Source organism: Mustelus asterias, chromosome 24, assembly GCF_964213995.1.
Source record: "Mustelus asterias chromosome 24, sMusAst1.hap1.1, whole genome shotgun sequence".
In the NCBI taxonomy this organism is placed as follows: Eukaryota; Metazoa; Chordata; class Chondrichthyes; order Carcharhiniformes; family Triakidae; genus Mustelus; species Mustelus asterias.
The window spans coordinates 58,515,061-58,659,239 of NC_135824.1; the positions used below are offsets into that span (position 1 = coordinate 58,515,061).

General features: G+C 45.4%; 1 protein-coding gene across 1 annotated transcript; it reads left to right on the forward strand.

The window, feature by feature from the left end:
* Positions 1-5,473: 5,473 nt before the first annotated feature.
* LOC144511447 (SPARC-related modular calcium-binding protein 1-like) lies at positions 5,474-78,986 on the forward strand. Its single transcript, XM_078241810.1, has 12 exons — positions 5,474-5,921; positions 45,748-45,919; positions 52,531-52,643; positions 57,717-57,816; positions 60,423-60,473; positions 64,429-64,485; positions 64,616-64,693; positions 67,616-67,684; positions 68,276-68,468; positions 70,153-70,235; positions 71,362-71,458; positions 76,840-78,986. The coding sequence occupies exons 1-12, from the start codon at positions 5,835-5,837 to the stop codon at positions 77,102-77,104; spliced, it is 1,365 nt and encodes a 454-aa protein (XP_078097936.1). The 5' UTR covers positions 5,474-5,834; the 3' UTR covers positions 77,105-78,986.
* Positions 78,987-144,179: the final 65,193 nt, after the last annotated feature.

The following is a 144,179-nucleotide window of genomic DNA, read 5'->3' on the forward strand; positions in this document are numbered from 1 at the left end:
TTTGAAAATCCATTTAAATTACTGGTTAGAAATTGCGTTGAGACTGAGTTAATAAGGAGATATATAATAAATTTTAAAAATCCAAATAAAAAACTAATTAAATAAAATACAGATGGAGGGTCAGGTGATGTGTTGTTCCTGTGTGATGTGGGAGCTGGTGGACCCCATTGTCGTTCCCAGTGAGCATGTCTGTAGTAAGTGTTGGGTGCTTGAGGAACTCCGGCTCAGAGTGGATGAGCTGGATTCTGAGCTTTGAACGCTGCAACACATCAGGGAGGGGGAAAGTTACCTGGACGCTGTGTTCCAGGAGGCAGACACACTCCTTAGATTAAATACCTTGAATTCGGCCAGTGGACGGGGACAGGAGGGTGTGGCTGTGAGTGAGGCAGGTAGAGGAATCCAGGAGGTAGGATTGCAGGAGCCTCAGTCCCTGAATTTGTCCAACAGATTCGAGATTCTTGCCCTCTGTGTGGACGGGAACGGATACTGCAGGCAGGATGAGCAAACCGACCACGGCATCGTGGTACAGGGAGCCGTTCAAGTGGGGGGGGGAGAAAAAAGAAATGTAGTGGTAATTGGGGATAGAATAGTTAGAGGCATTGACACTGCTCTCTGTGACCAGGATCGAGAATCCCGAAGGTTGTGTTGCCTGCCTGGTCTCAGGTTGGGGATATCTCATCTTGGCTGCAGAGGAACTTGGAGTGGGAGGGTAAAGATCCAGCTGTCGTGGTCCACGTAGGTACCAATGACATAGGTAGAACAGGAACAAAGGTTCTTTTAAGGGAGTACGAATAGCTAGGAGCTAAATTGAAAAGCAGAACCAAAAAGGTAATAATCTCTGGATTACTATCTGAGCCACGAGCGAATCAGCATAGGGTCAATAAGGTTAAGGAAGTAAGTATGTGGCTCAAAGATTGGTGTGAGAGAAATGGGTTTGAATTCATGGGACATTGGCATCAGTATTGGGGAAGAGGGGACCTGTTCCGATGGGACGGTTTTCATCTGAATCGTGTTGGGACCAGAGACCTGGCAAATCGTATAACTAGGGCTGCAGATAGAGCTTTAAACTAAATAGTGGGGGTGGAGGGTTCAGATGTATGGAGAATTAGAAAATCAAAGTTAAAGGAGAGGATAGAAGTGCAGGTTAATGATGAGGATTTTCAACTAGTTAAAGGAGCCGAGGGCTCAGGAGAGGTTAGTAAAGTTTCCAGACCATGTAATAGAACAGAGAGTATAGAAGGTGGCAGGAATCTAACCTCAGGCAGAGCAAAAAAGGTGACAAGTATGAGAAGGGAGGTGGTCAATGCAGGACTGAGGGTGTTGTACCTAAATGCACGCAGTATATGGAACAAGGTAAAAAAGCTTGTTGCGCACTTTAAAATTGGCCGGTACGGTTTTGTGGGCATCACAGAGACGTGGCTGCAAGGGGATCAGGGCTGGAATCTAAGTATCCAAGGATATGTGTCCTATCGAAAGGACAAGTAGATGGGCAAAGGGGGCGGGGGTTGTATTGTTAGTAAGGAATGAAGTTAAATCGATAGCAAGAAGCGATATAGAATCAGAAGACCCTGATGGGAGTTATGTGCAGGCCCCCTAGCAGTAGTCAGGATGTAGGGCAGAAAATAAATCAGGAGAGAGAAAAGGCACATAAAAAAGGCAATATTACAATAATCATGGGGGACTTCAATATGCAGGTGGACTGGGAAAATCAGGTAGGTAGTGGATCCCAAGAAAAGGAATTTGTGGAATGTCTAAGAGATGTTTTTTTGGAGCAGCTTGTGACAGAGCCTACTAGGGAACAGGCAATTCTGGATTTGGTAATATGTAATGCGGCAGACTTGATTAGGGAACTTAAGGTGAAGGAACCCTTAGGGAGCAGTGACCACAATTTGTTTACGATTTACATAGATGATTTGGAGTTGGGGACCAAGTGTAGTGTGTCAAAATTCGCAGATGACACTAAGATGGGTGGAAGAGCAAAGTGTGCAGAGGACGCTGAAAGTCTGCAAAGGGATATAGATAGTGTAAGTGAGTGGATGAGGGTCTGGCAGATGGAGTACAATGTTGGTAAATGTGAGGTCATCCATTTTGGTCAGAATAAATCGGAACCTATATCAACACCGCACTGACCCAGATAACAGAAGAAAGCCTTGGGAAGAGAGAAAAACACCAGGATAAGGCCACAAACACAAGATGTGCTTTGACAGTGTGCACTCTCTCATGCACAAACCTCAAGAGAGTGCTCTAGTTTCCTCCCACAGTCCAAAAGACGTGCTGGTTAGGGTGCATTGGCCGTGCTAGATTCTCCCTCAGTGTACCCGAACAGGTGCCGGGGTGTGGCGACTAGGTGATTTTCACAGTAACTTGATTGCAGTGTTAATGGAAGCCTCCTTGTGACACTAATAAGTAAACTAAACTGATCAATAGTCTCAATGCTCCAGGATTTGGGAAAAGGGACAATCAGTCATGGAATCTGCTCCAGATCCCTTACCAATTCCTGCAGAAAATTAAGTTTGGGTGGCTATCAGCTGAGGACAAGACTAGGCTGCGAGCCACCAGCTCCCTCCCATCCCACCCCACTGCCATGCTTCACCAGTCTGCGGCAGACACTTGGGAAAAGCTGCCTCCGGGATGTAGGTGGAGTGAAGAGCCAGCAAGGAGTTATACCCCCACCCCCAGGGAAGGAAGGGAAATATACAGGAATGGTCACCCATCCAAAAAAATATCACACCTTTCCCAAATAATTCCCTGCGCTGTAAGTTTCCCCTCACAATTCATGCCAGCTCTTGGCTCTCGGTAAATTTATTAACATGTAAGTCTTGCTCATCTTGAATCACCGTTCCTGTGGACTGGCGGGGAGTAAATAGGAAAAATGACGTTCAAAATCAGGTGCTAGACCTGTTTGAAGAGTTTGGGTGCATATATATATAGACATTAACCTTAGTGAGGGGGCTAAATGGCCCTTTTTCACCCCCCTTTCCCCGAGACAATTTATTTCAATTTCTTCCCATAAAGAGACAGACTGGGAACTCTGCATGTTGGGAATTGCACACACAAGCCTCGGCACTCCCATGTCCCAGCGTGTAGATGCATCAATCTTTCACACCACCTGCATTCGTTTAACTTTAATCTTCATAGTCATTTTTAAAAACAAATTAGGTTAAAAATAACACTTGCTCTGGGCTTAAAGAACGTTAGCCAACGTTTTCACGCCGAGAGGCTGTGTTTATACCTTCCTGTTATCGAAAAGACATTCTTACATTTCCACGCTGCATTTCATGATCACAATAGGGAGACGCCGGCGTTGGACTGGGGTAGGGCACAGTAAGCAGTCTCACAACACCAGGTTAAAGTCCAACAGGTTTATCTGGAAGGAGCAGCGTTCCGAAAGCTCATGATTCCAAATAAATCTGTTGGACTTTAACCTGGCGTTGTGAGACTGCTTACTGGTCCACGATCACAGGAGGTCACAAAGTGCTTTGCAGCCAATGAGCCACTTTGAAAACCTCATGCCTCCCACCCGTGTCAGCAATGACGCCCGGGTGGGTGTTAGAAATGGCAAGCAGGACCCGATTTCAGGATTCCCGCTCCTATTCCCATTTCCAGCGATTTTGGATAGCACAGGATAAGGGTGCGGAGAGCACCCCCCACCACCTCCACCTTTGCCAGCTCCACCTACAGCTCCAGGAATTTCAAACCCCAGCCCCCTTGCAATTTTGATGGAGTCAGGGCCGTTCTGTCAGTATGGGTAGATCATGGTACCAAAGAGGGGTTGTTAACCCCAGGCACACCCTAGTCCCATGTGATCCCTTTGGCAGCAAAAGGTAACCATTTATAAGACCGTAAGACATAGGAGCAGAATTAGGCCACTCGGCCCATCGAGTCTGCTCCGCCATTCAATCATGGCTGATACTTTCCTCATCCTCATTCTCCTGCCTTTTCTCCATAAACTCTGATCCCCTTATTAATCAAGAACCTATCTATCTCTGTCTTCAAGACACTCAGTGACCCGGCCCCCACAACCTTCTGCGGCAAAGAGTCCCACAGATTCACCACTCTCTGGCTGAAGAAATTCCTCCTCATCTCTGTTTTAAAGGATCGTCCCTTTAGTCTGAGATTGTGTCCCTCTGGTTCTAGTTTTTCACAGTAAGAAGTCTCACAACACCAGGTTAAAGTCCAACAGGTTTATTTGGTAGCACAAGCCACAAGCTTTCAGAGCGCTGCTCCTTCATCAGGTGAGTGGGAGTTCCGTTCACAAACAGGGCATATAAAGACACAAACTCAATTTACAAAATAATGGTTGGAATGCTAGTCTTTACAGGTAATCAAGTCTTAAAGGTACAGACAATGTGAGTGGAGAGGGTTAAGCACAGGTTAAAGAGATGTGTATTGTCTCCAGCCAGGACAGTTGGTGAGATTTGGCAAGCCCACTTAACCTGCACATCTTTGGACACTAAGGGGCAATTTAGCATGGCCAATCTACCTAACCTGCACATCTTTGGACACCAAGGGGCAATTTAGCATGGCCAATCCACCTAACTTGTACATCTTTGGACTATGGTGAGGTGATGACACCAGACAGGCTGGTGGAGAGGCTAAGCAGAGCTCAGGGAGAACCTGTCAAGACAGAATCCCTTTCATTCACCCCTCACTGTGTTTAACTAAAAGGCCAGAAGCTCAGGTGAGGTGGAATCCTCTACCCCAGGCTTGGCTCGGTGGCGGGTGTGGGACATCCTTTGGAGTGAGATGTTATACCGAGGTCTCGGCTGCCTGTCCTGGAACAAGTAACAGTCCCTGTGGCACTGTTGTGTTTGAAGGAGAGTGGTGTACATTCCTAGCAAAGAATAGTTCATGCGCTGTGAGGCGCTTTGTGACTTACAGATGATGTGAACGGCATCATATATATCATAGAATCCCTACAGTGCAAAAGGAGGCCGTTCAGCCCATCGAGTCTGCACCAACATTCCCTCAGAGCATCTTACCCAGGTCCTATCCCCGGAACCCCATGCATTTAGCATGGCCAATCCACCTAACCTGCACATCTTTGGACACTAAGGGGCAATTTAGCATGGCCAATCCACCTAACCTGCACATCTTTGGACACTAAGGGGCAATTTAGCATGGCCAATACACCTCACTGACACATCTTTGGACACTAAGGGGCAATTTAGCATGGCCAATGCACCTAACCTGCATATCTTTGGACACTAAGGGGCAATTTAGCCTGGCCAATCCACCCAATCCGCACATCTTTGGACTAAATGCAAGGCATTATTTCTTGGTCGGCAATGTGTGAGGTGGAAAGATGATGGATATGAACATTGAGCAGTGTGGCTGTGGGAACATGTAAAGGACGGAAATTTATAGTGTTGTACGAAGATTAGGCTGCTTGTGGGAGTGTCGCTTCCATTCCCTGGGCGGGGTTTCCCCGGACGGGAATAGGATTTAGGAAAGGCTGGTGGGCTGGGTTTCCGGACAATGGGAGGCGGGGTTGGGGCAGGAGTGGGTGGGGATTTGCTCTGTTTCCACGTGGGGTGGACTGGTCCCAAACAGTGCCGTTAAAAGTGGCAGCGATCCCCCTGGAGTGAGAGATCCGGGCCAGCAAAGGCACGGACAGGAGGGGCTGAGAGAGGGGAGCTGGGCAAGGCAGCCTGGCAAAGAAGGATCACCCATCCACTCCAGTGACGGGCGCTGATTCATTCTTGCAACAAGTAAGAGCGAAGCTTCACTCTGAAACTGACAAGGCGAGGATCTCTCTGCAGCGGGGGAGCTGACACCACCCGAATAGCCCTTTCCCGGAATCTCTCGCCCCCTCACCATCCAAAGTACTCGGGATGTCGCCTCTCTCTCTCATCATTCTGACCATTGAACTGCTGGGCTTCATCGCAACCTCCAAACCCCACCGCTTCGACAGGACCCTGGTAAGCAGCGCACTCACAGTATTAGAGAGAGTTCCTTTTCCAGCTCCCCTCTGGGGTTCGTTATTATAAACCCGTCACAGCACTAAAAGCAACTTCCATCCTCCTTTTTTTTGTTTGCATACAGTTCTGGCTGTTTAAAACCCGTCTTAAGGCAAGATTTCCCCCAACGTGGTTAGGCAGAGTTTACATTAGCACCCCTCAAAACTGTCCCAACAGAAGTACTTAAAGTTTATTACATTAACACTGCAATGAAGTTACTGTGAAAATCCCCCATGTCTTCCTTTCTAAGCATTTATGCTTAACATCAGACAAGTTGGAGGGTTCTTTATAGCGTATAATTCTCGGAAACCATTCCTACTGAGACAGTTCTATTGTAAATCTATGTTTGAACTGATCGGTACAATAGAACAAGTGCTTTGCGATTACTTAATATCTTTGTCTGGGTGGCACAGTGGTTAGCACTGCTGCCTCACAGCACAAGGGACTGGGTTCGATTCCTGGCTTGGGGTCACTGTCTGTGTAGTGTCTGAACAGTAAAAAGTCTTACAACACCAGTTTAAAGTCCCAACAGATTTATTTGGCATCACAAGCTTTTGGAACGCTGCTCCTTCATCAGGTCAGTTCATCTGGTCCAACGCCGGCATCTCCACATCACGGTGTCTGAATGATCTCCCCGTGTCTGCGTGGGTTTCCTCCGGGTGCTCCGGTTTCCTCCCACAGTCCTAACGACGTGCTGGTTGGGTGCATTGGCCATGTTAAATTCTCCCTCAGTGTACCCGAAAAGGTGCCGGAGTGTGGGGACCAGGGGATTTTCACAGTAACTTCATTGCGGTGTTAATGTAAGCCGACTCATGACACCAATAATTAAACAATTTGTGCTTCTGTTTAGGGGTATTATTGAATCCAGGGGGGATTATTATTGAATGAGGGAGGAGGGGTATTACTAAATCCAGGGGGGATTATTATTGGAGGAGGGGTATTATTGAATCCGGATGGGGGGTAGAAATCTGGGGTGTTCCGCTCTCGGATTTAGGGTTTGCACACATGCACACTGCAGAGTTTCAGCTGAAGAGATGTTGTACTTTGTGTTAAAATTGCTCGTGTAGCTGTTGCTCCAGTTATTCAGCGCGGGACGAGTCAGGACAGGTTGTTCAGCAGGGAAAGCCTGTTCTCTAAACATATTCACAAGGTGCATTCCAGCAAAATCTGCTCCAGATCAGTCATTTGCTAATTCAACAAGTGTTTGGTGCAATTTTTAATCATTTGATCACGAATTTGTCCAATTTATTGTATATATTTTCTCTTTAAACACACACAGCAATCTGTGATTGTAACGGATCATCTATCACTGGGCTGTCAACGTTTCCCCTAGAGGTCGCAGTTTGCTTCACCAGGGTAACCATGAGGAAGCAGAGATTGTCAACCTGTGTGTTTAAAGGGGCACTGCACCCCACGCTGAACAGAAACAGGTCCTTCGGAGGCGGGGGGGGGGGGGGGGGGGGGGGGGGATAGATGAATTTTGATGAAGGGGTTACAAACTAAAAGGCCACGAGCCAGGAGAGATGAGGAATTTTTGTCTAACACCACCGCTTGTTATGATCTGGAATGGACTGTCTGGAAATGTGGCGGGGAACCACCTCAACAGCGACTTCACTGCTTTCTGGAGGAAATTTGATAATTGCTTGGAAATGATAAAAATGCAGAACAGAGGGTCTGAGGCAGAGCAGCAGGACTAATGGGGTAGTTCAAAGAGGATCAAAACCATAAGACATAGGAGCAGAATTAGGCCACTCAGCCCATCGAGTCTGCTCCGCCATTCAATCATGGCTGATATTTTTCCCATCCCCATTCTCCTGCCTTTCCCCCATAACCCCTGATCCCCTTATTCATCAAGAACCTATCTATCTCGGTCTTACAGACAATGGGCCGAATGGCCTCCTTCTCTGATTCTAACCAATCTTTTCTCCTGAAACATGTTTTTTCTTCATTCTTTAGTGGGGTCTGGGCCTCGCTGGCTGGGCCAGCATTTATTGCCCATCCCTAATTGCCCTTGAATGTGTGGCTGGCTGGGCCATTTGGAGGGTAGTTAAGAGTGAACCACATTATTGTTTTATGTTCGATGTAGTAATTCACCATATAATAATCAATATGTAGGTAAACTAAATTTAAAATTCATCATCTCCCCAATATTCCTCACCTCACCTTTCTGAAAATCTGGTTGTCAAAAAATAACTCTCCCCTTCACGTTTATCTCTATCCCTCCCTCTGATTTCTATAGAATCCCGACATTGCATTTAGCCCATTGAGCCTGCACCGACTCTCTGACAGATCATCCCACCCAGGCCCTATCCCCATTACCCCACGTATTTACTCTGCTAATCCTCCTAACCCGCACATCTTTAGACACTAAGGGGCAATTTAGCACGGCCAATCCACCTAACCCGCACATCTTTGGAGTGTGGGAGGAAACCGGAGCATCCGGAAGAAACCCACGCAGACACGGGGAGAATGTGCAGACTCCGCACAGACAGTGATCCAAGCCGGGAATCGAACCCGGGTCCCTGGCACTGTGAGGCAGCAGTGCTAACCACTGTGCCACCATATTGCCGAAATTGCAAGTTAATACCTATTTGAAATTAAATCTCTAAGTTTGGATATATTTCTAGAATAACTTTATTTCTTGAAGGCTAAATTTTTTTTTCTACATTACAACAGTGACGGCACTTCAGAAGTACTTCACTGGCTGTGCATCGCTCTGAGGTGGCCATTGGTGGTGCTATATAAATGAAAATCTTTCTCTTTTCTCTGTTGAAATGGGGAGAATCTTAAATGTGGTAAACTTGCCAGGGGAGTGCGGAGAATGGATTTGTAATGAGGTGCAATTATTTAGTTACATTTTCCCAGACAGCTGTTTCTAATGATCTGATTTCTGTAGATTGTCTAACCCTGTGCCACGATGATGCAAAATCCAACATGCCATAGCTCGCGTGCGCCACTCTGTGTAGCAGCTATGATTAGGGATAACAATCATCTCTCGTGTAAGATTCAGGTGGAACAGCGGGATGGTTGGCGGACTTCTATCATTTATCTCCCCAATTCCTACGTCTGTGTGGTTGGTAGAGATTTAGGAGGAGTTTCTTTACAGAGTGTTATTGGAACATCGAATGCTTTTGCCACAGGGATTGACTGAGGGATTGGGATCATTGCCCCTCTTTTATCACCGGAGAAAGTTGCGTAAATATGTGAACCAAGGAAACATAGAAGAATGCTGGAGAGAGAGAGAGGGACAGTTCTGATGAAGAACTAAATGTACGGTGGCATAGTGGTTAGCTCTGCTGCCTCACAGTGCCAGGGACCCGGGTTCAATTCCCAGCTTGGGTCACTGTCTGTGCGGTGTCTGCATGTTCTCCCCATGTCTGTGTGGGTTTTCTCCGGGTGCTCCGGTTTCCTCCCACAGTCCAAAGATGTGCGGGTTAGGTGCATTGGCCGTGCTAAATTCTCCCTCGGTGTACCCGAACAGGCGCCGGAGTGTGGCGCCTGGGGGATTTTCACAGTAATTTCATTGCAGTGTTGATGTAAGCCTACTTGTGACACTAATAAAATAAACCTTTGAAGAAAAACGTGGGATGGATGATCTCCTATAAATATCTATGGTGCGACTGAAAGCTGGCGATACCATGCATTTCCAAACTATACCTTTCACTGAGAAATTGAATAACAGTGTGTAAATGTATCAATTTTAAATGCATTTTCTTTAAATTGCCAAGCTCCTTATTAGGAAAGAACAATTGTGATCTTTGAGGAAGATACTTTCAGGTGGTGAGACGGATATTAAAACAATAAAAACATTAAAACCAGTTTTGACTGCAGAAACCACCAGCTTTCCAACTAAGCTTTTTGATGCCTGTAAGAAAAGGCTGGGAACTTGCAGCCCCCTCCTTGGCCAATAATTTTATTCCCTGTCATGTCATGAAGCAGTGATGCATTCCGCTAGAACTTGTATCATGACATCAGGTGTTTACAAACAAATTGAAAAAAATGTGCCAACATTTTTAACCATAAGGGCTGCTTTTTAAAAAAAATATGGAATTTCATATATTTCCCCTCGCCTGTTGAGAAGTTGACACGATATAACAAGTTGTTGCTAACGTGACCCAGCATGGGAAATGTATCATTCCAATTGAGATTGCAAGTGTATTCCTGAAGGAATTTAAATGTAATTTGATTTATGCTGTGGATAATGTATCGTCTGGGACGGGTGTGTGTGTGGTTAGGGGAGAATATGTGTCTTTGTGAGGGAGAAGGGTTGTCAAATCAAGGGATCGGCAGCTGATGGAAGCTGCCAACTTTTCTATTATTTAAGCTTCCAGTTTGAGTTTGGAGGTTCATATCAAACACTTGCGAAATAAAAGATTATTACGTTCATCATCAGTAGGAAGTTTATTATGAAAAATATCTGAGGTTTCACTTTCTTCCCTCCCTTTCTTAATGTCAAGCAGGAACATTGTGGCCGTTCACGCTGGCGGGATTTTCCGGTCCCGTCAACCGTGCACCCCACCCACTCACCCCGGCAGCAAGGGATGCATTCAGTGTGAAAGCCCCGTCCTGTAGTATCTATCCATAACAGCAGGTGTCATGAGAGCACAATATCAGTGACTGGTGGCACCGAGCAGCAAGGATTGAGGGTTGCGGTAACACAATACAAACTGGCCACCAGGGTTCCGAATCTAATTGTCTCTGCTGAATCCCAGCACCGCGACATGTCAGTGTTTTATTCAGGATTCCACTGCTCTTGTCTGTCCTGAACACATGCAAGAAACTTTACATTTAAAAAGCAATGGCTGCACTTTTGAAATGACTTGTGACCCCGGCAGGTCAATGTTACCTTGAACCGCCCACCGTGGGACTGACCACTCATTTTCTACATCACCCGCTCTGCATGGAAATCTATCACCCGTTAATAAAGCAACTGCCCACCAGCGTGGATGTTGCTGGCATCCTATGGTTTGTTAAAATTAACATGTTGAGGGGGTGGCACAGTGGTTAGCAGTGCTGCCTCACAGTGCCAGGGACCCGGGTTCGATTCCCACCTTGAGTCACTATCTCATAGAATCCCTACAGTGCAGAAGAAGGCCATTTGGCCCATCGAGCTTACACTGACCACAATCCCATCCAGGCCCCACTCCGTAATCCCATGTATTTACCCCAGCTAGCCCCCCTGACACTAGGGTCAATTTAGCATGGCCAATCAACCTAACCCGCACATCTTAGGAGTGTGGGAGGAAACCGGAGCACCCGGAGGAAACACACACAGACACGGGGAGAATGTGCAAACTCCACGCACACAGTGACCTGAGACTGGAATTGAACCTGGGACCGTGGCGCTATGAGTGCTAACCATTATGCAACCCCAAAGTGAACAAAGGAGAATGCATGTTCTCCCCGTATCTGTCTGGGTTTCCTCTGGGTCCTCCAGTTTTCTCCCACAGTCTGAAAGATGTGCTGGTTAGGGTGCATTGGCCATGCTAAATTCTCCCTCAGTGTGCCCAAACTGGTGCCGGAGTGTGGCGACTAGAGGATTTTCACAGTAACTTCATTGTGGTGTTAATGTAAGTCTACTTGTGACACTAATAAAAAAACTTTTAAAAATCCTTAATGTTCACCTTTCTTGGGGAATATCTCATCTCCACATTTTCCAAGTCCTGAGTTAAAATGTAACTAAAACATGCAGCTCGACATGCCAAGTACAAAAGCTCTGCAATTTATTAATGTTTCACATTTGATATAAAGAACAAAGAAAATTACAGCACAGGAACAGGCCCTTCGGCCCTCCAAGCCTGCACCGACCACGCTGCCCGACTGAACTAAAACCCCCTACCCTTCCGGGGAGAATATCCCTCTATTCTCATCTTATTCATGGAGTCCAAAGATGTGCAGGCTAGGTTGATTGCCCATGCTAAATTGCCCCATTGTGTCAGAGCGACTAGCTAGGGTAAATGCATGGAGTTATGGGAATAGGGCCTGGGTGGGATTGTGGTCGGTGCAGACTCGATGGGCCAAATGGTCTCCTTCTGCACTGTAGCATTCTATGATTCTATTTGTCGAGACGCCCCTTAAAAGTCACTATCGTATTTGCTTCCACTACCTCCCCCAGCAGCGAGTTCTAGGCGCCCACCACCCGCTGTGTGTAAAAACTTGCCTCGTACATCTCCTTTAAACCTTGCCCCTCGCACCTTAAACCTGTGCCCCCTAGTAATTGACTCTTCCACCCTGGGAAAAAGCTTCTCATGAACATTACAAAAATCTTTGAATCTAGCGATGTACATCCTATTCTTAGGAAAATGAATTATTACAGTGCTTTTATGTATATTTTTTTTACAAAACTGTTGGTTTGTCAGTAGTGGCTTAGCGATGACATTTTGGGAGTGATTGTTTCTGATCCCGCCTGCTCTGATTCCACCTGGGAATGAGGGAAAATTCAGGCGGTGCGCCATTACAAAAGAGATTCCCCACTTCCTTCCCGCTTGTATGCAAATAGCCCTTGTCTCCAGAGAATTTCCCTCTCTTTTGTTCCACTTATTGCTGTTTTCCAACATGGCTCTGTGGAAGTGGTGAAAACTTCTTCAGGATTCCCCAGGAGAGGCAGGTGGCCTTGTAGCAACTCCGTGTCCCATCAAATCAGGCTCAGAATCGACCTCTCTGGAGGGCTGGACTTTGGCCAGCAGCTCCAATGAAGGATGCAGCTATCTTCACACTGCCCAGACCCCCTTCAGATTCATTCTGTCTGCACTCCCACAACCTGAATGGTAGCTTGTGGTCTTGCATCAGAGATTTATTAGTGTCACAAGTTGACTTACATTAACACTGCAGTGAAGTTACTGTGAAAATCCCCGAGTTGCCACACTCCGGCGCCTGTTTGCATACACTGGGGGAGAATTTAGCATGGCCAATGCACCCTAACCTGATCAGAGAGAAATCCTGGCAGAGCCTTGGATGCAGAATGAGTCCCGAGCAAGGAAAATAGGATGGGGCTGGTGGGGGAATGGGGAGTTGCGGTGGATGGCGCGGGGGGGGTGGGGGTTGGTGGTGAAGTGGTTGGGGGGGGTGAAGTGGTGGATGGTGGGGTGGGTGGAATTCTCTTCAATCCAGTTATAACTCATAGCCCACCTATTTCCACTCCTGGGTTTGCTGAGTTAGAGCTTGGTGGTGTTGTCTCAAATGGAATTGTGTGTGCCCCCGCCCCCCTCCTCAGGATGTCTCTTTAAAGGGATCCCAAGGTTAGATTTCCTTTTTTAAAAAATCGAGATGGAATCCTTTCCCGTAACTCATTGCCAAGTACTCCCAAGATCAGATATGAGACAGTTCGCTGTAGGTAAAGCTCCCTCTAATGTGCCTCAGCCTTAGCAACTGCCAAAGCTCTCACTAACACCTCAAAGCCAACAGATTTCTCCCAGTCTCCCAGTACAAATTTGGAGATTCCAGGTTTCTGAAATCCATTTGTGACCCTGAGTGCAATATTGGAGTCACAAAGCGGTTACAATCCAACATCCCGATGAATTTAACAAGTTCCATTTCTGCTGATTCCACTCTCATTTCCCTCAGTACCCTGGGATGCATCTCATTGGGTCCTATCAATGTTAAGATGGCCTTTCTAACACCTCCTCATTCTCAATTGAGAGTTACCTCCTCTCTCGCCTTGGCTGAGTAGCAACTTCTCCTTTAGTAAAGACAGATGCAAAGTATTTGTTTAATATGACTGCTATTTCCCCTGCCTTCACATGCAAGTCCCCTTCTTTTTATACCTAATTGGCCCCACTCTTCCTTTCACCACCTTTTTATTATTTATATGCATATTAAAGGCCTTGGAATTTCCTTTAATGTTATCATAAGAGGCCATTCAGCCCATCGAGTTTGCAACGACCACAATCCCTATTCCTGTAACCCCGCATGTTTACCCTGCTAATCCCCTAACACGAGGGGCAATTTAGCATGGCCAATCAACCTAACACACACATCTTTCGGACTGTGGGAGGAAACCGGAGCACCCGGAGGAAACCCACGCAGACATGGGGAGGACGTGCAAACTCCACACAGACAGTGACCCGAGCCGGGAATTGAACCCGGGTTCCTGGCGCTGTGCGGCAGCAGTGCTAATCACTGTGCCACCCAGTGCAATCTGGCTGATTCCTCTGCTTTGAAGATGAGCAGTTGTACCTCGAGGTTCACACAAGAAGAATGGCTACTTCAGAAAGTTTCTGAACGCTACCCAGTCCCATTGAAACCAAGGCTTAAGACATGTGTGAGTTTCCTCCGGGTGCTCCGGTTTCCTCCCACAGTCCGAAAGACGTGCTGGTTAGGGTGCATTGGCCGTGCTAAATTCTCCGTCAGTGTACCCGAACAGGCGCCGGAGTGTGGCGACTAGGGGATTTTCACAGTAACTTCATTGCAGTGTTAATGTAATCTGACTTGTGACACTAATTAATAAATAATTACAGAATTTGTTTCTGCCACAATTGACCTCTGGAGCTCATTTGTTTTCAGACTTCTCCTTTCGATCAACTCATTGCTGTCCAACCCCTACAGTGTTGTCATGCTTGTGTTATAATTGGCCACTCCCCACTGCTTTGTTCTTTCCCACAAGAATCATAGAATAGAATCATAGAATCCCGACAGTGCAGAAGGAGGCCATTCGGCCCATTGAGCCTGCACTTACAACAATCCCACCCAGGCCCTATCCCCGTTACCCCACATATTTATGCTGCTAGTCCCCCTGACACTAAGGAGTAATTTAGCATCACAAATCCACCTAACCCGCACATCTTTGGACACTAAGGGGACGATTTTACCATTTTGATTCTAAGTGCTGAATCTGGGCGTAATTCAGATCCGACTTGTAAACCTGTTCTCAGGCGCCCCCAGACTCACTCAGCCTGAAAAAAACGTCACGAGTCTGAATCGCGCTGTGGGCGGGGCTTATCACGCCTGAAATGCTGCTGCTCTGATTGGAGCCTTCAACTGCGTATGCGCAGTAAAAAAAAAACCTGAAAAACGCTCCCCTGCCGCATCACTCTCAGACCGCAAAAAGCGGATAAAGCGGCCTGGGAGTGATGGCCCTCACAGACATCACCCCACACCCACAACATAACTATCCCCCTTATCCACCCACACCCCCCCCCCCCCCCCCCCGCACTATACAGACCGATCGTGACCCCCCTCCCCAACTTCCCCCCCACCGATCGCCCGCAGCGTGGCAGGCCTGGAGTGGGACACTGTGACAATAGGGAACTGCCCTGGAGTGGGACACAGTGACAATACGGAATTCTCCAGTTATGGGGATGAGAAAAATGTCAGCCATGACTGAATGGTGGAGCAGACTCGATGGGCCGAGTGGCCTAATTCTGCTCCTATGCCTTATGGTCTTATCTGTCCGAATGCCTTTTAAATATAGAATCATAAGATTCTGTGGAAACTCTCATTTGAAAGACATCTCAGAGCGCAAACACTCCCTCAGTCCAGCACTACAAGTATGTACCTCGATTAAGTGTTATGTGCAATGGCGATGAACGCACAGGATTCTGACTGTAACCCACCGAGCCATGCTGACACAAGACATTTCTAACCCTGCTTACACAGGACCTATGGTCGATGTTCAGTACTCTTCTTCAGTAATTCAGGGCTCCTTTTTTAAAAAAAAAGTGCCATCAATAAGGCCTGTCAGTCTCGTCGAAGTCTTCATACATAGCTACTGTAAGTACTTATTTTTTTAAGACTATTTATTTACTTTTTAATTGCCTAAACGCTCTTAACATTGAGGCTCTGTGCTTCGCAGGAGAAGGATTGTAATTTCTCTGGTTTGACACCAGGCTGAAGTCTCTATGAGTCACAACCTTTATAGAATTAGGCTGTGCTCCAGAGGCTGGCTTGGCTGCCTCGTTACAAAAACACTACTCATGTTATGCTTGAAGGGTGTGAATCCCCTGTGTCCTATTTCACAATTTATTTTGGAAAAAAAAATGATTTAATTTTTTGTTAATCCCACAAGCCCCTTCCCCAATGGCGGAGTAATTACAGGTGTTGTTGAATGACAAGCTGCTGGCACTTGAGTAGACCTCAGGCAGTCGGTGGTTACAACAGAAGGTTATGTTCACCTGTCCCTTGGTAGCTGATATTTTGACCTCCGCTTGTTAGGGCTGTTGAACGGCTAACTCCGAAGCATCAATCAGCTAATTTGTTAAATTTACTCACACGTTAGCAGATTTTTTTTTTTTAGTGCCTGAACAGTCGCTGAGATGAATTCAACATTGTCCCCAGCAGTGACATAAACACTGCACTCACTCACACATAAAGCCCCTATTGATATTTTTATGTGCATGGCTCACGGTGAGCTATGACGGATCTCGCAGCCACATTCATCAGCCTCGACACTCTGAGACATGGAATTTGCAGTAAAAGTTTGATTAGGGAACTGTCACCCCCCTCCCCCCACCCCTCCCTCCGCACCAACACTTGTTCTCAATCATTCTCACACATTAGTCTCAGTCTATTAATGTTAACAATTTCTAATTCAATGTTGCTTGTCAAATCTCAAACAGTTGTTAATCCTCCAGTGGCTGTTAAAGAAACTTATTGGGAGCATGTGTGAGAATAAGACCATAAGACCATAAGACCATAAGACATAGGAGCGGAAGTAAGGCCATTCGGCCCATCGAGTCCACTCCACCATTCAATCATGGTTGATTTCAACTCCATTTACCCGCTCTCTCCCCATAGCCCTTAATTCCTCGAGAAATCAAGAATTTATCAATTTCTGTCTTGAAGACGCTCAACGTCTCGGCCTCCACAGCCCTCTGTGGCAATGAATTCCACAGACCCACCACTCTCTGGCTGAAGAAATTTCTCCTCATCTCTGTTCTAAAGTGACTCCCTTTTATTCTAAGGCTGTGCCCCCGCGTCCTAGTCTCCCCTGTTAATGGAAACAACTTCCCTACGTCCATCCTATCTAAGCCGTTCATTATCTTGTAAGTTTCTATCAGATCTCCCCTCAACCTCCTAAACTCCAATGAATATAATCCCACGATCCTCAGACGTTCATCGTATGTCAGGCCTACCATTCCTGGGATCATCCGTGTGAATCTCCGCTGGACCCGCTCCAGTGCCAGAATGCGTGTATATGTGTCTGTGGGTGGCTGCACACTTGCTGTACATGCTTAAGGATGTATGACCATTACATATGTCCACATATGGAATCATAGAATCCCTACAGTGCAGAAGGAGGCTTTTTAGCTCATCAACTGACCACAATCCCACCCAGGCCCCATCCCCATTTACGCTAGCTAGTCCCCCTGTCACTAAGGGACAATTTAGCACGGCCAATCCACCCAACCCACACATCTTTGGACTGTGGGAGGAAACCGGAGAACCCGGAGGAAACTGACGTAGACACAGGGAGAACCTGCAGACTCCACACAGACAGAGATCCAAGCCAGGAGTTGAACACCGGTCCCTGGAGCTGTGAGGCAGCAGTGCTAACCATTGTGCCACTGTGCCGCCCATACATTGTACATTGTGCACTCAAAGGTGTTCTGTAGATGAGGGGGTTGAAATGATGGCACACCTCGACCTCAGGTGGTCCTGTCTGAAAGACATCTTCCCCCTTCAAATAATTAAAATACTTTTTGTTTATTCATTCATTGGACATGGGCGTCATTGGCTGGGCCAGCATTTATTGCCCATCCCTCTTTCCCCATGGAGGTCAGTTGCCCCTGGAGGGCTCTGGAGTCACATGTAGGCCAGACCAGGTAAGGATGACAGATTTCCTTCTCCAAAGGACATTAGTGAACCAGATGGGGTTTTTCCGACAATTGACAATGGTTTCATGGTCATCAGTAGATTCTTAATTCCAGATTTTTAGAATTGAATTCAAATTCCACCACCTGCTGTGGCGGGATTCGAACCCGGGTCCCCAGAACATTAAATGAGTTTCTGGATTAATAGTCTAGCCGTTGCCTCCCCCAATTAAAATACTGATCCCACTTTCTCTCTGCTAAGGACACCACCTCCCGCCAGGATACAGATCAGTAACCACTTCAGAGTTGCAATGTAGAGAAATGCAGCCACCGATTTCTGTACAGCTGATCCGCAAACAGCAATGAAATAATGATCATCTACTTTAGTGATGTGAATTGCGGGAGAAATATTGGCCAGGATGTGGCGGGTGTGGGGAGGGGAATTCTGCTCCACTGCAACATAGTGCCTGTGGGATCTTTTACGTCCATGTGAGAGAGCAGACATCTCATCCCAATCTCCGCTAGTGCACACTCCCTCAGTACCACACTGGCACTGTTGGCCACCCTAGATGCTGTGCTCCAGTCTCTGGAGTGGGACTTCAAAGCACATTCGCACCCAGAGACAGCACTAGCGTTACCCCGCCAACCACAGCAACCTGGACAAAGTCAGCCAACTTCTTGATTAGGATTTGAACACGGGACCAGCCTGGTCAGAGAGGTGGTGCAGTGGTTAGCCCAGCTGCTTCACAGTGCCAGGGACCCGGGTTGGGTGACTGTCTGTGCGGAGTCTGCATGTTCTGCATGGGTTTCCTCCGGGTGCTCCGGTTTCCTCCCACAGTCTGAAAGACGTGCTGGTTAGGGTGCATTGACCATGCTGAATTCTCCCTCAGTGTACCCGAACAGGTGCCGGAGTGTGGTGACTGGGGGATTTCACAGTAACTTCATTGCAGTGTTAATGTAAACCTACTTGTGACAATAATAAATAAACTTAAAATTAAAACAATGTGGCACATGTATCCTTAAGAGAAAGAAATACAGAAGCTGATATCAACCTAACCCACTGTTTGGGAAACTAACGGGATCAAGTGTAACGAAAGCTGTCTTTACACCTGTCTCATTTTGCATTGAGGGAGGTAGTGAGTAATCCTGTGCAGGGTAATCCTGTGAGATCCAGCCGATCCTGTGGGATTTCCACTCAATGAGCTAAACAAAGGATTCCCTTTGGGACACTGTGACAATAGGGAACTGTCCTGGAATAGGACACTGACAATAAGGAACAGTCCTGGAGTGGGACACCGTGACAATAAGGAACAGTCCTGGAGTGGGACACCGTGACAATAGGGAACTGTCCTGGAGTGGGACACTGTGGCAATAGGGAACTGTTCTGGAGTGGGACACTGTGGCAATAGGGAACTGTTCTGGAGTGGGACACCGTGACAATAGGGAACTGTCCTGGAGTGGGACGCTGTGACAATAGGGAACTGTTCTGGAGTGGGACGCTGTGATAATAGGGAACTGTTCTGGAGTGGGACGCTGTGATAATAGGGAACTGTTCTGGAGTGGGACGCTGTGACAATAGGGAACTGTCCTGCAGTGGGACACTGTGACAATAGGGAACTGTCCTGGAGTGGGACGCTGTGATAATAGGGAACTGTCCTGGAGTGGGACACTGTGACAATAGGGAACTGTCCTGGAGTGGGACACTGTGACAATAGGGAACTGTCCTGGAGTGGGACACTGTGCCAATAGGGAACTGTCCTGGAGTGGGACACTGTGACAATAGGGAACTGTCCTGGAGTGGGACACTGTGACAATAGGGAACTGTCCTGGAGTGGGACACTGTGACAATTGAGAACGGCCCTGGAGTGGGACACTGTGACAATAGGGAACTGCCATGTAGTGGGACACTGTGACAATTGAGAACGGCCCTGGAGTGGGACACTGTGACAATAGGGAACTGTCCTGGAGTGGGACACTGTGACAATAGAGAACTGTCCTGGAGTGGGACACTGTGACAATAGAGAACTGTCCTGGAGTGGGACACTGTGACAATAGGGAACTGTCCGAGAGTGGGACACTGTGACAATAGGGAACTGCTCTGGAATGGGACACTGTGACAATAGAGAACTGTCCTGGAATGGGACATTGTGACAATAGGGAACTGTCCTGGAGTGGGACACTGTGACAATAGGGAACTGTCCTGGAGTGGGACACTGTGACAATAGGGAACTGCTCTGGAATGGGACACTGTGACAATAGAGAACTGCTCTGGAGTGGACACTGACAATCAGGAACGGTCCTGGAGTGGGACACTGTGACAATAGGGAACTGTCCTGGAGTGTGACACTGTGACAATAGAGAACTGTCCTGGAATGGGACATTGTGACAATAGGGAACTGTCCTGGAGTGGGACACTGTGACAATAGGGAACTGTCCTGGAGTGGGACACTGTGACAATAGGGAACTGCTCTGGAGTGGGACACTGTGACAATAGAGAACTGTCCTGGAATGGGACACTGTGACAATAGGGAACTGTCCTGGAGTGGGACACTGTGACAATTGAGAACGGCCCTGGAGTGGGACACTGTGACAGTAGGGAACTGTCCTGGAGAGGGACACTGTGACAATAGGGAACTGTCCTGGAGTGGGACACTGTGACAATAGGGAACTGCCCTGGTATGGGCGGCACGGTAGCACAGTAGTTAGCACTGCTGCTTCACAGCTCCAGGGATCTGGGTTCGATTCCCGGCTTGGGTCACTGTCTGTGTGGAGTTTCCACGTTCTCCTCGTGTCTGCGTGGGTTTCCTCCGGGTGCTCCGGTTTCCTCCGACAGTCCAAAGATGTGCGGGGTAGGTTGATTGGCCATGCTAAAATTGCCCCTTAGTGTCCTGAGATGCATCGGTAAAAGGGATTAGCGGGTAAATATGTAGGGACATCGGGGTAGGGCCTGGGTGGGATTGAGGTCGGTGCAGACTCGATGGGCCGAATGGCCTCTTTCTGCACTGTAGGGTTTCTATCACTTCGATGACTTCTATGGGACACTGTGACAATAGGGAACAGTCCGAGAGTGGGACACTGTGACAATAGAGACTGTCCTGGAGTGGGACGCTGTGACAATAGAGAACTGCTCTGGAGTGGGACACTGTGGCAATAGGGAACTGTTCTGGAGTGGGACACTGTGACAATAGGGAACTGCTCTGGAGAGGGACATTGTGACAATAGGGAACTGTCCGAGAGTGGGACACTGTGACAATAGAGACTGTCCTGGAGTGGGACGCTGTGACAATATGTAACTGTCCTGGAGTGGGACACTGTGATAATAGAGAACTGTCCTGGAGTAGGACACTGTGACAATAGGGAACTGTCCTGGAGAGGGACATTGTGACAATAGGGAACTGTCCGAGAGTGGGACACTGTGACAATAGAGACTGTCCTGGAGTGGGACGCTGTGACAATATGTAACTGTCCTGGAGTGGGACACTGTGGCAATAGGGAACAGTCCTGGAGTGGGACACTGTGACAATAGGGAACTGTCCTGGAGTGGGACGCTGTGACAATAGAGAACTGTCCTGGAGTGGGACACTGTGACAATAGGAAACTGTCCTGGAGTGGGACGCTGTGACAATAGAGAACTGCCCCGGAGTGGGACACTGTGAGAATAGGGAACTGTCCTGGTATGGGCGGCACGGTAGCACAGTGGTTAGCACTGCTGCTTCACAGCTCCAGGGACCTGGGTTCGATTCCCGGCTTGGGTCACTGTCTGTGTGGAGTTTCCACGTTCTCCTCGTGTCTGCGTGGGTTTCCTCCGGGTGCTCTGGTTTCCTCCCACAGTCCAAGGATGTGCGGGGTAGGTTGATTGGCCATGCTAAAATTGCCCCTTAGTGTCCTGAGATGCATCGGTTAAAGGGATTAGCGGGTAAATATGTAGGGACATCGGGGTAGGGCCTGGGTGGGATTGAGGTCGGTGCAGACTCGATGGGACGAATGGCCTCTTTCTGCACTGTAGGGTTTCTATGACTTCGATGACTTCTATGGGACACTGTGACAATAGGGAACTGTCCGAGAGTGGGACACTGTGACAATAGAGACTGTCCTGGAGTGGGACACTGTGATAATAGAGAACTGTCTGGGAGTGGGACATTGTGACAATAGGGAACTGTCCTGGAGTGGGACACTGTGACAATAGGGAACTGTCCTGGAGTGGGACACTGTGACAATAGGGAACTGTTCTGGAGTGGGACACTGTGACAATAGAGAACTGTCCGGGAGTGGGACACTGTGACAATAGGGAACTGTCTTGGAGTGGGACACTGTGACAATAGGGAACTGTCCTGGGGTGGGACACCGTGACAATAGGGAACTGTCTTGGAGTGGGACACTGTGACAATAGGGAACTGTCCTGGGGTGGGACACCGTGACAATAGGGAATTGTCCTGGAGAGGGACACTGTGACAATAGGGAACTGTCCTGGAGTGGGACAGTGTGATAATCGGGAACAGTCCTGGAGTGGGACGCTGTGACATTAGGGAACAGTCCTGGAGTGGGACACTGTGACACTAAGGAACTACCCAGGAGTGGGACAGTGTGACAATATGTAACTGTCCTGGAGTGGGACGCTGTGACAATAGGGAACTGCTCTGGAATGGGACACTGTGACAATTGAGAATGGCCCTGAAGTGGGACACTGTGACGATAGAGAACTGCTCTGGAGTGGGACGCTGACAATAAGGAACTGTCCTGGAGTGGGACACTGTGACAATAGGGAACTGTCCTGGAGTGGGACGCTGTGATAATAAGGAACTGTCCTGGAGTGGGATATTGTGACAATAGAGAACTGCTATGGAGTGGGACACTGACAATAAGGAACTGTCCTGGAGTGGGACACTGTGACAATAGGGAACTGTCCTGGAGTGGGACACTGTGACAATAGGGAACTGTCCTGGAGTGGGACACTGTGACAATATGTAACTGTCCTGGAGTGGGACACTGTGACAATCAGGAACTGTCCTGGAGTGGGACATTGTGACAATAGAGAACTGCTATGGAGTGGGACACTGTGACAATATGTAACTGTCCTGGAGTGGGACACTGACAATAAGGAACTGTCCTGGAGTGGGACACTGTGATAATATGTAACTGTCCTGGAGTGGGACACTGTGATAATAGAGAACTGTCCAGGAGTGGGACACCGTGACAATAGGGAACTGCTCTGGAGTGGGACACTGTGACAATATGTAACTGTCCTGGAGTGGGACACTGTGACAATAGGGAACTGTCCTGGAGTGGGACACTGTGACAATAGAGAACTGTCCTGGAGTGGGACACTGTGACAATAGGGAACTGTCCTGGAGTGGGACACTGTGACAATAGGGAACTGTCCTGGAGTGGGACACTGTGATAATAGGGAACTGCTCTGGAGTGGGACACTGTGGCAATAAGGAACTGTCCTGGAGTGGGACACTGTGACAATAGAGAACTGTCCTGGAGTGGGACACTGTGACAATTGAGAACGGCCCTGGAGTGGGACACTGACAATAAGGAACTGTCCTGGAGTGGGACACTGTGACAATAGGGAACTGTCCTGGAGTGGGACACTGTGACGATAGAGAACTGCTCTGGAGTGGGACACTGTGACAATAATGGACTGTCCTGAAGTGGGACACTGTGACGATAGAGAACTGCTCTGGAGTGGGACGCTGTGACAATAGGGAACTGTTCTGGAGTGGGACACTGTGACAATAGGGAACTGTCCTGGAGTGGGACACTGTGACGATAGAGAACTGCTCTGGAGTGGGACACTGTGACAATGGACTGTCCTGAAGTGGGACACTGTGACGATAGAGAACTGTCCTGGAGTGGGACACTGTGACAATAGGGAACTGTCCTGGAGTGGGACACTGTGATAATAGGGAACTGCTCTGGAGTGGGACACTGTGGCAATAAGGAACTGTCCTGGAGTGGGACACTGTGACAATAGGGAACTGTCCTGGAGTGGGACACTGTGACAATAGGGAACTGTTCTGGAGTGGGACTCTGTGACAATAGGGAACTGTCCTGGAGTGGGACACTGTGACAATAGAGAACTGTCCTGGAGTGGGACACTGTGACAATAGGGAACTGTCCTGGAGTGGGACACTGTGACGATAGAGAACTGCTCTGGAGTGGGACACTGTGACAATGGACTGTCCTGAAGTGGGACACTGTGACGATAGAGAACTGTCCTGGAGTGGGACACTGTGACAATAGGGAACTGTCCTGGAGTGGGACACTGTGATAATAGGGAACTGCTCTGGAGTGGGACACTGTGGCAATAAGGAACTGTCCTGGAGTGGGACACTGTGACAATAGGGAACTGTCCTGGAGTGGGACACTGTGACAATAGGGAACTGTTCTGGAGTGGGACACTGTGACAATAGGGAACTGTCCTGGAGTGGGACACTGTGACAATAGAGAACTGTCCTGGAGTGGGACACTGTGACAATAGGGAACTGTCCTGGAGTGGGACACTGTGACAATAGAGAACTGTCCTGGAGTGGGACACTGTGACAATAGGGAACTGTCCTGGAGTGGGACACTGTGACAATAGGGAACTGTCCTGGAGAGGGACACTGTGACAATAGGGAACTGTCCTGGAGTGGGACACTGTGACAATAGGGAACTGTCCTGGAGTGTGACACTGTGATAATAGGGAACTGTCCTGGAGTGGGACACTGTGACATTCGGAAAGTTTCCTGCAATGCTGGCTTTGTGCGGGTGTGCAGTCAGTGGAGTCTTGAACCCTCGCACTGGAATATTCAGACCAAAGGGTCAAATTTAAAACTTGCAAGATTCCTCTTCACAGAAAGATTTCCAGCAGGTTAAAACCTCTGTCAGGTTGCTCCCAATGTGGTCTCCTCTATATCGGAGAGACCAAGCGTAGACTGGGGTGATCACTTTGCTGAGCACCTTCGGTCTGTGCGCAATCAGGACCCTGACCTTCCGGTTGCTCGCCATTTTAACCCACGATCCTGCTCCCCGTGCCCACATGTCTGTCCTTGGCCCTGCTGCAATGTTCCAGTGAAGCTCAACGCAAACTGGAGGAACAGCATCTCATCTTCCGGCTGGACACTTTACAGCCTTCCAGTCTCAACATCGAATTCAACAACTTCAGATGATTTGTTCGAACCCACCTCAACCCCTTTGTTTTCATTCTATTTTATTCAATTTTTTACTGTTCTCTACCTTTTATTTATTGTTTTACTTCATTTTTCTTTTCCCCTACTTTATCCCCCTTCCCTTCTCTCCCCCTTTTCTAAATTTTACCTCTGTCCCATCCATCCCACCCACCATCCGCCACCCTCCCCTCCACCCCCCGGCCCCCAACATCTTCATTTTAGCTTCTCTGCCAGTTGGCCATTCACACTCTTTATTCACTCTATGGGCTGCCATTAGCAGCCTTTCCCCTGGTTTCTGTGGCTATGACTCATCTTTCATTCCCTCCCCCTGCAGTATAAATATCTCCCACTTTCGATGCCTTTGAGCTTTGACAAAGGGTCATCCGGACTCAAAATGTCAGCTCTTTTCTCTCCTTACAGATGCTGCCGGACCCGCTGAGATTTTCCAGCATTTTCTCTTTTTTGGGGGTTCAGATTTCCAGCAGGAATGCTCTTTAAATGGCAGATTAAACGGTTTACAGAAATGTGGGAAAAGAGCGACGAGGGAATCGTGGGACTAGCTGGTTCCATGAAGAAGATATAAGAGTCTGGGGTCACGTACCAACCGACTCAGGAACAGCTTCTTCCCTGCTGCCGTCAGACTTTTGAATGGACCTACCTTGCATTAAGTTGATCTTTCTCTACACCCTAGCTATGACTGTAACACCGCATTCTCTCGTTTCTTTCTCTATGAACGGCATGCTTTGTATAGCGCGCAAGAAACAATACTTTTCACTGTATATTAATACATGTGACAATAATAAATCAAATCAAATCGAATTAGATGGACAAATGACAAACCCTAGCTATGACTGTAACACTACATTCTGCACTCTCTCCTTTCCTTCTCTATGAACGGTATGCTTTGTATAGCGCGCAAGAAACAATACTTTTCGCTGTATCCCAATACATGTGGCAATAATAAATCAGATCAGTACAATGGAGCAAATAGCCTCCTCTGTGCTGTTAACTTTGCCAGACGAATGATCCAGCCACCCTTATTAAACGGTAGCAGACAGAACAGGACGGCTAGTAAGCTGTTAGCTTCAATTTGCGATTTTTTTTTTTCTCCAATCCAAAGCTCACAAAAGATACATTTCTACACCCAATGGTTGTTGAGGCTATGCATTTTATTAGGCTATTACCACGACACAGTAAACCCTGTGAGCTGTGAAGAGCATTGTGCAAACACATGCTGAGTAAATCACTGCTGGCGCATTAACAAAATAATATTTATGTAGTAATAATGTTAAGAAAATAAAAAGAGCTTTTATACCGTAGCATATTTATGTAATCTGCGGTCACATTCCTTCGTAATATATCAGCTTGGGGCTTAGCTGCGCTGGGAGAGCCTGCGATCCACACACTGCTGTGATTCTATAACCGAGAATAGACCACCTCTTATTCAACTGATGGACAGAAACTGGCCAGCTAACCATGATGGACACTAATTCATTTGAGCGTTCCATGTTCAGGTTTATCCAATTCTCCCACTGTCCTGTCATTTAAAAACCTACTGAAAATATTTTTGACATCCCCCCACTCCACACACACAAACGTTTAGTACATACGACCCTGTATTTACAGGCAGGGGGGAAAGACACAAAATGAATCCAGCACCGTTTTACTTTTTATAGAAACATATTCTGTATGCGATCCAGCCACCCACTGCACCCCCCCCCCCCGCCCCCCCCCCCCCGCCCCTTGCCTCTTTTATACTTTTGCAGGTTGGAGGCAGGGATAATTCCGTTCCTCCAGTGGGGTACAGCTACATGGAGTGATGATCGGACAACTGGATCTATGAAGGTTGTAGCCCAAACTCCATCAGGGCAACTTCCAGCGGGGGGGGGGATTGCCATTGCACCTGTCACCTTTTTATCAGTCATCATTTTTTCTGTATCTGTACCTTCACTGTGCATCGTCTGATGATGTTACAGAAAGATTTTGTAGATTAAATTGCCAATATTTGTAACGATACCCATGGGAATGTATCAATATTTGTAGCGATGCCCCTGGGAGTGTGTCAATATTTGTAGCGATGCCCGTGGAAATGTATCAATATTTGTAGGGAATCCCTGGGAGTATGGCAGTATTTGTAGCAATACCCCTGGGAGTGTGTCAATATTTGTAGTGAGACCCTGAGATTGGGGTCTGATTCAACTGAGTGGCTTGCAGGGACATTTCAGAGGGCAGAGTCAAACAAGCTGGTATAGGAACATAGAAACATTGAAAAACTACAGCACAAAATAGGCCCTTCGGCCCCACAAGTTGTGCCGAACATATCCCTACCTTTTAGGCCTACCTAGTATCGGTGTAGACTCAATGGGCTGAATGGCCTCCTTCTGTACTGTAAGGATTCTATGATTCTAAGTCATCCATACCCAGTCTAAGCCACATGTGACTATAGGAGTCACATGTGGCTTAGACTGGGTATGGATGACTTAGAATCATAGAATCCTTACAGTACAGAAGGAGGCCATTCAGCCCATTGAGTCTACACCGATACTGCACCTTACCCAGGCTCCATCCCCCCATCCCCCTAACTCCACACATTTACCCTGCTAATCTATCTAACCAAATTTACAAATCTTGTGACACTAAGGGCCAATCCACCTAACCTGCACATCTTTGGACTGTGCGCGGAAACTGGAGCACCCGGAGGAAACCCACACACTCCTTCCCTAAAGGACATTAAAATAAATTTAATTTTTACCACAATTCGTTGGCTTCATTTAACTGACTCTAGCTTTCTATTTCAGATTTATCTAGTTGTCAAATTCTCAAATGTGGGATCTCAACTTGCATTCTCTAGATTACTATTGCAGTAACATCGCTGTGTTTGGTGTACCACCGACTGGCTGTATTACAGCAACTAATTATGGATTCTTCAATAGCACCTTCCAACCCTGTGATTTTTACCAGCATCCTAGAAACACACAGGCAGGGGGTGCATGGGAACATCAGCCAGGATTCTCGTTCATCCCACCACCACTGCCAACAAGAACGGAGAATCTGGCGCTCAGCCAAAACTCCATTCACTGCAGAGAGCCGGAGAATCCCAGCCACGGGCAAGGTTGGAGAATTCTGACCATCATCACCTAAAATCACTTGGAAAATATATCACTGTTCCTTCATCATTGCTTGTTGGGAATTTTGAAAGTTATCACCCAGCGGCATGGTGGCACAGTGGTTAGCACTGCTGCCTCGCAGCGCCAGGGACCCAGGTTCGATTCCAGCCTTGGGTGACTGTGCGGAGTTTGCACGTTCTCCCATGTCTGCGTGGGTTTCCTCTGGTTGCTCCGGTTTCCTCCCACAGTCCAAAGATGTGCGGGTTAGGTGGATTGGCCAAGCTAAATTGGCCCTTAAGTGTCCCAAGATGTGAAGGTTAGGTGGATTGGCCATGCTAAATTTCCCCTTAGTATCCCAAGATGTGCAGATTAGATGGATTGGCCGTGCTAAATTGCCTCTTAGTGTCCCAAGATGTGCAGGTTAAGTGGATTGGCCATGCTAAATTTCCCCTTAGTATCCCAAGATGTGCAGATTAGATGGATTGGCCGTGCTAAATTGCCTCTTAGTGTCCCAAGATGTGCAGGTTAAGTGGATTTGCCATGCTAAATTGACCCTTAGTGTCAAGGGGAATTGGCAGGCTAAATACATGGGGTTACGGAGATAGGGCCTGAGTGGGATTGTTGTCGGTGCAGGCTTGATGGGCCGAATGGCCTCCTCCTGCACTGTAGCGATTCTAACAGTACCTTCACCACACATACTACAGCAGTCCAAGAAGGCGGCTCACTTCTACGTTCTCATGGGGAATTAGGAATGGACAGTAAAACGCTGGCTTTGCCAATGATGCCCAAATTGCCAAAAATAGAAACCTTGGTGTGAGTGCGGGGGCTGGTCTGTGGGAGTGTGTCAGAGATAGACTGGGAATGTTAGCATTTGCAGACATTCAGTGGGATTGTATTACATTGCTCTTTAGTGGCTCTCTAAGTGTGTTCCTATGTACAGGGATGCGAGGAAATGTGCTAATATTTATATTGGGTGCAGTTCATGTTTGCAGTGAATTCCTCACGTATCAAAACTTTAAAGAGATGTGGTTTAGGGAAAAGCAACTTTAAAAGGCGAGTCTCATTTTAAACACTGAGTTTAACAAACTTAACCCATTTTCAGTTGAATTCTTCCATTTGCTGAATGGATCTGAACTCTCTGGTCACATGGAACTATTGGCGATTTGGGTTTATTTAGTGCACTAGAATGAAAGTGTCACTGGAATTACAGTGAGTAATTTGAAAGTGATTTGTAAAAGAAGCAAATGTGATGTGAGACAAAACATTTTCACCCAGCGAGTGGCTGGAGTCTGGGAGTGTGGTGGAGGCAGGTTCAATCGAGGCATTCTAGGGGGCGTTAGACGATTATTTGAATAGAAACAATGTGCAGGGATATGGGGAAAAGGCAGGGGAATGGCACTGAGTCATGATGCAGATTTGGAGAGTCGCTCTGCGTTGTAACAGTTGTATTTCTATGATAATGTGAGGGAATGCTGCAGTGTCAGAAGTACAGTCTTATAGATAAGATGTTAAGCAAGGCCCTGCCCGTCCTCTTGGATGAATGGGAAAGATCTCACAACGCTGTTTTAAAGAAGAGCAGGGTAGTTCTCTACGGTTTCCAGGAGCAGCATTTATCCCTCAATCAACATCACTCAGCAGGTTTGCTGGGTGGAATTCTCCCCAAAAAATTCTGTCGCATTCAGGTGAAAACTAGAATAATTCACGCTGGTTTTTTTCAGTGGGAGTTCAGACTAGAATCTCCCGCACTCTGTGCACTGCAGAGACCACCAGCGTGAGTATCATTAAATTACAGGGGGTGGGGCCTATTCCCACTACAGGGGCTGAAATCAGCACACTGAGCGGGTCACTGGGCACCGATCTGTCAGTGCCGGGGGGTCAGGGCTGGGCCCGGGAATAGTCGGGGGAGGCCAGCGATCGAGCTGGCCAGCAAAGAGGGAGGCTGTCAGTGCAGGGCCGCTGCGCCTGCACGGATCAGCCAGTGCCGAGACTGGCGCACGTGCAGTGGCCCCGCACTGACACCCTCCCTCTCTGCTGGCCAGCTCAATCGCTGGCCCCCCCTGACCATTCCAGGGTCCAGCCCTGACCCCTCCCCCCCCTCCCCCACCACAGCACGCACGATCGCTGGTCTCCCACCTTCCCCAGCCGATCCCTAGGCAGAGTATTAGCAGGATTCCCCCACACCCATCAATCCCTCCCATAGGCCCCGCCTCTTGGCACTGCCCAATGCCCGATGGGCAGTGCCAAGGTGCCTCCTGGGCATTGGCACTTTGCCCCTTGGGCAGTGCCAGGGGGCACAAGCTGGCACTGCCATGGTGCCCATGCCTAGGGGGCACCATCCCCCCCTGCCCCGCTGCCCAACCCCATGGGGTGCCCCGATTGCCCGCCCTTCACTCCAGTGGGGTCAGGCCGCTAGTTCTCCAAAAGTGGGGAGCTAGTGTAGTCTCCGCTGGACTGAAACACTCTGGCGGAGTGGGAGAAGCTGGCGGGCCCAGAGACTTCAGTCCCACGCCTGCTAATTACATTCAAATAGTTATTTAAATGTCCCCTGCATGCATAATGCGGCTCCGCGCCTATTTTCAGTGTGGAGCTGATGGCTCCGGAAATCCGTCGCTGGGAGATGCGCTCGGGGCCAGTTGTCCAGTGTGGATCCCACAGACCAGGCGATGTTTAAATCTCCCAACATTTCAACCAATCTGTTCCACATCCTGTGGATATACAGGGGAGGCGATGGCTTAGCGGTATTATCACGAGACTATTGATCCAGAATCTCAGCTAATGCTCTGGAGACCCGGGTTTGAATCCCGCCATGGTAGATGGTGGAATTTGAATACAATAAAAAAAAAATCTGGGATTAAGAACCTACTGATGACCATGAAACCCACTGTCGATTGTTGGAAAAACCCATCTGGTTCACGAATGCCCTTTAGGGAAGGAAATCTGCTGCCCTTACCCGGTCTGGCCTACATGTGACTCCAGAGCCACAGCAACTAAGGATGGGCAATGAATGCTGGCCAGTCAGCAATTGACTACAGTCAGCAATGCCCAGGTCTCACGAATGAAGTTTTAAAAAAACAGTCCAACAAGGCACAATCAAATGAATCCTCAATTAGTGCACTCATCACCAGACTGAAGCTTCTTGTGAATGTCCCATTTTTTAAGATAGAGAAGCGATAGGCATCGTTTGATTAAGGATTTGATTTATTATTGTCACATGTATTAGCATAACGAAAAGTATTGTTTCTTGTGCACTATACAGATAAAACATATCATTCATTGAGAAAGAGAGGAGAGAGTGCAGAATGTAGTGTTACAGTCAGAGCTGGGTTGTAGAGAAAGGTCAACTTAATGCTCGATACGTCCATTCAAAAGTCTGACGGCAGCAGGGAAGAAGCTGTTCTTGAGTCGGTTGGTACCTGACCTCGGACTTTTGTATCTTTTTTTCTGATGGGAGAAGGTGGAAGAGAGAATGTCCAGGGTACGTGGGGTCCTTGATTATGCTGGCTGCTTTTCTGAGGCAGCGGGAAGTGTAGACAGAGTCAATGGATGGGAGGCTGGTTTGTGTGATGGACTGCGCTTCGTTCATGACCCTTTGTAGCTGCTTGTGGTGTTGGACAGAGCAGGAGCCATACCAAGTTGTGATACAACCAGAAAGAATGCTTTCTGGTGCATTTGTAAAAGTTGGTGAAAGTTGTAGCTGACATGCCAAATTTCCTTAGCTTCCTGAGAAAGTAAAGGCATTGGTGGGCTTTCTTAACTTTAGTTTTGGCATGGGCTGGGGGGGGGGGGGGGGCAGGGGGACCAGGACAAGTTGTTGGTGATCTGGGCACCTAGAAACTTGAAGCTCTCAACCATCTCCACTTCATCCCCGTTAATGTAGACAGGGGCATGTCTTCCACTACGCTTCCTGTAGTCGACGATGTTTCTGATGTCTGCTGACAGCAAGTCTGGGTGTTAGAAATTAAAGGAGGCTCAGATTATTTCACTAGGATAAAGGTTGGAGACAATGGTTGTAGCTTGTGTGGTAATGGTGAATAGACTGCGAGTCTCCAGTCCCAGAAAAGTGCTGAGAATGTCAAGTTGCAAACAGTTGTGAATTAAACTTTCCATTCGCCTCACTGTGAAAGATGGTTCTGAGATTACAAGGTACCAGATTGTGAAAGGAGATGCACATAAGCAAAACTATCAATGACCATCTCCAACAAGAGAGGATCTAACCATCACCTCTTGACATTCAATGGCATTACCATTGCTGAAACTTCCACTATCACATCAATGGCTTACCATTGACCAGAAACTTGACTGATCATTAAATACTGTGGCTACAAGAGCAGGTCAGAGGCTAGGAATCTTGTGGCGAATAACTTGCTTCCTGACTCCCAAAACCCATCCACCATCTACAACGCCTGGATGGGTGTAGCTCCAACAACTAAAGAAGCTTGACACCATCCAGGACAAAGGAGGCCACTTGATTGGCACCCCATCCGCAAACATTCACTCTCTCCAACACCAATGCACAGCAGTATATACTATCGACAAGATTCACTGCAGGGACTCACCAAGACTCCTAAGGCAACACCTTCCAGACCCTTGGCTACTACCAACTAGAAGGACCAGAGCAACAAATATCTGGGAACACCACCACCTGCAAGTTCCCCTCCAAGCCACTCACCATCCTGACTTGGAAATATATCACTGTTCCTTCACTGTTGCTGGATCAAAATCCTGGAACTCCTTCCCGAACAGCACTTTGGGTCAACCCACATGTCAGGGACTGCAGTGGTTAAGGAGCCACCTTCTCAAGGGGCAATTAGGGATGAGCAATAAATGCTGGCCTTGCCGATGACGCCCACATAGAGTCAGCACAAGAGAGAGGCCCATCAGCCCATCGCCTCTACGCCGGCCATCAAACACGAATCTACTCTAATCCTACACTTGGTCCGTAGACCTGTATACAATGATGTTTCAAATGCTCATGTTGAATTTTAAAAATACCTCAGGAGCTAAGAATCACTGAGTCTGGAAGAATTGAATGTTTACTTGGCACAATGGTTAGCACTGCTGCCTCACAGCGCCAGGGATCCAGGTTCAATTCCGGCCTCGGGTTACTGTCTGTTTGGAGTCTGCACATTCTCCCTGCGTCTGAGTGGGCTTCCTCTGGGTGCTCTGGTTTCCTCCCACAGTCCAAAGATGTGCGGGTTAGATTGATTGGCCTTGCTAAATTGCCCTTGAGTTTCAGGGGGATTAGCAGGGTAAATATGTGGGGTTACGGGACTAGGGTCGGGGTGGGATGTGGTTGGCACGGACTCGATGGGCCAAATGGCCTCCTTCTGCACTGTAGGGATTCTATGACACCTATAAAGGACTGCGTAAAGTATACCTGTGAAGTGTGCTTCTTTGGTTGTGCTAAAAGAAGGAAAAGTTTGGTTCTGTGGTTTAAAAGTAGCTTACAAAAAATAGTATTGTCGATTGTGATTTTAGTCCTGTGTTACATAAAATTCTTAAAAGTGAAATCTTGTCCTTAAGATCTGAAATGTTATCCTTTCGGCTATTAACTGCAAGTTCAAATTTCTTTCTTTTAAAAATGCTATCCATCTCTAGGGAATTGCAACAAAAGTGCTTTAAGAAGTTAGGAACTTATGAAAGGCATTCCAAAAATGCAAGTTCTTTTTAAATTTGATATCTATCTCCTTTGCCCCTTTTTCAGAAACGGAGTTAACTCATCTTGTTCTTTTCTGTTCTGATGCACCCCATGCAACTCATTGCTTCATATTATTGCAGTGCTGAATTTTGCCCTTGATCTTTCTTGTGATCAAGTAATATTTTTAAGTGGGTGGCACAGTGGTTAGCCCTGCTGCCTCACAGCACCAGGGACCCGGGTTCAATTCCGGCCTTGGGTCACTGTCTGTGCGGAGTCTGCACGTTCTCCCGGTGTCTGTGTAGGTTTCCTCCGGCTGCTCTGGTTTCCTCCCACAGTCCAAAGATGTGCAGGTTAGGTGGATTGGCCATGCTAAATTGCCCCTTAGTGTCAGGGGGATTAGCAGGGTAAATATATGGGGTTATAGGGATAGGGACTGGATGGGATTGTTGTCAGTGTAGGCTCAATGGGCCGAATGGCCTTCTTCCCACTGTAGGGTTTCTATGATTCTATGAAATGATAGCACCCTCAATAGGTAAATGCACGGTGTATCCTGACAAAAATAAAGGCCAGGGCAGTCCAAGGTTCCAGACCCGGTTGCCTCCAAGTTAGTTAATCTTAGCCAGCTTTGTATCACATGAGAGGGAGATAATCAGGAGCAATTTTGATGTCATTCTATGACTATAGTAATCATAGAATCCCTACAGTGCAGAAGGAGGCCATTCAGCCATGAGTCTGCGCTGACCACAATCCCACCAGGCTCTATTCCTGTAACCCCACATATTTACCTTGCTAATTCCCCCTGACACTAGGGTCAATTTTGCATGGCCAATCAACTTAACCCACATATCTTTGGAATCTGGGAGGAAACTGGAGCACCCAGAGAAACCCACGCTGGCATGGGGAGACAGTGACCTGAGGCTGGAATTGAACCTGGGTCCCTGGTGCTGTGAGGCAGCAGTGTTAACCACTGTGCCACCTGTTGGCACAGTGCACCTATTAGTACAGGAAGTTCCTTGCCAGCTGACCTGGGAAGGGTTTGTTTGATGAAGGTGCAAATATTATAGTGGAATATCTAATAAAGCATGATCTGAAGCTCACAACTCTTTTCTAGTCTCTTACCAAATGGGTTTAATAAAAATGCAAGTTCCATTTCTGATCAGTATCATGTGACTTATCTTGTGCGTGTGTGAGTGTTTATGCATCCTTACTCCTCCGCTAGTGGCAATGCCTTCAACAGCCTCTTCCCTAAGTTGTGGAAATACCTCCCCAAGGCTCTCACTTCCCTTTTTTTTCCAAGACGCTCTTTCACTTGATTTGGGCTTGATGCTTCTCGCCAACTCCCCCAGCTCAATTTGTACCTCGCACACCCAGCATTGTTCACACTAAGATAAAAGCAAAATACTGCGGATGCTGGCACTGTCTACACTTCCTGCTGTCTCGGAAAAGCAGCCAGCATAATCAAGGTTCCTACACCCCCTGGACATTCTCTCTTCCACCTTCTTCCGTCGGGAAAAAGATACAAAAGTCTGAGGTCACGTACCAACCGACTCAAGAACAGCTTCTTCCCTGCTGCTGTCAGACTTTTGAATGGACCTACCTTGCATTAAATTGATCTTTCTCTACACCCTAGCTATGACTGTAACACTACAATCTGCATTCCCTCCTTTCCTTCTCTATGAACGGTATGCTTTGTTTGTATAGCGCGCAAGAAACAACACTTTTCACTGTATGTTAATACATGGGACAATAATAAATCGAATCAAAGAAATCTGAAACAAAAACAGAAAATGCTGGAAAATCTCAGCAGGTCTGACAGCATCTGTGGAGAGAGAATAGAGCCAACGTTTCGTGAAAACCTTCTCTCTCCACAGATGCTGTCAGACCTGCCGAGATTTTCCAGCATTTTCTGTTTCAGAATAGTGCACAGTTGGTTGAAGGGCTAGAGAAAGAAAATTTCACTCTCTCTCTCTAACGTGTTTAATCCGTCATCTTAACACATTGCTCTGGTATGTAATGAGTTAATTCATTAGTCACTCAACAAATGTCACGTAGGGAATGAAAACCCTTGAGAAAATTAGAACCACACACACACATATATAAAATATATATTTTGGGAGGAGCAAAATTAATTTATTTTCAATTTGTTTTATTTATTTAATGTTCAATTAGTAAAACTGCCTCTTGTGTCTCCTGATGGTGGCCAGATTCCTGGGCTCCCCCGGGAGACGGGCCATCTGGGGGCAGAGAGTCTGCTTGGGAATCTCTTCACTGCCAACTGGGTTCCCAAACCACCGCAAGCCGCAAAACCACAAAACCGCCGGAGTCCAGCTGCCAAACTGTTCCACAAATATACAAATGGCAATTAGACGTGTTTTTCTGTTGAAGTGTCTCTCGCTGAGCTCTAATACATTGCAGTTTGCTTTCATTTTTCTTTTACGATGGAGCCTTTTTCTGATGCATTTTCTCTTGAGCTAATCCCTCATGTCTTGTCCTTACCTCTCCTTTTTCCCTTTTCTCTGCCTGCACCTGACAATACTCCCAACTCTTTTCCTTCCTCTGTCTGTCCATGTGTGTGTGTGTGTGTGTGTGTGTGTCTCTCTCTCTCTCCCCTATGGCCAGAATTTTATGCTCCCTCACTGGGATTTCAGGCTGGGAGGGGTGGGGTTGGGCAGAGTGAAATTGAAGGGATGTGATTCCCTCCGGGGTCCCACCCAGCCTGACCACAGAGTGATTTTACAGTGGGGCAGGCAAGACCTCAGACATGAAGCCCACCCTTGCCCCAATTGACAGCCTTAAGTGGCCAATAACCATTTCACATCCGAGGAAAAAGGCTCTCACTATCCACCCTATCTAATCCTCTGATCATCTTGTATGCCCCTATTAAGTCACCTCTTAACCTTCTTCTCTCTAATGAAAACAACCTTAAGCCCCTCAGCCTTTCCTCATACAGTCTTCCCACCATACCAGGCAACATCCTGGTAAATCTCCTCTGCACCCTTTCCAACACTTCCACATCTTTCCTATAATACGGCGACCAGAACTGTACGCAATACTCCAAATGCGGCCGCACCAGAGTTTTGTACAGTTGCAGCATGACCTCCTGGCTCCGAAACTCAATCCCTCTACCAATAAAAGCTAACACACCGTGCGCCTTCTTAACAACCCTATCAACCTGGGTGCCAACTTTCAGGGATCTATGCACATGGACACCCAGATCCCTCTGTTCATCCACACTACCAAGTATCTTAGCATTAGCCCAGTACTCTGTATTCCTGTTACTCCTTCCAAAGTGAATCACCTCACACTTTTCCGCATTAAACTCCATTTGCCACCTCTCAGCCCAGCTCTGCAGCTTATCTATGTCCCTCTGTAACCTGCCACTTCCCTCCGCACTGTCTACAACTCCACCGACTTTAGTGTCATCCGCAAATTTACTAATCCATCCTTCCACGCCCTCATCCAAGTCATTAATAAAAATGACAAACAGCAGTGGCCCCAAAACAGATCCTTGCGGTACACCACTAGTAACTGAACTCCAGGATGAATATTTCCCATCAACCACCACCCTTTGTTTTCTTACAGCTAGCCAATTCCTGATCCAAACCACTAAATCACCCTCAATCCCATGTGTCCATATTTTCTGTAAAAGCTTACCATGGGGAACCTTATCAAATGCTTTGCTGAAATCCATATACACCACATCAACCGCTTTACCCTCATCCACCTCTTTGGTCACCTTCTCAAAGAACTCAATAATGTTTGTGAGGCACGACCTACCCTTCACAAAACCGTGCTGATTATCCCTAATCAAATTATTCCTTTCTCGGTGATTATAAATCCTAACTCTTATAATCCTTTCCAATGCTTTGCCCACAACAGAAGTAAGGCTCACCGGTCTATAATTACCAGGGTTGTCCCTACTCCCCTTCTTGAACAAGGGGACAACATTTGCTATCCTCCAGTCTTCTGGCACTGTTCCTGTAGCCAATGACGACCCAAAGATCAAAGCCAAAGGCTCTGCAATCTCCTCTCTAGCCTCCCAGAGAATCCTAGGATAAATCCCATCCGGCCCAAGACAACAAGAGAAACATGAAAATGAATTCCTACATGTTGAGTAAAATGTAAATTGTGATAAGATTGGAGAAGCTAAGATGATTATTCTTGGAGCAAAAAAGGTTAAGGGAAGATATAGAATCATAGAATCCCTACAGTGCTGAAGGAGGCCATTCAGCCCATCTAATCTGCACTGACCACCCAGTCCCTGTCCCCATAGCCCCACATATTTACCCCAGCTAGTCCCCTGACACTAAGGGCCAATTTAGCATGGCCCGCACATTTTTGGACTGTGGGAGGAAACCGGAGCACCCAGAGGAAACCCACGCAGACACAGGGAGAATGTGCAAACTCCACACAGACAGTGAGCCAAGACAGTGTGCCACCGTGCTGCCCCACAATAATAGAGATGTTTGAAATTACGAGGGCTCTTACTTGAAAGAATAAAAAAATGAATTCTAGTGGCAAGAGGGTCAGGAACCAGAAGACACAGGTCTACCGTGATAATTGCAAAAGAATCAGAGGGAAGTTTTTTTTTTAAGCAGCAGGTTGTTACACACTGCCTGAAAGAGTGATGGAAACAGACTCGATCGCAACTTGAAAATGGGTTGGATGTACACTTGAAAACAAAAGGCTAAATAGCCAACTTCTGGACTATTGGGCGGCACAGTGGTACAGTGGTTAGCACTGCTGCCTCACAGTGCCAGGGACCTGGGTTCGATTCCTGGCTTGGGTCACTGTCTGTGTGGAGTTTGCACGTTCTCCCCGTGTCTGCGTGGGTTTCCTCTGGGTGCTTAAACCTTGTCATTCATGACCTAGAAAGAATTAAACAAGAACCTGTACGGTCCTTAAACTGTGTTTGTCATTAGCCTTCATTAATACTCAGTAGAGGAGTTATGAAAGGGATTATCCTCGGGCTGGTTGACCGATTGCGCTATGGAAAGGATCTAAACATTAATTCGTTCATCCGTTGGCATTGCATGGATGGCAGCAAAACCTAACATGGCAACAAGATGATGAACTGTTGACATTTAGTTCTGTGGCTTATGTGATCCTGAAATAATGCCAGGATTCTGATCTTTTGAGAGTTCCAATCAGCAGGATGAAATTTCTAGCGAGCTCTCACACTCAGCTGTCGCCAGTTGTGGTTCTTCCCTCCTGCCAAGCACATTGAAGCAATGACATGGAAGATCCAAGGCGATGCAAAAAAAAAATGTTTCAGAGAAAGAATCAAACCAGAACCCTTTCTGATCCACCCAGGAAGATCTAGGTTGGCTTTTTTGTCTACCTTGTATTATAAAGGGGGGGATTTCTCCCGTTCCACCCGCCACGGGAATTGTAGCGGGCCGGTGGGGGGGGGGGCGGGGGGACACACACCACACAAATGTCCATTGACCTTGGGCGGGATTCTCCGGTTTTGGGGTGAGCGTGGCCGGAGAATCCAACCCAGTGTGTTGCTTCAGTGTTGTGTCTGATTGACTGATTTGAGATCTTCCTGGGTGACTTGTAAATTGCAGAAAGAAAGGAGAACAGAAGCTCAGAGTGCCAGCTTGAGCCAGAGTCCATTTTATTGGAAACATTCTCATTGTTCCTTATATGTAGAGCTGGGCAATAAATGCTGGCCTAGCCAGCGATCCCATAAATGAAGAAAGGGATTGTAGAAATATTTCACTCTTTTTAACTTATTCCGATCTGTGGTCACCTTTGTTCTGTCAAAATTTGCCATCTATAAAGTGTAAATCTCATGTATCCATGCACTTCCTGTCAACTCTGTTCATAATAAATGTTCTCATTTGTTTATGTAAATACATCACACTTTAAGTCAGGTGTGGGCAACCTGCAGCCCGAATGCCGTGTGCAGCCCATCAGGGTTCTGGGTGCAGTCTACAAGTCACTGGGTGGGATTCCCTGGCCACCCTGCGGCATCCTTCTCGCGGCAGGAGGTGGCGCACTATCGGTTTTCTTCTGGTGGCGCCCGCCGCCGGGGGTGCATTGCCAGCAGGACCAGAAGATCCCACCAGTGTGAACAGCCGGAAAGTTCCGGCCATTTTGTTGACTGTTGTCTATGTGCAGAGTTGCCACATTTCTCTGGTTTCCATCCGTGTAGCTTTCTTCCTACCAGTGTGACTGAAATGACATGTACCTAAAGCAAGGGCAAGCGAAGTGAGGTGTGTGCTGATTGTACACAATGTTTGTGATAGTCTGTGTCCAATCAAATATTTATATTTCTTTAGTTTTTAACCACTTGAAGTTGATAGCTCTATTAATATATGGATTAAGCATTTTCTACAACTTGTTATTAAATATTTGGTATGTATTAAATGTATTCAATCTTATTCAAGGATCATACTTAGTGAATATGCCCGATTTGGGTAGACAGTGGTTAGCACTGCTGCTTCCCAGCGCTAAGGTCCCGGGTTCGATTCCAGTCTTGGGTCACTGTTTGTGCGGAGTCTGCACGTTCTCCCTGTGTCTGTGTGGGTTTCCTCCGGGTGCTCCAGTTTCCTTCCACAGTCCGAAAGACGTGCTGGTTGGGTGCATTGGCCATGCTAAATTCTCCCTCAAACAGGCGCTGGAGTGTGGTGACGAGGGGATTTTCACTGTAGCTTCATTGCAGTGTTAATGTAAGCCTAGTTGTGACAGTAATAAATAAACTTCAATCTTGCTGCCTACTGAGATGAAGGAGGGCCATTCATACGGCCCACTCACCAGCCTAGGTTGCCCTTCACTGCTTTAGGTTCATCCTTCTGCAGTGCCGCCACGGGCAGAACACTTCCATTATAATGTGACAAATTTACAAATATTTCCATTGTGGCTTTGAGAGAAGAACTGAATGAAGTCTATGTGCTCTGATCCAATTATTGCCTGTACCCTCCAATCCTCCCTCATATTGATCTTGGCTCCTGGCATACAAGACCAGGGGAAATTAATTTGATATATTACTTAAAATATTGCACAGCACTTCCTGCCCGCAAACATAAATTCTGTCAGTTTATATCATCTTCACTTGCTCCGGTAATGTTTCCCATTCATTCCGCTATGTCAACTGTAATGCTGCAGTTGCTCTATGTCACTCTCCCAATTCCATCAGCAACTGATGTGTATTTAAAAGATGAAGTTATATTCATCAACTGGCAATTCCACCAGTGTTTACATGATGTAATGGGTTTTATAGGAAAATCATATGCCCCATTCAAAAGGAATTTCTTTGAACGTTCTGTACTGATTTAGCTGATCTCAGACTGGGTATAAGGAGAGGAGCTTCTCAGTTGGCAGGTCTGGTCTCGAAGTTGCATTGCGTCAGAATGGATGAACCAATGTTTTTTAGAAAAAGGACTTGCATTTATACACTGCTTTTGATGACCACTGGATATCTCGAGCACTTTCCAGCCAGTGAAGTGTATCTGAAGTGTCGTTTATTTATTAGTGTCACAAGTAAGGCTTACATTAACACTGCAAAAAAGTTACTGTGAAAATCCCCTAGTCACGATACTCTGGCGCCTGTTCGGGTACACTGAGGGAGAATTTAGCACGGCCAATGCACCTAACCAGCACGTCTTTCAAACTGTGTGAGGAAACCGGAGCACCCGGAGGAAACCCACAGACACGGAAAGAATGTGCAGACTCCGCATAGACAGTGACACAAGCCGGGAATCAAACCCAGGTCCCTGGTGCTGTGAGGCAACAGTGCTAACCACTGTGCCACCGTGCCGCCTGCTATTACAATGTACTGTTACAATCTACTGTTACTGCTGCAATGTAAGACATACTGACATAACAGCAGTGGTCCATGCTTTTAATGCTGAACCTCTCACCTCCACATTTAATAATCTTTTAAAAAACTTACCTTTCTTGGCTGTCATTGGCAATGCCCTACGATGGTTCCTTGAAGGCCCCACTAATCAGACTTCGTGTAGGCTTGATTCACCTGAAGTAAGCCTGCTGGTGTCTACTGTGTTGAGGATAAACCAATTGGAATCAGGCTTTGGGCCCCTTATTTCCATACAGGCCTAATACATGTTTCAGGTGGAGTCCTGGATGCCTCTTTTGATGCCTATACACCAATTTGGCATGTTTGTATTTATGGCTCAATGCAGGTGTGCCACTCGTCATATTGGGTGATTTCTAGTCCAATGTCTCCAATTAGGAATGGACAGACTAGAGAGGGAGAAACTGTTCCCACTCGTAAAAGATTGAGAATCAGAAGGCACAGATTTAAAGTAATTGTCAAAACAAGTGGTTAAGGTCTGGAATGCAATGCCTAAGAGTGTGGTGGAGACGAGTCCAATTGTATCATTAAAAAGGGAATTAGACTAATCTGAAAAGGAAGAATGTGCAGGATTGCGGGGATAAAACAGGGGGGATGGCACAAGATGAACTGCTTATTCAGAGAGCCTGTGCCGACACCACAAGCCAAATGGCCTCCTCTGTGCTGTAACATTTCTGCAATTATTAGCCTGTAATTTCCAATCATAATCTAGTGACTCCTGCACAGAGTACCAGTGTGTGCAACACTGAGAATACAGACAGATTCTGATGCCTTTTCATATCAAATAGCCCAGATAATCTTCTGTTGGATCCGAGGGCCAAGCTAATGCTCCAGGAGGTTCTCTTTCTTGCATAATGAGGTTTAGGAGCAGATTTGGAATGATGCGAGGAACTCAAGGTGAGGTAGCAAATTGCATAAAAGTGAACATTTAGAAGGAAGGGGATGAATAATCAGAATAGGTTGAAAGAAATTTGTGTTTGGAATGGCCCTGAAGGGATATAGTCAACTGAAAGGTGAGGGAATTTTGACATTATGGGCTGCATCAGACAGTTGCCCAGTTGTCAACAGCGATGCTCTAAGGTATTATATCCTTCTAGGGGTGGCACGGTGGCACAGTGGTTAGCACTGCTGCCTCACAGCGCCAGGGACCCAGGTTCGATTCCCAGCTTGGGTCACTGTCTGTGTGGAGTTTGAACATTCTCCCCACGTCTGCGTGGGTTTCCTCCGGGTGCTCCGGTTTCCTCTCCGAAAGATGTGCTGGTTAGTTGTACTGGCCATGATAAATTCTCCCTCAGTGTACCCGAACAGGCGCCGGAGTGTGGCAACCAGGGGATTTTCACAGTAACTTCATTGCAGTGTTAATGTCAGCCTACTTGTGACACTAATAAATAAACTTTAAACTTATTTGATGAGTGATAAATATTGGTCTGGACACCAGTGATAACACCCCTGTAATTCCTCCAAATAATGCCAAGGAATTTTCTATATTCATGTGAGGGGACTTTAGTTTAACATCTCATTCGAAAGCTCAGCCGGTGCAGGACTCTCAGTTCTGCATTGGAGTATATGTCTAGATTTTACACTCAGGTCTCTGGAATGGAACTTTAACTCGCACCTTCTGGCTCAGATGTGAGATGGAGACTGAGCCATGGCTGAAATCACACAGCACAACTCTGCTTTGGGCTCCCTGCTGATGTGATCCAGACTCTATGAAGTCATTTCTCCATGGTCACTGCCAATTAATGTGCCAGGTCCTGGAACTGTGGTGGGTAGTATCCTGTCCAATGTTTCCAATCGGAATATGTTGGGTATTGCTTATCCTAGCATGTCTTCTCTCATTTAGTGCTACTGAAAGCATGGTCTATTCTGATTGGAGCGCTTCTGAGTATGAATCTGACTTTGCTCTCGAGGGAGTGCAGCGAAGGTTTACCAGGCTGATTCCGGGGATGGCGGGACTGATGTATGAGGAGAGATTGACTAGGTTAGGATTTTTTTCGCTGGAGCTCAGACGAATGAGGGGGGATCTCATAGAGACTGAAAACTTTCTAACAGGACTGGACAGGGTAGATGCAGGGTGGATATTCCCGATGGTGGGATTGTCCAGAACCAGGGGTCACAGTCTGAGGATTCGGGGTAGACCATTTAGGATGGAGGTGAGGAGACATTTCTTCACCCAAAGAATGGTGAGCCTGTGGAATTCATTACCACAGGAAGTAGTTGATGCCAAAACATTGAATGAATTCAAGAGGCGGCTGGATATAGCACTTGGGACAAGTGGGATCAAAGGTTATGGGGAGAAAGCAGGATTAGGCTATTGAGTTGGATGATCAGCCATGATCGTGATAAATGGCGGAGCAGGCGCGAAGGGCTGAATGGCCTCCTCCTGCTCCTATCTTCTATGTTTGTAGTAAAATGAACATTCATGTGTCTCAGCGGTACTACTGGACTTATTGAACCAGCATTCATTGAGAATGGGAGCTTCCATTTGCACTAATTATCTGACCAAGAATCCCTTGCCTACCTCCTTACCTGATGGTGCATGTGTAAGGATCGGTGGGTGTATAATGAACTCTCCTTCTGCAGCCTGGCACTGTGTAGATCTTATGTCAAACACTTTGACTGCTGCTCATGTGAAAGATAAACCAGCTGGTTGGGCTATTTGTCAGTAATTGTACTCCTCACCTGAGCATCAGAGTGCAGCAAAAATAAAACCTGTAAAATGGTAACTGCAAGGAGGGCACTGTAGCCTAGTTAATTATGATACTTTTAAAATTTATTTATTAGTGTCACAAGTAGGCTTACATTAACACTGCAATGAAGTTACTGTGAAAATCCCCTGGTCGCCACACTCCGGCGCCTGTTCGGATACACCGAGGGAGAATTTAGCATAGCCAATTAACCTAACCTGCACATCTTTCAGACTGTGGGAGGAAACCGGAGCACCCGGAGGAAACCCACGCAGACACGGGGAGAACGTGTGGACTCTGCACAGACAGTGACCCAAGCTGAGAATCTAAGACCTCGCAAATTGTAGATATATATTTTGTTTTAGTACACGCTACTGCAGAGTGCCTGGGTGGGAATTTCTGGCCGTGCTCGCCCTAAGACCGGAAAATCCCGCCCAAGGACAGCGGACCTTTGCATGGTCCATGTCCAGCCGGTTACGATTCCTGTGGTGGGTGCGACTGGAAAACTCCCCTGCCTACAACAGAAGTCCACGTGGGAATTACAGTGTGAAGACTGTGCATCTGATTCATAGACTGTATGATATTCCATCCACATTAGCGGGCCAACTACTCGAGTGAGTACTGTGTCAATTCACTAGAATGGTAACAGGGCTAAAATGATTAAATTATGAGATCTGGTTGCATAGATTAGTCTTATGTTCCCTTGAGTATAAAGTATTATTGGATGATCTAAATTGCTTAAAATGATTAGGATTTGATTGGATTGGTGGAGAGAAAATATTTCCCCTTGTCGAGAGGTCCTAAGCTAGGGCCTTAAATGTATTCGCTGTAAATTGATGTTACGAAGCCTTTCTTTACACACAAGGTAGTGGAAATCTGAAATCCTCAATCCCCCCCCGCAAAAAAAACAGTTGAGGCTGGGATAACTGAAACTTTCCAAACTGAGATTTATTGATTGTTAGACAAGGATACTACCGGGTCAAGGAATCAAGGCAGCTAAATGGAGTTGAGTTTCAAATCAGCTATGATATAACTGAATGGCTTGAGGGGCCGAATGGCTTCTTTCTGTTCCTATCTCCCTAATCTGGGATTTGAAATGCAGTTGATAAGGTTAGATTGGTATACTGGAGATTTGACCCAGATTGGAGAGGTAGATTCCCTCAGGAGATTTCATAGCTGGGTAAGGGCCCAAAATATTCTTTCTTTTATTCATTCGTGGGACATGGGCGTCGCTGGCTGGTCAGCATTTATTGCCCATCCCTAGTTGCCCGAGGGCAGTTGAGAGTCAACCACACTGCTGTGACTCTGGAGTTACATGTAGGCAAGACCGGGTAAGGACAGCAGATTTCCTCTCCTAAAGGACATTATTGAACCAGATGGGTTTTCCGACAATTGACAATAGTTTCATGGTCATCAGTAGATTCTTAATTCCAGATTTTTTATTGAATTCAAATTCCACCATCTGCCGTGGCGGGATTCGAACCCGGGTCCCCAGAACATTAGCTGAGTTTCTGGATTAATAGTCTAGCGATAATACCACTAGGCCATCGCCTCCCCTCAACACAGCAGATTTTAAAGAGATCAATGGGCTTTTAAGTGTGCATGAATTAACTGGAACTGTTCCTGTTTCAGTTTCTTATAGCTGAGAGCGACAGAGGGGGCTTGTGCAACATTGACTGCTCCAGAACTCAACAGAAGCCAGTCTGCGGGAGTGACAGGAAGCTCTACAAATCCCACTGTGCCTTCCAGCGAGCAAAATGCAGGGACCCGACCCTCGAGACAATGCCACGGAGTCGATGTAGTGGTAAGGATGGGAACACTAGGGCAGGGCTGACTCATCCATTACTCAATGCTCTGGAGTCCCTTCATTGGCTTTGCCCTCCCCATCTTTCTAACCTCTTTCTCCAGTCCTCCAATTTTCTGAGAACTCTACTTTCCTCAAATTCTGACCTCTAAATTTCATCATCTCACCCTTGCTGGTTGTGCTCAAGTCCTCCGTAGACCTCTCCAAGTCTGTACTTCGCACAGTGGTTAGCACTGCTGCCTCACAGCGGCAGGGACCCGGGTTTGATTCCCGACCTGAGTCACTGTCTGTGCAGAGTCTGCACGTTCTCCCCGTGTCTGCGTGGGTTTCCTTCGGGTGCTCTGGTTTCCTCCCACAGTCTGAAAGACGTGTTGGTTAGGTGCACTGGTCATGCTAAATTCTCCCTCAGTGTATCTGAACAGGCGCCGGAGTGTGGCGACTAGGGGATTTTCACAGTAACTTCATTGCAGTGTTAATGTAAGCCGACTTGTGACATTAATAAATAAACTTTAAAATTCCTCTTTCCTCTGCTGAAAACCTACCTCTTTGACCAAGCTTTTAGTCACCTGTTCTCATATTTCCTTTCGTGGCTCTGTTGGACATTTCCAAACATTAATGGTGCTAAATAAACACAAGCATTTGTATCACAGCTCCAGAATCACCAATCTCAACAAACTCTGTCATTTGTTTCTTGTACTCCAAAGATGTGCTGGTTAGGTTGATAGGCCATGATAAATTGCCCCCTAGTGTCAGGAGGATTAGCAGGGTAAATATGTGGGGCTGCGGGGATAGGATCTGGGTGGAATTGTTGTCAGTGCAGACTCGATGGACCGAATGGCCTCCTTCTGCATTGTAGGGTTTCTATGATTCTACTTTGATAATTTAGGTTGGCAAAACTCTCCTTTGCTCCAATATCCTCACTGATCCCTGTCCTTTACTCAATTGTACCAAACAACGCTTTTACAGGTATTTCATTATCCTGCCTTTCAAAAGGCGTTCTAATACTTTAGCAAAAATTACTGCTGTAATTTTCTGAGTTGTCACCATGCTCCTTTCTAAGATTGCTGTCATGTTTCTGAGTAGGCTATTACACTCATTCTAAAGCTGTGGACCTAATAGAACTCTTTCAAGATTATGAAGGGACTCAATTATTTTTTATTCATTTGTGGAACATGGGTGTCGCTGGCTGGGCCAGCATTTATTGCCCATCCCTAGTTACCCGAGGGCAGTTGAGAGTCAACCACATTTCTATGGCGCTGGAGTCACATGTAGACCAGACTGGGTAAAGATGGCAGATTTCCTTCCCTAAAGGACATTAGTGAACGAGATGGATTTTTCCGACAATCAACAATGATTTCATGGTCATCAGTAGATTCTTAATTCCAGCTTTTTTTTAATTGAATTCAAATTCCACCATCTGCCGAGGCGGGATTCGAACCTGGGTCCCCAGAACACCAGCTGATTTCGTGGATTAATAGCTTAGCGATAATACCACTAGGCCATTGCCTCTCTAATGGTGAGCATAGAGAAGAAGCTTCCAATTACAGGGTATCCAACACTACAGGACAGAAATTTAAGATAGGCGCGAATGAATCCAACAGGGGATTCAGAAGAAACCACTTTATCCAGCGAGTGTTGGAATGTGGCAGTGCCTATCAGAAGGAGCAGCTGAGGCAAAAAACTTAGATGCAATTCAATGAAAAAATGGATAGATACGTGAAGGAGAAGGGGATAGAAACGTATGCTGAAAGGGTTAGATGACGGAAGAGTTCATGTGGCGACAAAGACCTTCTGACCTGTTTCTATGCTTTTAATTATACGTAATATTTCTATGGAGTGTTGTTCCTCGTTAGTGACATTGCAGAGAAGAAACTCCAGTCTTGATTGCCTCAACGGGCAGTTGAAAGAGGTGGGAGGAGGTGGGCGGAAAGCTCAGTTAGGTCTCAGACAGGTGCCTGTAGGACACATCCGTTCCCTCCATTTCAGTCACGTATAAGTCATGTTTAAATGTGGTGTGACAGGTTAGTGTTAAATCATTGGAGCACTTAGCTGGGCGTTTCTTGCATAACTCCTCGAGGGATTTCTCTGACCTTGACTGCCCCTAAATTTAACACTTCCCATAAATCTCAGTGTGTCACCATGCAGGGCAAAGGATGCACGATCCGTTTCTGTCTGGGTTTAGTGACAGCAATACTGTTTTTTTGTGCAGGGTCTCTAAACAAAGAAAAAAGCTGCAGACTACTTGCTCCAGTACATGTGCAAAATTCCCGGGTGGGGGCAGATGATTTGATCAGGGCATTTACATTTACCCCCTTCTTGTTCGGCCTGAAAGGAAGTGACTGGCTTCCACTCAGTGGGCACAATCTTCCATTCTCAGCAGGTGTCTTGCCAGCTGCCTGAAAAAGCAATGAGACACTGTGCTGCCTCTAAGGAAGAAGACCTGCTGTATCTTCTGTCCACAGGGCAGTTAAGTGGACAGTGGCAGCCTTCCTCCACACTGAGGACCCTGGAAGCTGGCCTTCTGCCCACCAAGAAGCCAGCAGCTCTGGCACTCGGCAGCATCAAATAGGAGGCCAGGCTATTGCTGCCCCACCCCCCCAAAGGTCATCAACCCTGGACAAAGGTAAGGTGGTGGGGGGGTCATGAGGAGAGCGCTGCCATGGGGCTCAGCAGCAATGGTGTAGAATGGCTGTCAGCGGTCAACCCCCCACCCCTTGCCGAATATCCATGCTCTCAATCAGATGAGTGCAGATTGAGGGATATGCAGCCCACACAGTTTTACCGGTCATGCAGGCCGCATGTCCCACAGGCCTGCCTGGAGTTGGGAGTGCAGTGAAGTAGAGGCAGTGAAGAGGCCCTTCAGAAGATTAATTGACCACTTGTGGGACTCAAGTGGAGTGCCAATTTTGCAACATAGAAAATAGGAGCAGGCCATTCAGCCCCTCGAGCCTGCTCCAAGGTCTACAGTAGGCCTTCCCACCCAGAGTTTACTTACAGGAAAGATGGAAAGGCATGGGATTTCGGTCCAACCCACCAAATTCTCGGGCCTGCGTGCCTCCTTCCTCCGGGGACAGAGATATCGAGCGGTTGAAATTCTGCTGAGTGCTGTTATTAACCCGAATGAAGTAAAACTTCAGCACATTGTTTTTATCAAGTTGTTAGCTTTTCTTCTCTCTCATCTCAATCTGTTTAATTACTTTTGAATATGTAAATGCTAAATAAAAGTATTACCAGTGCTGTAAAACGGGCTCTCTGCAGAATTGCTCCAATTGGTGCAATGGTCCATCACAAGGTCCTGGATTTCAGTCCAGGCGAGATCGATGAATCTTTCTCTAAATGTTGCAAATATGCTAAGTGACTATTACGAAAGGCAAGTGAATAATTAAAGCCAATGGGACAAGGTTGAAGAGAGAAGTTGCCTGCAAATCAACAAAGCTTGAGTTTTAGAAGCTAATCGAAATGGGCAAAGGTGGAATGAAATAAGGAGCTGCACAGTTTTATGGCTAAGAGGCAAAAAGTAATTGGAGTGGGATCATTGGAGAGAAGTTACTAGCCCGCATGAGGCGGGAAACCAATTTAAATCTTGAGGGCTATTTTAACAGGCTGGTGGTTGGACTCCCCACTGGCAACCTGGGGGGGCGGCGGGAGTGTCTAAGCAAAGAGGGGGGCTGTGGGCAGGGAAGGCACTGTGGTCTCAACCCCTTTCCTGGGAGATTTCCCCTCCATCAGCAGTGATTGTATGTTTTAAGTTATCTCGAGCATACCTTCAGTCGGCCGCATGACCTCTTCCTTCATCAGGCAGCTGTTGCTGAGGCTCCTGAGCTGCTAACCGTTCTGATTGGCTGACAGCTGTCTGAGGTGGGATGTCCTGCAAGGAACATTAAACGGCTGTGGGTCGGCCAAGCTCAGTGGGAATGAATTTCCCGCTCACTTTTTCACCATTTAAAACATCTTGTCCACAGAATCTTTTAGCACAGAAGGAGTTCCGTCAGTCCATTGTGCCTGTATTAATCTGTCCAGACTGAAAGTGAAGATAAAAATACAACGTGATCAGAAAATCTTCTCTCCACTGATGAAGCCATGCTAGTCACTCACATGAAAACCCAGCTACAAAGGATTATCTCCCCCATGCCTCTAATTTGTTCTCCCTTGCTATAAGCATCAAGGAAGCTGGTTACGGTACAGGGTATCTTTACTTAACAAATTTACGAATAGGATGAGAATAGAGGGATATGATCCCCGGAAGGGTAGGGGGTTTTAGTTCAGTTGGGCAGCATGGTCGGTGCAGGCTTGGAGGGCCGAAGGGCCTGTTCCTGTGCTGTAGGGTTCTTTGTTCTTATCACATCTCTGTCCTTCATCACACAAAGTCACGCCCTGCTGGAAGTGGTCAGCAGTTTTGCTACCAAGGATGTCCAAAGATGTGCAGGTTAGGTGGATTGGCCATGCTAAATTGACCCTTAGTGTCAGGGGGACGATTAGGGTAAATATGTGGGGTTACAAGAATAGGGCCTGGGTGGGATTGTGGTTGGTGCAGACTCGATGGGCCTAATGGCCTCCTTCTGCACTGTAGGGATTCTATCGATTCTATCTACCTTTGGCGCACAGTAACATAGAATCCCTACAGTGCAGAAGGAGGCCATTCAGCCCATCGAGCTGGCACCGACAACACTCCCACCTAGGCCCTATCCTCACAATATCACGTATTTACTTTACTAACCCCCTGACACTAAGGGGCAATTTAGCATGGCCAATCCACCTAACCCGCACACCCTTCTAAACCTAAAACCTGCAGCTCAGAACTGAAAATGATAGAACTCCTGTCACCTGACCTGCAGCGTCATAAAACTAATTCCCAAAGTAAAAATAAACAACCCCCATTTAAGCCACTTCAGGAGCAATAAAAGGACTGCTCGGAGACAACCCGGTGCCAAAATGAGAGCTACAGAGAACATGATTTTTAAAAAACTCTTAAAGGTACACTAACACCACACTCTTCAAGTATTCTTCCAGTTCCCTTTTAAAAGTTACTGCTCAATCTACAGTGCAGTGAGTTTCAACCAAGTTCGCAATGACGGAATCTGATGCTAACTTAGAGTTCCATTTTTACCACCAACATCCAACAGCACAAAAAAGCACCCAAAGCATTTGATCATGTAAGAAGACCAGCAGACAGGACACTCAAATTGAATTATGTTATTAACTTAGCACAAGGTTTGTTCGCTTATAGCTTCCCTTCTTTTACCTGCTCCCTCTAATTTCTAGTTTTCTGATCCAATCTTTCTTCCCTATTGCATTTACCATAGTCACTAATGGGCTGAATGAGCTACTCTTGTTCCTATTTTCTGTGTTGCTAGTCGTTGCTGCTTTAGCCTTTCCTCACTTGTTACTACTAGTCTCTAAATATATTGTCTGAGACACTCTTCCTCATTTCCACACCAAACAAGAACTGGTGATGACTCAGTTGTGGTGTAACCAGAGTTTTGGTGATCTGTCATTTGACAGTCAATATGCACCTATGGATGGATTGCCCTTTTTTTGATATTCTGGATGGGATTTTCCAATCTCGTTTGTCCTGCCCCTGCTGCCATGCAGAATTTGGCGCTCAGCCAAAACTCCATTCATTTGCAGCGGCACTGGAGAATCCCAGCTGCAGATGAGGTCAGAGGCTTCTGGCGTGTGAGTGGACCATTTTCCTCTGAGACTTGAGGGGCGGGATTTATGGCCTCACTCGACCCGAGACCGGAAAATCCCGCCCAAGGTCAACGGATATTTCCATTGTCTGCCTCTCGCCTACTCCGGTAGAATCGGGTCAGGGTGGCACAGTGGTTAGCATTGCTGCCTCACAGCGGCAAGGACCGGGGTTCGATTCCTGGCTTGGGTCACTGTCTGTGTGGAGTTTGCACATTCTCCCCGTGTCTGCGTGGGTTTCCTCCGGGTGCTCCAGTTTCCTCCCACAATCCAAAGATGTGCAGGTTAGGTTGACTGGCCATGCTAAATTGCCCCTTAGTGTCAGGGAGACTAGCAGGGTAAATATGTGGGGCTACAGGGATAGTGCCTGGGTGGGATTGCGGTCGGTGCAGACGCAATGGACTGAATGGCCTCCTTCTGCACTTTAGGGTTTCTATGATTCTATGAATTCCGGCATAGAGATATGGACCACCCTGTGGATGGGTTGCCATTTCTGGAACCAGGAGTTGTGGCTAGACACTCTATACAGTAACTACTGATGGACATCTCTAATGGGACCTGTCGATAGACTACACTTTATATAAACCTTCCTCCTCGCCCTGCTCACTTCTGACTACTTCTTCTCACAAACTTAAGCAGAGTTGCTCGAGGTGTTCATTTACCATGAAAGATTATGGTGCTTGCTTGGTTTGATGGTCTGTCACCAATTAATCATGTTCATGGCATACTTGGAAACTGTAATAGCCTCCTGAGATAAAAGCAAGATTCTGCAGAACAGCTGAAAGCGGTCAAGTGTTTCATCTTTTTCTGAACACCTTTGACCTCGGAGATCTCCAAAGTTTTGAGCTTTAATTGGGTGAACAGTGTGATTAGGAATGCATTGGCCGCCAGTTATTTATGAAATAAATCGATCTGTGTTACAGATAGAGCTACAGTAAGATGCCAAGAGGACAGAGCCCAAGCACTGGCACAGTCGAGGAGGGCAACAGACTCCATCATTGTACCAGAATGCAACGAGGATGGCTCCTTTGCAGAGGTACTTTTGGGAATCAAAATTAATCACGCGGTATTGAAATCATTTACATATAAGACATTAGATACCAACATGATATCTTATCTACCAAAGCCTAGTCAGTCAACTGACCAGCTGAAGTGAATTGTTAAGATATGGAATTTTAAAAAAATTCATTCATGGGCCATGGGCGTCGCTGGTTGGCCAGCATTTATTACCCATCCCTGGTTGTCCGAGGGCAGTTGAGAGTCAACCACATTGCTGTGGCTCTGGAGTCACATGTAGGCCAGACCGGGTAAGGACAGCAGATTTCCTTCCCTAAAGGACATTGGTGAACCAGATGGGTTTTTCCAACAATCGACAATGGTTTCATGGTCATCATTAGACTTTTAATTCCAGATTTTTTAATGGAATTCAAATTTCACCATCTGCCGTGGCCGGATTCGAACCCAGGTCCCCAGAGCATTACCCTGGGTTTCTGGATTACTAGTCCAGTGACAATACCACAAGGCTGCTGCCTCCCCTAAATAGAATCATAGAATCCTTACAGTGCAGAAGGAGGCCATTAGGCCCATCGAGTCTGCACCAACAACAATCCCACCTAGGCCCTATTCCCGTAACCCCACTATTTACCCTGATAATCCCTCTACCCTACGCTCGCATCCCGGGACACTAAGGGGCAATTTAGCATGGCCAATGCACCTAACCTGCACATCTTTGGACTATAATAAATACTTTTTTGTTTAACTGAGAAATGTTATTAGCATTTCAATCTATAATTATTAATAAGCCATTAGGGTGGGATGGCAGTCCTTAGTGGAATCCAATTAGGGACCACTCACCCCTCAGATCAAGTTGGATCAGAGGTTTACCAATGATCATAGCATTAAAGTGCCACAGCACTGATGCTATTTGTGGCAAGTCTAAATAAGGACTTTTATATAGATGTCTGGAGAGGTTATTCTCGATGTGGAGATGCCGGCGTTGGACTGGGGTGAACACAGTAAGAGTTTTAACAACACCAGGTTAAAGTCCAACAGGTTTATTTGGTAGCAAATACCATTAGCTTTCGGAGCGCTGCTCCTTCGTCAGATGGAGTGGAAATGTGCTCTCAGACAGGGCACAGAGACACAAAATCAAGTTACAGAATACTGATTAGAATGCGAATCCCTACAGCCAACCAGATCTTAAAGATACAGACAGTGTGGGTGGAGGGAGCATTAAGCACAGGTTAAAGAGATGTGTGTGAGGTTATTCTCCTCAGAGAAGGCAACGAGGAGATTTAATAGAGGCATTTAAAAGTATCAAGAGCTTTGCTAGAGCAGGTAGAGGACATCACTGTCACAGGCAGGTGAGTTAATAATCAGGGGACACAGATTTAAGATCATTTGTAAAAAAACCAGCTGGAGTATGGGGAGATGGGGAAAGTGAGGAGAATTTGCAAGTTACTACACAGATAAGTAATGTCCCACCAGAACAAGATGTTCTGAGGTCACAATTTTGTGACTTGGGTAAGAATGTTCCTGCTACCACCTAGCCAAGGATCTTCTGACTAGTTCCATAACTGGTGAACTAGACCAATTTTCAGCATTTGGGAAAGCAATTACTAGTGACAAATATTTTATGTTTCGGTTATTTGTTTGAATTTCATGTGGCACAGCGGCCAGGATTTATAGGCCCCGCCGCTGCATATGCGGTGAGCCAGCCACTGACACTGACGAGGATGGAAGAACTAATCTCATTTTATATAATTACACTCTTAGAAAGCTGTGTTTAAAGTTTGAAGTTTATTTATTAGTGTCACAAGTAGGCTTACATTAACACTGCAATGAAGTTACTGTGAAAATACCCTAGTCGCCACACTCCGGCGCCTGTTTGGGTAACACTGAGGGAGAATTTAGCACGGCCAATGCACCCTAAACAGCACATCTTTTGAACTGTGGGAGGAAACCGGAGCACCTGGAGGAAACCCACGCAGACACGGAGAGAACATGCGGACTCCGTACAGTCACCCAGGTCCCTGGCGCTGTGAGGCCGCAGTGCTAAGCACTGTGCTGCTCCGACACTATCACCTTGAAAGGCACAAGTCAGGAGTGTGATGGAACATTTTCCACTTGTTTGAATGGATGCAGCTACAACAACACTCAAGAAGCCAACACCATCCAGGACACTGTCTGCTTAATTGATAGTTCATCCATCACTTTAACTGTCACTTCCTCCACTAACAATGCACCATGGCTGCACTGTGCACATTCTACAGGATGCAATGCAGCAACTCACCATGGCTTCCTCACCTCCCAAACCTGTTGCCTCTACCACTTAGGGTAAAGGCAGCAGTTGCATGAGAACACCAACACCTCTAAGATCTTCTCCAAGTCACACACACCCTTGGAGGTATATCGCTGTTTGTTTATTGTTACTGTGTCAAAAATCCTGGAACTCCCTACCTAATTACACTGCTTCACATGGGCGATTCAAATAAAGACATACTGCCACCTTCTCAAGGGCAATTAGGGAAAGCAATAAATGCCACCTTTGCTAGCAACGCAAACATTGGCAGAATGAATTAAAAATAATTAAGTTTAAAGTTTATTTATTAGTGTCACAAGTAAGGCTTACATTAACACTACAATGAAGTTACTGTGAAAATTCCTTAGTCACCATACTCCGGCACCTGTTTGGGTACATTGAGGGAGAATTTAGCACGGCCAATGTACCCTAACCAGCAGGTCTTTTGGACTGTGGAAAGAAACTGGAGCACCCGGAGGAAACCCTCGCAGACAACGTTCAGACTCAGCACAGTCAGTGACCCGAGCTGGGAATTGAATCTGGGTCCCTGGTGCTGTGAGGCAGCAGTGCTAACCACTGTGCCTCCGCGCCACGCCATATATGTGCATAGTAATTGGAACAGTCAGAATTCAATGACTCAGTTTGTCTTGCAGGAAAAGTATCACAGACAGCTCTGACATTCGGTGACAATTGTGCCACTGGAGAAGTGAATGAGAACAGCCTAATTTGACCAAATGAAAATGAAACTACTGAGTTATATTCGCAACCATTAGACGGAGAGGAGGGGGAGTAATGTAAAAAAAAAGTGGGATGATTTCACCAGAGGACCAGTAAAAAAAAAAATGATTTGGACAATTTTATAAAAATGAACATTGAGTTGTCAGTTGATATTGTTCTTCCTGTCTGACTGAGAATTTATAAATGTCCTGGACAGCTTGAAGTCATTTTTTTCTTCTGTGACCTACATACGATATTTTTTGAATGCTTTGGCAACAGAGGTGGAATGCTGGCTGAAAAGTACTCGGATGGACTTCTGCTCTGAATGTGACTGGATGGCTAATGCTTGGTAACTGTAGAGAAAGAATTATTAGCCTGTGACCAAACAATGACATTGAGGCCTAGAATTAATTAAGCCTTTAGCCGATGAACTCATCCAATCGACATGAGTTGATTTATTGCACACACAAGCTGTGCAATGATGTAAGACTTGGTAACGTACAGCATCAATTGACGATTTTCTCACTGTCGGTGCTGTCTCATTTTTTTTAACTGAGAAGTCAGAGTGAAGTACCAAAGCCAGGAGTGCAGGACAACCTGAAATTTGAAAACAATAAGGAACTGGGCAAGATAAATCAAGAAATGATGAATACGTGATGCCAAGCTTGACTTACTACATCTTGTAGTAGGGGTGGAGCAAACTGAAGGAGTTCCAGTACGAGCTCATATGATCCTGGAAGCCAGGAGAAGGACAAATGCATTTGTAGCTTTAGAGGAAAGCTATGGGAGGCGATGGCCTAGTGATATTATCGCTAGACTATTAATCCAGAAACTCAGCTAATGCTCTGAGGACCTGGGTTCGAATCCCGCCATGGCAGATGGTGGAATTTGAATTTATTTTAAAATATCTGGAATTATGAATCTACTGATGGCCATGAAACCATTGTTGGTTGTTGGAAAAACCCATCTGGTTCACTAATGTCCTTTAGGGAAGGAAATCTGCCATCCTTACCTGGTCTGGCCTACATGTGACTTCAGAGCTGTGATTGTTCATGTCTTCACTAATCTTCATTAACTTAGCATCAAACTCTCTTAATTGGCAGGAGGAATATAGAAGCATAGGAAGAGCAATAGACAATTCAGCTGCTCAAGCCTATCCCACCATTCCATTAGATCATAGCTGTTCAGTACCTCTATTTACTTGCCTTTCATCCATATAAGAATCATAAGAACTAAGAGCAGGAGTAGGCCATTCAACCCCTTGAACCTACTTCTTCGCCATTGAATACGATCATGGCTGATCTCATCTAGGCCTCAACTTCACTTTCCTGCCCATCTGCCCTAACCCTCCAAACCCTTACTAATTAAAAATCTGTCCACTTCTTTCTTAAATTTACACAATGTCCCAGCATCCATCACACTCTGGGGAAGTGCATCCCACAGACTCTCAACTCTTTGAGAGAAGTAATTTCTCCACATCTCTGAAATAAGAATCATAAGAACTATCCCTCGAGTGTTACCACTGAACCAAGATAAGAGCCCCTTCATCTAAAGGGAAGAAAGTGATAGGGCCAATGACTTTTGGAAGAAAGTTCTCAAATGCTAAAGAGGAGCGAGTAACTGAAAGGCCAGCCCCTTGCAACGGAGTAGAGAAGTGGGGTACCATCAGTAATCTAGAGTGGAAGATGTAGTCTGAGTCATCTGGCTGAAGAGGTTTGCTAGGAGCCCGGATTTTCGATTAAAAATTAGAACAAGAGTCTTGACAGATTGATGGTGACCTTTGGAATGTCCATACACTATCTTTAAATAAAAAGCATTTTGCTACATACCTGCACATGCACCACAGGCACACGCACAGATTAAATCTTACAATAATTTCCCTTTTCATAGAATCATAGAATCTACGCACAGAGACAGGCCCTTCGGCCCAAACTGGTCCATGTCGACCAAAATGCCCATCTAATCTAACCTCATTTGCCTCCATTTGGTCCATATCCCTCTAAACCTTTCCTATCCATGTATCTGTCCAAATGCCTTTTAAATGTTGTCAATGTCCCTGCCTCAACCGCTTCCTTCTCTTTGCTTCAACAGGTTCAGTGTCATAAGTTGACGGGCTATTGCTGGTGTGTCACACCCGAGGGCAAACCAATTGGTGGATCTTCAGTCCACAACCGGACTCCGACCTGTTCAGGTACTAGACACACAAAGCTGTTTAACTTTGTAAACTTGGTAATTGCCGATTAATCCTTTATGGGCATTGAGAGTTCTTGGAAGCCAAAATAAATCTTCCACATTTTGTTTATTGTAAAATATAATTGCAGAAACAAACACACTTAGCTTGGTACATGAGATACTTACTGTGCATTGTAAAATGTTGAGATATATTTTGTGAATTATTGCAATGTTTTCAGGGATTTGGATACTGGGGTTAACATGCTTAATTTGCAATTCACCTTGCATCAACCTCACATTCCAGCCGCCACACTTTGTGCTGGTTATTGTTCTTTTATACCATCTTAACGTAAAAGGAAAGCCAGTCATTTCTGGTCAATTGTTTCTCGCCTTGAGCTTGCCTGGACAGAAAGCTGAGGGGAGTAGTAATAGGTAACAATTTATCCAGCTAAATGTCCAACATAGACTCCATTTAGAAACTATTAAGGTCACTTCCCCACATAAAGTATACCTTAATAGGGGCGGCACGGTGGCACAGTGGTCAGCACTGCTGCCTCACAGCGCCAGGGACCCGGGTTCGATTCCTGGCTTGCGTACCTGTCTGTGTGGAGTCTGCACATTCTCCCTGTGTGTGCCTGGGTTTCCTCCAAGTGCTCTGGTTTCGTCCCACAGTCCAAAGATGTGCGGGTTAGGTGGATTGGACATGCTAGCTTGCCCCTTAGTGTCAAGGGGACTAGCAGGGTAAGTTTGTGGGGTTAAGGTATAGGGCCTGGGTGGGATTGTTGTCGGTAGAAACTCGATGGGCCAAATGGCCTCCTTCTGCACTGTAGGGATTCTATTATTAAAGAAACAGATCAATTAGAAGCTCGACACCACTACCCTGAGCAACATCACCAAATGCCATTTATTATTTTCATTAAAAATGCTGAAAGGATTTTTAAAATTTGTTGAAAGAAAAAAGACTTGCACTCATTAAGCACCTTTCCTGGACGTCTGAACATCCCAAAGCTGAAATACTTTTGAAGTCTCTGTTGTAATGTAGGAAACTGGGCCTGGGCAGCCAACTTACACTCAGCAAAGTGCCAAAAACAGCAACCGAATAATGTGTAAAGAATTTTAGTGATGAGTGATAAATATGGTCAGGACACTGTGGAAAGCTCCCCCTGATCTTCAGTATGGTATCTTTTACATCCATCTGAGAAGTGAGGTCTTAGTTTAAAGTCTCATAGCACTTCTCAGTGTAGCATTCCCTCAGAACTGTACTGAGTTTGTGCTCAAGTTTCTAGACTGGAGCTTGAACATGGAACTGTCTGATTTCAAAGAGAGTACTACCCACTGAGCCCGGGGAAAACCAGGGAGAGTCAGGGCGGGATTTTATGGTCTCACTCGACCCGAGACCGGAAAATCCCACCCGAGGTCAACGGACCTTCCCATTGTCCGCCCTTGCCCGCTTCAATTCCCGTGGCGGTAGAATTCCAGCGTCAGTGTCTGTTCACTGTGGAAAATATGCTTTCCTCTCTTGAGTAACTTTACAGCAAAAAAGAAAATGACTCTCCAGCTGATATCAGGGTCTGAGGCTCTACCTAAGACCGCAAGAAACTACAAAAGGTTGTGAATGTAGCCCAGTCCATCACGCAAACCAACCTCCCATCAATTGACTCCGTCTACACTTCCTGCTGCCTCGGAAAACCTGCCAGCATAATCAAGGATCCCACGCACCCCGGACATTCTCTCTTCCACCTTCTTCCTTCGGGAAAAAGATACCAAAGTCTGAGGTCACATACTGGCCGACTCAAGAACAGCTTCTTCCCTGCTGTCATCAGACTTTTGAATGGACCTACCTCGCATTAAGTTGAGCTTTCTCTACACCCTAGCTATAACATTACATTCTGCACTGTCTCCTATATGAACGGTATGCTTTGTCTGTATAGCGCGCAAGAAACAATATTTTTCACTGTGGACTAATACATGTGACAGTAATAAATCAAAACGATCAGCAGCATGTCAGTGGAGAGCCATTTAATGGTTAAAAGCAAAATGCAGATACTGAAATCTGAAACAAAAACAGAAATTGCTGGAAATTCTCAGCAGGTCAGACAGCGTCTGTGGAGAGAGAATAGAGCCAATGTTTGGAGTCAGGATGACCATTTGTCAGAGTTGATTTAATGATGATTAGCTGCAGGATCTGTCAGCGCACACACTATGTTGGAGATTGGGAATACTCACTGCATACCGGTTTATACATCACACTCCCCAGCTGGGTGATGGTCCAGTTTGGTATCAAACATCAATCCACCCACCATTCATGAGTCCCAGTGGTGCAGAGTCAAACTGCTCATGTTGACATCACATGAACCATTGACTTGTCACCCTCCCAATCTAGAAAGTGACTTAAATCTCAAGGTGTAAAATTTCTTGTTTGTTTAAAATTAAGAAAACATTTTTAATTTGAGTGACAACCCCCTCCCCCAATCCGAAGATTCCCATGAAGCGATTCTTCTAGGTCATGTCGATGTCAATGGAGGAATGTCGCTTTAATAGCTCTTCTGATAGAGCCCATTCCAGGAACTCTCAGTATGGTGAGCAGTGAAAAATAGATAATTTATCCCAATCTTTTATTTCCAGATTCTACAAAGGAGAAAACACCTCAACGGGGTCGTGACCCCAGCAGGATGGGTAAGTTAAAAGCTTTTGGCCATCTTGTTTGATTCTGGTGCAGCTCTGCACTTCACCCTTGTCTGAACAGGCTGACATGGTTAGGGACCACAATATAATATAATTCACTGCCCTTGTACCTCAGGTACCTGGATTCCAAAGGAGCTCAAAACGATGGGATGAAGCTCTCATCTCTCTGTGAAGTGTTTGGGCCCTGCAGGAAATGAATTGAGCAGTTCCCAGAGTGCCTGAGCCACAGCACGAAACTGCCCACGATGCGAGAGTTTCAGAGAGGAAGTGAGACAGCAAATAAGAGAAGGAAGAGAGACTTTGGGTGGGATTTTCCGGCCGTGCTCGCCCCAAAACCGGAAATTCCCGCCCGAGATCAACAGACCTTGGCATGGTCCGTCCCCTGCTCGCTACAATTCCCATGGCGGACGGGCAGGAAAACTCCCCCCTGTGAAAAGAGACAGGCTGCTAACATAAAATGGAATCCTAAATTTCTCTATAGGCATCTCAATAGTAAAAGGAGTGGGGTCGATTATGGACCAGAAAGGGGATTTATGCATGGAGGTAAGGGGCAAGGCTGTGGTATTAAATTAATACTTTACATCTGTCTTCACCAAGGAAAGAAAATGCTGTGCAGATCATGGTGGAAAAGGAGGCAATTCAGACACTTGAAAGATTTTATACGGATAAGTAGGAGGTATTGGATAGGTTGTCTGTACTTAAAGTTGGTAAGAGACCAGGGCCGGGTGAGATGCGCCCAAAGATACTGAGGGAAATGAGAGTGCAAATTGCAGAGGCACTTGCAGTAATTTTCCATTCTTGCTTAAACGCCAGAAGACTGGAGAATTGCAAACGTTACACCCTTGTGCAACAAAGGATGTAAAGATAAGCCCAGCAATTACGGGCCAGTCGTTTAATTTTGGTGGTGGGGGAAGATTCCAGGAACAATAATTCGAGACAAAAATTAATTTGGGTGAAGGGGGTTAATTAAGGAAAGCCAGCATGAATTTGTCAAGGACATATATCATGTTTAACATACTCGCTGGAGTTTTTTTGAAAGGTAACAGAGAGAGTTGATGAGGGCAATGCTGTTGATGTGGTGTACTTGGCCTTCCAAAAGGCATTTGATACAATGCCACACAGACTTGTGAGCAAACCTATAGTTCATGGAACGAGAGAGACAGTAACAACATAAATTTAAAAATTGCCTGAGTGGCAGAAAACAGAGCGTTAATGGATGTTTTACAGGTGGAGATTTGTAGTGGAGTTTTCCTGGTCGATTTTGGAACCCTTGCTATTTCTGATATATGCTAATAACCTAGACCTTGGTACACATGGCATAATTTCAAAATTTGTGGATTATAGGAAACTTATGAGGGCGGCACAGTGGTTAGCAATGCTGCCTCACAGCACCAGGGACCCGGGTTCAATTCTGGCCTTGGGTGACTGTCTGTGTGGAGTTTGCATTCTCCCCATGTCTGTCTCCTCCGGTTTCCTGCCACAGATGTGCAGGTTAGGTGGATTGGCCATGCTAAATTGTCCTTTAGTGTCAGGGAGACTAGCTAGGGTAAATATATAGGGTTATGGGAATAGGGCCTGGGTGGGATTGTGGTTGGTACAGACTCGATGGGCCTCCTTCTGCACTGTAGGATTCTATGATAGTGTAGAACTTCATAAGGATATAGATATATTGTGGAATAAATGCCAGATAAAATTCAATGCAATGAAGTGTGATGTGCTTCATTTTGGTAGGAAGAACAAAGCTACAATGGGCCGGATTCTCCGACTTCACCCGCGGCTGGGATTCTCCCGTCCTGCTGCGGGGAATGGAGATTTGGCAGAGCGCCAAATTCTCTGTCTTTGCTGACGATAGCGAGGTGCGGATGGCCAGAGAAACTGACTTGTCTAAAAAAACACTGCCACTGCCGATTACTTGAAATTAAAAAAAAACACTGAAAATAGAGAATTCTGGCCAATATAAAATAGAGGATAGACAGTATCAAATAAAGGGGTGCAGAAGCAGAGGGTTCTGGCAGTATATGTACATAAGTCATTGAAGGTGAGGAAGCGGTTAATAAAGCATACACCATCCCAGGCTTTGTTAATAGGGGCATAGAATGCAAGAGGTTTTTAAACTTATATAAAAACTGTTTTTGCCTTATGTTTTATATGGCCTCTCTTGGAGTAATTGCATCCAGTTTTGGGTGCTACACTTTAGGACAGATGTGAAGACATTGGAGAGAGTGTCGAATGGTTTCATGAGAATGATTCCAGGAATGAGGAACTTCAGTTAAGCGGATAGATAGGAGAACTTTTTCCTCGGAGAACATAAGGTTGAAAGGAGATTTGAGATATTTAAACTCATGAGGGGACTGGACAGATAGGGAAAAGCTGTTTGCAGTGATGGAAGATGTGATGATACTGTGCTATTAATATATTTTATGTTTAAGTGGCAGTGTTTTTTTAGACAAGTCAGTTTGTCTGGGAAGGAATGCAGCAGATGCTGAGAAAGCAGACTAATTACTCATTTTTGCCATGCAAGTTTTTATTTACTAGAAGGCTTAATGGGGTGTTTTTTTTTTAATTTCAAGTAATCGAAGGTAAATGGGAGGAGCTAGGCTTGTAGCAGAGAATCTGTTCCATTTTCATTTTAAACAAAGAGCAGTTGTTGCCTGGAGTTGATAGAAAGAAGAGGCTATCTCTCTAACTCTCTCCAGAAGTTTACTCAAAGCTTTTAACAAAGATTAATACAAGTATGCCTGGGAATGTTTAAACGAGTAAGAGAAATATTGCTTGATTGGAACTGTCTAAGTTAGAACTTAGAATTGTTTCCTTTCATTTTAAGTATTATTCAATTGTTAAAGGTTAAGCTAATTCATTTGTTATTGTTAAACTGTGTCACATAAAGTTGTTTTGATAAAAGCTCCCTAATTTGTCAGTAGAATCACATCTGGAGCGAAACATCCTATTCTGACATTTATGCTAAAATAGAAAAACTGTTGGGGTCCAGTCTGGCTTCATAATATACCTGGGGGTTCTGATCTGGCACCCTAGCAAAGGATTGATAACAAGGGGGCACAGATTGAAGGTAATTTGCAAAAGAAACGATGGAGACATGAGGAGAAACTTTTTCATGCAGCGAGTGATTAAGATCTGGAATGTGCTGCTTGCAAGTATGGTGGAGGCACACTCAATCAAAACATTCATGAGGGAATTGGGTTAATGTCTGAAAAGGAAGAATGTCCAGGCTTATGGGGAGAAGGTGGCGGAATGGCACTAGGTGAATTGCTCATTTGGAGAGCTGGCACAGACATGACAGGCTGAATGGCCTCCTTCTTTGCTGTAATAAATCTGTGGCACTAATTAAAGGAGTCATATTAATCACAGAATACTACAGTGCAGAAGAGGCCCTTCGGGCCATCGAGTCTGCACCGACGCATGAAATGCCCTGACCCGCCCTCCTAATCTCACTTGCCAGCGCTTGGCCTTGAATGTTAATGCTGGTTTTGGAAATGTAAGTAAGTGGAGTGAGGGGGCTCTGGTATGAGGGCTCAGGTACATTATTAGAGCCACATAGTGGAAACTTAACTCCTACATATATGTGTACTTGATACTGAGGACTGATATTTCTGAAATGGAAAAGTATTCTCCTCCAACAGTAATGATCCCCATCTTGGATGGTGGCAATAGTGTGGCATAGTTGAATCATTGAACTGTATTACTGAGGGACTGAGTGTAATGAGTCTGTATAGAGGTTTTTAGTAAGTGGTGCTTCAGGAGAGGAACACGGGGGAAAGATGATAATGCCACATCAGAACCAAAACTATACAAGCCCCTTTCCATTCTTCCAATCTGTCTTTTCAAGGCTATTCTTTCCTTCTGGCTATCCATCCAAGAGAGTGGGAAGAATAGATAATACTAACCTCAATAATAGTGTCTTTTCGATTTTTTTCTTATCTAATCCCAGAACAAGGAATGAAGCTTCGGCCTACCACAAGAACCCTGATTCGCAACACAGGTAAAGGTACGCACCACTTATTGCTCTGTCATCATCTCAGCTGCATCTCTTTAGCAGGGAGGCTGCTTTAATTGCAATTGAGGTTTGTTACAAATTTAAACAAAGAAAGCTTTCTTAAGTTGAAAGTTTATTGCAGGTGAAGCACTGGATCGTCACAAGCAGAGGCCTGCTGAAGACAGGCACAAAGACGCACTTCTGATCTCCAAAAATCCAGGTGAGGTTTGGCGATTTCTTGGTGGGCACCCAAACAGAAAGTGACTGATCATTCTCAAGGTGTGAGTGTCACCGGCAAAGCACTGTCTCTTCCTTGTTAGCCTTCCTGATAGCCAAGTTCCGCACACATGAGGACGGCCTAAACCGGGATGTTGGATTTATGTCACATTATCAGTAACCCCCACAGCTTGCCCCTGGTCTTGCATAATCTCACCAGCTGTTCTGTCTGGAGACAATACACATCTCTTTAACCTGTGTTTAATGTTCCCTCCAACCACATTATCTGTACCTTTTAAGACCTGGCTGGCTGTAGGAATTTGCATTCTAATAAGTATTCTGTAACTTGATTTCTGTGTCCGTGCACTGTTGGAGAACAGATAACCACTCCATCTGACGAAGGAGCAGCAAGCTCCGAAAGCTTATGGTATTTGCTACCAAATAAACATGTTGGACTTTAACCTGGTGTTGTGAGACTTCTTACTGTGCTTACCCCAGTCCAACGCCGGCATCTCCACATCATGTCTTCCTTGTTGTCCATATGCCATTTAATACAACTAAGTGCCTTGCTAGGCTACTCCTGAATACATAAGGCTTTGGAGTAGGAGTAGCCCATTCGAGCCTGCTCCACTATCCAAACAAGATCGTGGCTGATCTGATTGCGGTCTCAACTCCACTTTCTTGTCTGCTCCCCAACTAACCCCCCCCCCCCCCCCCACACCCCGTAGCTGTTGATTCCCTCATCTATCAAAGACCTATCTAACCCAGCCTTGAATTAACTTTCATGTGCCTCCACTGCTCTCTTGGGAGAGAATTCCACAAACTAACAACTCATAGAAATCATAGAAACCCCTACAGTACAGAAAGAGGCCATTCGGCCCATCGAGTCTGCACCGACAACAATCCCACCCAGGCCCTACTCCCATATCCCTACATATTTAACTCGCTAATCCCTCTAATCTACGCATCCCAGGACACTAAGGGGCAATTTTAGCATGGCCAATCAACCTAACCCACACATCTTTGGACTGTGGGAGGAAACTTGAGCACCCGGAGGAAACCCACGCAGACACGAGGAGAATGTGCAAACTCCACACAGACAGTGACCCAAGCCGGAAATCGAACCCAGGTCCCAGGAGCTGTGAAGCAGCAGTGCTAACCACTGTGCTACCGTGCCGCCCCTCTCTGAGAAGAGCTGGCCCAGCCTTTTTACTATGATGCAGTCGTGGTGAAAATCCCAGAAATGGCCAGAAATTCTAAGCTGCACCCCTCGAACGCAGCATTTCCTATTTTCACAGGGGCAGGACTGGAGTAAGGCCGGGGTTTCTGCAAATGCAGTTCATGGAGGTAGCTGGCCATTTAAATCATCAGTTGCCTCCAGTGAAGTGTGATTTTGGTAGGCCAATCAGAGAGTGTGGAGTACACCAGATAAAAAGGTCTGAACTTGAATTCATGTGGATAGCTAGGACACCCCTTTGGAAAGGTATAGTATTCTTTTAGATATGTTCATTGAACAGCATTGCCTGAGGTTAGACATCCTTTTGGAGAAGTTTTTGGGGTGGCACGGTGGCACAGTGGATAGCACTGCTGCCTCACAGTGCCAGGGACCCGGGTTCAATTCCCAGCTTGGGTCACCATCTGTGTGGAGTTTGCACGTTCTCCCCGTGTCTGTGTGGGTTTCCTCCGGGTGCTCTGGTTTCCTCCCACAGTCCAAAGCCGTGCAGGTTAGGTGGAATGGCCGTGCTAAATTGCACCTTAGTGTCAGGGGGACTAGCTAGGGTAAATGCATGAGGTTACAGGGATGGGGCCTGGGTGGGATGATACATGCTCTACAGACAAAGCATACCGTTCATAGAGAAGGAAAGGAGAGGGTGAAGAATATAGTGTTACTGTCATAGCTACGGTGTAGCGAAAGATCAACGTAATGCGAGGTAGGACCATTCAAAAGCCTGATGGCAGCAAGGAAGAAGCTGTTCTTGAGTTGGTTGGTGTGTGTCCTCAGACTTTTGTCGCTTTTCCCTGATGTAGGAAGGTGGGAGAATGTCCGGGGTGCGTGGTGTCCTTATTTATGCTGGCTACTTTGCCGGGGCAGCGGGAAGTGTAGACAGAGTCAATGGATGGGAGGTTGGTTTGCGTGATGGACTGGGCTTCATCCACGACCTTTTGTAGTTCCTTGCGGTCTTGGACAGAGCAGGAACCATACCAAGCTGTGATACAACCAGAGAGAATGCTTTCTATGGTGCATAGAATTTGGTGAGATTTGTAGCTGACATGCCAAATTTCCTTAGTCTTCTGAGAAAGTAGAGGCGTTGGCGGGCTTTCTTAACTATAGTGTCCGCATGAGAGGGACCAGGACAGGTTGTTGGTGATCTGGGCACCTAAAAACTTGAAGCTCTCGACTATTTCTACTTAGTCCCCATTGATGTAGACAGGGGCGTGTCCTTCACTACGCTTCCTGAAGTCGATGACAATCTCCTTTGTTTTGTTGACATTGAGGGAGAGATTATTGTCGTCACACCAGTTCACCGGATTCTCTATCTCATTCCTGTACTCTGTCTCTTCATTGATTGAGATCCGACCCGCAACGGTGGTGTCATTAGCAAAGTTGAAAATTGAGTTGGAGGGAAATTTGGCCACACAGTCATAGGTGTATAAGGAGTATAGTAAGAGGCTTTTCTCCCCTATTGTGGTCAGGCCTACTACAGACAATAGCTTCACCCACAACTGGGATCAGTTCATTAAGCAAAGATTGGGTATTGTAACTGGGTCCATGCAGCTTGGTGAAACATTGGATGGCAGTGAACATTTCAAGGCCAGTTCATTTAATTAAGAGAAGTGATACTTGATCAGTGTTCTAATATTTATGGGAAATAGTTAACAAGAGATATAGAAGCCTCATCCTGTTTTAATATTTTTCTTTCTGTAGAACTTACGTATCCAGCCCTATTGTTTCTATTCAGTAGAGATGCAAAGTCAAACCGCAGTGCCAAGCTAGGTAAGTGAGTCCAGTGATTAGCAGCCCTTCCTTCTGATGACAGGATCTTTACATACTGCCATTAAAATAGTGATACTTCCCAAGGCAATGAGGGGTGGGAGCGCATGAGGAACATCGGATTTTGACAGAGGAGCTAACTAAAGGCACGTTAAACAAATAGTTTTTTGAAAGAATAGTTTAGTTCTTTGAAGTGCAGTGACTGTTGTTATCCAGGCCAATATGGTGCCACAGTGGCGTGGCACGGTGGTGGCACAGTGGTTAGCACTGCCACCTCACAGTGCCAGGGACCCGGGTTCGATTCCCGGTTTGGGTCACTGTCTGTGTGGAGTCTGCACTTTCTTCCCGTGTCTGCGTGGGTTTCCTCTGGTTTCCTCCCACAGTCCGAAGACGTGCTGGTTAGGTACATTGACCCGAACAGGCGCCGGAGTGTGGCGACTCGGGGATTTTCACAGTAACTTCATTGCAGTGTTAATGTAAACCTTACTTGTGACCAATAAATAAACTTTAACTGATGATAGGTGGGAGTAGGCTTCCGTTCCTCATTGGTCTCCAGTGTAATTTGGAACTGTATACCTTTTCTTCCCTCGTTAGACCAGCCGGTTTCGTGTGAGCAGGAACGCCGATCTGCCATTGAAGAAGCCAAACAGCATCAGTATGAGGGAGCCTTTGTTCCACAGTGTACCACAAGCGGATTATACAAACAGGTGCAGTGTCACCAAGCCACTGGATACTGCTGGTGTGTTCGAGTTGATTCAGGACACCCGATCCAAGGCACAACTGCACGGTGAGTACGGCACTAGATTGACTGGCCAGAGCAAGTTTGAATCGGCAATTGCCATGTTGAGACTGGCAGCACGTCAAGGATTGGTTAGAATATGGCAGTGGGAGGAATACATCACAAGAGGAAGAGATCAGGTTGCACACCTAGCCTGCTCTTTCTAATTGCTGATCAAAGATCAACCTTGGGTAGAAGATTATCCTCCCGATCAGTCAGAAAACTGTATCTGACGTGAGGGAAACAGTTGCAGAAATAAACAATTGAGAACAGAGCAACTTTGCAAATATTGCAGTTCATTAATTTGTGCCCAGGAGAGTGAATTATGTTGGGTGATATGTGAAATTAAGTTTCTCATCCAAGCGAAAAGGTCCACACTCAATATGGCAGGCCTTGGTGTGATACCTAGTGAGTACATAAATCTCGCCTTTTAAGACACTTTTAAAACCAACCTCCTTGGTTACATATCCTAATTATCTCATTATGTAGTTCAGTGTCAAATTTTACCATTTGATCACCAAATTTTATCATTTGATCACTAACTGTCTTGGTCTCTGCACACTGATGCTACAGTTAAGAAAGCCCACCAACACCTCTACTTTCTCAGGAGGCTAAGGAAATTCAGCATGACCGCTACAATTCTCACCAATTTTTACAGATGCACCATAGAAAGCATCCTTTCTGGATGTATCACAGCTTGGTATGACTCCTGCTCTGACCAGGACAGCAAGAGGGGGAGGTGATGGCCGAGTGGTATTATCGCTAAACTATTAATCCAGAAAACACAGGTAATGTTCTGGATAGCCGGGTTTGAATCCCGCCACGACAGATGGTGGGATTAGAATTCAATAAAAAAAAGTCTGGAATTAAGAACCTACTGATGACCATGAAACCATTGTCGATTGTTGGAAAAACCCATCTGGTTCACTAATGTCCTTTAGGGAAGGAAATCTGCCGTCCTTACCTGGTCTGGCCTACATGTGACTCCAGAGACACAGCAATGTGTTTGACTCTCAACTGCTCTTGGGCAATGAGGGATGGGCAATAAATGCTGGCCAGCCAGCGACGCGCATGATCCACAAATGAATTAAAAAAGAGAAACTACAAAGGGTTGTAAATGTAGCCCAATCCATCACGCAAACCAGCCTCCCATCCATTGACTCCGTCTACACTTCCCGTTGCTTCAGAAAAGCAGCCGGCATAATCAAGGACCCCCTTGAACCCCAGACATTCTTTCTTACACCTTCTCCCGTCGGGAAAAAGATACGGAAATCTGAGGACACGTACCAGATTTAGGTTGGAGGGTCACAGTTTTTTTTTAACTGGTCGGTGCAACATCGTGGGCCGAAGGGCCTGTTCTGCGCTGTAATGTTCTATGTTCTATGTTCTATGTTCTAACCGACTCGAGAACAGCTGCTTCCCTGCTGCTGCCGTCAGTCTTTTGAATGGACCTACCTCGCATTAAGTTGATCTTTCTCTACACCCGAGCTATGACTGTAACACCACATTCTGCACCCTCTCCTTTCCTTCTCCCCTATGTACTCTATGAATGGTATGCTTTGTCTATATGGCACACAAGAAACAATATTTTTCACTGTATGCCGTGACAATAATAAATCAAATCAAAGCCTGAAATCCTTGAATTGAACAGTCAAGTTAGAGGATTTTAACTTATTCTAACTATTCTCTGCAGTAACCAGACACCTGACTGTGGCAACAGTGCAAGGTCAAAGATCTCTGAGATGGGTCCTCTCTTCAGAGACAGGAAACTCCAAGGTGAGTATCTTAGAAATTGATGAGAGAATAACTAAGAAAGAAAACTAGGCATTAGATGATAGACAGTGTGACATCATTTTCATCAGGTTGTGGGTCCATGTTCCACTCCAGGATTTGAGCTGCTAATCTAGCTTGATATTATAGGAAGGATGTTGTTTTTCCCCAAAAAGATCGATCACTCACTTAAAACAGGGCTGATAAAAGATTCCACCATTTTCCTTATGACAGATGTTCGGCTAACTAGCCTGTAGTTTCCTGTCTCCTTCCTTTCTTGAGTAGAGGGGTTACATTCACCAGGCGGGATTTTCCGGCCACGCTCGCCGTGATATTTTTTTCTCTTGGAAGGTAGTGACTCTTTGGAGCCCCTTCCTCGAAAGGCAGTGGAAGCAGAGCCTTTAAATGTTTTCAACGCAGAGGTTTTAAAGTTTATAAAGTTTGTGTCACAAGTTGGCTTACATTAACACTGCAATGAAGTTACTGTGAAAATCCCCCAGTCGCCACACTCCGGCGCCTGTTCGGGTACACTGAGGGAGAATTTAGCATGGCCAATGCGCCTAACCAGCACATCTTTCGAACTGTGGGAGGGAACCGGAGCACCCGGAGGAAACCCACGCAGACACGGGGAGAACGTGCAAACTCCACACAGACAGTGGCCCGATGTGGAATCGAACCCGGGTCCCTGGCACTATGAGGCAGCAGTGCTAACCACTGTGCCACCGTGCTGCAGAGGTGGATAGACTCTTGATAAATCACGGGTAAAAAGCTATCTGGGCTAGGCACAAGTTTATAGTCAGATTGACCATGATCCTATTGAATGGTGGAGCAGCCATTGCCCCTAACCCGTATGTTCATACTGAGTCTCAGTTGAGATGTTAAACTGGATTCCTAGTTCAGGTTGATGCAAGAGTTCTCGTGCTTCTTTTCTGAAGAATACTAAGTTCTCCTAGGCTCTTGGTCAACATTCATTACCTCCATCAACACAAACAAAGGCAGCAACTAGCTATTCATTTCATTTGCTGTTGTGGGATCTCACTTTGTTCAAATGGCCTACTGCTTCTGCCTATAGGTAGTGGGATAGAGTCCAAATGCACTTTGCAATGACTTGCTAATCTTTATTATGTTTCAGGTTGTCCAGGTGGAAAGAAGACCGAATTTGTGACAGGATTATTGAAGTCCCTCATCATGGACATGGACCAATCTGGTTACCATCTGACATGGAGAAGGTATGGTATAACTGGTTAAGACTTAAAGGGAAAAGGCATATAGCTTCTATGAAATCCTGATATTTTACACAGCAACCTGGATTGCACACTTCCTTCTTTACTGCTGTTCAATAAATGTTATTGGAATGGATGCTACAGTAATAGGTCTCATGATCCATCAACTGCAACTAGATTTTGCTGTGACTAATGAGATTCAGTGTTCCTCTCTAATTATTGGGGTTCTGTGTGAAATGAGTTTGGGCAGTCTACCCTACTTTCTATTGGGTATGCTTTCACAATGCAAAACATCCCCCTAATTCAGGAAACTTCCCGCTGCCTTGGTAAAGCAGCCAGCATAATCAAGGAGCCCACGCACCCCGGACATTCTCTCTTCCACCTTCTTCCGTCGGGAAAAAGCTACAAAAGTCTGAGGTCACGTACCAACCGACTCAAGAACAGCTTCTTCCCTGCTGCCATCAGACTTTCGAATGAACCTACCTTGCATTAAGTTGATCTTTCTCTACACCCTAGCTATGACTGTAACACTACATTCTGCACTCTCTCCTTTCCTTCTCTATGTACCGTATGCTTTGTATAGCGTGCAAGAAACAATACTTTTCATTGCATACTAATACACGTGACAATTATAAATCAAATCAAACTGGCACCAAGTTGGGAATTTCATTCATACTTGGCATAAGAATGCCTAGTGTAGGAAGTGGAAATGCCACACTGCTTGTTGGTTGCTCGAGGCAAAAGGATTATGTTTGAAGTGCATTGTTGGGAACAGTGCAGAGTTTTGCATCTAACACATATTTGATCTGGAAATGCTTGACGCTGACACAGGTTGGAGTAATTTCTTGCACCCTTGGGCTAGTGGCTGGGTGATCTACTCTGAAAATGATTTTTTAGCCGAAAGGTGGGAAAAATTCTTCATTCCTCAGTCCTGACATTTCAAACTTTGGTGAGATCTGATGGAATATTCCAGACAAGCAACTATACCGGTGAGATATTTCTGCTCTTTCTCTGGTCATTTATTTGGTTGGGAACTTCCTTACAACTGCTCCTGTTCAGCCGCTGTAACTTCACCAAGTGTGCTGCATACATTTACATCGGATACTGTCATGTAGAGGATACAAATAAAATTCGAGAAATAATTGTGAATCAAGAAGTGAAAGGGAGGGAAGAACTTAAAACAACTGCAGTCACCAGGGAAAGAGTACTGAGAGGGTGACACGGTGGCACAGTGGTTAGCACTGCTGCCTCACAGTGCCATGAATCCGCTTTCAATCCCGGCCTTGGGTCACTGTCTGTTTGGAGTTTGCACATTCTCCCCGTGTCTGCGTGGGTTTCCTCCGGGTGCTCCAGTTTCCTCCCACAGTCCAAAGGTGTGCAGGTTAGGTTGATTTGCCATGCTAAATTGACACTAGTATCAGGGGATTAGCAGGGTAAATATGTGGGGTTACAGGAAAAGGGCCTCAGTGGGATTGTGGTTAGTGCAGACTCGATGGGCTAAATGGCCTCCTTCTGCACTGTAGGGATTCTATGAAAATTATTAGAATTTAAAGTTGACAAGTCTCCAGATCCTGATGGACTGGGGTTTTAAAAGAAGTGGCTGCTGAGATAGTAGATGCAGTGGTTTCCGTTTTCAAACATTCCTTAGATTCTGGAAGGATCCCATCAGATTGAAACATAGTGGGGGGAAATTTTCCGTCCCAGCCGCCAAGGGAATCGTACTGGATGAGGGGTGGACCATGCAAAGGTCTGTTGACCTCGAGTGGGATTTTCCAGTTTTAGGTCGAGCGTGGTCGGAAAATACCGCTCAGTGAATGTAACTCCTCTATTCAAAAAAGGAAGGAGACAGTAAGCAGGAAACTACAGGCTAGTTAGCCTAACATCTGTCATAAGGAAAACAATGGAATCTTTTATTAAGGAATTGTAGCAGGACACCTAGAAATTTTCAGTGAAATCAGGCAGAGCCTATATGGTTTTGTGAAAGGGAAATTGTGTTTGAATAATTTATTATATTCTTTGAGGAAGTCCAAAGATGTGCAGGTTAGGTGGATTGGCCATGCTAAGTTGCCTCTTGGTGTCCAAAGGTGTGAATGTTAGGTAGATTGGCCATGCTAAATTGCCCCTTAGTGTCCAAAGATGTGCAGGTTAGGTGGATTCGCCTTGGTAAATTGCCCCTTTGTGTCCCCCAAAGATGTGCAGGTTAGGTGGATTAGCCATGGTAAATGTGCAGGATTACAGGAAAGAGCAGAGGGGATAGGAGGGCTGGGGTGGGATGATTTTCCAGAGAGTTGGTGCCGAACTCGACGGGCTGAATGGCCTCTTTCTGCACTGTCGGGATTCTATGGTTCCAATAACATGGATAAAGTGAATCTATGGATGTGCTATACTTAGATTTCCAGAATGCATTGCATTTGACAAGGTGCCACATCAATACTGTAGGGGGTAACATATTAGCATGGATAGAGTATAGCTTAGCTAACAGGAAACGTATAGAACGCATAAATGCATCATTTTCAGATTGGCAAGATGTAATAAGTGCTATTGGGATCAGTGTTTGGGCCTCAACTATTTACAACCATATCAATGACTTGGATGAAGGGATCAAATATATAATTGCTAAATTTGCTGATGACACAAAGATAAGTAGGAAAGTAAGTTTAATGAAGACATAAGGGGGGGGGGGGGGTAGTTTTGCTGCCCTGCTTGTCACAGGGAATCATAGCGGGCGGGGATAGGTGGGGGTGCGGAACGTACAAAAGTCCGTTAACCTCGGGTGGGAGTTTCCAGTTTTGGGACGAGCGCGGCCAGCAAATCCCACCCAAGGAGTCTGCAAAGGGATATGGATAGGTTAACTGAGTGAGTAAAAAATTGGCAGATGGGAGTATAATTTGGGAAAATATGAACTTGTCCACTTTGGCTGAAAGAATACAAAATTATCTAAATGGAGAGAGATTGCAGAACTGGGTTCAAAGGGATGTATGAATGACATAATGTTAGTTTGCAGATACAGGGAGTGATTCTGAAGGTAAATAGAATGTTGGTGTTTATTGCAAGAGGAATAGGATATAAAAGTAGAGATGCTTTGTTATCTCCATCCTTGTTCGTGGCTGGGATTCTCCAGTGCTGCTGAAAGTGAATGGAGTTTTGGCTGCAACGCCAAACTTTCCGTTCTCACTTGCAGTGCTGTGGCCATGGACAAGATCAGAAAATCCTGCCTCACATCTACAGTATTGGGTACAGTTTTGGTTTCCCTATTTGATAAAGGACACAACTGCATTAGAAGCTGTTCAGAAAAGGTACACTTGACTGATTCCTGGGATGAGGGGGTTATTTCACAAGGAAAGGTGGGGCCTGTATGCAGTGGAGTTTAGAAGAATAAGAGGCAATCGTGTTGAAACATATAGGGGGCGACTCTCCTATCCCACTGCGCTGGTTTTTTTAGTGCAGCGGGATGGGAGATTTCAGCGGGGCCGGATTAGCGCAATCCGCCCTGGGCGTCCGGACCCAAGCGCATCTCCCAGCATCGGATTCCAGGCTCCAGAAATAGGTGCGGATCTGCATTACATATGCAGAACGTCATTTTAGTCTATTTTTAATGAATTCGCACGCCTGGGACTGAAACCTCCGGGCCCACTAATTGCATTTTCAGATAACAGTCTTGTTCTATTTGACTGAACTTGACTCTACCACATTCTCAGGCAGTGCATTCCAAATGCTAACCACTCATTGTATAAAAATGCTTCTCCTGGTATCACCTTTTTTTAATCTAATAATTTAAAATCTGTGCGCTTTTATGCTCGATTCTTTCTCCCTATCCACTCTGTGCGGCCCACTCATGATTTTGTATACCTCTATCAAATCTCCTCTTAACCTTCTTTTCTCTAAGTCCTAACTTCTCCAATCTACCTTCATAACTGAAGTTCTTCATCCTCGGGACCATTCTGCACCCTCTCTAATGCCTTCACATTCTTGCTAAAGTGCGGCGCCCATAGACACAATACTGAGGCTAGAGTTTCTTGGCTAACAAGAGAGTCAAAGGATATTGAGGGTAGGCAGGAAAGTGGCGTTGAGGCCACAAGCAGATCAGCCATGATCTTAGTGAATGGCGGAGTAGGTTCAAGGGCCCAAATGGCCTGCTCCTAATTCATATGTTCCTACTGCCCTTATCTGGAGCTGTTATGGGCTATTGTCATACCTCCTTTATCCCTAATACAAGTTTGAGGAGTAGGAGACACCGAACACATCTAGATAATACTCTATTATATCAAGTCAATGAGATAATACAACAGAATCTCTTTTATACAGTACTATATAGGTATAATTAACCTATAATATCCTAAAACAGTTAAGATATGCTCATTATCTCCTGAGGATTCCCTCAGGAGATAATGAGCATATCTTAACTGTTTTCACCAAATTCAGCAAGACTAGATTAAAAATACCCGGGACCTCTAGTTTGTTGTATTTTTATAGGTTTCAATATGTAGGACAAATGGCAGCGATCATCTGTCGTCACGTCCTGTGCAGTTGCTCTAATTCTGTATTTTAGTGTTAAAGTTAGTTGTTGCTCTATATTGTGTATACTTTTGACATCTCACCTCTTCTCATTTTTATTACTCTGGAGTCCAATTCACATCGACATTTCTTGCTCGCATATTTTGTGTGATTTTTTTGTTTTAAAGTTGAGAAATTTGGAAGATCGGTTAAAGTTGAAAAGAATAAGATAGGAGATGAGAGATATTGCAATGGTTACCTAGGTTTGGGATCAATATTCAAGCTTGATTTAAGAACATGCTTTTATTTAATTAATTCTACCAACATGGGCACCATTGGTGAGGCCAGCATTTATTGCCATTCTTAGTTACTCTTCAGAAAGTGGTGACGAGCCTTCTTGTATTTGTATTATTAGTGTCACAAGTAGGCTTACATTAACACTGCAATGAAGTTACTGTGAAAATTCCCTAGTTGCCACACTCCGGCGCCTGTTCGGGTACACTGAGGGAGAATTTAGCATGGCCAATGCACCCTAACCAGCACGTCTTTCGGACCGTGGGAGGAGACCGGAGCACCCAGAGGAAACCCACGCAGACACGGGGAGAACGCGCAAACTCCGCACAGACAGTTACCCAAGCCAGGAGTCAAACCCAGGTCTCTGGAGCTGTGAGGCAGCAGTGCTAACCACTGTGCCAACGTGCCATCCATGAACTACTGCAGTCCATGTTCTGAAGGTATTCCCATAAAAAGATCGGGTAGGAAGTTTTGTGGCTTTGACCCAGAAACAATTGCGGTCAATCCTTATTTAAGATCGAGTTCTTACTCTGCAGAAATCAAATCTAGGACAGGCTGCTTTTTATGCCATTGTACATGTCTTTTCTGTTTCTCTGTAGAGTCTCTGAAGGATCGACTAGTTTTCTGTTGGAAGATCGTGCCATTCGCTGGTATTTTGGGAGATTGGACAAGGACTTCAACAATGAGATCTCCGAGAAAGAGCTGAGGCCTTTTAAGGTTTACCTGAGGAAGAACGCCAAGCCGAAAAAGTGCACGAGGAAGTTCATAGAATACTGCGACCTTAATGGCAGCAAATCCATTTCACTCCATGAGCTGAAGGGATGCTTGGGGTTCACCAAAAGCAGAAGTAGGCCAATGTTTTAATGACTCTATCTTCATGATTCATCAAGATGAAGGATGTTAGTGCTGGGATACGGGGGATAAGTATATCATAGTATAGAGGTTATGTTACTGGATTAGTAATCCAGAAGTCTATACTATTAAATCAATGGACTGGAGCCTGACTTTACTTTTTTAAATATTGCAAGCCGCCTTCCCAATCTTACCTGTTACCGAGTTTCTCAACTACAATAAGAATATATATTGTAAATAGTCTGGTATAATGACTGGGCCAATATCATTGTCACCTACCGAGTAGTGATGGTCATCTCACAAGGAGGAGTGGATTGGCTGTGATTATATCGTGGAGACACCACCAAAGCAGTGTATTGAAGATCAAGATCGTCAGGGTGAAGATCAGTTTTTGACCTATTGCTTCATTGTTGCCGGAAGTAATGGATCTTTTTTTTATTAGTAAATCTTAGCTGTCTGCTGTTAACCTCCATTTTGCACGACTGAAGCAACATCTGTTAAGTTGTATATTGTCCTTGTTTGGTATTGCTTCAGTGTTTAGAGTTTATTTGCTTCTACAGTTTCGCTGGACAGCACTGCTTAGTATCAGTAGAAAGGTCGTTTGCAAATATTTGTGTTTTGTCCTGTCACATTTCAGCACAAAATGGGAGTTTTGCTAAAGTACGGTTTGGAAGGAACTTCAGAGGGAGAAGGGTCCACACCTGTGACTTTTTGTTCCACTTACTGCTACATATCCAATCTAGTGCAAGTAATTGTGCTTTGGGACCTCCAGGTTCATACACACAACCGATGCCAAAAAGTATCCCTTGCACAGAACCATACATACTTACCCCACACCCTTACAAACACATACACACACCCTCCCCCTCTCACAGTTGGCCACATCTCACATCCATACAGATTATTTGGGAGCCGGTAAGAAATTCATTAGGATTGTACAAACTCATTTAATGTAGGACGCACTGCCAGTAGACTCGTGCACTATCAGACCATGATCTTGAATCTCTCCAGCCATGTATCACTCTCCCATCTGTGTTTTGATCATTCTGGTAATTCTTGGCATTTCTCTTTCATTTGGAGAGTGACAGCATAAGGGGAAAGTAGAGCTATTCTAGCATCCATACTGGTTGGAAAAGTCCTCTGTTGGGCCTATACTTTCACTGGAGGTTCTCACTATCACTACGAATGCTGGGATAGCCCTATCTCTATGGCTCTTTTACTTTCACTTGCTGTCGTGGAAGAGAATGAAAGAGCTGTCATTTATGTAGCAACTCGTCACCTCAGAAACACACCGAGGCATCCCACACAGTGAATTGTCTTGAAGTACAGTGACTTGTTAGGAACTCTCTTGGCTCAAAAGCTGTTAAAAGAAAATAATCTTAAAGGGGAGAGAAAGGCAGGCAAAGAAGTTAAGAAGGCTGCTTTTCTCGCTTTTGGGGCATGTGACAAGTGTACGGTTTTGGCACAGGTTGATTCCTTCAGGCAAACAGTTTGCAAACAGAAAGATTGCACCGAGGGACTGGCCTGTGTTGACATTTTTCATCGCTCTGTTCCCCCGCAGGGTGTTCACTTAACAGAAATTGGCCACAGATCAGGGTCTAACCTGAAGGTCTGAGGCCAGCAGCCTTTCAAAGCTTTGGGCTGACCTGGGTTCCTGTTCGTTCACATATTTTTGTGAGTTAAACATTTTGCACATACGGCAACAGATGTCGGCAAGCTCATAAATCAATGTGCCACATGATTTAAAAAAAACCTTCTGTGTTTGAAGTAAGAATGTGAGAATGATTAAGTGGACATAATGTTGGTTCAGTTTCTTTAGGAGTAAGGGGTAAAATATGACAGTGTAATTAAAAAAATGGATACATGCAGATTAAAGCTTTACATTTTTTAAATCAGCTTTGAGTGCCTTTTCTTTTTCTCTCCCAAAAGGAAAAATAGATAACTGCTCATAATAATTCATCATTCCTAAGAATGACTTGAGCTCAAGATGTGTTTCTGGGGGCCGGTGCCTCCTTTGTTGCTCTGACCTTAGCTTCCATGGGGTGTAATCCTTGTGCATCTATACATTATCCTAAGGCTACCTCAGTGTCTTGAAAAGCACATTTCTCCTTCTTGAGGTGAACTCCTGCCTCTTGGAATCTCTTGAGCACCTCTTCTAAGTTAGCTAGGTGCTCAGCTTCTGTAGATCTGCTTTTCAAAACATCATCCAGGTATACAGCATCATCCAGGTATACCACAACATCCAGGTATACCACATCATCCAGGTATACTGCATCATTCAGGTATAACACAACATCCAGGTATACCACATCATCCAGGTATACTGCATCATTCAGGTATACCACAACATTCAGGTATACCACATCATCCAGGTATACTGCATCATTCAGGTATAACACAACATCCAGGTATACTGCATCATTCAGGTATACCACATCATCCAGATATACCACAACATCCAGGTATACTGCATCATTCAGGTATAACACAACATCCAGGTATACTGCATCATTCAGGTATACCACATCATCCAGATATACCACAACATTCAGGTATACCACATCATCCAGGTATGTCGCATCATCCAGATATACCACATCATCCAGGTATACCACATCATCCAGGTATACCGCATCATCCAGGTATACTGCATCATCCAGGTATACTGCATCATCCAGGTACACTACATCATCCAGGTATACCACATCATCCAGATATACCACATCATCCAGGTATACCACAACATCCAGGTACACTACATCATCCAGATATACCACATCATCCAGGTATACCACATCATCCAGGTATACCACAACATGTGGCAGTCCTTGCGATAAACTCTCCATCGTTCTCTGGAAAATAGCACATGCCGATGAGACACCAAAGGGTAGGTGCATAAACTGAAACAAATCTTTGTGTGTGTTTATTGTGACATCACCTCAGGAAGCATCGTCTAACTCCAGTTGCTAATATGCATGGCTCATATCCAATTTTGTATAAAATTGAGCTCCGCCCAGCTGTGCATACATGTCTTCAATCTTCGGGATTTGATACTTATCTAACTTATTTAACTGTTAATTTTTAGTCTCCACGGATGCGGACGGTTTTGTCAGGATTTATCACGGGGACTATTAGTGCTGCCCACTCTGTGATGCCCACTGCTGACTGTAGCTTCCCACCGTAATTGGTGAAACATGCTACTTTTCATGCTTTACAGCTCCTGTGCGTTCTTCTCAGCGCTCTTCATTGCCAGCACCAACTCCAGCACCTTCTTAAAATTACTATCTATCTCTGCTAACAGCTTTCTTTGATGGCCATGATTATTTACCACGCATACTAAACAGCATATTGTTCAGAATGGCTCTGAAGTCATAGTGCTCTGAGATCTGTCTCAGCTTGGTGATATAGGTTGCAACAGTCTCTCCTGGGGCTCTCCCTGTTGAATTAAACTTAAACCACTGCAGGATGACTGAGGGCTTTAGATGATAATGTGCCTTCACCAAATTAACCATCTCCCTGAATGATCTGGAATCGGGTATGTTTGGGGGTGTGAGATTGTAGGTCTGGGACTCACACGCGCTCAGGAGGATTCCTTTCTCATCCTCTCCTCTATTCCATTGGCCTGGAAATAGCCCAAACACTCAATATATTAGGCGGGATTTTGCAGCCTCGCGTCCCGAAACCGTACAATCCTGCCCGAGGTCTACAGACCTTCCCATTGTCCGCCCCTCACCCGCTTCGATTCCCATGGCGGGCAGGATAGTCCCTGTGTCCAATCCTCCACAGAGGCATCACGGGGATGAATCCATCCGAATAGCGGCATATCTGCTGTTCTGGACTTGGTCTCAAATTCAGTGGGTTTTCTCACTCACGATCTTGGGACTTCTTTTTGTTTTCTTTTATGCTCATTGCCAATGTAATAACTCTGGTTCATCAGTTAGATAAGTAACAACTGTAACATTTATTTATATACAAGAGGTTTTGCAGCCTTGTGCTGCCAGGCCACTTCCAGGATCGAATCTGCTATGCAAGCCTGAGCTTAAGGTGATCTCTTACGCTGGTCCCTGATTGGTTACCTGGGTCATGTCCCACCCTTAAAGGGGAAAAACACCACACTTGGATAATAGAACGACTGAAGAAGAAATATGTCACTCAGCCTCTGATGCCCATGCCGTCCCAGCTAGATAATTTGGATAGAACACATAGACATGAGTAGGAAGTCTTGTGGCTCAGTAGGTAAAACAAAGAAAAGTACAACACAGATACAGGTCCTTTGGCCCTCCAAGCCCGTGCCGCTCATGATGCCCTAACTACAAAAAACAATCTGCCCTTACTCGATCTGTATCTCTCTATTCCCTCCCTATTCCTGTACCCATCCAGATGCCTCTTAAATGTTGCTAATGTGCCTGCTTCCACCACCTCCTCTGGCAGCGCGTTCCAGGCACTCACCACTCTCTGCATGAAAAACTTCCCCTGCACATCTCTCTTAAACTTTCCCCCTCTCACCTTGAAATGTGCCCACTTGTAATTGACACTTCCACCCGAGGAAAAAGCCTCTGACCATTCACCCTGTCCATCCCTCTCATAATTTTGTAGACCTCTATCAGGTCTCCCCTCAGCCTCCGTCTTTCCAGTGAAAATAATCCGAGTTTATTCAACCTCTCTTCATAGAGACCCACGAGACCAGGTAGTGTCCCTGCCTCTGAGCCCAAAGCTCTGGGTTCATATGCCACTCCAGGATTTGATGGTCATGGAAGGTGCATTCATAATGCAGACAAATGTATTGATTGTCAACCTGAAAATCCTTCCAACATGCCCATGATAGGCAGTAAGAGCGAGAGAGACTCTTGGTTAGTAGTGCCCCTCAAGATATAGCCTCTGGCATCAGGCTAGCGACCTGTTCCAGATAAAACAAGCTGTGGAAAACAAATGTAAGAATGTGTGTTGTCTGCCTCATGTGCCTCTGAACATGAAAAGTCTTCGAAGTCTAGGTCAAGGAGAAAATATAGGAACTAATTACAATGGAGAGATTAATCATTACTTTCAGAGTTTGGACATTTATATAGAGTACTAAGACTAATTTCATTTGTTTGAATATTGTGGAATAGCAGAATAGTATTTTAAAGAAGCTCAAACACCAGTGCCCCACAAGGCTGTGTCCTAAGCCCCTTTCTATACTCCTTATACACCTATGACTGTGCGGCCAAATTCCCCTCCAACTTGATTTTCAAGTTTGCTGGTGACACCACTGTTGTGGATTGGATCTCAAACAATGACGAGACGGAGTACAGGAATGAGATAGAGAATCTGGTGAACTGGTGCAACGGCAATAATCTCTCCCTCAATATGAACAAAATGAAAGAGATAGTCATCGGCTTCAGGAAGTGTAGTGGCGAACATGCCCCTGTCTACATCAACAGGGATGAAGTGGAAATGGTCAAGAGCTTCAAGTTTCTAAGTGTCCAGATCACCAACAACCGGTCCTGGTCCCTCCACGCCAACGTTATAGTTAAGGAAGCCCACCGACACTTCTACTTTCTCAGGAGGCCAAGGAAATTTGGCATGTCCGCTATGACTCTCAATAATTTTTACAGATGGACCACAGAAAACATTCTTTCTGGTTGTATCACAGCTTGGTACGTCTCCAGCTCTGTCCAAGACTGCAAGAAATTACAAAGGGTCATGAATGAAACCCAGTCCATCACGCAAACCAGCCTCCCATCCATTGACTCCGTCTATACTTCCCGCTGCCTTGGAAAAGCAGCCAGCATAATCAAGGATCCAACGCACCCCGGACTCTTCGACTGTCTTCCATCGGGACAAAGATACAAAAGTCTGAGGACACGTACCAACCGACTCAAGAACAGCTTCTTTCCTGCTGCCATCGGTCTTTTGAATGGACCTACCATTTATGAAGCTGATCTTTCTCTACATCCTAGCTATGACTGTAACACTACATTCTGTACTCTCTCCTTTCCTTCTCTATGTACGGTATGCTTTGTCTGTATTACGCACAAGAAACAATACTTTTCACTGTATGCTAATACATGTGACAATAATAAATCAAATCAAATTAATCAAATCTCACCTCCCAGGCAGTAGTTAGTGCTGGTAATCCTGGTAGAAGACACTGAGATTCATTTCACTAGGTAGCGGTAACACATACTAAAGTTAAAGTTTATTTATTTTCACAAATAGGCTTACATTAACACTGCAATGAAGTTACTGGGAAAATCCCCTAGTACCTGTTCAGGTACACTGAGGGAGAATTTAGCATGGCCAATGCGCCTAATCAGCATGTCTTTTGGACTGTGGGAGGAAACCGGAGCACCCGGAAGAAACCCAGTGAGAACGTGCAAACTCCACACAGACAATGACCCAAGCCGGGAATCAAACCCGGGTCCCTGGTGCTGTGAGGCAGCAGTGCTAACCACTGTGCCACTGTGCACATACAGTGAAATAGTTGATGATGCAATTACCCATGAGATTTATCAATCTAATTGGCTACAGTAACACATACATATTATAGCAGTGTACCCGTTAGCACATATTCCATTTGATAATCATCCAAATGTTTGCAGTATCCATTAAGGCAACCATGGAAATTGAATTAATGGAGCAGTCTGTCTCAGAAACTAAATTGGAAACTTTCAGAAAGCCCTCAGGCAATACCCTATTCAGAAACAGTTTTTAGCATTTCAGACTGGAATATCATGAGCTCAATCCCTGGTTTGTGGCAATTTAGCTGATCTCAACTGCCATAATTAGCCTCATCACTCAGGCATGAGGATATTAGTTAAGCTTCTTATTCCTGATTATCGTTTGGTGACTATAGAAGGGACATAGTATAATGCTTGTTTTCAAAAAGGTTAGATGTCTGTATTATTTATTCAAAGAACAGGCAACATGTTCACATGGGATGCTAAACTAAGTTCCTGGCCGGAAGTTTACCGTCCTGCTCGCCATGGGATCGGAGTGGGCGAGGGGAGGACCATGGGAAGATATGTTGATCTCCGGTGGGATTTTACGGTTTCAGGATGAGCTAGGCTGCAACCTCCCACCCCCGTCTTCCCTCTCAGGTGGATGTGAAACAACCAATGGCACTAGCTATCTCCCAAGTGTCCTGGATATTTATTCCTCAACCAATATCATTAAAAGCAAAGAAAAAGTGTGTCATGAAGATATGAGACATTTCTTATCTTTTTTGGAACAGTCTTCGCACAGTAGCACAGTGGTTAGCACTGCTGCCTCATGGCACCAGGAACCTAGGTTCGATTCCCGGCTTGGGTCACTGTCTGTGTGGAGTCTGCACCTTCTCCCCGTGTCTGCAGGGGTTTCCTCCGGGTGGTCTGCTTTCCTCCCACAGTCTGAAAGATGTGCTGGTTAGGGTGCATTAGCCATGCTAAATTCTCCCTCAGTGTACCCGAGCAGGGGCCCGAGTGTGGCGACTAGGGGATTTTCACAGTAACTTCACTGGAGTGTTAATGTAAGCCTACTTGTGACACTAGTAACTGAACTTTAAAGATAGGGTAATGAGAGTAAAAAGGTTTAGCTTCTTTCAAGGCCCAAAAATATAAATTTTACTCTGTAAGGTGAAGCTTAGATGGGCTGAGTGGCCCCCTAGTCACCTTGCAACACTCGCCTGAAGGTGCACACATTAGGAAGTCTGGTGAGCATAGGATTGATCCTAACAGTGCCTGCTGCAGTCAGGGTGGGAAACAGTGGAGAAAGGGAGTAAATAAAAGCACCTCTTCATCCAAGATTTGCACAAAGTGAATATTTTATTGTCTGTAAATCAGGCAGAGGATCGTTAGGTAGAATTTACAGCACAGAAAAGCACATTTGGCCCAACTGATCCACGCTTGTCATTTGTGCTCCATACCAGTCTCCTCTCACCCCGATCGAGTCACTCCATGTTTACCCTAATATTTTGTGATCTATGGCAGCATGCAAATGAACTGTAATCAGCATCATCATGTCAGAAACTTTCAGCTGCTATGTTTGAAGGGTCAGACAGAATAGTGAAACGGCGGTTGGTTCCAACTTGCGGGAACACAGTTATTGCAGCCAAGATTTTCTGGCTGCAATTGAAGCAACTTTTAGCTCTTGTGTCAGCCTCCTTGAGATCCATGGCCCCTTTTTTAAGCATTGGAGGAGTGGCATGAACAGTATGATTGACTAGGTTAGGATTGTTTTCGCTGGAGTTCAGACGAATGAGGGGAGATCTCATAGAGACTTATAAAATTCTAACAGGACTGGACAGGGTAGATGCAGGGAGGATGTTCCCGATGGTAGGGGGTGTCCAGAACCAGGGGTCACAGTCTGAGGATTCCGGGTAGACCATTTAGGACGGAGGTGAGGAGACATTTCTTCAGAGTGCTGAGCCTGTGGAATTCATTACCACAGGAAGTAGTTGATGCCAAAACATCGAATGTATTCAAGAGGCGGCTGGATATAGCACTTGGAGCGAATGGGATCAAAGGTTATGGGGAGAAAGCAGGATTAGGCTATTGAGTTGGATGATCAGCCATGATTGTGATGAATGGCGGAGCAGGCTCGAAGGGCCAAATGGCCTCCTCCTGCTCCTATCTTCTATGTTTCTATGATTGGGAGTTTAACTAATCTTTGGATCTGAACAATTTTGAACATGTTTTAGAATCAAGTAGAGATCTAAAATGGAACCGCAGTGACCCTATAGTTAATGGTGAAGGTGACCGTAGGTAATCAGGGGCAGGAGGGGAAGATTAGGATCTACACCCCATATACCAATAGGTTCAACTTGTATATTTTTCTTATTTACATTTACAACCTGGTACTAAAGTTCCTGCATAGAATCAGAGCGACTGAATTTAGTTAAAGTGATGCGTGTTAATTACAAGGGGGCACAGGTTCAAGATAAGAGGGGGAAGGTTTAAGGGAGGTGTGCAGGGGGAAGTTTTCAACACAGTGGGTGGTGGGTGCCTAGAACGTACTACCAGAGGAGGTGGCGGAAGCAGGCACATTAGCAACATTTAAGAGGCATCTGGATGGATACATGAATAGGGAAGGAATAGAGGGATACGGACTGAGTAAGGGCAGAAGGTTTTTTTTTAGTTTAGTTAGGGCATCATGTTCAGCACAGGCTTGGAGGGCCGAAGGACCTGTTCCTGTGCTGTACTTTTCTTTGTTCTTTGTTAAGGGGATAAGATTATATGAAGGGGCTTTGGCAAAAGGTTTAAGAGTAGGAAGTAGGAATGGAAGACAAGCAGCATTAATTTCAACAGAGTGTGGGGGGGCTGCTGAAAGGGTAACGTAATCTGCTCCTTGACAGAAATCAGGGGATATAAGAAAGAGATGGCTGCGTAGTTAGGAGTTATAAAAAAAGGATAGGTTTGTTGTGGCCTCAATGGCCTCTCCTTATTCCTTGACTCTCATGCGGATACTGAATGTCGAGGGATCTTGTGAAACATTCAAAACTAATATTGCATTTCCAGCTCTCACCAGATCTTCTCTTATACTTAACACAAAGTCAGCTTCCATAGCCAAAAGCTCTCTCACTTCCAATATTCTAATCATGACTTCAAAGAAGTCCTCAAAGAAATCAAGGGAACTGCCCTGGATAAACAGTAAACCTGTTCATAGTTGTCCAGATCATCAACAAACTGTCCTGGTCCCTCCATGCCAATGCTATAGCTAAGAAAGCCCCACCAATGCCTCTACTTTCTCAGGTGGCTAAGGAAATTTGGCATGCGCGCTACAACTCTCACCAACTTTTACAGATGCACCATAGAAAGCATTCTTTCTGGTTGTATCACAGTTTGGTATGGCTCCTGCTCTGCCCAAGACTGCAAGAAACTACAAAAGGTCGTGAACGAAGCCCAATCCAACACACAGTCTCCCGCCCATTGACTCTGTCTGCACTTCCCGCTGCTTCAAGAAAGCAGCCAGCATAATCAGGAACCCCACGCATCCCGGACATACTCTCTTCCATCTTCTTCCGTCGGGAAAAGATACAAAAGTCTGAATATATGTACCAACTGACTCAAGAACAGCTTCTTCCCTGCTGCCATCAGACTTTTTAATGGCCCACCTTATATTAAGTTGATCTTTCTCTACACCCTGGCTATGTCTGTTACACTACATGCTGTGCCCTCTCCTTTCCGTCTCTATGTACGGTATGCTTTGTCTGTATAGTGCCCAAGAAACAATACTTTTCACTGTATCCCAATACACGTGACAATGATAAATCAAATCAAATCATTTTGTTTGATTTTGTACTTCATGTTGCTTCTGAGAATGATTAAAATCAGTCACATCAAACACCTTTCCAGATACAGCCAGTTACTGAAGTGGTCTTAAAGAATAGGATAGGTTTAAATCAGTGCATAGAAGATTTAAAACAACAAAGGGAAGAGTTATTTTTAAAAAAAGCTTTCTACGAAGATTTTCCAGGTAATATGTTGAATCTTATGAGTGACTTAATAATAGCTTCATCACTGCAGGGTGTTGTCTGTATTTGGAATGACGCAGGTATTCACCAGTCAGTTCTGGCTAAGTCAAAGCCATAACCAATTGATTAGAGTATCAAAATGTCCAGAACATACACTTTTTACACACTTGTAATGTGGTCTGAGTGTTTGAGATGCCATTTTGTTATCTAAAGCAATTACCTGCACAACAGACCCCAATGCTGGGAATTCAAGTTTAAAGTTTGTTTATTAGTGTCACAAATAGGCTTACATTAACACATGCAATGAAGTTACTGTGAATATCCCCCAGTCGCCACACTCTGGCAGCTGTTTGGGTACACTGAAGGAGAATTTAGCATGGCCAATGCACCTAACCAGCACATCTTTCGGACTGTGGGAGAAAACCAGAGCACCCGGAGGAAACCCACACAGACAAGGGGAGAACATGCAGACTCCACACAGACAGTGACCCAAGCTGGGAATTGAACTCAGGTCCCTGGCACTGTGAGGCAGCAGTGCTAACCATTGTGCCACCGTACTGTCCCTTGGAATCCAGTGTCTGTCAATTTTCTGTTCAAGTTATGGCATCATGATGGTAAATGCAATGTCACGACCTGAACTGAACTTTAGTGATAATGCCACCACACACTGCCACCTAGTGTCTATTGAAACTTAAGGGAGAGAATGGATTCCTGATGGAAAGGGAGCTCAAAATCGTCAAGGGTTTAGAATGGGAAGGAAGATAGAAGTGGTAGATCAAACACCGGAAAAGTACTTAAATAATGGAATGAGCCAGAGAAGAGGCGATGGCCTCGTGATATTATCACTTGATTATTAATCCAGAAACTCAGCTAATATTCTGGGGACCCGGGTTCGAATCCTGCCACGGCAGATGGAATTTGAATTCAATTTTTAAAAATCTGGAATTAAGAATCTACTGACGACCATGAAACCATTGTGGATTGTCAGAAAAACCCATCTGGTTCACTAATGTCTTTTAGGGAAGGAAATCTGTTGTTCTTACCTGGTCTGGCCTACATGTGACTCCAGAGCCACAATAATGGCGTTGACTCTCAGCTGCCCTCCAAGGAAAATTAGGGATGAGCAATAAATGCTGGCCAGTCAGTGACGCCCATATCCCACGAATAAAAAAAAAACTAAATTACCTTTCCCATTTGCATTATCATGTTCTTAAGCAATTTTGTTAAAAGATTGAACAGTTATAAATTCCCATGTGTCAAGGTGGTCCCGTCCAAAGGTTCAAAAGAAAACGTTACATTTACCTGGTGCCTTTAACATAGTAAAAAGGAGCTCAGATGATTCTCAGGGAAAATCTGCCACTAGATATTTAAGGAAATATTCGGATAGTTGACCAAAAGCATGTCAGAGAGGTAGGTTTAAGGGGCAACTTAAAGGAGGGAAGAGACAAAACTGGAAACTGAATCTATGGTGAAATGGCGCGACAACAATAATCTCTCCCTCGATGTCAACAAAACGAAGGAGATAGTCACCGACTTCAGGAATCATAGTGGAGGACATGGCCCTGTCTACATCAAAGGGGACAAAGTGAAAATTGTCGAGAGCTTCAGGTTTCTAGGTGTCCAGATCACCAACAACCTGTCCTGGTCCCTCCACACCGACGCTATATCATAGAAATCATAGAAACCCTACAGTGCAGAAGGAGGCCATTCGGCCCATCGAGTCTGCACCGACCACAATCCCACCCAGGCCCTACCCCCACATATTTTACCCGCTACTCCCTCTAACCTACGCATCCCAGGACTCTAAGGGGCAATTTATTTTAACCTGGCCAATCCACCTAACCCGCACATCTTTGGACTGATATTATAGTTAAGAAAGCCCCACCAACGCCTCTACTTTCAATGCCCCGGGTTTCCCACTAACTTGGTACGGTGCTATTACTCAACTTTGCGTTTTGCTCTGATCCATTGAATTTCAATTGTATGTCAGCTACGACTCTCACCAACTTTTACAGATGCACCATGGAAAGCATCCTTTCTGATTGTATCACAACTTGGTATGGGCTCCTGCTCTGCCCAAGACCGCAAGAAACTACAAAAGGTCTTGAATGTAGCCCAATCCATCGCACAAACCAGCCTCCCATCCATTGACTCTGTCTACACTTCCTGCTGCCTTGGCAAAGCAGCCAGCATAATTAAGGACGCCACGCACCCGGACATTCTCTCTTCCACCTTCTTCCGTTGGGAAAAAGACACAAAAATCTGAGGTCACGTACCAACCGACTCAAGAACAGCTTCTTCCCTGCTGCCATCAGACTTTTGAATGGACCTACCTTGCATTAAGTTGATCTTTCTCTACACCCTAGCTATGACTGTAACACTACATTCTGCATCCTCTCCTTTCCTTCTCTATGAACGGTATGCTTTGTCTATATAGCGTGCAAGAAACAACACTTTTCACTGTGTGTGACAATAATAAATCAAATCTAATCAAATCAAATCAAATCAAATGTGCAGACCTCTCTAGTAAGATTGTAACCATAGTAAACGTAAATAAATGTGATGTTCAGGAGCAATTGATTCAGCTGAAAAAAAGCAGATGTGCTGTGGAATTCTTTGTCTCATTGAAGTGTGCCGTGAAAAGGTTGGGAACCATTGCTCGACTAAGTCAACATGCCCAGCATCAAAACAGGTCATAGAACCATAGAAACTAGAAGCAGGGTTAGGCCATTCGGCCCTTTGAGCCTGCTCCACCATTCATTTTCATCATTTTGATCATGGCTGGTCATTGAATTCAATATCCTGACCCCTTCCCCCCCCATATCCCTTGATCTTTTAGCCCCAAGAGCTATATTTAATTTCTCCTTGCAATCATAGAACATTTTGGCCTCAACTACTTTCTGTGGTAGTGAATTCCACACATTCACCACTTCCTAGGTGAAGAAATTTCTCTTCACCTCAGTTCTAAAAGGTTTACCCCTTATCCTCAAACTATGACACCCTAGTTCTGGACTCCCCCACAATTGGGAACATTCTTTCTGAATCTACCCTGTCTAACCCTGTTAGAATTATATAGGGGGAGGCGATGGCCTAGTGATATTATCACTAGACTATTAATCCAGAAACTCAGCTAATGTTCTGGGGACCCGGGTTCGAATCCCGCCACGGCAGATGGTGGAATTTGAATTCAATAAAACATATCTGGAATTAAGAATCTACTGATGACCATGAAACCATTGTTGATTGTTGGAAAAACCCATCTGGTTCACTAATGTCCGTTTGGGAAGGAAATCTGCAGTCCTTACCCGGTCTGGCCTACATGTGACTCCAGAGCCACAGCAATGTGGTTGACTCTCAACTGCCCTCCAAGGACAATTAGAATTGGGCAATAAATGCTGGCCAGCCAGCAACGCCCATGTCCCATGAATGAATAATAAAAAATGTTTCTATGAGATCCCCTCTCACTCTCCTAAACTCCAGTGAACATAATCCTATGTCATGCCATTTGTATGCCTGACACCAGACTCCCTAAACAACTGCTCTATTTAGAATTTGGTCGCAGCAGAGGGCTCCTAAGAGGACAATGGAAATGCTTTGGGTTTATCCTCAAAGAATCGCCTAAGAAGTCAAGCATCCCAACCGATGTGTGGCAGTCCCAGGCCAATGGCCAACCAAAATGGAGACGGTTAATTTGGGTAGGAAGTGAGTTCATCAGGACTACAGAGGCGAAGTCGAGGCATTAGAGAGAGTGCACAAACTTCCAAACAACTTATCTAGCTGACTCTTTGAGAACCATCTGTCCCGCATATGGCAGAGTCTGCAGACCATGCACAGCACTTACCAACCCCTGGTGTGGTTTGGGGTTTTGAAAACCTGTATTGATTCGCGCTGGTGTGAAATCACACCGGCTGGGTGGGACGATGCGGAGAGGGTGGAAGAGCAGTGTTATTAAATGCAGCTTTATCGTAATATGCTAATCAGGCTCACTCCCTTCTTGGGCATAAGCCTGATCGCATAATTAGAGGGGAATGGGGATGATTACAAACCAAAATCTCGCTGATACAAATCCCGTTTTGGTTCTCTCGTGAGATATAACGGCTATTACAGAATTTGCAATTGTGGCTCGCGCGGCCACTAGATCGTAGAATGCCCACAATGCAGAGGAGGCCATTTGGCCCATCGAGTCTGCAGAGACCACAATCCTACCCAGGCCCAATCCCCGTAACCCCACATATTTACCCTGCTAATCCCTCTGATACTAAAGGGCACTTGAACATGGCCAATCAACTAACCGGCACATCTTTCGAGTGTGGGAGGAAACCAGAGGGAAACCTACACAGACACGGGGAGAACATGCACACTCCACACAGACAGTCACCCGAGGCTGGAATTGAACCTGGGTTCCTGGCGCTGTGAGGCAGTGGTGCTAACCACTGTGCCACTGTGAATGGACAACTGAGCAATGGAACCATTTATAATTGATGATGCATCAGTGTGGCTGAGTTGCAGCACTCACGTCTCTGAGTCAGAAGGTTGTGGGTTCAAATTCCGCTCCAGAGGCTAGCACCTCAGTGTAGTTACTGAGGGAATGTTGCGCCAGTGGTGCCACTGTTCAGACAAGAAATTAAACTGAGTTCCTGTCTGGTGGAGGTTAAAGATTCCATGGCACTATTTCAGAGAATAACAAAGGCATTTTCTCTGGTTTTCTAGTCAATCAGCATCAGAAAAACAGATAATCTGTTTGTGGGACCTGATGGTGCACAAATTGTACCACATTATAATAGTGACTACACTTCAAAAGAAGTACTTCACTCGCACATCTGGAGGCTGTGAAAGACATGTGGTGGAATTTTCTCATCTTTATGACTATGTGTCAACCCAGGTGGGAAAAGTGGGGTGAAGCTCGCGGACTCCACTGCAGCTTTATCTGCCATATATTTTGACACTAATCAAAGAAAATCAAGGAGGCATAGGCTGCCTTGCCAGCAATATTGTCTCTTGACAGATTGGGATACCTTTTACAGGGCATCCTTATTTGGGGCAGCATGGTGGCACAGTATTGCCTCACAGTGCCAGGGACCCGGGTTCGATTCCTGGCTTAGGTCACTGTCTATGTGGATTCTCCACATTCTTCCCGTGTCTATTTGGGGTTCCTCTGAGTGCGCCAGTTTCCTCCTACAGTCAGAAAGATATGCTGGTTAGGTGCATTGGCCAGACTAAATTCTCCCTCAGTGTACCCAAACAGGTGCCGGAGTGTGGCGACTAGTGGATTTTCACAGTAACTTCACTGCAGTGTTAATGTAAGCCTTACTCGTGACACTAATAAATAAACACTTTTTGACACCTGAGTCGAAATAAATCTGCACTGTGTCACTGTGCTGCCCAACTAGGTAAATACTAAGATCAGATTAACATTTGAGTCGAATATGACTGCACATTGGATGGACCAGACTCTTTTTTTTAAAGTCACAAGTAAGGTTGACATTAACATTGCAATGAAGTTACTGTGAATTCCCCTAGTTGCCACACTCTGGCACCTGTTCGGGTCAATGCACCCTAACCAGCACGTCTTTCGGACTGTGGGAGGAAACCGGAGCACCCGGAGGAAACCCACGCAGACACGGGGAGAATGTGCAGACTCCACACAGACAGTGACCCGAGCCGGGAATCGAACCCGGGTCCCTGACGCTGTGAGGCAGCAGTGCTAACCCACTGTGCCACCGTGTCGCCTCTGCTGAGTATTTCCAGCACCTTGTTTGTTTCATATTCCCAGTAATGCTGTATTTTGCTCTTATACATCAAACAGTTTTGTTTCTTTTAGCAAAAATGTTTAACTAAAAAAAAGGTAGAAATCCATGATTTTGAACAATGAGGGTTTCATATTTCTATTTGTGGCCCAATGCTGATGGAGCTGCTGAATGATAAATTAGATAGTAGTGATCCAGAACAGGAAATGATCCACCTGGCACCTCTGGTGACTGAGGCAAGTCTGCAAACAGATAACTGCCACCGGGGGGGGAATTGTCAGGCAGAGAAAGATAAAAAGCAAGCGATTCTACACTCTATGACTTTCGAAACGTTCATGAGCTTGTGTCTGTGCGTTCCATTGCTGGTGTTATAGAATCTTTCACTTTTCCCAACTCCCATCCCTTTTTTGCCAACATTGGCAGCCATGCCTTCAGCTGCCTACAACCTCTGCTCTGGCATACCCTCAATAAACCATTCTCTCCTTCTTTAAGGCCCTCCATGAAATCCACCTTTTGATCAGACTTTTGGTCACCTCTCCTCCTGTACCTCATCATCCATTTAACTGTCAACTGCCATGGGAATTTTTCTAGGTTAAAAGTACAATGTAAATGTATGATCTTGCCTGGTGTTATCCAGCAATGACAATAAGACGGTGCTGCATCTGAAACTCTCTCTCATTGCTGTAAGAATATAAGAAATAGGAGTAGTGGTAGTCCATACTACCTATCGATCAATTGAATATATGACGTTAGTGTAACTTTAAGAGATTTTTTTAAAAATCATGATCTCTGCAGTTCTCACAGTCTTTAGCTGATGTCATTATGTTGTTGGGCTGACTAAGATGAGTCCTTTTATTGCTACTCAAGTGGCTTAAATGGGGTTGTTTGTGTTTACTCGGGGAATAGTTTTACCATCCTGCATGTAAGGAGGACGGTCATGTGTTTTTGAACTTTTTTTTCAGTGAGTTTAAGGTTTCATTTTGTGTTTGGCTGCAGTTAGAGTTGAGTTTTTTAGAAGGGTCAGCAGGCTAAACAGAAGTGTTTTCCCTCTCTCCCTGTTGTTTTGGAAATTCTGTTGGTTAGCTGAAAATAAGATCTTGTTTTCCTGAATGGTGAAAATCTGCTGCTGTTGGGAGCTGGACCAGAGTCTCTCTGGGGCTTTGAGAAGCTGTCTTGTCTTAAAACTGTTTGGAGTGAATTCAGAGAACTGCAGATTTCAACCAAAGGACTCAAATTCCCTTATCACGTGAGCAGTAGACATTGTTGTACTGAACCTGTTTAAAGGGTCTTGTCTATGGCAAGGGTTTTGGTTTGATCAGAACACATTAGATATCTTTGGTAAGGGTTATACATTATAGTGGTTGTTGTTTGTAATTGATAAAAGTTGTTGCCAATCTTCTTACTATATATGTTAACTGTATTCTTAAATACAGTTTGATAAAAGCTCCCTAGTGGGTCTTTTGAATCACACCTGAAGTGGAACATATCATGCTTCTCCTAGCCAAATTCAAGATGCAAAATTTATGATTCAGGGGGGTTCATAAGACACTTCGAAGTTTCTAATCTGAACCGTAACAAATATGACCATGGCAGATCTTTGACTTCAACTCCACTTTCCCACCAATCCCCATATTCCTTCATTCCCGAGGACTTCAAAATTCTCTGTCTCCGCTTTAAATCTATTCAACATCCACAACTCTCTGGGCAGAGGATTTCATGATGTGGAGATGCTGGCGTTGGACTGGGGTGAACACGGTAAGAAGTCTCACAACACCAGGTTAAAGTCCAACAGGTTTATTTGGTAGCAAATACCATAAGCTTTCGGAGCACTGCTCCTTCGTCAGATGGAGTGGAAATGTGCTCTCAAACACTGCAAACAGACAAAATCAAGTTGCAGAATACTGATTAGAATGCGAATCCTACAGCCAACCAGGTCTTAAAGGTACAGACAATGTGGGTGGAGGGAACATTAAACACAGGTTAAAGAAATGTGTATTGTCTCCAGACAGAACAGCTAGTGAGATTCTACAAGCTCAGGAGGCAAGCTGTGGAGGTTACTGATAATGTGACATAAATCCAACATCCCGGTTTTGGCCGTCCTCATGTGTGCGGAACTTGGCTATCAGTTTCTGCTCAGCGACTCTGCGCTGTCGTGTCGTCCTGGGCTTGCAGAATCTCACTAGCTGTTCTGTCTGGAGACAATACACATTTCTTTAACCTGTGTTTAATGTTCGCTCCACCCACATTGTCTGTACCTTTAAGACCTGGCTGGCTGTAGGATTCGCATTCTAATCAGTATTCTGCAACTTGATTTTGTCTGTTTGCACTGTTTGAGAGCACATTTCCACTCCATCTGACGAAGGAGCAGTGCTCCGAAAGCTTATGGTATTTGCTACCAAATAAACCTGTTGGACTTTAACCTGGTGTTGTGAGACTTCTTACAGAGAATTTCAAACATTCATTCCTTTTTGAATGCAGAAATTCTCATCTCAATGAACGGCCCCTTATTCTGTGACTATGCCCCCTTGTTCCAGACTGCCAAGCCAGGGGAAACAACATTTCAGTGTCTACCATATCAAGCACCTTCAGAACCTTATATGTTTCAATGAGATCACGTCTCATTCTTCTAAATTCCAGAGATGCAATTTACTCAGCCTCTCATCATAGGACAACCCTCTCATCCCATGGACAAATCTGGTGAACCTTCACTGTACCACCTGCAATGCAAGTATATTTTCCGCTAAAAGCCCCCCTTAACTCAATAATATCTTGAGTATCTTTTAAAACTGTGTGGTGGGAATTTCCATGTGGCTTCTCCCACTCCACCTCCTGTATCTTTTAGGTAGATGGAGTTTTCCACCGCAGTTATGGGATATCAGAGTGGAAAAGGCCTTGTGAAAATTCATGGTGATACTGTGGGTGTAAAACAGTAAAACATATAATTCTCACCACGACAGGAGAAGAGTGGCGTACAGCAGTCCACCCTCACTTTGCTCATGATTTTGAGTTGAGTGCAACATTTGGAGTGTGCCTGCATCTGTAATGGTTATTATATAAACCATAGGCCAGCACGGTGGCACAGTGGTTAGCACTGCTGCCTCACAGTGTCAGGTATCCAGGTTCGATTCCTGGTTTGGGTCACTGGCTGTGTGGAGTCTGCACATTCTCTCCCGTCTGCGTGGGTTTCCTCCCACAGTCCGAAAGACATGCTGGTTAAGAGAATTGGCCATGCTAAATTCTCCCTCAGTGTACCCGAACAGGTGCCGGAGTGTGGCGACAAGGGGATTTTCATAGTAACTTAATTGCAGCGTTAATGTAAGCCTATTTGTGACACTAATAAATAAACTTTCAGGAGTTACTTTCATAGATGGAACTGTTATTTGAAATGTTGCAGAATTATGTTTTCTTAAATGTCAGATGTTGAGAACAGACTATTGGGCTGTTTGAAGTACCTGATGCCTTGAGCGTTGGAAATGTTTTACATCTTGACAGCTAATTAAGAAGAAATATCTTCAAAGGAAAAGGCATTTCTTAGTGTCTTTAGTCTTTATTTGCCTCTAATATGTGCCAATTGGCAACTCTTCTTCCAACTGTTACCACCAAAGACAGTAGCCCTGAAACTGGTTTCCTGTTGCAAATCTGACAGTGAAACATGTGTGGAGGAATTCCTCCAGTCACCAAACCAGCAGGAGACCAGAAAAATCCCTACAGGATTTCAGGGTTGAGGCACTTTGCAGAGAAAATCTGCCACTGATTATTGGACTGCTTTGTTTTTAAACAAAATGAGAAATTTATATATTAGAGCTAATTTTATGTCCAATTGTAGACTGGGAATCCCATCTTCCACTATCACAACTTATCTTTCTATAGCAACTTTAACAAAATGAAGTGTCCCAGTGCACTTCACATGAGTGGCACAGTGGTTAGCACTGCTCCTGGCTTGGGTTACTGCTGTGTGGAGTCTGCCCGTTCTCACCGTGTCTGTATGGGTTTCCTCCGGGTGCTCCGGTTTCCTTCCACAGTCCGAAAGACGTGCTGGTTAGGTGCATTAGCCATGCTAAATTCTCCCTCAATGTACCTAAACAGGGGCCGGAATGTGGCAACTAGGGGATTTTCACAGTAACTTCATTGTAGTGTTAATGTAAGCCTACTTGTGACACTAATAAATAAACTTAAAACTTTAAGGAGCCTTATAAAACAAAGTATGACACTGAGCCACATAAAATTGCTCAAAGAGGTAAGTTTTATGGAGCATCTCGAAGGAGGAACATGAGGTACAGAGTAGGGAGAGGTGTAAGGGGGATTCCAGAGCTTAAGGTCTAGGCAACTGGAGGCACAATGACAAATGATGGATCAATTATATTTAGAAATGCAAAAGAGGCTAGAATTAGAGGAGCACAGGTGAGTTTTGAGATTAAAGATTACAGAAATAGGGAAGGGCAAGGAGAAACAAGGATGAAAATTTTGAAATTAAGATGTTGTTTGCACAGGAGCTGGTGTAGGACAGTGACTGGGTCGCAGGGAGACTGGGGGAACAATGCTTGCTTCAAGAAATGAACAGCAGAAACTTGGACAACCTCAAGTTTACAGTGCTTAGAACGTGGGAGACCAGCCAGGAGAACATTGCAAGTCTAGAGAAATGAAGGCATGGATGAGGGCTTTAGCAGCTTATGAACTAAGGGAGGGGTGAAGCTGAGTGAGGTTACAGAGATGGAAGTAGGTGGATGGGACACAAATAAGGTGAGTAGCTCAGTTCAGGATCAATTGTGACACCAAGGCTATGAATAGACTTGCTTAATTCCACCGTTGCCATGGAGAGGGATGGAGTCAGCAGTTAGGAAATTGAGTTTGCAAAGATGACCTAAAACAATGGCTTCAGTCTTCCCAATATTAAGTGGTGGAAATTTCTGCTCATTCAATATGGATGTTTGATAAGAAGTCTGACAATTTAGCATCAATGGAGGAGTTGAGAGAATAGGTGGTGAGAGAGCTGGTTGTCATCGATGTACATGTGAAAACTAATGCAGTGTCTTCTAGTGGTGTTGTCAAGGGGCTGTATGGAGAGGCAAAATAGGAAGGTGCCAAGGACAGATTCTTGGGAGACATCAGAGGTAGAGGTGTGGGAGATGGAAGAAAATACTTTAGCTGGAGCTTTGTGGCCATTCGCGTCGGCGGATTCTTCTAGCCCCACCGATGGGGCTGGAAGGCCAATTCATGGTATATTCAACAGTAAGGGGTGCATTCAATGGGAAACCCATTAACAACGGCAGGGCCAGAAGATCCCATCGCCAGCCAATGGTGGTCCACCTCCACTGTCACAAAACACGTGGCAGGTTGTGCGGAATATCCCACCCAATGACTCTGGCTATGGTTAGATAGGGAAAAATGGAACTATGTGACAGCAATTCCACCCAGCAGGCTGAGAGTGGGGAGGAGGTGCGGTGAACCATGCTAAAAGTTGCATTCAGGTACAGATGGATGAAGAGGAAAAGTTACCTCTGTCATAGTTACAGAGGATGTCATTTGAGACTTTGATATGAGCCATTTTGGTATTTTGCCCTGGGTAAGATGCTCTTTTGAAGATTGTGTGCAGACCTGATGGGCCGAATGGCCTCCTTCTGCGCTGTAGCAATTCTATGGTTGGTTCTATGGAGCCACAGCTGCTTATTATTTTCTACAAACATTTTAAAAGCTTCTGAGGGCGAAAAGACCTGAAATGCAACCCAACTTATTTTAGGAACGTATTACATTGCAACCCCTAGGTCGTTTTGCATCTCCTGCACTTTCCCTAACATCGGAGAGAATTCTGTCCACATTCCTTGGTAATTAAATGGAGGTCTGTGATTTATAACTCTGTGGGCAAGGCTCGATTTTGAAAATACTTTGGTGTTGTTTTGATGGATCAAGATAAGTAAACAGAGAAACTAAACAAGGTGTTTGTTGTTCAATCCCTGACATATTTATGTCTGCCAGGCTCTTGGGGTTTTGTGCAGTAATGCTTGGAGTCTTCCAAAACAAACAGTAAACACACAGGCTCAGCCAGGCTCTCCTCTTGGTCTATGTGATGGGATGCATGCAGTCAGGCCCCATTTGTTTCCTTTGGCTGTCGGTCAGGGCTCCCCCATCGTTTAAAATTAATAATCTCATTCCCGACTGTCACAATGTCAAGAATTCATGGTGGGTAGGATTGTGTATTTTTTTTTAATGCAAATAATTCAGTTAAGAACTGAAATGTGCCAGTCTTCTGGTGTCATTTCTCAGTTCGCCAAGACTTAAAGAAGCACGCTTGCTTTCAGGGAAAATAAATAATTGGCAAAGCATTTTTATTGCTTGGGAAAGATCCATGCGAGATGTGCGTTATTTTTAGCTAGCTGATTTCTCAAAAGTGACTACATGTTACATTTTAGTGTAAACTGCGCTATTTTATTGTACTTGTGAACGAACAATTATAAGTCTCCCATGCGGGGGTGGCACGGTGGCACAGTGGACAGCACTGCTGCCCCACAGTGCCAGGGTTTGATTCCCGGCTTGGATCAATGTCTGTGTGGAGTTTGCACGTTCTCCCCGTGTCTGCGTGGGTTTCCTCCGGGTGCTCCGGTTTCCTCACATAGTCCGAAGGACGTGCTGGTTAGGGTGCATTGGCTGTGCTAAATTCTCCCTCAGTGTAACCCGAACAGGCGCCAGAGTGTGGCTGGGGGATTTTCACAGTAACTTCATTGCAGTGTTAATGTAAGCCTAATTGTGACACTAATAAATAAACTTTTGAAATGTGTTTTAAGTGGATGGTGCAATATTTTACTGCATCAGGACATCCAAAGTGCTTTACTAACAATTAGTATTGTTGAAGCATAGGTGACGTAGGAAGCGCAGCAGTAAATGTGCGCACAGCACGATCCCACAAGCAACCATGCGATAATGATCAGATATTCTTTATAGCAACGTTGATTGAGGGATAAATATTGACCACAAATCCAGTGAGAACTCCAGTTCTTTCTGTAGAGTGCCATGATATCCCTTTGGCCACATGGTTCAACTGGGAGATGGATTTGATTTAAGGGGTATAACCACAGTAGCACAGGGCGGTACAACACAGCACGGTAGCACAGGGCGGCACGGTAGCACAGTGGTTAACACTGCTGCTTCACAGCTCTAGGGACCTGGGTTCGATTCCCGCTTGGGTCACTGTGTGTGGACTTTGCACATTGTCCTCGTGTCTGCGTGGGTTTCCTCCGGGTGCTCTGGTTTCCTCCCACAGTCCAAAGATGTGCGGGTTAGGTTGATTGGCCATGCTAAAAAATTGCCCCTTAGTGTCCTGAGATGCGGAGGTTAGAGGGGTTAGCGGGTAATATGAAGGGATATGGGGATAGGGCCTGGGTGGGATTGTGGTTGGTGCAGACTCGATGGGCCAAATGGCCTCTTTCTGCACCGTAGGGTTTCTATGATCTATCTATGAATCACCGTAGCAGGACCATGGTTTCCTTCAATTGGTGTAGTGCTTTCTTCCAAAAATTATCCCAGCAGACCCATTTGATGGGTAAGGTCATCCTGAATTGCCCTCCCTGGGTCACTGGTTGAGCTACAAATCCTCAAGCTTGAGTTCCACTTGTTGCAGCAGAGGGACTCCACACCAGAACTACTCTACTTTAACCAGTAGCCAACTTTTACAGCCAAAGTGGCCAAAAATGCTTCAAGATGTCACCATCATCCTTTTCCCACTTGTGTTTCCAGTTATCTGCCCACTCAGCTCCTCTTTCCTTCAGGTTTTACTGCACAGTACCTCAAAATCTTGCCTTTGACCTTCCAAGAGGTCTTTGCCTAGCCAGGCTGCTTCCTGTCACTTTCTCACAGTGCCAGATCTCAGCAAGTGGCCCAATCTTTTCAGCACAGGATGGTCTGTCACTGAATGTTAAGTCAATTCTCTTCAATATCTTCAATGTGGGTCACTCAGCCATCGCAGCCAATTGCCAGCATTGTCCTTGTATCCAGCCTATAATGCTGTGCCTTTGTCAGGAACTGTGTTTTTTTAATTCATTCGTGGGACATGGGTGTCGCTGGCTGGGCCAGCATTTATTGCGCATCCCTAGTTGCCCTTGAGAAGGTGGTGGTGAGCTACCTTCTTGAATCGTTGCAGTCCACATGCTGTGGGTTGACCCACAATGCCGTTAGGGAGGGAATTCCAGGATTTTGATCCAGTGAAGGATTTTGACCCTGTGAAGAAACGGTGATATATTTTCAAGTCAGGATGGTGAGTGGCTTGGAGGGAAACTTGCAGGTGATGGTGTTCCCATTTATTTGCTGCCCTTGTCCTTCTAGATGGAAGTGATCGTGGGTTTGGAAGATGCTGGCTAAGGACTTTTGGTGAGTTGCTGCAGTGCATCTTGTAGATGGTACACACTGCTGCTACTGAGCGTTGGTGGTAGAGGGACTGGATGTTTGTAGATGTGGTGCCAATCAAGTGGACTGCTTTGTTGTGGATGGTGTCAAGCTTCTTGAGTGTTGTTGGAATTGCACCCATCCAGGCAAGTGGGGAGTATTCCATCACACTCCTGACTTGTACATTGTAGATGGTGGATAGACTTTGGGGAGTCAGGAGGTGAGTTACTCGCCGCAGTATTCCTAGCCTCTGACCTGCTCTTGTAGCCACTGTGTTTATGTGGTGAGTCCAATTGAGTTTCTAGTCAATGGTAACTCCAAGGATGTTGACAGTGGGGGAATTCAGTGATGGTAACACCATTGAATGTCAAGGGGTGGTGGTTAGAGTGTCGCTTATTGGTGATGGTCATTGCCGGGCATTTGTGTGGCGCAGAAGTCAGTTGCCACTTGTCAGCCTGGATATTGTCTAGATCTTGTTGCATTTGAACATGGACTGCTTCAGTATCTGAAGAGTCGCGAATGGTCTAAGCACCAATCATATCTTCAGAATATCCCAAAAGATTTTTCAGTCAGTAAGTTATTTTACCAATGCATTCAATGTTGTGTTGGCAGACCACAGCTGATTTGCAGATAATGAAGAGATAAATGACCAGTTTTTGGTGGTGTTGGTTTGTGGGGGAATATTAGCCAGGATACCAGGAGAACTCATCTGCTCTTTGCACAATTCCAAAGTATCCTTTACATCCATCTGAACAAACAGGGTCTGTTTAACATCACTTCTGAAAGATGAGGCCTCCAACATTGTAGCTCTCTCGCTCAATATTTCATCTGAAATGTCAGCCTAGATTATACGTTTAATTCTGGAAGTGTGGCTTCAACCCCACAGTCAAGATGTGACTCAGATGTGAGAATGCTACCATCAAGCCCAGGCTGATAAGAGTAAAACAGATCCTGGACAAGGTGGTGAAGGAACTTCACTGGTGCCCAGCAAAGAACACATTCTGCGTTAAATTTGTTTTTAGTTGAAGGGTGAAGGGTCAAGCTTCAAGCTACAGGGCACCACCAAGATTGAAAAGAATGGGAAGTGAAGATAAATGAAAAAATGGATCATATCTAGCATGATAAATCCAAACCATCAGCAGCTCGTTCCAGCTTGCTTTTGGGAGGGGATCAAACTATTATTACTGTTAGAAAGAATAATTATCTTTGCTATATTAATAGGGCTAGCCTCTGAGATGATTCTTGTTTATATATAAACTTCAACACCCTAAATAAGTGCGTGGTTTTGTGAAGTCAGAATGAATTTGAAACACAAAGAGAATAAAGTACAGGTGCAGTTTGTGAGAATTTGCATTCTCTACTGCCTTACCACTATTTAACACACCACATCATAGCGAACTATACCCTCCATAGTGTGGTCATTGTTGTTAAATGGCAGCTAGTTATCACAGCCAGATCTTTCAAATAGCAACTGAAAACATGCAGCGAAGAGGCCATTTGGCTTATTATGCTCTTTGAAAGAATGATCCCACTCTGCTCTTTCCCCATAGCCCTGTACTTTTCTCCCCTTAAAGTTAAAGTTTATTTATTAGTCACAAGTAAGGCTTACATTAACACTGCAATGAAGTTAGTGTGAAATTCCCCTAGTCGCCACACTCCGGCGCCTGTTCGGGTCAGTGCACCTAACCAGCACGTCTTTCGGAGCACCCGGAGGAAACTCATGCAGACACAGGGAGAACATGCAGACTCCACACAGACAGTGACCCAAGCTGGGAATCGAACCTGGGTCCCTGGCGCTATGAGGCAGCAATACTAACCACTGTGCTACCATGCTGACCCCTGCTGCATCAAGTACTTCTCCAATTCCCTTTCAAAAGTTTTATTCAATCTGCTTCCACCACACTTTCAGGCACTGCATTCCAGATCACAGCTCACTACAGAGGAAATAATCTTCATCTTCCCTCTATTTCTTTTGCCAATTACCTTCAATCTCTACTTACCAAGACTCCTGCTAGTGGAGTGTGTCCCAGGTTATGCTTGGAGAAAGATGATGTGGCCTACCATGTCAAAAGCTGCTGAAAGGTTGAGACAGCAAGGAGGGAAAGAACTTCACAACCGCAGAGGATATTTGTTGTGATTTTGGTTAGAGCCGTTTCAGTGCCAGAGTTGGGAAAGAGACCTGGCTGGATAGATTCAAACTTGCAGGTGCAAGTGAGATGGTCATGGGTTTGGGAAGAAACAATGGCTGAAAACCTCCATCCACGCTCACGGCTGGGATTCCCTGGTGCCACCTGTTAGGGAGCAGATCAGGAATTCCAAGGTAAACTATGAAGTTAGGCAACTCACACTACTCAATGGCACTCCCACCGCCGTAAGAGTTTTAACAACACCAGGTTAAAGTCCAACAGGTTTATTTGGTAGCAAATGTCATTAGCTTTCGGAGCGGTGAGCAGCGCTAATGGCATTTGCTACCAAATGCTAATGGCATTTGCGACCGAATAAACCTGTTGGACTTTAACCTGGTGTTGTTAAAACTCTTACTGTGTTTACCCCAGTCCAATGCCGGCATCTCCACATCATGACCCCCACCGCCCGCAGAGAGACCCGAGGTCATCGACCGGCATTGCTGCTTGTTGACTGTTCATCTGCAGCGGGCTTCGCTTTAGCTGCATAACGGGTACGACAGCAGGGACGCGACTGCACAACAACAACTTACACCGAAATAGCCCTTTTAATCCAGCAAACCTATTGCTAGATTTGATTTGATTTAATTTGATTTATTATCAAATCAAATCAATTAATCCAGAAACTCAACTAATGTTCTGGGGACCTGGGTTCGAATCCCACCACGGCAGATGGTGGAATTTGAATTCAATAAAAGTATCTGGAATTACATAAGAACATAAGAAATAGGAGCAGGAGTAGGCCATCTAGCCCCTCGAGCCTGCCCCGCCATTCAAAAAGATCTTGGCTGATAAATGCGAAGTGACGCATTTTGGAAGAAATAATGTAGGGAGGAGTTATACAATAAATGGCAGAGTCATCAGGAGTATAGAAACACAGAGGGACCTAGGTGTGCAGGTCTACAAATCCTTGAAGGTGGCAACACAGGTGGAGAAGGTGGTGAAGAAGGCATATGGTATGCTTGCCTTTATAGGACGGGGTATAGAGTATAAAAGCTGGAGTCTGATGATGCAGCTGTATAGAACGCTGGTTAGGCCACATTTGGAGTACTGCGTCCAGTTCTGGTCGCCGCACTACCAGAAGGACGTGGAGGCGTTAGAGAGAGTGCAGAGAAGGTTTACCAGGATGTTGCCTGGTATGGAGGGTCTTAGCTATGAGGAGAGATTGGGTAGACTGGGGTTGTTCTCCTTGGAAAGATGGAGAATGAGGGGAGATCTAATAGAGGTGTACAAGATTATGAAGGGTATAGATAGGGTGAACAGTGGGAAGCTTTTTCCCAGGTCGGAGGTGACGATCACGAGGGGTCACGGGCTCAAGCTGAGAGGGGCGAAGTATAACTCAGATATCAGAGGGACGTTTTTTACACAGAGGGTGGTGGGGGCCTGGAATGCGCTGCCAAGTAGGGTGGTGGAGGCAGGCACGCTGACTTCGTTTAAGACTTACCTGGATAGTCACATGAGCAGCCTGGGAATGGAGGGATACAAACAATTGGTCTAGTTGGACCAAGGAGCGGCACAGGCTTGGAGGGCCGAAGGGCCTGTTTCCTTTGCTGTACTGTTCTTTGTTCTGATCTGATAGTGGTTTAGTTCCACTTACCCGCCCGCTCACCATAACTCTTAATTCCCTTATTGATCAGAAATCTACCTACCTGTGACTTAAACATATTTAACGAGGTAGCCTCCACTGCTTCAATGGGCAGAGAATTCCAGAGATTCACTACCCTCTGAGAGAAGAAGTTCCTCCTCAACTCTGTTCTAAACTGACTCCCCCTTATTTTGAGGCTGTGTCCTCTAGTTCTGGTTTCCTTTCTGAGTGGAAAGAATCTCTCTGCCTCTACCCTGTCTAGCACCTTCATTATCTTATATGTCTCTATAAGATCTCCCCTCAACCTTCTAAACTCCAATGAGTACAGGCCCAATCTACTCAATCTCTCCTCATAAGCTAACCCCCTCATCTCTGGTATCAACCTGGTGAACCTTCTTAAGAATTAAGAATCTACTGATGACCATGAAACCATTGTCAATTGTCAGAAAAACCCATCTGGTTCTGCCTTTAGGGAAGGAAATCTGCCGTCTTTGCCCGGTCTGGCCTACATGTGACTCCAGTGCCACAGCAATGTGGTTGACTCTCAACTGCCCTCCAAGGGCAACTAGGGATGGGCAGTAAATGCTGGTCAGCCAGCGACGCCCATGTCCCATGAATGAATAAAAAAGTCCAATCTTTCTCTTGCTTATTTACTTTCTCCCTCTTTTTACTCCTTTTTCTCATTCATTGTCTGTTTCTCTTTTTCTTTTCTTTCTCCAGTCCTCTTGCATTCATCCTTTTCAATTGGGATCACTCATTATTGAGTGGAGTATTATGTAAATGAAAGCAGAATCCCTACCCTGACGGTTCTGGGACAGTTGTCTTTGCTGGAATGTTGATTGTATAATAAGTATGTAATTTCCATCACTCACCCTTGTTTTTAATTTAAAAACATCTGCTGACCTATTTAATCTTATTCTGATGAAATGCCAGGATGGTTTCATGGGGAGAAAAGTAATTTCGATAAACTTGACTGCATATATCCAAAGCAAGAAAGGAGGTGTACATAGAGGGATGGCGCCTCCTCCTCCGAGGAGTTAACTTTTGTAACTCAGCCTCGTTTGACACTGGTTCATTAGTTCCGAAAAGTGAGCCTCCCTTGTTATCTTTCTCATTTCAAAATTGCAGGCCTCTTCCTGATAGGAGGCTGCTGCTGAATGGTGTTACTCAGACAACAGAGTCCAACAGAAATCATTCTAAATAGAGTAGTATAGTATCCTGCTCAAGCTGGAAGTTGAGTGCTTTTCCTCTTCTGGGCACAGTAAGAAGTCTCACAACATCAGGTCAAAGTCCAACAGGTTTATTTGGAATCACGAGCTTTCAGAGTGCCGCTCCTTCATCAGATGAGTCACCTGACGAAGGAGCAGCGCTCCAAAAGCTCGTGATACCAAATATATTCAAATGTAATTAAATCACAATTTTTCCCAAAAAAAAATAAGCCTGTTGGACTTTAATCTGGTGTTGTGAGACTTCTTACTGTGCCCACCCCAGTCCAAGGCCGGCATCTCCACATCGTCTCTTCTGGTCACTGAGGGAATGTGGGAATGATAGATCAAGAAAGACATTCAAGTTCTGGATTCAGTCAACCATATTGTTGTGGAGTTTGGAACACAAATAAGTCAGAACAGCTAATAAGGACAGCAAATTTCCTTCCTTAAAGAACATTATTGAACCAGATGAGTTGTTATGACAGTCAATGATAGTTTCATGACCATTACTGAGAGAAAAGCTTTCAATTCCATATTTTATTTTCAATAATTGCAGTTTATTAATTAAATTTCATTTCGACCATCTGCCATGGGGCCATTCAAACCCATGCCCCCCAGTCCATACCCTGGGCCTCAGGGTTAAAAGTCCAGTGACATTACCACTATGCCACCATCTCCCCAGTACGATTATCCTCATTTGTGTTCACCTTCAGATAAAGTCAAGCCCAGTTACGTTTCTTGGTGTTGTAAATGATGAGTTTCCAACCACATATCCCTCTCATCACCAAGGCTGCTCTTTCCAACTAGGTAGCATTGTTTAGTTCCACCTCTAGATTTGATTATTCCGATGCTCTACTGGCCAGCCTCCAATGTTTCACCCTTCTTAAACAAACTCATCCAAAACTCTGCTGTTTGGTATCCGAATTCGCACAGTCACGCTCACCCCCATCCCTGCGCTTGCTGACTTACATTGGTTCCCTGACAATACTTTAGTGTTAAAACGTTCATCATTTGATTCAGATTTCTGATTAGCTTCACCCCCCCCCCCCCCCCCCCCCCCCCCACAGCCCTCCAAGATCTTTGCACTTCTCTCTTTCTAGTACTTTGCTCAGCCCATGTGTTAATTGTTCTGTGAAAACATGTCTCCAGCTTCCTTGGACCCTAATCTTTAGAATTCCCTCCCTAAATCTCTCTGCCTCTCCATCTCTCTCTCATCCTTTAGGATGCTATTAAAAACCTGCTTCTTTATCCAAAGGACTCAGTTCCAGTATCACGTGAACATTAGTCTTTGCTGTATTAAACCTGCGGAAAGGGCTTTTATCTAAGGGAAACTTTTGTTTGATTGGAACATTTTAGATATATTTGTTAAGGGTTATACATTATCATGGTTGTTTTGTTTTTGTTTGATATTGATAAAAGTTATTGCTAATTTTCTTTCCATACATGTTAACTGTATTCTTAAATAAACTTTGTTTGATAAATGCTCCCTAATGGGTCACTTGAATCATACCTGAAGTGAAACATCTCATGCTTATCCTAGCCAAATTCAAAGTACAAAACTTATGATCCAGGCGGGCTCCATAAAACACTTTGGAGTTTCTGACCTGAATTATAACACACTGTAGGAACTCACCAAGCCTCCTCAGACAGCAGGTTGTGATCTGATTGCCCCCTGATTGCTGGCCTTCCAGCCGCCCCCCCCCCCCCCCCCCCCTCACCTCTTGATCGCTGGCATCCTTGATCTCACCAGGCTAGCCCCTATGTCCCCACCCTTCCTCCACCCTGCCCCCCCCCCCAGGCCTGGCTAACCCCAATCTCCCCAGCTCCTCGCCCCTGGATAATTTCGACCCCCCTCCCCGCACCCAACCCATGACTGGCCCAATCACCTCCTCCCTTCCTCTCCCAGCGATCCTGATTGCAGAGTGGCAGCCCACCCCTCCCGCACCAATCGCCCCTTCCATCAGGTCCTGCTCCCCAGTATGCCCCTCCCCCTCAGGCCCCACCACTTGACACTGCCCGATGCCCAGTGGGCACTGCCAGTTTGCCCTTTGGGCAGTGCAAGGGCACCAGCTGGCACTGCCCAAGGGGCACCCCCTCTTATCCCCAATCTCCTGGTGGGGCCTCAGTGGCCTCTGTTCCCTCCAGCAGGGTCAGGATGCCTGTTCCCCGTTAATGGCAAGTAGTCGTAAACGCCACTGGAGCGAACCACTCCTGGCAGGGCGTGAGATGCTAGTGAGCCTGGAGAATACAGTCCTGGGCCCGCTAATCAGATTGAAATTCTCATTTCAATATGATAATCAGCTCCGCATCAAATCACTTGGGAGGCCTTGCTACAGGTCTCGCTGGTGCCTCCTGGCCTGCTGCACTGCCTGAGCAGCGCAGTGGGCAGGGAGAATCCAGGCCAAAGCGTTTTAATATAGTGAGTATTTGTGATTTGCAAATATATTGGGTGGGATTCTCCAAGCTCATTCATTCCCACCCTGCTGCCAGCGAGAATAAAGAATTTGATGCTCAGCCAAAACACAATTCGCTGCAGTGACACCAGAGAGTCCGGCCGCAGGCGAGGTCGGAGGTTTCTGGCATACAGATAGGAACCCACCACGGGGTAGCGTGAGGCCTGACCCACCACAGACATGCCGCTAACTTAATTTCCAAACTGGAATCTACCGTCAGGAAAGCAAAATTTTGGCTCCCATCCAATTAAGTCATCTTGCCCACCATGTTTCCTGTTCTTGCAAGCCCCATAAAATTTCCCACCCCATACAAATATATATAATTTAAAATGGGTGAGGTTAAATGCCTGAAAGTTCGGTGTCTGAAGGTGGACTGAGGGGAATAACATGTAACCCAGAGTCAAAGGAATAGAGGATGTAGGTGGAAAAAATGGCAGCAGATTCTCCAGCTAGGAAAGTCCCAGATGGCTAGTTAACCTCACTGCTCTGAGGCAAAGGAGGAGATTATAGGTCATAATGTTTACGGCTGATCATTATCTAGTAATTAGAAGTGCATGTATATATGACTATGGGCGGGATTTTACGGCCTTGCTCGTCTCAAAACCGGAAAATCCCGCCCAAGTTCAAGGGACCTTTCCATGGTCCGCCCCTCGCCCACTCTGATTCCTGTGGTGGGCGGGCAATAAAATTCCGGCATATGTGTGTTTGTGTATGGGCATCAGATAAAACAGGATCTTGCTTGACTGTGATGCCCCCCCATGGTAAATTGGGGCAGCATGGTGGCACAGTGGTTAGCACAGTTGCCTCACAACGCCAGGGACCTGGGTTCGATTCCCGGATTGGGTGATTGTTCTCCCCGTGTCTGCATGTTTCCTCCGGGTGCTCCGGTTTCCTCCCACAGTCCAAAAAAAAGACATGCTGGTTAGGGTGCATTGGCCGTGCTAAATTCTCCCTCAGTGTACCCGAACAGGCGCCGGGGTGTGGCGACTGGAGGATTTTCACAGTAACTTCATTGCAGTGTTAATGTAAGCCTACTTGTGACACTAATAAATAAACTTTAACTTTTAGGCTGCCAAAATCGCCACAAAGTCTCACACATAAACAATTAACACTTAAATGAGGGACCTTAGGTGAACAGGGATATCAGCAGAAGGGAGCATTTTGAAAATGGAGGAGTTGAAATCGAAAGCAGCAAAAATAAATCTTTCAGTTCTTTTTAATCGAAATGCTGAGAGTGACAGTTAATGTAATAGATTTCAATGGCAGTTTCCCCAACCAGGTGAGTTGCCTCAGGCAGGTAAAAGCGAAGCAGCTTAGACCATGTTCCAGATCACAACCTGCCTTTTCCTTTGCACTTATTTTCTGTTTCCATGGTGTGTTTTTGTGATCTTCCTCCATCAGAGTGAAAAGATCTAACTAGTGGAGTACCGCAGGGATCGGTTCTTGGCCCGCAACTGTTCACTATTTACATTAATGACCTGGAGGTAGGAACAGAATGTAAGCTTTCCAAATTTGCTGATGATACAAAAGTAGGTGGAAGGGCAGGTTGTGGTGAGGATACTGTGATTCTGCAAAGGGATATAGATAGATTGGGTGACTGGGCGAAAACCTGGCAAATGAAGTTTAATGTGGGGAAGTGCGAGATCATGCATTTTGGTAGGAAAAATCAAAAGAAAGATTATTATCTAAATGGAGAGAGACAGAAAATAAAGGGGCAAGAACCAGAGAACACTAATTTAAGGTCAATGGCAAAGAAACCTAAGGTGGCACGAGGAAAAGTCTTTAACACAGCGAGTGGTTAGGATCTGGAATGCACTGCTTGAGTGTGGCGGAAGTAAAGTCAATTGTGGCTTTCAAAAGGAAACTGGATAATTGTCTAATTTACTTTTATAGGGATATGGGGGAAAGGCGGGGGAACGGGGCTAGCCAAGTTGCTCTTGCAGAGAGACGGCACCAACACGTCAGGCCAAATGGCCCCTACTGTGCTGTAATCATTCAATGATTGTCCCCTGGAAACCACACAGGAGTCCATATAGCCAAGGTATAAAATATAATAGCAGGAAGGTTATGCAATAGCTGTTTAAAATGCTAGTTCTAGACACATTCTTGGAAGGATGTTATCACACGATTAAGGGTACAGAGGAGATTAATGAAGATGTTGCCAGTAATGGAGGAATTTAGCTATGAAATAAGTTCGGGTGTTTCCTTTGGAAGCAAGAAAGCCGAGGAGAGATTAAATTGAGGTGTATAAAATTATAGGCGGGATTCTCCGATCTCATCCATGTCCACCTTGCTGCAAGTTCCAGCCAAAACTCCATTCACTGCAATGGCACTGGAGAATCCCAGCCATGGATGAGGTTGGGGGCTTTCGGGATATGAGGAGTCTAGGTATGATAGTTAGGAAGGATTATTTTCCTTTACCAGAAGGTACTTAACCAGAGGGCACAGATTTAAAGAAACTGGTAGAAGGATTAGAGGGAGGTTCAGCAGAATTGCTTTCACAAACGTTCTACCAATGGTTGGTAAGGGGTTTGGAACTCACTGCCTGAAAGGATGGTAAGGCAGAAACTCTCATTAAAAAATACTATGCGCTTAAAATTCACAAAGTTACAGCCCAAGAGTTGGAAAGTGAGATTAGGTTAGAGAGCTGTTCTTCAGCCAGCACAGATATGTTGGGTTGAGTGGCCTCCTTCTGTGCAGTAAATTTCAATGATTCCAGGACAGTAGTAGAATCTAACACAACGAGTGAGATATTCTGGATTCCCTGCCGCGTGTTTCTCGTGGTGGGCGTGCTGTTCGCTGGAGGCAGGATCTTCTGTCAGTGGAATTTCTCATTGAACCCATCTCATGCTACTGGGAAACCTTCAGCGGGGTGCGCGTTGGAAGATCCTGCCAGCAGGGACGACCGAAAAATTCCAGCTAACATTCCTGTTATTTGAATTCCTAATTATCAACCAGAATGTTTTGACGAGAAAGCATTTTGGAAACATAATGTGGAGTTGCCAGCGTTGGACTGGGGTGGGTACAGTAAGTAGTCTCACAACACCAGGTTAAAGTCCAATAGGTTTATTTGGTAGCATGAGCTTTCGGAGCACCGCTCCTTCATCAGGCGAATGCCGCTCCTTCATCTGGTGATTGCCTATGTTTTGGAAACATAGGCTGAAGTTTTTGGTTGGGGGGTGGGGAGAGGGGCGTGGAAGAGGCAATTAGGATACCGGGGGAGAGATCAAGGGGATGAGAGGGAAATCCAGAGGCCACTGGACTTTAAGGAGGATGTGCCCCCAGTCAGAAGGCAGCTTCTGATAGAGGCATTTCCACCTCCATTCCCACCCGAGATCTAGGCCCGTTGATATTCCCCGTCATGTCAATCCTTCCACTAGCCTAAAGATTGAGGCTGGGTGGGAAACAGCCCTTAAGTGGTCAGTTATTGGCCACTTAAGGGGCTCAACTGGTGCAAGGGCAGGCTTCCTGTTCGAGGCCTTGCTCGCCCCAGTGTAAAATCCCAGCATGATCGGGGCAGGGGGTACACGATTTAATGCTCACCCCACCGCACCTAAAAACCCTACAGTGGGGGAGTGTAAAATTCAGGCTCATTGTACAACCTCGCATGAGTGTAAAAATCTCCCGCTAAGGTTGAATTAAGTCCACAAAGGCTAGTTGTTGTTGAGGTCTTGTTCAATCAGAGTTCAACTATTGGTTATCAGGAAATTATGTAAGTTATGCAGAACTTGGCAGTTTAGGCTGTAGGTCAGGAGCATCTAATATTAGTTTCGTCTTTTTGTTTTGCATTTATAACAAAACCTGCTCACACTCACATAAATTAATTTTTTATAGATTACATACCATTGAATAGAGCTCGCTGATCTCCGAGTGACTATAAAGAAACAACTCAGTATAGCATCAAGTCTTATAAAGCAGAAATAACTTCAGAATAAGGCCCATGATTCAGCTTCCGCCAGTCTTACAGGCAAGAGAGCTCATGTAAAAAGTCCTTAGGTTCATTATTGGGTAGGGTAGACGGATCTTGGCCTAGATCCCACTCAGACCTTGGATGAATTGCAGTCAGAACCCAATAACTTAATCAGATCCCGACCTGAACACTTACTGACAGATCCTGCTCCTTTCTTGCATGTGTCCTGCTCAAGGGGGCAGTTTATGATTGGACATGGAGAGATGAAGTTTAAGTTTATTAATTAGTGTCATAAGTAGGGCCTACTTCATGAAAATCCTCTAGTCGCCACACTCTGGTGCCTGTTCAGGTAGACTGAGGAAGAATTTAGCATGGCCAATCCATCTAACCTGCACGTCTTCCAGACTGTGGGAGGAAACCCACGCAGACACGAGGAAAATGTACAGACTTCACACAGACAGTGACCCAAGGCAGGAATTGAACCCGGGTTCCTGGCGCTGTAAGGCAGCTGTGCTAACCACTGTGCCACCATGCGGCCCTCAGAGATCGGATGGAATGAATTGCTGCCTTTATTTTAACTGTTCCTCCACCCAGTTGCCAGCGGGGAGAGGTGGGAATAGGGGGGTGTTAAAATTGCCTTGTGCTTGTGCAGTTGATCGTGAGAGGGATTTGGATGTGAGACAACTTTCTGAGAGATCATCAACTTGTGAGGTAAACCCTGTTTTACTCTTGAGGGATTGGAGATCCTGGCCAGAAATTCACATCTAGTCGTTTCAGTCAAGGCCAAAACCCAAGCTTTGATGCCACAGAGTCATGTTTCTTCAAAACTTTCAGCATAATCCACCACAGAGGAAATTCAAAGTAACTTGCCCAAAACGGAATAAGATCATTTTTGAGTCACAAACTTCGCAAACACAAGCCTTTGACAGATTTCATCTGAAGAGAACATTTATCATCTCATGTTCCACTTCCGCACAGAAGGAAAAACGGTGGCAGTGACCTCCTGCTGAGGTTTTATATGGCGTCTGACAGATTTTCTTTTCCCTGTAATGTATGCTCCATGTTGACCAATTCTAACTTACCCTGCCCACTGCCTCTCTCAGTCTTTCACTTTACCGATACTCTGCCAACTCATGAAACCGCCCTTGGTGCAGCCTAACCACAAACTCCTTGATTTATTTCAACTTCTCTCTCACTCTTTCCAGCATGTACTCTGGGCCCTGACTGTTTGCTTAAGCTTCTAAATTTTTAAAAAATGAGGGGTCTGTCAGGTGTGAGCTCTCTCCACCTTGTCCTAATAAATACCTCGGGAGACTACCTCTCTACTGTGTCAAAATGATTCATTATAGAATCATAGGAACCCTACAGTGCAGAAGGAGACCATTCAGCCCATCGAGCCTGCACCGACAACAATCCCACCCAGGCCCTATCCCCGTAACCCCACGTATTTACTCTGTTAATCCCCCTGACAATTAGGGGCAATTTAACATGCCACCCCAAAAGGTTTCTACATGAGTAAGATTCTCAGTTTAAGGGTTTTTCTTTTTACTGTAGCATCAGAAGAAAGACTTCAGAATTTAAAGTTGTCACAAAGTGCTTTACAGTCAATGAAGTACGTTTGAAGAGGAGTTACTGTTTTGTAGGAAATGCAGCAGCCAATTTGTGCACAGCATACTCCCACAAAGAACATTGTGGTCAGTAAGAAAATGACCAGATAATCTGTTTTGGATGATGCTTGAGGGATAAATATTGGTCGGGGACCACCCAGATTTGTGACTAACCAAAATGGAAAGTTAATTTGGGAAGGCCACATTGAGAGACTCAGGAATATGCAGAGGGAAAGAGAGAGAGAGAGAGAGAATGCACAAATCTGCAAACAAATCATCTACCTGATCCTTCTGGCACCACCAGTCTCTCATGCAACAGAGTCTGCAGAACGTACATTGTCATTAACCATCTCAACCTATCGAACTGGAGTAGAAGCAAATCATCCTCAATCTCAGGGGACTGGCCAGGAGAACTCCTCTGCTGTTCTTCAAAATAGTGTCTGAGCCGGCGATGTTGGGTGTGAGGGGTCTGGGCCGCAATCGCTTGGGGGTGGTGTTCTGGGCTGGCGTTCAGGAGGCCGGTGATCGGTGGGGAGGGGAGGGCACATGTCAACCAATCGATGCATGTGCACTGGCCCCAGTGCTGGCCTCTCAGGTGGGATTAAGCCCTGCTGCCCCTGCCCCCTTACCAGCATAAATTCCCTGATGGCCTCTGCAGTGCACAGAGTGCCGAAAATTCATTAAGCTAAGCTCGCCCAAAAAACAGGCAGAAAATCTCCCATTTTCTTGCCCGTTGGGCACAGAGTTGTTTTCTGAGATAATCATGCCCAACACCTCTGTGCTGAACTGAAGTCTCAGTTTTGATAATGAAACCCGAGGACTGGGACTGAAACATAACCTTCTGACTCAAAGGCAATAATATTACCACTGATATTCCATGCTGATATTAGGATTGGATTAATGCTGATGAGACTCATTTCACTTTGGGCCCCAAAAGTCTGCATTTGGAGGAAAGTCTCAGCCGATCAGTCTGGGCTGTACCAGGTCCTATAAATTTAAAAAAATCAGTATCCACAGAATGATAGAATCCCTACAGTGCAGAAAGAGGCCATTCAGCCCATTGAGTCTGCACCGACTCCCTGAAAGAGCATCTTACCCAAAAGCCTAAGCAACCTCCGGCTTTTCCCCGTAACACTGTGTATTTACCATTGCTAATCCACCTAACCTGCACATCTTTGGACATTAAGGGGCAACTTGGCATGGCCAATCCACCCAACCTATACATCTTTGGACACTAAAGGGCAACTTAGCATGGCCAATCCACCTAACCATCTTCCTGCTCGTTGGGCACTGAGTTTTTTTCTGGGAAAATCACATCCCAAACCTCTGTGCTGCACTGCACTGAAATCTCAGCTTTGATAATGAAGTCTGGGGACTGGGACTGAAATACAACCTTCTGACTCAAATATTAGCACACCTCTGGAGTGTGGGAGGAAACCAGAGCACCCAGTGGAAACCCACGCAGACATGGGAAGAGCGTACAAACTCCACACAGTCACCCAAGGCCAGAATCGAACCTGGGTCCCTGGCGCCGTGAGGCAGCAGTGCTAACCACTGTGCCGCCCCAAACACCACATCAGTTGATCCTTCAACTTTCTGCGAGCCTTCATAAACGAGTCTATACAGTTCAGCAGCAGGTCTGTCAGCATGCTTCCCTTCAGATCTTGGATTTGGCTCAGATTCAAAGGTGGCAGGAATTACAGCTGTAATCAGATGAGTTTGGAGAAGTCGTGACCTTGTACCAATGCCAAAATGGTCCGAATTAATTCAGTGTAATTTGGTCACATCAGTCCCCTCTTAGGCTAGACTGAAGTGCTGGCCACTGTTGGAATTTTTAGGAGATGCTTCAGTGTCCATGTCATGGCCTAGAATTTTTGATTAGATTTGATTTGATTTATTATTGTCACATGTATTAGTGTACAGTGAAACGTATTGTTTCTTGTGCGCTATACAAACCATACAGTTCATAGAGAAGGAAAGGAGAAGGTGCAGAATGTAGTGTTACAGTCATAGCTAGGGTGAAGACAAAGATCAGCTTAACATATGGTAGGTTCCTTCAAAAATCTGACAGCAGCAGGGAAGAAGCCGTTCTTGTGTCGGTTGGTACGTGACCTCAGACTTTTGTATCTTTTTCCCAACAGAAGGTGGAAGAGAGTGGCCAGAATTTTACTGCCCCACCCGCCACGGGAATCGGAGCGGGCGAGGGGCGTACAATGGAAAGGTGTGTTGGCCTCGGGTGGGATTTTACAGTTTAGGGACGAGCGAGGCTATCAGATCCTGCTCAGTATGTCCGGGGTGCATGGGGTCCTTTATTACGCTGGCTGCTTTTCCGAGGCAGCGGGAAGTGTAGACGGAGTCAGTGGATGGGAGGCTGGTTTGAGTGATGGACTGGGCTTCATTCACAACCCTTTGTAGTTTCTTGCGGTCTTAATCAGAGCAGGAGCCCATACCAAGCTGATACAACCAGAAAGAATGCTTTCTATGGTGCATCTGTTCAGAGTCGTAGCGCACATGCCAAATTTCCTTCGTCTTCTGAGAAAGTAGAGGCGTTGGTGGGCTTTCTTAACTATAGCGTCGGTGTGGAGGGACCAGGACAGGTTGTTGGTGATCTAAAGCTCTCGACCATTTCCACTTCATCCCCATTGACATAGACAGGGGCATGTTCACCACTATGCTTCCTGAAGTCGATGACTATCTCTTTCATTTTGCTGACATTGAGAGATTATTGTTGTCGCACCAGTTCACCAGATTCTCTATCTCTTTCCTGTACTCCCTGTCATCATTGTTTGAAATCCGACCCACTACAGTGGTGTCACCAGCAAACTTGAAAATCGAGTTGGAGGGGAATTTGGCCAGTCATAGGTGTATAAGGAGTATAGTAAGGGGCTGAGGACACAGCCTTGTGGGACATCAATGTTGAGGATGATCGTGGAGGAGCTGTTGTTGCCTATCCTTACTGATTGCAGTTTGTGGGTTAAGAAGTCTAGGATCCAGTCGCAGAGGGAGGAGCCAAGCCCTAGCCACAGAGTTTGGAGATGAGTTTTGTAGGAATCATTGTGTTGAAGGCTGAGCTGTAGTCAATAAATAGGAATCTGACATCAATGTTTTTGTTATCCAGGTGTTTAACACTTCATCCTGAAGGAGAGTTTTTTGTGTGGGGTTGGAGTGTTGTTTTGAAGTCAGGAAACCCAGAAGAATTGTTTTTTAAAATTCATTTACAGGATATGTGCGTCGCTGGCTAGGCCAGCATTTATTACCCATCCCTAGTTGCCTTGAGAAGGTGGTGGTGAGATGCCTTCTTGAACTGCTGCAGTCCCTGAGGTGCAGGTAAACTCACTGTGCTGTTAGGGAGGGATTTTGACCCAGCGACAGTGAAGAAGTGGAAGTCAGGATGGTGAGTGACTTGAAGGGGAATGTCCAAGTAATGTTGTTCCCAGGTATCTGCTGCACTTGTCCTTCTGGGTGGTAACAGTCATGAGTTTGGAAGATGTTGCCTAAGGAGCCTTGGTGAGTTCTTGCAGTGCATCTTGTAGATGGTACACACTACTGCCACAGATCGTCGGTGATGGAGGAATTGAATATTAGTGGATGGGGTACCAATCAAGCGGGCTGCTCTGTCCCGGATGGTATGGAGCTTTTTGAGTGTTGTTAGAGCTAAACTCATCCAGGCAAGTGGAGAATATTCCATTATACTCCTGACTTGTGCCTTGTAGATGGTGGTCAGGCTTTGGGGAGTCAGGAGGTAAGTTACTTGCCGCAGGATTCCTGGCCTCTGAATGTCTTACAGAATTTAACCACATATTTTTCCATGGAGTTCTTGCTCACAGGCAGCCTGGAGGATGGAAATCTTGCTTCACAGAGCTGAAGCCTATGAGAGCTTGTATGTGTAATGGAGAAGTTGGAAATGTATGGAAGGTGTATCAGTTGGGTGTATGTGCCTGAGGGAGGCACAAGGCAGTCCCAATTGCATATGGACAAGCACAGGTTGAGTGGGCAGTATGTAATGGTGATCAGGGATAGCGGATGCAGACGGACGTGATCCTGGGAGTCTCCTTGGCATTAGTGATGTAACTGAAGGAAAATAATGGATCTGTGTAATGGAGAAGATTCCAAGATCACCCCCGCAGTTAAATACACATAGTATTATATACTTTTTCCAGCTAGATTTAGGTGGAATACTTGAGCAGAAATTTGCTCCCTGAGGCTTTTCTCCTCTAAAAGGGATATCCAGTGAAATAAATTATTATACTTTTCTCACATCTACAATCTAAAAATGGAATAAAAACATTGGAAAAGTAGAGAATTTGGATTGAGAAATCCACCTTATTCTAAAGTTCAAGTGTGACAAACCAGTTAACTGAAGCTGATGTCGCTCTTGATAAGTATCTTTACAATTCCTAACCTTTTCCAGGGAGGATATTAATATAGTTCTTTCTTAAAGCTATCAACTGCCCCAGAAATTAAACACCCTTATTGGTTGTCAATTCTAAGAATGTGGGTATGGCTGGGCCAGCTAAAGTAAAAATTTTCACCCAAAGAGAATACTTTTGACCCATTGCCATAAAACCAATCACAGCTTTTTTCTGTAGTTCATTTTAGAAGTCGGCCTTCGAGCCTGCTCCGCCATTCATTTTGATCATGGCTGACCATCAAATTCAATATCCTGATCCTCCCTTCCCCCTATATCCCTCGATCCCTTTAGCCCCAAGAGCTATATCTAATTTCTTCTTGAAATTACAAAACGTTTTGGCCTCAACTACTTTCTGTGGGAGTGAATTCCACGCATTCACCACCCTCTGGGTGAAGAAATTTCTCCTCACCTCAGTCCTAAAAGGTTTACCCCTTATCCTCAAACTATGACCCCTAGTTCTGGACTCCCCCCACCATCGGGAACATTCTTTCTGAATCTATCCTGTTAGAATTTTATAATTTTGTATTAGATCCCCTCTCACTCTTCTAAACTTCAATTAAAATAATCCTAACCGACTTAGTCTCTCTTAGAAGCATGCAATTGTAACATCAGGGATACAGTAAGCAATTTTAAAAATGGACATGCTAACTTCGCCACATGCTCAGCTGTCCAACCAGGTCTGCTTTCTACATACACATCAGACAAAATGACAACAGATAAGCAATTTTCTGAATTCCACATACAGCTGCTGAAATAAATGTATACATAATCATCCACGTCCATATATGAAATAAGGCATTGTGGGAGTGGGGAGAGGGGGAATAAACATTAACATTGATTTATTTATTAGTGTCACAAGTAGGCTTCCATTAACACTGCAATGAAATTAGTGTGGAAATCCCCTAGTCGCCACAGTCCGGTGCCTGTTTGGGTACACTGAGGGAGAATTTAGCATGGCCAATGCATCTAACCAGCACATCTTTCGGATTGGGGGAGGAAACCAGAGCACCCAGAGGAAACCCATACAGACACGGGGAGAATGGACAGACTCCCACAGACAGTGACCCAAGCCGGGAATTGAACCCAGGACCCTGGTGCTGTGAGGCAGCAGTGCTAATCATTGTGCCAACGCGTCACCCGGTAGGACTCTCAGCACAGGACTCTAGATGACAGGAGTGCAAATCAGGTATTTGGGCATGGAGGTTTAAAGGCCCAATTACCAGCCACCCAATTTTCCATCCAGAGAAAATGTTAACATTAGCTCGAGCGCCTTTCCTAAGGTTCTGAATGAAATTCAGCCTCTCCACAGGGTTGGATCAGCATTGTATTAGTTCTGGCACCAGAATCATTCAGATAAGACCATAAGACATAGGAGCAGAATTAGACCACTCGGCCCATCGAGTCCGCTCCGCCATTCAATCATGGCTGATATTTTTCTCATCCTCATTCTCCCGCCTTTTCCCCATAACCCCTGATCCCCTTATCAATCACAAACCTAGCTATCTCTGTCTTAAAGACACTCAATGACCTGGCCTCCACAGATTCACCACCCTCTGGCTGAAGAAATTCCTCCTCATCTGTTTTAAAGGATCGTCCCTTTAGCCTGAGGTTGTGCCCTCTGGTTCTAGTTTTTCCTACTAGTGGAAACATCCTCTCTATGTCCACTCTATCCAGGCCTCATATTATGCTGTAAGTTTCAATAAGATCCCCCCCTCACCCTTCTAAACTCCAACGAGTACAGACCCAGAGTCCTCAACCGTTCCTCAAACGACAAGCTCTTCATTCCAGGGATCATTCTTGTGAACCTCTTCTGGACCTTTCCAAGGCCAGCACATCCTTCCTTAGATATGGGGCCCAAACCTGCTCACAATACTCCAAATGGGGTCTGACCAGAGCCTTATACAGCCTCAGAAGTACATCCATGCTCTTGTATTCTTGATATTACTTGGCCCACCACTATATAATTGAACAAAGAACAAAGAACAAAACAGCACAGGAACAGGCCCTTCGGCCCTCCAAGCCCGTGCCGCTCCCTGGTCCAAACTAGACCATTCTTTTGTATCCCTCCATTCCCACTCCGTTCATGTGGCTATCTAGATAAGTCTTAAACGTTCCCAGTGTGTCCGCCTCCACCACCTTGGCTGGCAGCGCATTCCAGGCCCCCACCACCCTCTGTGTAAAATATGTCCTTCTGATATCTGTGTTAAACCTCCCCCCCTTCACCTTGAACCTATGACCCCTCGTGAACGTCATCACCGACCTGGGGAAAAGCTTCCCACCGTTCACCCTATCTATGCCTTTCATAATTTTATACACCAATTGGGTTCTTATTTTCATATACTATTGATACAGAAGGATCTATGGAATGTTTTAGCTTTATGCTCGCTTTCTTCTAAGTGAAAATAATCTACAAAACCTTTATAAAACAGGATGGCTAACTTAAAGCTAAAAGGCATCACTTTTGACCATCCAGTGTCCGCTTGATGACCATTGCTGTGGATGAGGGAAGGATTAGGCTCAGTTATGATTCCCTCATAATTGAAAAGCCTACCGATACTCACTATCTGAGCTCACATTTAGACAAAGGGCTGCTGCCTTCATGACACCGTATAGGTGGCACAGTGGTTAGCACTGCTGCCTCACAGCGCCAGGGACCTGGGTTCAATTCCTTCTGTGTGGAGTCTGCACATTCTCCCTGTGTCTGCATGGGTTTCCTCCGGGTACTCCAGTTTCCTCCCACAGTGCAAAAGACGTGCTGGTTAGGGTACATTGGCCATGTTAAATTCTCCCTCAGTGTATCCGAGCAGGCGCCGGAGTGTGGCGACTGGGGGTTTTCACAGTAACTTCATTGCAGTGTTAATGTAAGCCGACTTTGTAATACTAATACTTAAACTGTAACTGCATTTGACAGCTCCTTTCAAGATGCAAGCTATATTTCCTTAAAGTTCATGCTATCAGCATGGACGGTAACCCACACTCGCACCACACGGTTCAAAGTGGTTGGATAGTGAGCTGACTCAGCCTATGGTGATTTCAGACTCTTTGTCAGCGGTTCTGGATTACATAAACGAATGAGATTATATCCAAGGCAGTGTGTTGGATGCCAGCAATTCAAGTGGTTCTGATTATAACCCATTTAGGAAAATCAGCAGAACTTCTAGATTGAAACGCTGCCTGAAACTCATTGCCAGACGTTTGATATTCTTATTATAATTTGACATTTGATCATTTTAATTCTCGAACATGTCTGGAGGCTAGCGCATGTGGTGTGCTGTAGGAGAAACCTTGGTGATGACCCACAGCATTTCAAGGATGGATCTGCAATTTGTGTGGTGACCTTTGGGGCAAGAATCTACAGCCCAAAGTGAAGAAAAGCAAATTTGATCTTGTAGTGGACCTGCTTGTCTTTATGCAGTGTGAAACAGGCTTCTGGATAGGGTTAAAGAGGGTAACAGCCTGGAATTATTTAACAGTTGGGTGAAGTAGCTAGAGGGCTGTTGGTTCCATCTAGATGGATCACCTGTCTTCACTCATCTGTGAAAAACATAGATAAGGAGACAAGTAGGTGGCACCATACATGGCTTTTAATAACTTTGGTTATTGGAGGAAGGCTAAAGGTAAGGATTTCACGATTGTGAGGTCCTGCAAGAGAATGTTAGAATAGGAGAGATGCACTGACTATCAAGGGCTGATCCTACGTTGCCTGAGAAAACTGGCATTTACAGGGAGCGTAGGTGGAGAATTGGGCTCACAGCCTATGATTCACGTGTCTGCGGAGTCTGCACGTTCTCCCTGTGTCTGTGTGGGTTTCCTCTGGGTGCTCTGGTTTCCTCCCACAGTCCGAAAGACGTGCTGGTTAGGGTGCATTGGCCCTGCTAAATTCTCCCTCAGTGTACCCGAACAGGCGCCGGAGTGTGGCGCCTGGGGGAGTTTTACAGTAACTTCATTAAGTGTAAGCCTACTTATGACAATAAAATAAACTTTACTCATTTTAACGAGTGAAAAATCACAGGTTGTCCACTTTTAAGTTACTTAACTGGTGCCAGTGCTGTGTTCCAGCTCCCACTGTGAGTTTCAGAACACATAATCACCTCTTCTTTTTCAGCGCAGAAAAGATGCTGGAAGGATGAGCAGAGTAAGAACAGAGCGGTATATTCTGAGGGGCACTGGTAATTAAACAGAGAGGTGAGAGTTTTTGAGAATAGAGATGAAATCAGAAGGGGGAACTAGAGCCTCTGTATTCTTTTTTGGACAGGGAGGTCTTTCAGTATCATTTATAGGAACAGGAGTAAGCCATTCAGCATGAGAGTTCTGCCATTGTTAGATTATGGTTGATCTGTATGCCAACTCCATTGACTAATCTTGCCCATAACAATGGCAGCATTTTAGGAGAAGTGAGTTCCAGATTTCCACTAAAGGCACACATTACAAGACTGCAATGGACATAATGACATATACCTACATTAACAAAGATTACACTTTTAAAACTTTAAACTTTATTTATTAGTGTCACAAGTAGGCTTACATTAACACTGCAATGGAGTTACTGTGAAAATCCCCTAGTCGCCACACTCCGGCGCCTGTTTGGGTACACTGAGGGGGAATTTAGCACGGCCAATGCACCTAACCAGCATGTCTTTCAGACTGTGGGAGGAAACCGGAGCACCCGGAGGAAACCCACGCAGACATGGGGAGAACGTGCAGACTCCACACAGACAGTGACCCGAGCCGGGAATCGAACCCGGGCCCCTGGCGCTGTGAGGTAGCAGTGCTAACCACTGTGCTACCGTGCCGCACCCCCCCCCCCCCCCTCACTCACACATAGAAGGACAGATATATGGACAGATTCACAAATTTGTAGAGACAGACATACGCATACAGTCACATGCTAATTCCAGTGAAGTAGACGCACTGAGGAATTTTAACAAATGCAATGTGTAAACATTCATGAAAACATGGGCGCCAGACAGTCAGTGAGTTCATTAGTGCCGCGACAATCTCAAGGATTCCTGGCAAATTCTGGAAATTGGAGGGGGAAAAAAAATGCTTTTTATTCAACCCAGATTGTAACAAAATGGTTTGCAGGTGTTTTGGGGAAGTTTGCGTTTTGAAATAAATTCAAGGGGAACGAGACAAAATAACAGCTCTCATTGCACACCAACCAAACATTCCTATTTATAGGTAAAAGGTTTACATGTCGATAGAGCAGCCATTCTGAAAATATTCCAGAGGAGCCAAGCTATTTCAAAAATGCCTCAGAAGAGCCAAACTGAATTGTAATCAGCCAACGGTTTAGCTGGCATGAGTGTATCTGGGGGCGGGGGGAACACAGCATCTGACATTAGAGTTGTTGATTAACCTTTTACAGCATTTCCAGTCAATTTTTAAAGATTTAATATAATCCTGAAGCAATGAATTATCTTTAAAATTGCTCTCTCCTGTGCTTTTTAATAAATGCAATATTCTTTTTGTGCTGAGACGACCAGAACCGTTAAGGAAGAAATTCCACACTGTAGGACAGCTGAATTAAGGCAGATCTATCGATGGTGAGGAGGTTCAGGGAGATAGGGAATACATTAGAGAATAAAGGGATACTGTGGGGCGGTGGTGGGGGAAGCTTTGGGAGAAATTGATAGGCCCGGAGGAGGTTACGGCGATAAGGAATAATAAATCCATGGGGGGAATTTTTAAAAAGTTAAAGTTTACTTACTTAGTCACAAGTTGGCTTACATTAACACTGTGAAAATCTCCTAGTCGCCACACTCCGGCACCTGTTCGGGTACACTGAGGGAGAATTTAGCATGGCCAATGGACTTACCTTGCATTAAGTTGATCTTTCTCTACGCCCTAGCTATGACTGTAACATGACATTCTGCACTCTCTCCTTTCCTTCTCTACGAACGGTATGCTTTGTCTGTATAGCACGCAAGAAACAATATTTTTCACTATGTGTTAATACACGTGACAATAATAAATCAAATCAAATCACCTAACCAACAGGTCTTTCAGACTGTGGGAGGAAACCGGAGTATCTAGAGGAAACCCACGCAGACACGGGGAGAACGTGCAGATTCCACACAGACAGTGACCCAACCCAAGACCCTGGTGCTGTGAAGCAGCAGTGCTAACCACTGTGCCACCGTGCTGCCCTATAGCCAATCAGCATCACCGCTCTGCTGCCCTTGCTGGATTTAAACACCAAGATGATATTTTGAAGTGTTGGGTAACTGGAAGCCATTGTAAATTGGTGAGGACAAGAGTGGTTTAATGTAGTTAGCAGTAGTTCCCAGAAATGTGTAAACGGATCAACTTTATCACAGGACACTGAAGGTTAAATGACAACCAACCACTGTGAAGACCAAAGGCATTCGCACAAAGTTGCATTCAGCATCCCTGAAGTAATTGGGGGAAGCCTTTAAAGGTTAATGGGAATTCTGAAGCACAACACAGAGCAAACAAACATTAAGTACTAATTTATTGCAGTGAATTATTGTAGTTAATTTAATGGCTGTGATTCATCACATCAGGTGTGGTGAAGGTTATCCCCCTGAAAATAAATACAGCTTTACAACCCAAGCAGTATTTGAGGAATGGAGGAGGAGATGAGCCTTCAGGCAGCTTATAAATCCTTACGTGCTGACTAAGCACCTGAGCACCTGTATGCGGCTGCACTTTCTCCAATTCCTTCTGTGTAGATGGGTGTTAGGACATATTCACTCTTTTAACTCACCTCCCCCCTCCCCCCCCCCCACCCCACACCACCCCCATCAATAACCTACAGCAGTTTTGTCACCTTTTCTAAAGACATTCGCTGGAATTCTACCATGGAATCGGAGCGGGCGAGAGGCGGACAATGGAAATGTCCGTTGACCTCGGGCGGGATTTTCTGGTCTCGGGACGAGCGAGGCGGTAAAATCCCACCCGTTAAGTTTAAATGGGTCACAAGTAGGCTTACATTAACACTGACTTTTCGCTGGGCAAGGCCTCAGATGGGAAGCCCGTCTCTGCCCCAATTGATTGCTGCTTGAGGGCCATCTCCTGCACAGCCTCAGTTTTAAAGCTGGGAGGTGGATTCTAGCTCCATGGGGGAAGCCCGAAAATAATCCAAGTTTAGATCTGGGCTGGGAAATTGGGGGTGGAGTGCCTCCATCAGAAACCCCCTTCTGACTCGGGGTGTCCCCCACTGCAGGGCAGACCTTCCCCGACTCCTCAAAACCCTCCAGGCCTTCCCTAGCCTGCCCATCCTGAGACCCCAGGTGTTTGGCTTTTCCTCGAGTTCCTGGAATTGGTCTCAGGCTTCCTGGTGCAGTTTGTCCTCTGGCCACTGCAGCGCTGTAGCTGCAGGGATTAGCCAGCAGCTCTCTGAGGTGGTACTTCCTCCTGAGTGAGGGATGGAAGACCTGCTCAATGGCAGTCAACGTTCGTTAGACCGTAAATCGGCAGCAGGGCAGTTGGAGTCGGCAGGAATGTGAGGCCCCCACAATCGTACAAACTTAGGCCATAAAATGGTATAGCACAGAGGGAAGCCATTCAGCTGATCGTACCTGTGCCAGTTCTTTCAAGATCCATTCAATTAGTTTCACTCTGCGGCTCTTTCCCCCAGCCCGACAAATTTATTCCCATCAAGTATTTATCCAATTCTTTTTTGAAAGTTATTACTTTTATTACCTCAGTAAGGGGATCATCTTTTCTGTCAGCTTTGGGTGGTTATTTGAATGCTCTCTGCTGAGCTATCACCAACATTTCACTTCTTAATCTTAAACCAACTGCAACAAAGCCAGCTGCATACCTTACTTTGTTATCTTAATATAAGACTAGGAACTTAAATGTGGCAGCTTGGCTCTGTTAGCTTTAATTCTGAAGTTTAGAGATTTAAGCTCCACTCCTGGGATCTAGGTTCATGATGTTGTGGCGACTCGGGGAATTTCACAGTAACTTAATTGCAATGTTAATGTAAGCCTTACTTGTGACTGATAAATAAACTTTACTGTGCAATAGTGAGGGAATGCTGTTGCAGGTGCCCATCCTTCAAATGAGACATTAAACCAAGGCCTCAAGTGCTTGTTCAAGTGAATGTTAAAATTCCCACAGTACTATTAGCGAAAGACTTGCATTTTTGAAGACATTTCATGACCACCAGACATCGTCGCAAAGTGCTTTACAGCCAATTGAGTTCTTTTAAATTGTTGTAATGTAGACAATGGTCAGGAAGTTCCTCTGATGACTTAGTCATGAGTGGATATTCACGAGGTCAGGAAGACTCTACGGACCTTTGAAAATGGAGGCCAGGACACTGAAGTCCAAGTTCTGCCCCCATTTCCAAAAGATGCAATTTCTACTAGTAGGGGAAAGGGGGTGGGGCTGTTATTCACTCATGAGGGAAACCCAAACTCAGTAGGGTCATTTGAACAGTAGACCGAAAGCTTTTGAAAGGTGGATAAGGTCTGCATAACGGTCATCATCTAAAGTTTTTAAAATGCTTCTTAAACTTTAATAAAAACAGGCTGCAGTTGTCAGTGAGGGTTAAAGAAAAACCTCTGCTGGACTGCCTTAACTGACAGCTGTAGGTTAGAAAAAGAATGTAGAATCTGGTTGTGCAGTTTCTATAGAGCTCTTTGTTGACATTTGCCCCAAGGGTCACCATTATGACATTATGAATACTTAGCTGAGTTTTTAAATTATTTCAGTATGGTGTTCTGAGTTCACAGTGTGTTTGACAGTTTAAACAGTCTTTGATGTGAGGTCTGAATAGAAGTTTGTATGTGTTTATAAGAAATTAATCACAAGATTTAAAAGCTTGAATGGATTTTACAAATGGGAATTTTTTTTCACCATCAAATGTGTAGAAGCACTTTCAGCCTTACGCTCTCTTCAGCCTCCTTTGATCCTGGTTATATCCCTTTCCCTTTGCCATTGGTGACAGTCTCTATCTGCACTGGCATGATCTTATGAATTCCATTCCTTCATTACTGACCCCTTGTGTATTTACCCCACCACTGGCAGCCATTCCTTCATTCACCCATGTGCTGGAATTATCTTCCTTAAAGCTCTCTGTCTCTTCACTTCACTTTCCTCCTTTAACACCTTCCTTCAAACCCAACTCTCTGAGCAAATATTTGGTCGTTCTTGCTAATTGTTATTTGATTGCATCTCTCCAAAGCTCTGTGGGGAATTTTTCCATATAAGGTGGTGTTTAAATGCAAGTTCCTTTGTTTGTCATTTTCTCCCTTTACCCGTAAATGCTTCTGAAAATCCACATACTCAACTCAGCTTTCGTTCCTAGACCTAGTATTTAATGACCATGTCTTTTCCTGTCCAATGCTGCTGTAGATGGTGGGTTGAATTGGGTGAGAGTTCCGTGGCAGGATCAGAAAGCTGGAGTGTTTCCTGCCGTAAAGTGGGGGTCGGCTTTTACACGCAATCGTGTGCTCCCTGACTCATTAGTTATACATATGTGTGGTCTGTATTGGGCTCTATGGCAGGCAAGTAGAAAGTTGGGTGTCCTGCCATCATGTTCAGGCGCCATATTTAAAAGGCACCTGGACAGGCCTTCGCAAACAGCACCAAGACCCTGGAAGGAGGATGAGCAGGAGGAGGCAACAAGCTGTGGCTCTCATCTTCAGGAAGGCTTGCAGAACTTTAAGGTTGTGCAGGAAAGATGGGATGTCCTCTTCCCCAGGGATAGTCACAGGAGGCTCCATGGCTAACCACGCTGTCCTGGGAGGAGGTCGTCTCGGTGGTTGGTGCCCATAGGATCCAGAGGATAACCACTCTGCAGTGCAAGAAATGGATGAATGAGCACATCCACACCGATAGAGTAAGAACCTTCTACTCTTCCCAACACACATCTCCACTTATTTTGTGTTTCTGTCATTGGAGGTGGGCATCACTAGCAAGACCAGCATGTCCTTGAGAAGATGCTGTTGTGCTGCTTTACTGAATGGCTGCTGTTCATGTGCAGTTAGAGAGGCTACTACAAGATTTTCACCCAACCACAATAAAGGCTCAGCCATGAGGTAGAATGCAAGGCAACTTGCAGGTGCTGCTGCTCTTATGCATCTGCTGCCCTTGCCCTTCTAGCTGGTAGAGTCTACGAATTTGGAGGGTGCTGTTGAAGAGGCCTTGGTGACTTGCTGAAGAGCATCTTGTACACGGTACACACTGCTGCCACTCTGCCTTGGAGGGAGTGACTGGTGGAGGAAGTTAATGTTTAAGGCAGTGGATGGGATGCCAATCTGTGGGCTTAGTCCTGGATGTTGTCCAGCTCCCTGAGTGATTATAATACTCACCAGTGCTCTGTATAACTGAAGCATAATCTTTAATTCAATTCCCCTCACAATAAATGATAACATTCTGGTAGCCTTTCTAATCACTTGCTGTTATACTAACCTTTTGTGATTTATGCACTAGGACACCCAGATCCTGCTGCATCTCAGAGCTCTACAATCTCTCACCAATTAGATAATAATATGCTTATTTTTTATTCTTCCTGCCAAAATGGACAATTTCACATTTTCTCACTTTATGCTCCATTTGCTAGCTCTTTGCCTACTCACTTAACCTATCTATATTCCTTTGTAACCTCCTCATGGCCTCTTCACAACCTATTTTCCTAATTATCTTCGTGTCATCAGCAAATTTTGCAACCATACCTTTGGCCCCTTCAATCAAGTCAATTATATAAATTGTAAAACGTCGAGGCCCTAGCACTGATCCCTGTGGCAGATCATTTGTTACATCTTGCCAACCAGAAAATGACCCATTATGCCTACTCTATTTCCTGTTGGCTAGCCAATCTTTTATCCATGCCAATATTTTACCCAAGACCTGGTCCTATAGAGATATTCTTAAACAGATAGGAACATAAAGATGTCTAAATTATTAAAAGATTGCAATTAATGTTCTGTCAAGTATGAAAGACCCATAACTCATTTACAAAAAGCTAACTTACCTCTAAATAATTATGTCAAGTAGTCTCACAACACCAGGTTAAAGTCCAACAGGTACAGGTTTATTTGGATAAACCACCAAATAAATCTGTTGGACTTTAACCTGGTGTTGTGAGATTACTTACTAAGCCTACCCCAGTCCAACACCGGCAACTCCACATCCTAAATAATTATGGAAGGTGCTTCCAATTTAAAATTGAGGGACCTGAGAAAGGCCATGACACATTGTAAAACACCTTGAATGTGGAAAAGGATACAAGATAATACAAGATAAATAGAAATGGTGTTTAGGTGATGCTAAATTTAGGTTTTAAGAACCTGTAGTTGTATGTAACACGTGCTACATTGCTAATCTTTCTTTTCTACCTGATTGAAAGCTAATCACCTTGTACTTTGCTGTCAATTATGCAACCCTCTTGTTCTTGAAACTTTATGGCTTTTGTGCAACATGCTTTTAGCTCCTTTTTGTTCTTTGCTCATCTCCCCTTATGCATCTACTCTCTCAAAACTTAGAAGTTATATGGGATGCTGTTCCACAGATACCTAGAGCTATTTTTATACTCTGTGAAATCGATGCTTGCACTGAGTTCACAACATATGGGCCTCACACAGCACATGACAGCCTGAAAGCAAGCCTGCAGGTCACCTTAACAAATTCCAGTAGATTTCCCTTTGGAAAGTCATAATGAATTAATGTAAAGTTTATTTATTAGCCACAAGTAGGCTTACATTAACACTGCAATGAAGTTACTGTGAAAATCTCTTGAGTCGCCACACTCTGGCACCTGTTCGGGTACACTGAGGGAGAATTTAGCACGGCCAATCCACCTAACCAGCACGTCTTTCACACTGTGGGAGGAAACTGGAGCACCCGGAGGAAACCCACGCAGACACGGGGAGAAGGTGCAGACTCCGCACAAACAGTGACCCAAGCCTGGAATCAAACCCAGGTCTCTGGCGCTGTGAAGCAGCAGTGCTAACCACTGTGACACCGTGAGAGAGAGGATGTAGCAACATCTGTAAATGGGCCTCAGAACTTACTTATGGCCTTTAACTTGACCAAAATACTGCCTGTTTTACACCCCTTGCCCGTTCCGAATTTCATGTCATTCAAATCTTCAACTTGCAGTCTGGGGGTAAAACTGGTGGCGTAGGTCGACAGTCTATTGTCAAAATAACTGCCTGAGTTTCATTTCTAATCCTAGATGGCAAGTTGAAAATCGATGCCCACCCGCATCTTTTTTATAGGATGGCGTTAATTAACAATTCATTCAAATTTGCTTCTTGCAGGATTCTCCAAGAATTCCATACAATTGGAATAAAATAGCACTGGAGGCGTTTTTAAAATCAAGATCAAATTAGAATTAAACAACTCTGAATTAACAGCAGATGACTGTTACCTCTTAATTTGATCACGCCTCCGCCCCCCCCCCCCCCCCCCCACCCCACCACTGACAGACCTGTGAGTACCAGTTCTTCAGACACCATTGGTGGGATTTTATGGCCTCGCTCGACCAGATTCTGGAAAATCCTGTCCAAGGCCAATGGACCTTCCTATTGTCCGCCCCTTACCCACTCCGATTCCCGTGGTGGGCGGGGGGGGTAGAATTCTGGTGTATGGCCGGGAATTTACGGCCTTGCTCGTCCCGAAACCATAAAACCCCGCCCGAGGTCAACGGACCTTTCCACGGTCCGCCCCTCGCCTGCTCCGATTCCCGTGGCGGGCGGGACGGTAAAATTCTGGCCCATATAGGTTTTGAAGGTCAGAGTCTATGATTGTAAGGCTGGGTACTCATCGATCAAGTGAAAATTTTGTGTACCAACCATTTGCTGAAAACCTGCTGATAACACTGATGTAGATTGACTCGGGTAAAGTTGGAGCTTCCACACTTGCAATCTCACCACTGAAAAGCACTTGCTTCGAGTACAACCTCTGCAAGTTTGCTGTCTGCTCGCTTTTCATGATGAGATGAATTTCACTTTCAGTCACCATTTACCATGTTCTTTCTCACTCACTCACTTACCTCCTAGTGGGTGGTTCAGCATAATAATGGAGTTCAGCACTTGGCATCATCCTGTGCCAAATGAGCCTCTAGTACGCTAAGTGTTCCTACATAGTTCAAAATAACTTTTCAATAAACGTTAAGATACTGGAATCCTAATAAAGCTCCCGCATGTTTGCCAAGAAATGTCAAGCTTCAGTGGAGAATTCCATAAACCAGCATTTTAAACTGCCAATGTGTACCGCAGGCCATTCAATCATTCATTCAGCTAGTCAGCCTAAAGAAAAACAGGAAATACTGAACTAAAATATATTTATCGCACATAAATTATTACATTTCTCAAATGTGGTGCTGTCTTCAGGGGAGTCTGTCAATGACCTTACTGTATTTAGCATGCTGCAAGTTAAAAATCATTAAAGCCACGCTCTATAATTTTACCTACCAATCCTCACTTAGGCAAGCAGCTCAGAGGGCTTCACAATGGGCAGAGCTGGCCACCCAGGAGGGATCCAAGTGGTAGACTGGAGGTATATTTAATGAGGTGGATCTTTAGGAGGCTTTTGAAAGCAGGGAGATAGCTAACAGGGAAGAGTGATTTTTTGGAATACATTGGGGAGGGGGAGGGATTCTCCAGGCTCACTAGCTCCTGGCGGGGATTGTGTTAGCCCAAAGAATTGGGCATCGCTGGGTGTCAGACTCCATTTGAAAGAGCAGGCCTGAACCTGATCGGGGCCGGTGTAGGCTAATTATATAATTCAATATAATTAGCGGGCTTGAAGCCTGATTCAAATTCTTCCCACCATTCACCCGTCTCCCCAACGGGATCTGCATCAGGGAAGATCCTGACAATCATGGACCTGACATCTTGGACACTGAGGGAGGGGGGGGGGACAAGGAGTTATGTGCCCATGTGCCCCTCTGCCGCTAGCAGGCTGCAGAGCGCAGACGGAAGGTCCCCTAAAGGTCTTGAGGATTGAGTGTGCGCAGACTGGGGCCAAAAGGTTGATCTTGGCTAGATTGCCCCTTCAAGACCTGGAAAACCTGGGAACGTCACTTCGGGCATGATGATTTCAGGCATTTCATCGATCAAATTCTTCATTTTGGTCCATGGACTGTGAAAAATTTGAAATGGGGTGGTCACTTCAATCTCCATGTCCCCTGGACTGCCCCTGAAGGCTTCCAAATCCCAGCAACACTCCATTCAACAGAAGGGATTACCCTTTCTCTCCCTAAGAAGCTGCAGGTGTGAGAAAACCCCTTTCAAGTCCTCTCTCTGACTGACAAAAGTCAATCACTTTCACAGGGGAGTGGGGGGAGTTCCCTTTCCCACAGCTCCTCACTTCGCCCCAATCTTTTAATGCAGCATTTATTTCAAGTCTCTGAGCCTTCACCGAAAGCTGAAACTTCTTGAAATCCCTTCAAAGCCTTTGAAAAGCCTTGTTTCCATTCAATTTCAGTCCTGTCCTTTTAACTCTCCTTTGATTGACAGCTTAATGGCTTTTAGACAGCATGCAGTCAGTTTTGTTTGTTGATTTTTCCTTTCAAGGTTGAATGCCTCTCAAATACCATCCCCCCATTGCTTCTAACTGCAATGTTTACACAGAAGAGAAACTGAAAGCACTTAGCTGCTTTTGAAGTTGCCTGTGATCATAAGCAACTGCAGACAACTTCATTCTAAGAGAGAGTGCTGAAGTCAACCCCTTGCCTCCTGACCAAGCCCACTGAACCCTCAGGTCCCTTGGGGACCCTTCCTCTGCAGCCTTGCAGCGACTGAGGGGCACACAGGCTCATAACTTACTTCTTTGCACCCCCTTGTAGTCCAATGTACCAGGTTCACGCTAGTCATGACCTGTACCTTTTGCTGCCCGCTGAACTTCCCGCTAAGGGAGGCAGGAACATCCCAGGAGGCTGGAGAAGCAGGCTGCCCATCCGTTAATGGGGCAGCACGGTGGCACAGTGGTTAGCACTGCTGCTTCATAGCGCCAGGTGCCCGGGTGTGATTCCCAGCTTGGGTCACTGTGTGGAGTTTGCACGTTCCCCTCCGTGTCTGCGTGGGTTACCTCCGGGTGCTCCGGTTTCCTCCCACACTCCAAATATGTGCGTGTTAGGTGGATTGGCCATGCTAAATTGTCCCTTAGTGTCAGGGGGACTAGCTAGGGTAAATGCATGGGGTTATGGGGATAGGGCCTGGGTGGGATTGTGGTCGGTGCATAATCGATGGGCTGAATGGCCTCCTTCTGCACTGTAGGATCCTATGATTCTAACAACATCCAAATTAGGAAGCATGCATAGTAATGAGATTCCCTCCCCCTCCTGGCAGGATCCTGATTGGGGCCAGTGCAGCGGGCACGGAGAATTGCAATGGGTTTGATGCCGAGAATCCTGTGTTGACCCTCAGACCTGATTCAACAGGCCAGCAGAGATCCTGCCTGCGACTAGTGGGAGCAGAGAACCGTCCCCACCTTCCCCTGGTGGATATTTACACTGTGAAATGTAGAATTATTGTAAAACACGTTTATAGCTGGTAAACAGCTATGGATACGTAACCCCCAGTCTGATTGGCTATTGAATTGTAAAATACTGGTGTACCTGAGGCTTTGCTGCTAACATAGTTTAGAAAAAAACTGCATGTCGTTATCATATAATGTGCGTGTTTTATATTTCTGCTAAAACGTTTCTACTCATTGTCAGCAGTTTCCATGTCAAGTAAAAGCTGAAAATAAAAGTTTATTTATTTGTCACAAGGCTTAACACTGCAATGAAGTTACTGTGAAATTCCTCTAGTCGCCAGAGGCCGGCACCTGTTTGGGTCAATGCACCTAACCATCTTTCAGAATGTGGGAGGAAACTGGAGCACCCAGAGGAAACCCACGCAGACACTGGGTGCAAACTCTGCACAGACAGTGACCCAAGCTGGGAATCGAACCCAGGTCCCTGGCACTGTGAAGCAGCAGTGCTAACCACTGTGCCACCGTGCCGCCCACGGTATAAATAAAAAAAGGTATTCAATCTGAAGACTGAATGATATTTACTGTGCGACTAATTACTGTGGTTACTTGTCAATATGAAAGACTGTTAAAAATAAAAATATAAAGAATTCCTAAGTAACTACAGTACAACTAGGAAGCCTTGTATTCAGCTGGCGTTCCACAGGGTAGTGTCCTAGGCTCAGCCATCTTCAGCTGCTTCATCAATGACCTTCCTTCCATCATAAGGTCAGAAGTGGGGATGTTCGCCGATGACTGCTCAATGTGTAGCAGCATTCATGACTCTCTCTAAATATCAGCAGTTGAGTATAGAAGATAGCATCATCTTGTGGAGAGCCTGGGTGGTTGTCCTGCGTTCATGCTAGCGATCAAGACTTCAGGAATTGCATAACAGCCACCCAAGAATTTCTAAGATGAAAATGCTTGCAAGGAGCTATGCCTGGTGGTCTGGCACAGACAGTGATGTCAAAAACCTGGTCAAGCGATGCAAAACTTGCCAGAAAAAACAGATGGCCGCACCAGCAGACTCGTTGCACCCTTAGGAATGGCCGGAGCGACCCTGGGTGCGAGTACTGCAGACTTCGCGAGGCCATTTATAAGCTCCATGTTTTTAATTCTCATCGACGCCCATTCAAAATGGATCGATGGCCTCTAGTGCCTCTTACAATACCATAGAGAAACTCGGTCAATCTTTTAGTACACATGGTATACCTGAGGTTCTTGTGACAGACAACAGGAACCCGTTTATCAGCGTGGAGTTTCAGATCTACATGAGTACAAACAGAGTAGGGCACATGGGCACGGCACCCTACCACCTGTCCTCAAACAGCCTGGCTAAGCTGGCATATCTGGCCTGCCTGTTCAGCCAGGACAGACATTCAAAAGTGGCATGAAGAAACAAACCACAGATTCTCCAGAAACAAAACTCACAGGTTTCCTTTTTAACCATTGGACTCTGCCACATATGACAACACGATTAGCCCCGGTGGAACTATTGATGGGCTGATGCTTTTGGACTAGACTTAGCTTGACGTTCCAAAATTTGGCCGGCAATGTCAAATTAAAACAAACCCAAAAAAGCGGCCATAGTGGTCAGCGTCGGATTGAGACTTCGAACTTGAATATACAGCCCACATGAGGAGCCTTGGCAATGGCTCTCCATGGATTCCAGATGTTATTCCCAAGAAAACAGGACCACTGTCTTAAAAGGTGAAACTCATGATGTGGAGATGTTGGCGTTGGACTGGGGTAAACACAGTAAGAGTTTTAACAACACCAGGTTAAAGTCCAACAGGTTTATTTGGTAGCAAATACCATTAGCTTTCGGAGCGCTGCTCCTTCGTCAGATGGAGTGGAAATCTGCTCTCAAACAGGGCACAGAGACACAAAATCAAGTTACAGAATACTGATTAGAATGCGAATCCCAATGGCTATGGCTGTAGGGATTCGCATTCTAATCAGTATTCTGTAACTTGATTTTGTGTCTCTGTGCCCTGTTTGAGAGCAGATTTCCACTCCATCTGATGAAGGAGCAGCGCTCCGAAAGCTAATGGTATTTGCTACCAAATAAACCTGTTGGACTTTAACCTGGTGTTGTTAAAACTCTTACTGTATTAAAAGGTGAAAACCAGGAAGAAGACCTTCAAGAAGCACGCAGATGATCTTCACCATAGGGAACTCTCCGCAGAGGCAACTGTTTCTACAGATGCGCCATCTTCGGCGTCCTTCACACCGGCCTCTAGGCGGGAAACTCCGCCCACCAGAAACTCAAGAGCCAGTCACCTGGACGATGAAGATTCTGGCTCAGACATGAAGAGAGGGGTGGCGGAGACCCAGTCGGAGGTTGCCACCAAGGACGAATCCCCTGTAGTGGCTATTCGTGCAAGAGGCACTCACCTATCCATCACCCCCCCCGCCAACCATACCCTACAAGCAATGAAGATGAGGCCATTGGCAAGGAGATGGAGAAAGCCCCATCGTCATGGGAGAGAGGGGGAACCCTCGGATTCGCAGGGGGGTGGGGGGGGTAATAATCCCCACGAGGAATCACTGATTGATCTCCATGTGGGGCTCACTGAGTATGGGTTCCCAAGGTAACAGGCGGTGGCCTGCCCAGCTGAAACTCATCATCTGAGCCTTTTATAAGGCAGGCCCAGGACTGGGCCTGCTGAACTGTAGTCCTAGGCAGGGATTAGTGTGATTACACCACTGTAGCTTTACTTTACATTCTGTAATAAACTATGTTCCCATTCGCTTCACCATCATTGTGGCTGTAGTTTATATATAATGTGCAGGATTTCATTAAATTTACTCTCCATTGAAGCTCTGCAAGTTTTACCACCAAGAAGCAAAAGATCACAAATCATGGGACAGCCATCATGTCGCAGATGTTTCTTTCACATACCATTCTGAGTAGGACACATATTGCCATTCCTTTTTGCTACTGGATTAAAATAATGGAATTCCCTCCTTAACAGTGTCCTCAACAGGAAACATCACCACCAGCAATCCACACCACCAACCTTCTCAGGGTGACTCTTCCAACTAAAAATATTAAATTTTGCTGAAAAAAAAAAGAGACATATCAAAGCTTTTCATCTCACACTCATCAGGCCACATCACAAGAATACCAGTATAAGGGGGAAAACAACTATTCTACTGTAAGAGAAGAGAATGCTGGTTGGTTGGCTGCGTTGCCATGAAGAACACATCAGTTAATGGTGACTGACAGATAACTGCCAAGCATTGTTTGAAGTTTAAACCAGGTAGCTTGACAATGATTGGTTACGATATTACCCTGGGGAATGAATCAGTGAATGGCTGTCACTTATTTTGTTTAGCTGAAACAGACACAATGTGCATACGTGTTCTTTCTGTCTGTAAAGAACAGGGCCCTGTGTATTAATATATATAGCTTCCAGTACACACAAATGCACCACACTGTGTGCCCCACTGGCAGTCTTAAATTGGTTCTCAGCATAATCCTTAGCACGCCGAGGATTAATTAGCAATGTTGTCCAATTGTGGAATCATATCTAATGCTGGGCACTGTGTTTTTGGTTTTGCACATCAAAGTCATAAAATAATAAAATAAATATTAAAATTCAGTCAGAGCAGTAGAGCACAAGGGTCCAGAGGGTACATGTGGAGCTCCATAATGCATTGGTCAGTCCACAGACAATGTATTCAATTTGATTTATGTGCCACAACAATATATGAACACTGGAAAGGGACCAGAGTAGACGAACAAAACTGATCTCAAGGGTAGAGAGAGGATGGGTTCAGAGGTAAGGTTACAGAGGCATTTACTTTACAGTCTGGAAGGAAAGTGGTGAGTGTGAACTGGTTAATGTATATTAAATATAAATGGTACAGGTAGACAAGATAAATTAAGACTATTGTTAAGGTTCAATCAGAAAAATAAATCTAAAAAGGTATAGTAAGAAAAACTTTGATTGAGTGAGAAATGTTAGGAATAACAACGAGATGAATAATTGGAAACAAAAACACAGGAAAACAAATGCCATATTGGGAAAGCATTAGACAATGAACATTTATAGGCTAATTATTTTGACTTGTTAGGGCATATTTTCCTTTATTACGCTTGTTAACAGATGTGAAAATAGGGGGCATTTGCCTGCATTACAATCCTCACTTCTCAATGTTCCCATGTGCAGTGTGTGAAGGCGATCTACTATAACTCAGCACAAGGAAGATCAGCTGCATTATATTTCTTAACACCCATCATTTATCATAGCTTCTCTTCTGCCATACACTGCACGCAACGGCACCCCAATAGACTGGATGAAACAGTCTTTCTGCAAGCAGTGAAGACTTTGTGCAAAATAAGTTTAGGTGGGCTCAGACCTAATTGGCACAGGGTTGCATCATAAAAATGCACACAATTTAGCACCAATTGGATGGTATACCACAAATCTAATTTTGTGGGCGGCATGGTGGCACAGCGGTTAGCACTGCTGCCTCATAGCCCCAGGGACCCGGGTTCAATTCCCAGCTTGGGTCACTATCTGTGTGAAGTCTGCATGTTCATCCTGTGATGCATGGGTTTCCTCCGGGTGCTCTGGTTTCCTCCCACAGTTCGAAAAACGTGCTGGTTAGGTGCGTTGGCCATGTTAAATTCTCCCTCAGTGTACCCGAACAGGCGCCGGAGTGTGACGACTAGGGGATTTTCACAGTAACTTCATTGCAGTGTTAATGTAAGCCTACTTGTGACTAATAAGTAAATAAATAAATAAATCTATGGGCAGATTTAGGATGAAGCACAGCAAACAAGATTAAAATAATCCAAAGTGATTTCCAACTCAAAGTGTGCTGGGAGATTGTGCGGGACAGCTGGTAGAAATGACAGAAGACTCTGTGGCGGGAGCACATACAGTACTATTTTAACATCACACTTAATCCTTTCATAGAGGCCACACTTGAATGATAAGAAAAATATTTTTCGATGGAGAGCTCATTAATTTATTAAGGCCTTCAACTGATATGTTATCATTAATTTAACTTGGTTGGATTTCCAAGTCACCATTGTGTAATGTACACAAAAATGGATTGTCAAATGAATGTTTATATTTAATGATTACAGCATTAGAGGTGAAACATTAAACATGGTTCAACAGTGAAAGCATTTTGCTGTCACTTGAAGTTTTCTTCTTAGCCATTTACACGTTTCACCATGACACAAGTGAACTGAATGAACACAGGATTAAAAATTGTCACAAATTAAAATGTCATCTGATCCTAATCAGGCACTGCTTGAAGCTGTCTTGTATTCTTTACTGGTCTCACATTTCAGGTGTGTTGAGCTGTGATTTACTGTTCAACGGTTGGCCTGTGATTTTTTTTTGTTTGTAAGAATGCAAAGCTGTTTTAGCGGATGTGCTACTGGCATTCCCCCCACCACAGAACACCCACCCCCACTCTCTGTCTCCATGTGAATGGATTCTTTATCTTCTAGGGTTGCAGGACAAGCTGAGGCTTTGGAGGCAGCTGCAGGCACAGAGCCTCAGGTAGAGAGACAGCGCATCGAGTATACATGTGTGAGGGCTCCAGTCAAAGCTTCACTAAGAGTAAACCCTGTTGTGCAGAGGATTGTTTGGATTTCAAATATTATGAATTGAAGAAATAAAGCATAAACTACTGATGGAAGTTTGTGTGTGTAGTGTGTGCAGAGGCATTGAAATTCTAACCAACTTGTTCGATAGAATTCAAAATGAAGGGCCAATACCCATAATGCATGGACATCGCAGTGAGAAAGAAGATGCTTTTTCCTTACCATGGGATCTCTTAGGTTCAACTTAGAAGATAGATAAATGTTTCAGGTGGGAGATAACACCCACAGTACAGCACTCCCTGAACACTGCAAGCACAAGCACTGGATCGGGACTTGAACCTACAAACCTCTGACTGAGAAACAACCTAATGAGCCAAGATACTACTTTAACAAGGAAAGTGCTATCCCTGACTGCGGGTATTGAGTCGATACTTTTTATATTGGCGAGCAGAATGGAATGGTATGTATGGGTTGAATGTTTCAGCAATCCTTAGACACCTCAGGGTTTTGATCCATTGAAGTTATGCAGGTAGATGTTAACAGAATGATGATCTAATTGTAACGCATTTATACTGTGACACCATTAAACTATCACTCCAGGCAGTGCTTAGCCATTTCTAATTTGAAGAGAGAGAATCATAGAATCCCAGGCAGTGCAGAAGGAGGCCATTTGGCGCAGCGAGTCTGCACCAACAACAATCCCACCCAGGCCCTATTCCCATAACCCCAACGTATTTATCCTGCTAATGCCCCTGACACCAAGGAGCAATTTAGCATGGCCAATCCACCGAGATAAGAGTTTAAAAAGAAAATTTCACCTCCCCCACCCCAAACAATTTTCTTTCTTCCCAATGACATTGATATTTTGAACTATGGGTCCACAGATATCAATCACAATCTGACACCTCACCCAACTGTCCATTCTTCAGTAGTCAGCCTAGAAAGTTGATATTAATGATTTAAATGGTTTCAAAGCCATACCCAGTCCTCACTCAATGTGCATAAACAGATATATAGATGCTCCAGCTGGGTTTATGGAATAAGAACATGTGTCATCGGGTAGGTGATCCTTCTGTCACCTCCAGCCCACAACCTCTCTTTTCTTTCTCTATTTTACCAATACTATTAAATGTCATCTCATCTCTAAGCTTTGCCTTCTCATTCATTCAACTATTAGCAAACAGCACTCAAAAGAGGCTATAGAACAGCATTGAAAAATGGGAAGCCACATTGATGGTTGAGGCTGAGGTATGTTATTCGGATGGCATAGACATAGAGGGAGTCTGAGTATTCACTAACAGTGCTGTAGCTGGTTTGGGAGGTGTTTGAAGCTGACAAAGGGTCTAGCATTTACCCCTTATTTGTTCAACAGTCTGTTATTTTCTGTCCATTAGTTGTGAGCTGGAAAAGTGGATTATGTGCCTGTGGGGATCTGATATGGAAAGTGTTCCATCTCTAGCACTTCACCTCTGCACAACAATGAGCACAAAAGGATTTTTAAAGAATATGTTCTGTTTGTCCCATCCTATTAGTCTCGTCCAAGCTCAGTAAATTGGGACAACACGGTGACACAGCGGTTAGCACTGCTGCCTCACGCTGCCAGGGACCCGGGTTTGATTCCCGGCTTGGGTCACTGTCTGTGCAGAGTCTGTATCTTCCCCCCGTGCCTGCATGAGTTTCCTCCGGTTTCCTCCCACAGTCTGAAAGACATGCTGGTTAGGGTGCATTGGCCATGCTAAATTCTCCCTCAGTGTACCCGAACAGACGCCGGAGTGTGGCGATTAGGGAATTTTCACAGTAACTTCATTGCAGTGTTAACGTAAACCTATTTGTGACATTAATAAACTTCAAACTGAATTGAGAAAAACCTGATCGATCCATCCCCCATAACACAGCCATTTTAAAAATTTTTCCAAGGTTTTCTCGATTACCACATCAATAAATCATTCTAGTTGACTCTCTTTCTGTGAAGAATTCCTCCATCATATCAAGCATGAGAAACATCAGATCAGTGTTTTGAGGTTGCTATTCTGGCTTTTCACTCTAATACCTTCAAAGGGTCAGACAGATCTGTGATTTCACTGCATGAAGCACCCTTTACAAATATGACACTTAAAAACAAAACTTTGACTGTTGACTTGCAATAAAGCTTCACTGAATTGCTGACTAATCAGCATTGCTTCTAGAGTGACATTAGCAAGATAGTTTTTCAAGCAGATTGCAGTTATCCACCCTGATAACTCTCACCACTGTATTGGTGAAAACAAGGATGCGAATTTTAAATCTGAGGTTCTGCTTAACTGGGAGCCTGCGTAAGTCAATGAGAACAGAGGTGATGGATGTATAGGATTTGGTGCATGTAAGGACATGGCAGCAGGGAGTTAGGTGACCTCAGATTTACAGAGGAAAGGATGTGTGAGACTGGCCAAGGATGCTTTGAGATAGATAACTAGAGGTAACTAAAGCACAGATTGGATTTTCATTAGCAGATGTGCTAGTGCAGGGGCAGAGAAAGGCGATCTTAAATCTAGGTGGTCTTGATGATGATGTGGATACGCAGTTGGAAGCTCATGTCAGGGTCACAAGGTTACGAGAACTGTCTGGTTTAGCCTCAGACAGACTCCCAAGAGAATCTTGGGGAAATAGTTCAGTAATCTTTGTTAGAATGTTCAAGCAAAGGGAAGAACAGGGATTGGGTTGCACTGTAATGCCAACTTGGTCCAGCAACTTGCTGACATCCACTCGAAGGATTCACTCAATCACCCTAATTGTTCTTTGTTTTTACCTGGTTTTCACTGCTCCCAGGATGGTACATGTGGTGGAATTTTCCAGCTGCACTCACCCCAAAACTGGAAAATCCCACCCGAGGTCAATGAACCTTTGCATGCCCCCCCCCCCCCCTCCTCCCTCGGCAGACGGGGGAACATTCCCCCCTCCCCATGGTTTCTTGGTGGAGTGAGATGGGAAGTAAATGTATTGTGATAAAGTATGTATTGTGATGCATTAGGCATCACAATTAGGTGGGGCAAGCTATTTGGACCAGTCAACTTTTTTCTCGTCTTTCTGTTTTGTATGTTCATATGATTCCAGGCTGAGGCCCCAGAGAAACACTGGTGCCTGTGTACCTCAACAAGAATCAAAGCCTTCAGAAGAGAGAAAGGGGGAGCACACTGGAACAAATAATGCTATATCAGCACTAAACCACCAAAGACTGAGCGTGAACCTGAACCATTAGAGATATTTGTGTACTGCATTACGCCAGCAACACTATCATGAGACTAATACTTTGTGCCCTTAATAGTAAAACATTCATTGCCAAACCACATGATGGCAGGAACTTATTCCAACCCTTGAATCATAGGGCCTTATCTATGACCTGATGCAGTCAATTTGTATCATCCTTACTGTTTGACACATTGAAGTTTGGTATCATTGGCAAATTTTGAAATTCGATTCTTTGGATGGAATTTTCCCATATTTTTTCCAAGTGCCAGGCTCGACTGAAAAACCAGCATGTAGCTCTCCAGCCCAGTTTTCACCCCAGATCTTGAGCCTCTCAGAGTAAAAAAAAGAAATCAATGGCTGGGGTTTACACCATCATTCTGATGGGGCCGGGCTTGATAGAGCTGGCATAGAAAGTGAACACTCCCCCTCTCCTTCCCAACCCCCCCCACAATGTAAACATTAGGACCCCCCTCAGAAGCATCGGGGGCATCCCCCCTCCCCCACACAAGCGATGGTTCCCCCTCCCCACCCGCAATGCTAACATTGGGGCAACTCCCCATTCACAGGCATCGGGGCAACTCCCTCTCATCCCCCTGGGGAATACCACCGTCTACCATCCTGAAACCATCCTAAAAACTATCCATTTACTACAATTCGCTATTTTCTGTCAGGTCATTTTTTAAATCCAAGTTGATACTGGGCCTCTTATTCCATGAGCTACAATTTTGTTAATCAGCCTTTAGGTGTTACTTAACAAACATTTTCTTGAAATCTGTGGCATTCCCTTTATCGACCTTCTTTCTCTGTTCCTTCATCAAATAATTCGATTAATCAAGTATGATCTGCCTTTTACAATCCATGCTGACTGTCTTTCAAACATCTCCAAGTGCCTGTTGATTTTTTTCCCTAATTAATGTTTCTAAAACACTACCTGCTGCTGATGGTA

Bases quoted from the DNA above. Each gene is read 5' to 3' on its own strand.
- LOC144511447 (XM_078241810.1), top strand. From the start codon at position 5,835: ATGTCGCCTCTCTCTCTCATCATTCTGACCATTGAACTGCTGGGCTTC. The intron at 57,817-60,422 runs GTACTAGACACA...TTTTATTTCCAG, and splicing joins CCGGACTCCGACCTGTTCAG to ATTCTACAAAGGAGAAAACA. The intron at 71,459-76,839 runs GTATGGTATAAC...GTTTCTCTGTAG, and splicing joins TACCATCTGACATGGAGAAG to AGTCTCTGAAGGATCGACTA.